Genomic DNA, 135,741 nt, shown 5'->3' on the forward strand with positions numbered 1-135,741 from the left:
AGCTTATTTCCACTGTCAGTTTTGCTTTATTTTGACAGAAAAAAACACAATTGACTCTAAATAACAAAAATAGATAGGCATTTCTCTGATCATCAAAACTCCTTTAAATTAAAAATTAAAAACATCTGAACAGGTTCAAGAGACTACCTTGTGCAGTCCAGCTCTGATCAGGAGCAACAAACAAGTTGAGATTAGATAAAAAACTATTAGAGCTAATATTGAAGATTTTAGAGGGTTTTAGCAAATAGAATATTTGCTGTTGAATGATGCAATACTTTTTATTCATTTATACTTTTTCTGCGGCAGGTTCAACTAAAAGCTACACCATTGTAAATCATTTGTTGCCTAGTTTAGCATTGAACTCTGTTTAGACACTTTCATACTATTTTTCTCAATTTCTTTTGCTTTTTGTCACTGCTAATTAGTCCCCGTGAAACCACAAGTCTACTCAATACTAAAAGCTTTTCTGAAATAGTCAAATAATTGTAACTGAGATATAGGAAGTGAAGAAACGACAATGCAAACATCTAGTTACATAAGATTGGGATAAAATTTTGTTTAAAGGTTGACTTGCAACAAAATTCACAGTACAGTTATTTGATATCAAAAGATTCACCATGTCTTACTCTGTTGTGCTGTAGGTGCCAAATATGTGGGAATGTGATAACAAGCTCTTAAAAGCTAAAATACGAGCAATTAATCGCAGTCGCACGAGACCGCCGTAGTTTGGATTCGCTTTCCAAAACGGCTCAAATATGACGTAGCTGTGGTAGATGGTTTCTGTTTACACTTTCATGTAACCTTAGTCGTCGAAATATTTTCACAAATATACTTCACGAATTCTATAAAACCATGTCTATTGTTCTTACGCGTCTGTTTTATCGTCATTGTAATGCTGTCACTTTTAACAGTGATATTTTATAATTTATCGTAAAAATTCATTTAATTTTTTAGCCTTACCTGAAGGAGTACATATTATTGTCTGATAATCATGACGAGAATGTTGATCACCTGTGATAATCAAAAGTGCTGCAAAAATTATTTGCGAAGTATTGGGTCACATCATCAGATTACGACTTGCCGATTAGACCAGGCTGAAACAAAACTGTAAAGTAGCGAGCATCTATATTTGATACGGGGTCTTCGGTAAAACCCGAAGTGTTTATCATAAACTAGTGCTACGATAAGTTTATATTGAGCTTTTTATTGGCCTTTCAATTCATGTGAGAACATCCCGTGACAAGACAATAACCAAATTTCATGACTCCGTAAGAGAAATAAATAGATTCCAATCTCCGGCGGCTTTTCGTTTTGAGCTTTTAAGAGCTTGTAATAACTTTTACACACATTTGGCACCTACAACACAGCAGAGTAAGACATGGTGAATATTTTGATATCAAATAACTGTAATGTGAACTTTGTTGCAAGTCAACATTTAACGTGAAATGCACTGTCAGACCTCGTTTCCTCAGTGCTATAGCTGGTAGTCAGTCATTTTGCGCCTTTTGTTCTTGCAAATGAAGTCTGAAACTTTTAAATTGAAACTTTTAAACTTTGTTGCAAATCAACCTTTAAAAATTTATTAAGCAAAACACTGAAACTTACAATACGGTATATTAAACAGCAGTATTTACTTTTTTACAGGCAGAAAAAGTGCAGAAAAAAAGAGCGGGAGAAATAATAAATAGCTTTAACTCAAACACAAACTATTCTTTATATTTTTATGCAACTGCTCATTTTACTAAAAAAGTCAATTATAAATCTTTGCTTGAAACCTTTAGACAAATATTAGATAATCTTCTATAATTTAAACTCAGCACATCTATAGTTATGTTAATGCAGCACAGACATCTTTCATAGACACAAATCTTTCATTGAGAGTTTGGAAGTTCAGTAATACAAAGTGTTCCATTCATTTCCTTACCATTTTTACCTGTAGTTCATTTTTTCTTATTTTTCTCTCTTTTTTTACTAAGCAATACTAATCCAATGTATGTGATACTCTTGTACATTTATATTCATGTTAATATATAAGTTAATGTAAGTTGACATCACGTGTTAGCTACTGCTCATCTCCTCATCATAGATTAAAAAAATCTAGGCTATGCGGCTATTTTCCTTACATTTTGTACCTTATAGTAACTGATAAGTATAGTCAATTACTAACTTATGATTCATTATTGCTTAACTCACAACTAACAGAAATTCAGAAAGTCTCCAGACGATTTGATATTGTACATTTGCAATATCACATCGAATAGCGATATATCGCGAATCTTCTACTTTATACGATATACTGCGATATTATTTTGTAAAAAAATGGTAACTCTTTGGTAGTATTTATTTGTATAATTTAACCTATAAAGAAACTGTTTTGAATTTGTGATAATGAGAAACACTTATTTCATGACTGCCCATGTGTGCAGAAGGCTATGGAGTGAGCTTATTATAAAACTAAAAAGCTCAGGCTTTTCCGTTCCAGTATTACTCACTCTGAAAGTTATCAGGTGTGAGAGAAATAGCCATTACATGATTGTCCTTTATACGAGTGGCAAGATTTCTTCAAGAGGTGGCGATTTTCAAATAGTCTACCTTCAAAATCGCTTCCGAACAATTAAATTGCCATACCGTGAAGCTCCAACTAAAGAATCCTGAGCCAGCACAAGGCCAATCATATCACTGGTGTGATTCCCTGATCACGCTTTGGCCCAGACACTGTTCAGTCTACCCAAATGATTTATTTCATGGGTTTGCAAGGCTATGCTCATGAGAAATCACAACTGTTGCAGATATCATATGCAGCAATGTTTTTTTACAACATGTACCTACACGGAGATTTAATTAGTTGTAATTGCAACTTGTAACTAATTAGTGACTAACTTGTTACTACTTTATTGACTGGTGATTGACTGATAATTAACTGATATCTAACTGATGACTAGCTGACGAGTAGCTAAATGTAGCTATAATGTTTGCTGCTGGTTCAACACTGCTATAGTTCTACTCCAACAAGCTACTTAGAGCTATACTAGTTGATAAACAAATTAGTGGGGTGTGCATCCAATCAAAGTTACTGTTCAATAAATTTCTGACTGCTTTATTGTAGTAAACAACAAACTTGAACAAAAACAAACCTTTCATATATTAACTATTAAAGGCAATAATCAACATTCCTCTAATGGCAAAGTTTAAGCATTATTCAAATTAGGTTCACACGCTTTAGGCCACATTTTGTTTGGCAACTTTGTGTCCAAGAATTTGTAGTAAGCTACTGTAGTCTAACACCCAAATAATTATTTTACAATACCCACTCGTTTTCTGAATAAATATTGGTCCAAGTGCAAAGCTATGCGCTGAAAGTGAGGTTGATCGGGTCTCAAGCCTCTCCTTAAACTCAGTAAAGGTTTTAATAGAACCTAGGATAGGATTGAGGGTTTCTGTAGTATCTTGGACGCCTCGGTGAGTAGCGAAAAGGTCGTGCCGTGTTTCGCGGACGAGCTGTTGGAGGGCGTGATGGCCTAGGGGTGTCTGAGCCTTGATATCTAGGCTGGTAGTATGATCGTTGTGTCGGAGGGTAGGCTGCCGGCTTGGGCTGAGTGCGAGGAGATGGATATGTTGGAGGTCGAGGGGCAGGATAGGATCTTGACCTAGAAGGTTCCGAATTGCGCGGAGTTGCTTCTTGCCATGGAGTAAGATCCAAAACTTCAATTTGACTGCAGTCTGTTGCTGGGTTGCTAAAAATATGTCACAGATGAGTTGGACTGAAGTTCTATAGCTATCCGCGTACCAGCTCACCTTGACCGCTGTTATGAGTTCTTAGAAAGTAGCCATACCACTTGTTTTAATGTTTAAAAATTGTAAAAGGTTTTTTAATAATTGACCTTACTAATATCTTTTAGATACTAATAAGGTCAAGTATTAGATAAAATTATATAGATAAAAATATATTGATAATATCTAAAACATATTATTAATATCTTTTAGGTATTAGTAATATTAAAAAAGATAAAAAGATATTAATATTATCTAAAAGATATTATTAATATCTTTTATGTATTAGTAATATACATGTGTTATTTATATTTATTATTTGAATAAATATAAACATTTATATTATTTATATATTATAGTTAGATATTATAATTAAGCAACATCGCATCCAGTTTGCCTGCTATTTCCTATCATTGTGAATGATAGTATATCACTTGTCACCAAAGCTAAAAGTCGAATAATTTCTTTAAACCAAATTGAGTGATACATAATTGCATATTATTTTTGGCTAGTGGTCTTTTATTGGATGCTTTAAAGATAAGGCTTACTGTTAATTATATCAGTGCCTGTTGACCTACAGACTTCAAGAATAATGCGTACTTTGACAAACATTTTCATATAATCTTGAAAAGGTTGCTGACTCGTCCTTATCAAAATAAGCTTAGATAAAATTGCTAATTGTGTCAGCTATTATTATTGACAAGTCTAGCCGTATTGCCAAGAGACACTTATGTTTTTGCTTAAGTATTTTACAAGGGAAGGCAACTGCTAAGCAAGTGTGTGACTACTAATCCAAACTTACTCATAGCTTTCGACTCGCAGCAAATTCTTTCTGATTCGAATTCCAGGAATATTTTCACAGTAGAGTGATGCCAAAGTGACTCTTCTGATCGCTGTTAGCTGGGCTGACAAAGGGATAGAAATGTTTGTGAGGAAACAACTTTCTAACCATTAAAAATGAACTTACACAAAATTTTGGCAGATTTTATCAGAAAGTATTAATATTTTTTATCATTTGCTATAGTTTTTTATGTTCGTTGTGCTTTGACTGTCAAAATGCTTCAAAATTAAAATTGACAAAACTTGGTCGAGGTTAAATTGCTCAGAAGAAAAATATGTGTGAGATGACATCACTAGTCGCTATAGGTACTATAGTTGATATTGGCTATTGTCTTCAAATTCCAGAGTTACGTCTCTCTATTCCATCAAACTTTTTGCAACTATAAATATCATAATCACAATTTTGATTAATCTGACCTTTTTAACCGCAATCAAGTTTTGTTGATTTTAATCTTAAAACATCCTGGCTATCAGATCATCTCAAATATAAAAACAATCGCAGATGATAGAGAAATACGATACTTTCTGATAAAATCTACTAAATCTCTGTGCAAGCTCATCTTTAACAGTTGAACTACTTGGCAAAAAATAGATTTACTCAGCAGAAAGGTTACAAGCAATTCTCATTAAAATAATTAAAGAATTTTAGTTACAAGGAGGTAAAAATAGCTAAATAGACGTAACAGCATAATTGATAATCAAACTCATGTGTACATTAGCCATAGCAAGCTTTCTTTTAGGGTGAAATAAACTCTCCTAGATGATTAAAGCTGTCAAAAGCTGTTTGAAATCAATATTTTTACCGTCCGTAAATCCTCTTCTTGTGTCTGTGGTTTCATGCCAATATCGGTCACCATACCGCAATCTTCTGAATTGGTCAGCTATGATGTTGGCAAAGGTTTCTCCAACAAGAGCGCCAGGCAGAGGTGTCTCTGCCATGCCTACAGTTGCGTAAGTGCATAAAATCAGACAAAAAACAAAGCAAAGTATTTTAAGTTTCACTTACTTGAAGGCCGCACAAACTACTGTCTACACAGACCAATGACATACATCACCGATGTATAGGGTTGATATTTGATGTGGTTACACACTATGGCTACTAAACAATGGGATGCGTTGGAAAATAGATTGACCAATAAAAATTGACTTCAGTTGTGTGAAGGTCATGACATCTTTGCTGGATATTTTAGTGCCGCTAGTCAAGTATTGTTGGAATACATGTTGGAATATAAATCATAAACAATTTGTGAGAGCAATTGCGTTTGTGCGGCTATTTGTGTTGTTATATTTTGCTCAAAGAAAAACGCTACATTTTAACGATGAACAAGTACAAGTACAAGCCAAGTACAAAATACTTCATGTTCATGGCAGATGCGAATTGAACTATAGAAAAATGATTTTAATTTAAAGTGTTTTATAAACAATTCTAATTTATACAAGCAAGTTTAACATGTTTAAAAAATCTAACAAGCAAAAACCTGACACAACACTGATAAAAACAACCAAGTGCAAAAATAATTCAAGTTAATGATATAAATAGTGTAATAAAAAACGTTTTTTTAACCTACTAAAAAAATTTTTAACCTACTTAATTCCCAAAAAAATATTATCGAAAATGTTTTATAATCAATTCCAATTTATACTAATGACTTCCCTATACGCGTTGCTAATGAGACTTTTCTACAATGTATATAACTAAAATATACAATATTGCAGTATATAACTGTAATAATATATAGCTGTAATGTAACATAATATATATAACTATAAATAACTGTTTGTGTGAAGTTCTATCGTAAGCTATAAGTACCTCCAGGAAATAGTTCAATGTCTTCGGGATGCGGATAAACTGTTTGCATATCATTCACCGTTCTGTGGCTGTGGCTGTGACCAGCCATTCCATCCCAGTTACTGGAGGTTGACATGCGAAATGCTCTCCTAGAAAGAGATATATAAATCTGTTGGCAGACAGCATAAAAACAAAGAACCCAGCAACTTATTTGAAACAGCTTCAAGTATGAGAAAAAATTACTTGTGGTGTCAGATATCATATTAAAAATAATATCGTAAATCAAAATTGCAGTCACTTTGGCAAAAAATATTTTTGCGCCAACTAAATTAGTTTTTTGGGTTGCCTTTTAAGAGTAAATTATTTTGCTTTTGGTGGTACTTTGGCCGCAAGTGTTTCTAAAAATTGACACAGTAGTTAATTACCTCATATATTATATTAAATTAAATATTAGGTAAGAGAAAATAACAAAGTACTTAGTATCAACTATAATTATACTAAAGAACAAAAGGATATGAAGATAGCAAAGCCTAATGACTATGGATTTTTACTATCTTTTGCTTTGCCTTAAAAAAACACAAATTTTGTGAATATTCCTTACCTTACATCATTGTAGCTAGCTAGCCCGTGGTCTCTACCTCTTTGGATATTGAATGAGGGCAGATCCATCTCCTCCCCAAATAAATTGTCTCTAACCTGTTGCATAAATTATGGCTATAGTAGAAGCAGTGAAGATATTATTACAAGTAATGTTTACTGGCATTTATTATGGACATGTCAGATTCTTGTTGTCAACATGTTTTTGAATGACCACAGAAGCATTTCAACGTTCGCTTGCAATTGTTCACGGTTTTATTAAATGTTTATTAATTATTAATTGTTGCGATTGCGTCTTTTAAATAGAAATTCTATGAAGTTTCATTATCTATTTATATCAAGGGTTTTGGGTAGCCCTAAGTTTCTAAAAATTTACCTTTTTGTAAAAGGCCCACTGTAATATCCAAGTGTTTTTAATAATATAGCCTTAGCACTTAGAAGCCTAATTTTGCACATACAAGCAGGTCATCTGATCCTAGACAATATTAACAACTTTCAATAGACTATGAAAGTACTTAGGGTAGCACAACTCCTTTTGAAATGAACATCATTTTGAGGGCCGAAACTTGTAGAACTTGCTAAAACAAACAGAAATCAAATACAGCAAATAGTTTTTTCAAGTTTTTTCAAATATGTGATGTTTTAGAAGTACCTTACAGAAAACCTAATGGTTAATGTAAACTAAACTTAATAGAGTATGTCTATTTTTTACGAATAAAAATTTTTTTTAGTGTAAAACTTTTGTTTCTGAGAAGAAGCTTTCTAAATTTTTTCTATTTTTGACCTTTTGAACTTTCATCAGTAAGAATTTCAATCAGTATGTCATTAGAATTAGAAACTAATGTTATGTAGGCAGCCAATTTTAATTTTTCAGTTGAATAAAAGTGTTCTTAGTATTTTGGCAGCGTTTCAAGAACTAATAGTCTAGTAGACTTCAAAATTAAGATTTATAAATAAACAAAACGTCTACTGCACAATGCGGCTAGAATTTTATTAACCGAATAATTTCTATTCAATAAAATTTGATAAAATAAAATGAATAAAAGTTGGTAAAATAAATTTTATTCTATCAACTCTTTGCACAAAAACAAAGTGAAACTACAAAAGCAAAATGAAACTACAAAAGCAAAGTGAAACTATAAAAAACAAAATGAAACTGCAAAAGCAAATGTACTTGAGCGTAGAAATAACTAAAAAAATATTTTGCCAAATTATCTCGAGCTACTCTTAAAAGTTTTAAAGCCTCTAAATATTCTGAGCTTTTTCCTTTTGGGTTTATATAAAGCATGGTTAATGCTATCGTGATATATCAGTCAATGTGATCCCATTGATCACATTAATCAATATAATCAATGTGAACAATTGTGATCAGCGTGGTCAATTATCGCTACTGAACTCGTAACAGATTAAGAACTTACTTCAGTATATTTTACTTTAATACTTACCTCCTTTATATCGACCTACATACATGTATTTCAACTGCTAGAAACAATAAGCTAATCAACCTTTTTAGAAGAAAATTATGTAATTTCTAATGTTTCCAAAGAGATAGAGTTTTAACCATCCAAACACATACTTACAATTTATTGCATGCAATTGCGTGTTTACCACACAAAAAACCATAATTGATCAAACCCACCTTTTTGTTCAACTCACACCTATTCTTTTATATAAAATTATGATATATACTACTAAAAATTAATAAGATAAAGTAAATTCAAAGTTACAAAAGAACTCGAGATTAATAGTGATAGGTGGAGGAACTATTTAGGCTAAAAATTCTCTGAAAAGTCGCTCATCAGGTGTCTGCTTTTAACCAAAGACATCTGATGAGCGACACTACACAGAAGATGTGTGGTAAAAAAAAATCTGACTTCCCAAATAGGTTTTAGTCTATATATTTATATATTTATATACATATTTATATACAGATTCATGTATATATTTATTCACACATTTATATATATTTATATATATATTTATTTACATTTATATATATATATGTTTTTTATACATATTTATATATATATTTTATACATATTTATATATATACTTTCATATATACATTTATTTACTTATCTACATACAAATAGTTTTATATATATCTATATAAAGTTTCATATATACATTTTTGATGTATTTATATACATTTACATATTTATATTTATATACATGTATATATTATATATATATAATTATTAAAATATTTAACTAAGAGTGTTGGAATAGGCTTGGTTGGAATAGTTAGCTATAACACTCCACACTTTTCAGAGTGTAGAGTGTTAGCAGTTATAGGCCTGACTACTTATCTATTATATACATATTTATATATATTTTGTAGAGATTTGAGTATGTACTTTTTGAGATGAAGGCCTCTATTCTTATCTGTACTCATATAGAGCTTATTTCAGCTACTTTTAAATGAGAATAGAGCTGTTTTAGATAAAACCTAAACATTTCCCAGTTCGAGTAAAGTACAAGTAAAGTACTTTATTTGTATTGAAAAGCTGATTAACAGAGACTTACCCCTCTTGTAACAAACTGGTCACATGCTTCTATTCTATCTTGAATCATTCCTTTTAAAAGTCCATCAGATCCTAAAAGTTTAAAAGTTGGTTACTCAGAGATACCTCTGTTAAAACTACAGCAGCCATGAGTTATATTGCTTAATGCAGAAGATGATAAGAAGTGTGTTTTGATACATTAAATGTGCATGGTTCTGATGTATTTTGACAGATGGATAGAAGATAAAAGTTTATGGACTAATAAAATAAAAAATAAAAAGATTAAACCTCACCTTACTTAAAATCATCATCAAACAAGTGAGTTGTTGGCAATGGTCCAAAAATGATCAGACACTTTTCAGAATGTAGTTTTACATTGAAACACTTAAAAAAACTCATTTTAGTTAAAATCTTTGGGTCAGAGTACTTAGCTGTTGCTATCAAAATTTCAGGAAACCATTAACCACCATATATGTATAACAGTTAGCTTAAAAATAAACTTTTACAAAATCTAAATAGATTATATCAAATAGTATCGGTACTTTTTCTATTATTTGTGTTTGTTTTGATGTTTGAGGTGATCTGACAACCAGGTGTTTCAAGAGTAAATTTGGCAAAACTGAATCGTGGTTAAAACGATCAGAAAAAAATTTGTTTTCAAAAATGAAGTCAATAGTTGTGTTTCCTGTTTGTCCCTTTCATTATGACATCAGCTACTTCGTTCAAGTTGCAGAGTTATTCATCTCTATTGACATATATTTTGTTTTGTATTTGCTCCTGATTGCTATAAAAATCCTCCAAATACCGCTTCAGATACATTTTATATAAGTTTCAAAACAGTTTAACTATAAGATAATTTAGGTTGATTAGAACTAGCCCAACTTGGTTTTCTAAATTTCGTGTAAACATACAAACATATAAATACCCGATGTTGATGAGACCACATATTTATCACTTATGAACAACATGCACAACTACTGATATCATGCACAACTGCTGACAACATGCCCAACTGCTGACATCATGCACAACTGCTGACATTATTTTTAGAGGAGTCTGGTCATGAGTTTTTCTTCTGAGCAACTTACCCACGTTCAAGCTTTATCAATTTTTATTTTCAAACATCCTGACAGTAAACAATCACAATTAATAGGAAAATACTGATACTTTCTAATAAAATCTACAAAGATTTAGTTTAAGTTTATCTTTAAAAAGAGGAATCTAGGAGAGAATGTTGGCAAATGTGAAGTTTAGATCAGATGCAACTCTTTCTAGTCTTGTTTTAGAGCAAAGTTGAGAATAGATCCAGTCCAACAATTGTACAACAACACCTGCATAGTGTAGAACAACACCTGCATAGTGTAGAACAACACCTGCATAGTGTAGAACAACACCTGCATAGTGTAGAACAACACATGCATAGTGTACAATGACACCTGCATAGCGTACAACAACACCTGCATAGTGTAGAACAACACCTGCATAGTGTAGAACAACACCTGAATAGTGTACAACAACACATGCATAGTGTACAATGACACTTGCATAGTGTACAACAACACATGCATAGTGTACAATGACACCTGCATAGCGTACAACAACACCTGCATAGTGTAGAACAACACATGCATAGTGTACAATGACACCTGCATAGTGTACAACAACACATGCATAGTGTACAACAACACCTGCATAGTGTACAACAACACATGCATAGTGTACAACAACACTTGCATAGTGTACAACAACACATGCATAGTGTGCAACAACACCTGCATAGTGTACAACAACACATGCATAGTGTACAACAACACATGCATAGTGTACAACAACACCTGCATAGTGTACAACAACACATGCATAGTGTACAACAACACATGCATAGTGTACAACACTGTTGACCACTACGTAGATAATTTGATTATCAAAAAGATCATTAGTACCAGCTTGTTTGTATTTTAGTTTTTTACCATTCCTACTTTGGTTTTATTAAACATTTCCCAAGGATCTTGTCTAGATGTTTCTATCTCTCGGTAAGACCATACCAGAGGTTTACTAATTCTCATGTGTTAGACTTGCACTCCAAAACCTTGACCACTTCAGAGAAAAAGAAACACTTGAAACCTTATAAAAAGTATCTAATGTCCATTTAACAAAAAGGAAAAATAAAGTGCAAGCTGATAGACTAAAGTTTTTTGAGACAATTTTAAAGAAGTAAAAACGTAAGAGATCGGAAATTGTATCAACTACAGATTATAGTAATATTATAAGATTAAGTGAGATTAACCACAGATTATACTAAATCTTCAAGTTGACTATCTTTCACACAAAAAAATTAATGCTTAGATTCAGTTGAGAACTTTATTTTTGTTATTAAAAAGCTGGATAGTCGTTACATCAATAATGTATTACTAATACTGTCCCGAATTTAATACAAAACGAATTTTGTTTGTCAAAATTTGTCAGTTTTCTTGTGATCTAAGCTTACCTGTGGCTGTATTGTAAAAAGATTTGAACATATAGGTTGATGTAAATTAATCGCTGACATTGATCATAAAGATTTGATCACATACATGTAGGTTGACGTAAATGAAAATATTGCAAAACTATTTCTACGTAATGTTACAAAATACATCGTTTTAATCCTACGACCGAACACGAGCGAAGCAACTGTTTGGGAGCTTTATGATGAATGCATATGCGCACACAACTCCCGAAACATTATCCGTCATCGGCTGTTACCAAACCCTTGTACCGAAATCCAACCAAAAAATTTAACCATTTTTGTGTAGAGTCATTTCAGTATAATAATGATGCAAAAACACATATAAACATATTTAACTATGTTACCAAGTCTTTGAAAGGTTGACGCAATATCCTAAAACTAACTCATCTGATCGGATTGTACATAAATAGACAGATTAATTTGACTTAAAATTGCCATAAAAACTTGACAAACCTTTTTAAATCAAAATTAAGACCGGCCAACAAAACGCCGATAAGGCTGTCTGACAGAAAGTAGAACCATTGAGTTGCGCGCATTTCACGAACAAAACATGCACATTTCACCAGACTATGGCATTGTCCAATTGCCGAAGGTTTCTGTAATTAATGTAGAAGTACTGAAAAGTAATCGTTTCTTTTTTGCCGATTCTACCGGACTCTGAAATTTTGGATACTTATAATGAGTACTTTGGTATTCCAACTGATGTCCAGAGCAGTGAAAGTAAAGGAAATGACGATGATATTTTTCTAACAATTCTTAGAAGATTATTACAATATTTAATTGTAAAAATAATTATTCGATTTTATACGATTATTATAAGATTTAGTTATAAGAATAATCATTTGAATATACAAGATCAAAGTATATAGTAACCGATAGTGTGCATTATGTTACTGTTATTATTTTTCTAAAAATTTTGTTGATGAAACTGCGGCTGTGCCCAATATCACGGTACTGCCAAGTCGTTTTTAATATGTGCAAAATTAAGTAATAGGCTTACATTTTTTTATAGATATACATCTATTTCTATGACAACCAGCTAAAATCTGTGTGGATTTTTGAATTTAGCATAATTTTTTAGATATAAATACAGAAATCTAGATAAATATCACAACTTCTTGATATTGGTTGCTATGACCAACGATATACAGCCCCCCAGCATGTGTATATTACACAGCAGCTTGCCGTTTTACTTCTAAAATTGCATTTCTCCTATTTCAGGGAAGAGATATAAACATATAATCCTTTCCTTTCATTATTGCTGTTTGTTGTACATAATAACACCCAGTACATTACAGCTACCATTGCAGTTCTCCTATTGCACTGCAGTGCCATTTGACCGCTAATATCGCATTTCTCAACCGGCAGTACCCTTTCTTTTTCCATTATCACTTTGGTCGTGGGCTGTATGAAAGAAGAATTTCTAGTCTATTGTTTTTTTTTTCTAAAAACATTAATATTCTCCAAGCATACCATATCAATAATGAATCTTAAAATCACATTTTTAACAAACACAGCGCTCTCTAGATTTAATATCACAGCAAGACCAGAGCACAGCCAAATGTACAAAAGGAGAAGTTTGTTTTTACAAGAAAAAGAAGCTTCACTCTTCAAGTAATAGTCTTTGTTCGCAGTTATTCTTCAAGCACAGAAAGAGTTATGATTTTAATGTAGCACACTAAGGCAAATAGCTTGAACATTTTTATAAGTCACATTGGTCAGTCGGTCATATATACACAATAATTGTATTTTTTTCTAACTTTTGGAAATAATTTTTATTAATCTTCTTTCTATTACTGCCATTTTAAATTTGTTTTGCTTTATTTGCTTGCAAAATGTGAAATTGTATTGCACATCATCAATTAAAGATTTAATTTTATAATTTAAATATCATTATATAATATAATATCATAATATAATATAATATCATTATATCACACATAAGCCAAGTGCATGCCTCATTCTAAATCACCAAAATTGCCCATAACCAGCTGAACTTGTTCAACGTATGTATAAAACTTTTCCGTAATGAGCTGCAAAAATTGTCCTATTGGTAAACCTACAATAAATACGACACTTTTAAAAAATGAGAAATGAATTGAATTACTTACCATATCTACTGGTGGTTTTGTAAGAATCAAAAATGTCCTTGAGGTCAATTCCATGGCCTGAGTGAGAAAAGGTTTGTCTGATCAAAGAGTGGCCAAATCGGAATGCTGCAGTTGAAAACTCAGCCCTGTTGAAAGATTGTTTGGAGTTGTTTGTTCACATTTAATGAAGAATTCGACTACTACTTTTGCAGCCGTACTAAAAATTTTTTTAGATAACTGAAATTTAGTGGACTTAATTAAGAAAAAATTGAGTTGTAGTTTTTTTAAATCACTCATGTCTGAAGTCAGTATATTAATCTATTATTATACATATGTAATGTTATATAATGCAACATAATATAATATATTATAATGGAATAGAATATAATATAATACGAAATTATATCATACAGCATATTAGCATATAGTGACAAAAAATGTTGTTAATATACTTGCTCTTTATATTTAAAATTAATGATTTTTCTTAAATTTCAATACTAATGAGTAAAAAGATAACTCTTTACAATTCTAGTAACCAAAACTTAAAAGGTTTGATGCCAGTTTTCTAGCATGTAAGTGATGAATTTTAATTTTAGTACCGAGAATTATGAAAATAAATTTTTGCGGTGGCATTGATAAGTGAGAAGACAACTTCTCACATTTTACATAAACAATAAGAAAAAGAATATTACATACGACATACACTAAATTTGAACTCATGGATTCAGTTTGTCAGCCAAGCATACTACAATCTGCATTACTCGATTGCCTCGCAACCCTTTGAAATAATTATAAATATTACTATTACGCATGATGGTCTGTCATGGTGCACCAGATCGGACTGCCAGGGTTACTGTCTCAATCATTATAAAACTTGCAAATGAAGACTTGCTAAGTAGTTTTTGCATCAATTTACTTCGCTTCACTAATAGTATTTAGAATTCCGGACTTTCTGCGTTTTCACAATAAATTCATTGTGCTGATTTGCTTCTATAGGACTCAAAAACTAGCCTTTTCTACTTGCAGCATGCCAGTTACTTCGACAGATAAATTATTCAGTAGAGATCTACATCAACTTACAAATAGTTGTCGAATATGTAAAATAAAAAGTATATTATACCTAATTTTAACATAATGTCTTCAAGTACCATTATTTACATAAAAATTTCATTTTATCTGAAGACATTACTGTTTAACTCACATAACTGATGTATCCACACTAGAAGAATAGCCTGAGAACCTGCCACGTTCCAACAAAGAAAGACCATAGCGCCGCATATATTGAGGTCCAATGACTATAGGAAGAAACTCATCATAGGTGATTCGCTGCATGATGGCTCCAAGAATCTTTCTTCCAGTCTAAAAATTTTTACAGACCTGTATGGTTATGGTAAATAACTCCAACCCTGTCATTTTTTCATCATCGAACAAGCAACCAATCTTTAGTGAGTAAATGTTCATTCAAAGATAGGAAGTTAAGCTGAAACAGCAGTGAGTAGAAGCAGAATGTTTTTATAGTAGAGACCCGCGTGGTTGTGTGCTAAAATCTTTTTACCTCCAATGAGGAGAGTTTAGCTAAGTATTATTGACTCGAATCCATCAGCAGTAAGTGTTGCTGTCATGTTCAAATCCTCTCACAGCAAATGTCTTGGTGCTGATTTAGCGAAGCGAAATGACGTCATACGCATTTAAATGTTACTATCTTTATAATTTGGAGTGGATACAACTCCGAATCCATTTGAAGCATGGAAACGCTCTGAATCCCAAAGCTGAAAAGCATATAAGTAGACTCAGATATATATATATATATTTATATGTATATATATATTTATATATATATATATATATATATATATATATATATATATATATATATATACAACAGACCTGGTAGAGTTGCTCATCGTTCCAGTGAGGGTTGAGGTCTGCTAGCTGATCTACCATGTTGTTGTGCTGACGCAGCATCAGAGTGTGAACACTTGTTAAAGCAGCTGTAATTAAAAACATATCACTGAAGAAAGAGAAGCTCCATTGAATATTTTGTATTGTAGGACCTGGCTCTGGTAGAGATACAAGATTCTCTGATAACTGCAGCCTCTAGGTTGATCTTACAGGCCGCTAAGATTTTGTGTTAAAAAAGCATTTAATTTCATTAGGCATTAAATTAAATATTGAAAAGCTATGTATTATGTAGACTTATTATATCGCACTATTCTATGTTAAATTTATGTGAATTTTGTTTTGTATATATTCTATAATTAATTAGTAGATTATTTTATACTACACAGCATTACATCATGTCGCAGTATATGATAAATTATTATATACTTTTACAGCATATTGCATTAAAGTGTATCAGGTTCCATTTTACTTGTATTATATTACCTTTTACATTGTATAAGAAAACATACATACATAATATATTGTATCATCCTGCTTAACGTAGTGTATACGCTTATATATTACATTTCGCAGTATGACACAATAGGATATCATTTGATATTATATTATGTTGCATAATATTGCATAAAATTATATATACATGTAACAAAACATTATATATATCATATATAATAACATATTATAGTATATAATAATATATATTATTTATAATAGAATATTATATTACACGGTATTAGATTATAATATATTACACTTTTAACATATTATGTTATAAAGTATTATACGATATTGCAGTATATTTTGTTGAATAGTATTATGTCATGTTATCTTGGTTCATATTGTACCATTTTATAGGTAACTTCTATAAGAATTATTAAACTTCAGCTAATTACCACCAACTCTCTAGATAGCTGTTACAGTTGTTTTTTTTTCAAGGAAGGAGGAAGAGCACAACTCCAAGTTAGACATTTTATGAAACAGTACATGGTATCATACTATAGTATACACATGCAATATCACATTATTTTATTTTATAACTGCTAAATTTTGCTATACTAAATTAAATAATATTATATAATCGTAGGCAATGTCTTTTTTGTCAGAGTTTCGAATTTTCGGGAGTAAAATTAAGCGCTTGTAGCCAGCCACAAAGATTTGCATTTGGGCTATCAATTTAGTCAATAAGAAACAGGTCTGAAGGGTGTACTGCGCAAGACGGCTGGAATGATTTGATTCTGGTTTTAGCTGTAAATAAAGCAGCTGCAACATTTACATGCTCCTACCTAACAACATGTGTTGACTTTATACTCAACTGTTGAAGTGAGCTCTAGAAAAATTATTTTAGCCCTGTGTACATATAAATAGCATGACTGAGTGCTGAAATTTCTCTACTGGCTGTTTGGTAGCACAGGAGAAGGCTTATAGCTGACTTTTATATAGCTTTTAGATTATAGATTTTTTTATAGCTATTTTTTATAGCTGGCCATGCAAAAAGATGCATTGAATTGTGATTTCATAATTAGTTTGAGAAAACATCTATAAGTAACATACAATGTACTATAATATGTATATGCTCACAGCACTCGAAGGTGAACTTACACCATTGATGTGCTGCTGATGAAAATATTATCAATATAAAGTTAAGGCAGCAAGCTACAAGTTGATGTAAGTTTTGCCTTTGTAGGCCTACACAGTCTAGAGATATAATAGCTTGAATAAGATCCTATCTTGGAATGATCAGATTCATGCAAAAGTGTGATTATGACATCTATATAGTTGCACTTCAGCAAAGAGACCAGAGAGAATAGAAATGCGTAACGTCGCAACTATCCAATATCAATAACAAAAGATACAACCAGCCGCGTAACTAGTGACTTCTGTAAATAGTTTTCTTTTGAGTGTTTTTATCGAGATCAAGTTTTGTCGATTTTAATCTAGAAACATCCTAGCACTCAGACCACCCCAAACATCAAAACTAATATTAAAAATAAAAATAATGATAAAAATACTAATAAGTTAATCTTTAAACTACCTAATACTATTGATCAAATAACACGCATGTACTCGTATGTAGACAAGTCGATGATCAGTTATAAAATGGGGTGTGTCCACCATACTTCAATGTTGCTGTTTTAGGAAACTAGCTTGTCCCAATTATACAGGCGCAGACCTTTGCAGTCTAGTGTGCCATGAGAGATCATCAAAGGTAACATTAAAGCATAGCTAGTAAATTTGTGCACAAATATTCAAAAGGTGGTCAATTGGCACAGGTGTTAGAGAGTCTGAGTATGCGTCCCATAAAAAAGCTATTTTTCAACCAATTTTCTAACCCCGTGGTTCAACTCACAGACAGACAGTTTCCTAATTATAGTACAGATATAAAACACAAGTGATATTTTATGTCTGCTCATTTGATATATTGTATTATTTTATGGGTGAAGTTCATCACTGCTAAAGGCCCCTTTAATATGATTTGTGGATGTGGCGATGCATTTATGACGGAAATATATATATTTCCAATTAACTCTTACGTGATTAATTTTAGCATTAATTACTTTAGTGAATTTTATGAGAGAAGCAGCTGTGAACTCGTGGTCTAACACGTATTTCCTGTAACTGGCAGGTTGAAAGTTAAAGTCTCAGAAAAGGGTAACCAATGAGGCATTCCACAGTTAAATTGCAAGCTTTGTCAAATCAATACTTGAGTCTGTCCACTGACAGTCTGGAGCTTAACAAGTAATCAAATGCACTTTTACCTAAATGGAAATTAGAAATTGATTAAGATCTACATGATTTCAATCTTTATACAATCTTTATAGCTATAAGAGCCATTTTGACCAGTCTATCAAAAGCCATAATCAAAGGTTGGAAAAGAATGCCTCATACAGGATTCAACAAAAGGACATTCAGCATCACAGTTTGACACCTCTACACCTAGACTAGTTGTCTGCCTTCAAAGATGTCTGCCCTCAGCACATCAAAATAACTGTGTAAGTTCTTACTCTCCACGCTTTATCGGCATGCCTAACGATCACTCACGGCACTTGCGACTTTCAGGGTTCAAGTATATAGTAGAAATACTCTTATGGGTCATTTTTTCTCCCACGAGTTCCAAGTGAAAAAAGGATATTTTCAAGGCTAACTATAGAGCTTTTGCTTTTCAAATCAAATTTGAGAACTTGCACCAACTCGAATCTTTATGTTATATAAGATTTCTTACATAATTAGGTTATAAAAGTGTCCATTGTGTTCAATTTCCTAAGGAACCAGTTTTTATGTTATGTCTACAGGTAGCATAGACAATTATTTCATTTATACAAAGCAATAAAACGTTATATACCAACTACTATGGGTCATGTCAGAGTTGTGTTTCCAATATAACCCCAATAATACATAATCACTAAACAGAGAAAGCTACGCTGTGGCTGACCTTGTTCACTGTTTCTAACATCTCCTGATGCGTATCGACATTCTTCTCTACCTCTGAAGCAATCTCTAGGGTTTCTTTCTGCATCTGGCAGTCTCTCTTTGCCATCTCGATCTCTCTGCAAAAGGTTTTGGCAAAAACAAAACTTCAAAACATATTCAAAGATTCCTGAAAAGTACTTTACTAAAGGGTAATATATAAAATTAATGATCTTTATTGATCGCAGTATAATAAATGTTTCCTAAGTCACCTGACTGCACATCAGTTGGTACTTTAGCTTATCCATGAGCTTAAATTAACAACCAACGAAACTATATTAAACAGAATTGTTAACATTCCTATTTTTTCTTGTAACTTGTTTACACATACCTCGGATCTCAGCCTCCCTCCCACATAGCTTCGGAGAGCTTGTGCTCTCTGAGTGGTGCTGCCATACACCATAGAGGCATCTATGTAAGAAGTCAGGTCATTCATCTGGTATCTCTGAACTACAAAAATGATGGAAGTTAAGGTACATTATCAGCGCCAATCTCTGGCAAAGGAAACATTATATGGTCCTTACAGAAGCCTCGTATCGATTGTCTGGACTCTTGATCTCTAATTGATCTATCTTTAATGTTGCAAGTGAATCATTTTGACCAGTTTTAGGAAAATTGACTGCAATAATTATGAAATTCAAGTGGATCTCTATTTTTAAGAATTTTTTTAAAGAGTACTTTTTATTAAAGCCCAGAATGGCACCAACCTGTCCTTAGCATGAACCAGTCATTCAGGACAAACCAAAAGCACTTCAAAAAGTCTACAAGTTTGTACTAAAACCGACTAACTTTTTCTCATAACCTATGCTGTAGCATATTTCTACCTGTCTAGGTTGCAGCAGTGATTGAATTTTAGATAAAGATAAGGCTGAAAGTTTAGATAGCTAACTAAAAGTGTATTTTTTTATCAAATTTTATAATAATGTTCACCTTTTGATACAAATATTATTTCTCAACCAGTTGAAAGATCCCGAACTATTTAGGTGTCAACAAGATTTTATGTAAAAGATAGCTGCTGAAGACCTTTATTAAAATAACACACTGCGATGTGTTGGTTTTTTTTAGGATTGTCAGTAGTTGAAAGGAGTCTACTTTTTGTTATCATAAACTTTCTCAAATGCCGTGGGAAACATAAAAATGGCTGGTATAATTTTGTTTTGTCATCACTCAAATCAGTTTAAATGGCCTTTGTAGTTTTTAGCTCATCTGATTCTCTGACCTGAACAGGTTTGAAATGTAGCAAATTTGGTGTGAGGTTTTAGGTACCTATGCAATACTTGGTTGACTACAGTATTGGTAAATATACTTTTAATCCTTACAGTTATCTAGTCTCTTTAACACTTTGAAGGTAGGACTCAAGATAGTTGGGAGAGTTTTTGCTTACCTAATCCTAATTTTGCATAAATTCCTTATGTTATGCACGTTACATTATGCACGTTACGTTATGCCTGTTACGTTATGCATGTTACGTTATGCATGTTTCCTAAACTTTTGTGAAAGGAGTTATAAGTTATAGGAGCGTCTACTGTATTATTTCCTATGAAACAAATTTTTATATTACGTCTGAAACTACACGAAAATACACGTCCAAATAAACTCGGTCATGCTGTTTCGTTTTGCTTTTTTGGCATATTCAGTTTATGTAGAATTATGAAATCATTGTCACTGTGTATATATTATGCTTTCTGTGTAATTTCTAAGTTTATGGTTGAATGAACTATTAGTTCTTGAGATATCGCCATCATGCTGAACGTACTTCTAATCAAATGAGACACAAAAATGGCTGCTGACAGAACTTTAGTTTCTAATGACAAACTGACTGAAATTTTTATTATTGAAAAATCAAAAATACTCAAAACTAAAAAGCTTCTCTTTGGCAACAAGAGCTTTGCACTCAAAGTATTTGTATTATTTTCTATTAATAAAAAATAATATTTGTTACTAAGATAATGATTTTAAGACACTGCATCTGATAGATTATGTATATTATACCTAATCTATCAGATGCAGTGTACTAAATTCATTATCTTTACACAGCTATCTCTGAAACATCACTTCTTTGAACGGATGTGAAAAATATTACTTTATTTGATTGCAGATCTCTTCATTGAGTTCTACAAGCTTGTAGCCTCAAAAATTTAATCAGCTTAGAGAAGCTGTGCTAGCCCAAGTACTTTCACAGTTGATGAGAAATTGTTAGTATGGGTGGGGATCAGAGAGCCCGCTTGTATGTACAAGAGTGGGCTTCAAATGGTTAAACCTTTAGATCTACTAAAAAGTAGCATTCTTAGATACTTGTTGCCTATTCTGAGAAAACAGAACACCAGGAAAAATCGATTAAAAAAATTTGTTACTAGGCAACTAAATAATATTTGTCTTGTAATTAGACAAACTTCAATCAGAAAGTAAAATATTTCATTGGTTTATGTGTAGTGCAGGTGCTCAAAAAATATTAGATAGCTTTACGTAAGACAAATAGTAGCTATCATAAGTGGTAAAGTTGTTTTTAACGCCTCCAACTGGTTAAATAATTACCTAATACATTTAGACTCATTAGTAACCTAAGCAACGCTGCAATACATGTCGTTAGTTCATTCACCTGGTTGGTTAGGAAACCCTGGAACTGGTGCAGATCTCAAGAATGGAATGCAACTTCTTCTGTAAATTGGATCATTGGTTGTAGAGATCGGAAAACATTCTTTAAGACTGTCTCGGTAAAGCTCAGGAGACGCCTCACAACACTGTGTCCTGTTGATATAAATTAGCGATTTTTAAACTGGGGCTGATCGAACCGTTGGGGTTCAGTAAATCCGTCCGGTTGGAGGCCTCTCAAAGACAACAGTAGAAATCACACTGATTTGAGAGGCCATGTCTTTATGAAAAGATAGGTAATTTGTAGTGAGTTCATGCATTGTGATGGTCTTGTTCTTTGAACACAGTGAGGTTAATGCACAGTAAGTCCGTCTTGGTAGAGGCCTCTCAAAGACAACAGCGGAAGACACACTGATTTTCAAGGTCATGTCTTTATGAAAGTTTTATGCATTGCATTGGTTTTGTTCTTTGAACACAGTGAAATAATTGCACAGTTGATTTTGTGTGCCAGTAAAACAGATACCTTTCTTAAATGTGAAAAAAACCATATTGTATTTTTCAATAAAAATGGTTGGGTGAAAGGGCATATGAAACGGGTGATTTCAGTACGTCTATTAAGGTTAAGAACCAATGATATGGAAGTTCTGAGTAGAATGCAATTGTAACATTGTTTTGTGAACAGACTTTTAGCATCGATAATCTGACTGATCAGATATATTAAACTACAAAAAAGAGATACTGATAAGATAAGAGATACTGATCAATATAACTAGTGTTCTTTATTTTTTGTTTTCTGTTTATTACTGATAGTAGCTTTGAGTTTAAATTCAAAGAAACCGTAACAGGTTCATTTTAGTCTAGAATCCTTCAAATTATGGTCTTTTTTGCTTAGTTGTAGATGTCTTAAATCCCAAAAAAAGAAATAAAAATAGACAATAATTTCTAGCTGTGTTTTTATCATAACGTAAATCGACATATTTGCTGTATCGGATTATATTGATTAGCATACTTATTGGCATCTTCACCCCCTTCTCCTCCTGATTCTGGACTCAGCGCTATGTCATGGTCTATAAACTGGCCAAGGTTCATAAGGAGACTAGAGAAAGCCGTGCTCGTGTTGCTCGTAGTCATGTGAACACTGAGAGACACTCTCCGAGCTGTTGGAAGGATAGACTGGGTGTAGTAGTACATCTGGCGGGGTGAACTCAGACCTATAACAAATATTCATTCTTTTTGGTTACTTTTAAGCGACTGTGGTAAATAATGTTTAAGAGTTTATAATAACTAACTTGCAGAAGATCTCAGGAGCTCACCTGCAAGACAGAGTTTCAAAACATTATGGTTGTTGATACTGTTTTTATTAACTGAAAATAAAATTAATAATTATGTAGCTATGAGTCTGCAGCTTCAGTACCTGTTTTCATTTAAAGGGAACAGCAAGAGAAGACAAGTCTTTTTGTAGATCTGGTTCCAAATGCTAAACATGTTCCATATGTTTCCATATGAAAATTCTAAATGCATTCAAATACATGTAGTTTTACGCCATAGTGTGTGAATATTATGACATAGGCTGGAAAATTTGAAGGCGAAAAGTTTTGGACATGCAACAACAGAATTTCATTATTGAGAAGAGAAACATCGAATTTGTCTAAAATTTTGGACTGTACCTAGTTTTTATTTGTATAATACTAACTTTGTTATCACACTAAACTTCTTTAATATATATGGGTGATTAATATATGATTATATGGTGAGCGGTCTATATTGACTTATATATGGTGGTATATAGGTGATTGTACATATATGTACAATCACCTGATGAACTGAACACAAAATCTCTATTTCTCAACACATCTCCAAATGTTTTTGTGTCTAGCACACATGTAGGTTGTCTGATCATTGAAGAATTTTCTAGTATACCTACCATCTTGGTACTTTTGTAGTGTCATTCGATGAAGAGGTGTTTTAGCTGCTCCTATCCAAGGGTTGTGTATGTTATTGCAAGTTCCATCCATCGTTCTGAATACAGAGTTGTAGTCGCACTGGGGTGTCTTACGAAAAGGGTTCTCATGAGCTAAAATAAATACGACAATAACAATAATGAAAGGTCTTTCAACGCTGGTTCCTACACAACAATAACAAAGCGTCAGTTTCTCTTTGGCCTGGAAGGAGGGAAGGGAGAGGGAGGGAGTTACTTTGATTTTATTTCAAATGCTATTTGCCAACAACCTAAATATTAGAAAGGAAACAGTCCTATGTTTCAGAACCTAAATCAATATTTTTTTGTATTGTAGCCATCAAGCTATACCCATATTGTATGTGTCACATATATAGCGATAGAGAAATAAGCAAAAATACAAGCAAGCTCATTTTTGTATTTTGCATCAGATGAAATATTGATTAACATATTAGCATTTTACAGCAAGTGTCCAAGAACTTTTTTCTTTCATCTGCCATACATGCTGTAGAAGATTGCCCACAGCATGTTCTGGAAGATGGCCCACATGCATGCTGTGGAAGAAGGCCCACAGCATGCATGTGAGTTTTTAGCACACATCGCTACACTGCTTCCATGACCACAACCCATAAATGCGTCCATTGATGACTGCTATCTTTAGTGCTTGCGAAGGTAGTTTCTATTTAGAAATATTGTGGCACATTGATATGGAATACAAAAGGTGTAAGATTGTCATTTTAACCTGGCAATGCTTTTCACACTAAATAAGCTGGAGACAACCCACGGATCACTGGCAGTTCCCGCTTACAACTCTTCCCTCTTGCGAGAATATTTTAATATCAGATAAAATATTCTCGCATACTATATTAATATGCGAGAATATTTCAACTGATGGTAAAATATTTGATGTTAACTATATTAACATATAGTTAACATCAAATATGTTAACCGATTTGATTATTGTATGAGTATACAGAAATTTGAGAATTTGGTTGGATTAGTGCAGGTGTTTGCCTATCAAGCTGAATTCCATGAATTTGAACCCTGCACATAGCGACCCTTTGTGAAGCACTTCTGTTACAAACTATATCATCTTTTCAATATGATGGTTTCAAACAAGACTGCGTGATCAGAGCTTCATAATATAGCAAATAGATTTTTCATTTAGAGAATATATACCATTAAAAATAGAAGAATGTTTTTGAATATAAAGAATACATAAGAATGAATGTTTGTAATCTAGTCACCCGGGTTTATACTAACTACTAAATGTAACTTGGATGTAATCAGACAGCATGATCATCAACTGATATTGCCATTACTCATTTTAAAGCTGTAAAAAAGGCATTATCAAATAAATAAATAAATAAGTAAATAAATAAAAGGTGACTTTTAAATAAACACAAGATGCTGGCAGCGTGAAAATCCATGAACAAAACATAAAACATCCCCCCTATTAACAGCTGCTTTAGAAAAATTATACTGTGGTTAGGCTTATCGTAGAAGGTAAATGAAATATATGGTAGTTGCATTCAAAGCTCTGATTAAATTTAAACTTCAAGCGGCTAAGTCAGCATTGCTTCTCAGTCACACGTGTTTGAATCTTACTTCCACCAGCATTCTTACAATTGTCACTAGATTAGCAAAAACCTGCAATAATAAAACCTTTTTTATTTTCAGAAGGCATGACTTTATTCTGAAAAACTATGCCTAATTTATGTAAATATATTTTTATCCTCAAAACTATTCATATAAATCTCTTTGTCAGAGCTCGTGATATTTGGCAGCTGCCATCTTCTTTACTATGATAAGTGCTCGTTCTGTTCGTCTATCCCGAGCCACACTTAAAGTTTTGAAAGACAAATTGAGTCACACAAAATGCTATCTCTCAACTTTTGCCATGTTGAATCAAGAGCTTAACAACTGCATTAACTGACAACCAGGTAGTATTGCAGAATAATTTTACATATAATTATTACGCCTGAAGATTTCTCACAGGGTGTTAATGAATCTAATATGTAAAATTTTAATATCAACTTGCACAAAATTTTACCAGACTTTGCCAGAAACTACTAGTATTTTTCTATCATTTGCAATTATTTTTGATGTTTGAGGTGATTTGACTGCCAGGATGTCTCAAGATTACAATCGATAAAACCTGATTGCAGTTAAAATTCTCATAAGAACAATCCGTGCGAAATGACGTAACTTGTCGCGATTGTTGTTATAGTTGATATCGGCTACTGCGTCGAAGTTGCATTGCTCCGCGTTTTTATTCTGTTAGTTTCTTTGCAACTACAGATCTCATAATTGCACTTTCCTTGATTTGAGCATTTCAACCACGATCAAATTTTGCCAATTTTGATCTTGAAACATGCTGGCAATGAGATCATCTCAAACACCAAAAACATCTCAAATGATGGAAAAGTACAAATACTTTTGAATAAAATTCACTAAAGTTTTGTGCAGGTTTATCTTTAAAAGCTTTTATTTTTAACTCAAGAGATAATTTTTGAATAACAAAGCAGTTCTTCAGCCTATTACATCGTAGTAAGACAATTCCATATTTTCCAGTAAAATAGCGGTTACACTTTAGCTGGTGATCCTCTGTAGAAATATTATTCTTTCCTACTCATGCAGAACCATTTTTATAAGTATGTGACCCCACTGACAGCACTTTATCTTAGAAATGTCATCTCTACTTATCCATATTCATGAACACCTAGCTGACAAATAAAGGAAACAAACTTACCAAGTTGTGAACTCCGTCCTTCCCTAAAACATAAAGACCAAAGTTCATAGGCAATAATCTCCATAACCTTTTGAAAGCTTTAAACTAGATTAAAGGGTATGCATGTAGGTGATAAAAAAGAACATTGCCTAGGGAGGTAGGCCTATGTATCTAATCATATCAGCAAGGACAGCAGCCGTGGCTGAGTGGTCTAAAATGCCTGATCGGCAAACAACAGGTCAAGGTCAAACTCTTAAAAAAGGCAACTAGAAGTGACAGGAATCACATCCTTAACTTGCTGTTCGCAGCTGGAATGTTATCAATCGCTGAGATTTATTTTACAACTGGACACTGACATGTCGACAGAGCTATAGCTTAGGCAATAATGCTCTTATAAATATGCATGACCGCTGTTTGCAGTTAAGCAAGCTTAATCTGGGAGGAGTTGCTTACAGACCAAGTTAGTCAGCTAACATTTTAGACTAAAATCAAGCAATGCTTTTAAAACTTTGAACATAAATGTTTTACTATGAAAAACTGGTAGAATGTATGAAAATGTAACAACAAATTTTAAAATCAAGTGTTTGGCTTTAGGCTGAGCGCAGGTAAAGCTTTTGCTTGGGACCCGCTGCAGAATAATGTACTAGTTAGTCGGTCTACTAGCTACATGAAGCCAAAAGGAAAAAGGATTGCTATGCAGCAGAAGTGCATCATAATTAGTCAGTCGTGAATATTCAGAAACAAGCGATGAATAGCTGCCTCAAGATCCCTACACCCGCTGCACTTTCATCCCTAACACCCGCTGCACTTACTGTATGTTGGAAGCTATTAAAGATAATTTATGTTATCTTGAAATCCTTTAATTCAAACATGAAAACTACTTGTTAATTTAATTAGTCAAAATAGCCAGAGTTTCGTGTTTACAGCTCTAATCACCTGTCACACGCCGAGGAAGCTATCAAAGAATACATAAATCTCTACTGTTTTGCTGGCTGATTTTTGTACTTAATAATGGCTTAAGATACCAAGATATCTTGATCGTTCTACTTCCTAGTAGTAAATCTAGGTAAAAAAGCATAAATTGCTTCATTTGTTAAAAGTTAAGTAGATGTATGGGAGGCAAGCTACATATGCCTATAAGACAAGTGCTCCAAATTCAACTTCTGCCTCGCTCTCTGAAATCTGAACTTCAAGATTTGATCATTTACAGAATTCTCAGCCTGTTTGACATTGTGCTATGTGTAATCTTATAAGAAAATAATTAAATGAATGACATTAAACATATTACATAGTTGACTATACATTTACTTAACATAGAGTAAAATAGTTATTGATACAATATTTATGACAAATAATAATGTGAAACAAAATAATAATGTGTAAGCAATCCCTCAAAAATCAAGTATGGTATCTGTTTAGCTTACTGCAAACTGAGGCTGTGTGTGCGTTTGTAACAGTATAGTTGCACAAACAATGGATCTGTGATTTTGACTGGACATGTCTGAGTCTAGTGGTAAAAAACCTTGATGTCTGGAGACATTTCCAGTTGCAGGGACAAATTTAAGGTTGAATGTAATAGCTGTCACCACTAATGACGTTTTCACGAGAATTGTTTGCAGGTCACGCTTTCTAAACCCCTACACCAAGGTCGCTCTCGCAATAATCATAGCATACCAAACAAGGGCAGCAGTTTATATCAGTAAATATATTATATTTAGTTGTGTAAAACTTTGACTGTATTACGACCTGTGTTATAATATGTCAACAAAGTTCATAAGAACAGACTTGTGGTAGTTATCTATCTCTCATCTAAATTGCTATACTTCGACATTTTGTATAATGATGTCAAATGGGATTATATTTGAATTCTTTTTGATGTGATTTTAGATATTTTCTTAAGTTACTGACAATGTCTGGTTACTTTTATGTAGTTTGTGTCACCGATGACTAGAATGGCAAACAGTAAACTTCAAACTCAGTACATGCGGTTACGGAACTTTTAGTTTATAAAACATAATTATATAGTAGACACCCCTACAATGTAAATAATCCGTTTCGAGGACGTTCATGTTATAGGTATTTTCTTGTTCTACAAAGCGTGAATAGATTTATATAGCCTCAGCTGTTCCAATCTTTTTCTAAGCCCACCCCTTTGGCCTTCAAAAAATCAAGCTAAACTTTGATTTACTGACTGTACATTAGTTATGGTATTATTGGTTTGTATCGACAGCTCTTCTCCTTTTCCTTGTCACTTACATTTGGTTTAGGCTCCATGATTACAATAATTTTATGTTAAGAGGAGTGCACACCTTCAATGTTAATTTAAATCAATTTTTTTCACTATTTTCCACAGCAAAGTCTATGCTGCAAAGAAAAAGAAACAATATTATGTCTAAAACAAAGTAAAAAAAAAAGCATATATTTACTATAATAAAACCGACGTTTGTTTGTCCGCTGAAAGACAGACTTGGTAGACATTTACCTTGGTAGACAAAACTAAAACATCTGCTAATAAAGTGGCCTTATATATTTCTGAATAATTGTGCATCTACATATTATCTTTCCTTTATCGACATACCTGACAATCTCTCACAACACACTAGACTGTCAGAGTACTAGCATATATAATATAGATACTCCTATACATAGTTTTTCTCTCAAGTGTGGCAAAAGAAAAGATGATATTTTTAAGGTTAACTGCGTGATTCTGTTTATTCAAATATAATTTGAGAGCTATAAATTTAGTCTAACAAAAAAGCTATGATTTTTTTATATAAATTGATGCAATAACTTTACACAAATTTCTTTGCATTTCACAAAAAATTGTGTAAAGTTGAATCTCGTCTTTTGCAAGAGAAGGTTTACATTATTAAAGCATCTATGGTACGTGATTCAGGACAAACGTTAATATTTTCAACTCATTTTGTAACATATTAGGTGTTATTTATCATCTCATCTGATGTGTAAAATTGTCATTCGATCTGATAAATTTGGCCGGTGGATAAAACATGGGTTTTTACCTTCTAGCTGATAAGATTTCATTGGCAATTCTCTCAAGATTGGCAAGTTGAAAACCAGGATCATCTGGAGCAAGCACAGAAAGGTGGATGCTGTGACGAATATCGATTGGAGTGGCCCTGTGAAGATATACAAAGATCAATGTCAGTTCTGGTCTACTGCCTATACAAATAGAATAGTTGATAACACGAGCAGGAGCTTTGCACTACTGAAGAGATCAATGCGAGTGCCGACGTAATTGGCTAGTCTGTGCTCAGTAAGTGGTAAGTTTGTAAGTTACCACCGATTTGGTACTTATTCGATTTAGTACTTAAAAATGAGCTTACCTAAAATTTTAGCCTATCTGGCTAAAAAATATTGATATATTTCTATCATTTGCAATATTTTTTGATGTTTTAAGGAATATGACTGCCAAAGCCTTTCAAAATCGAAATCAACAAAACTTGACCTCTGTTAAAACACTCAGATGAAAAATACATTCAAAATGACGTCACTAGTGTCTATCGTTGTTATAGCTGGTATCTATTGCATTCAAGTCGCAGCTAAAATCGTCTCTATTTTATTGGTCTCTTTGCAGCGATAAACGCCATAATCACACTTTTGCTTGATCTGAGCGTTTCATCCGGGATTAAGTTTTGCTGATTTTAAACTTAAAACATTCTAGCAGTCAGATCTCCTCAAATGTCAAAAGAAATTCCAAATGATAGGAACATTCCAATAATTTCTGATAAAACCTACTAAAGTTTTGTGCAAGTTAATATTTAACTCAGAATGGATCTCAAACATCTAATAAAAATGCCCAGTTTAAATTATGTGGTCTTGTCTGTCATTTAACTCTTAAGTAAACTTATAATCTGATATTTGACTAGATGTAACAAACTCGGTTCTTGCATCTACATACTCGCTGACCTTGATTTAGATTTAGAAAATTCAGCTATTCGATCAAACTAAACAGTCGATTCTAGCGTAATCGAACTTCCCTTTCCCAGACTTTCAATTGGCCAAACAAAGTGTGCGTTTGTAAGGGTCTTTTAGGTTAACTTAACAAAGCACACCTTTTGTCTCAATACAGCAATTCCATTTGCTATTAATAAAAAATTGAAACGGATAATTAAAAATAACCTCAAATGACAAGTGAGTTAAGACTGGTTCACACTGTATCGCCGCTTGTCATCGTTGGTGTCTCGCCATTTTCCGTTGACCACTTGCACCGTAAACCGAGCATTGTCGACGCAGCCCGACACTTTGGGAAAGATTGCAGCAGCCAAATCTTTCTGATAGTTCGCCAAGCATTTGCCGAGTATTTGCGACAGCCTGTGCATTGTGCACTACTTGAGCGATGGTGGCAGGTCATTGCAGATTGCTTGATCTATAATTTTGTGACATTTGCTGCTGGACTAGCATTTCATCATTTCTATGACCGCATTGTATAATAAGAACTCCATCTTAGAGACTATTTGTTGATGTAAACACGGATGGGTTGCTAATAGTGTGAACAATGTTATTACATACTGTTATCGAAGTAGTGTGTTATTAACGCGTTATTAAACCAACTTTTAAAACTATAGATTTGGTATAAACTAACGTAAGCAAATCATTGGCATATTTAGGCTGCCAGTAATTATTCAGTGCTATTACAATCATCAACATTTAAAAACATCCTCCAGTAGTCATCTAGCAACACAAATAGCAGCCATAATCACCATGTACTTGTATTTAAGTTTATAGCCTCGAAATTGTAAGTTATTTCCTGTTCTTTAATGCATCACCTTACAACTGCATTCTTTGTATTCACGATTTCCTAAGAATTTGCATAAAAATGCTTTTTAAATTCAACAGAGGCTTACTGTACTGAGATAAAATCAGCTCAAACTTATATTTCCAACCTAGAATAACTTAGTGCATTCTGATAATTGTACTATTTCACCCAACCACTCATAGCGACATATTGTTACACCACAAAAAATATCAAACAAGATTATTATAAAACTAACACTATAGGTCTTAAATTTTGTAAGCACAGAACAACTAAACAAATGAAAAGTTTTGAAACAAATTTTCTACAAGCTTCTACATACCAAGACATCGAAATTGAGGCAGCGAAGAGAGCTAGAGCGATAGACATCTTCATCGTGAATTCACTTTCTCTGTCCTCCTTGCCATCCACTAGTCAGCTGGTCTGCCTCTACCAGAAACTCAATTAATAAATACAGTGTCAGATGAAGTGAACCAATCACAAGCCTTGCAGCCTGTAACCATAGTAACGAGGTATTTGCTGTGCCTGTCTTAACGCAGATCATTACAGACGTACGGCTGCCTTCTAAGATGAGTTATCTGTTGGATCAGGAAGTCCGCTTTTCTAGTACGTTGGCCAAACGCAAAGAGAGCCTAGTTTGATAAGATCTAGACAGTTTCAAGCCTCACTGAGCTTTCTTCAACTATAGATGGTCAGTTTCTTAGTTCCATCAACTACATGTGTAGATTGTTGTGCAACCGCTAGCATTGTAAGGTCTGCCAATATCAGTCAGCAAGTGTTTAATTCAAGTTTGAAAAGCATAACATTTCTGTATTATGGCAGACAAACATTTTTAATCTCAAGCTAACATTTTGAAAGTAAATATATTAAAATATGCTAAACGCTCGCAAAAAAATATAATAAAATATATTAAAATATATAGTAAATATATTAAAATATGGTAAATTGTACTAGATTTTATTTAAAAGTTTTGGTATCTTCCATCATTTGCTATTGATTTTTATGTTTAAAGACATTTGACTGCCAGGATGCTTCAAGATGAAAATAGACAAAACTTTATCGTGATTAAAATTTTCAGAGGAAAATATGTGTGAAATGATGTCACTAGTTGCTATAGTTACTAAAATTGATATTTGCTATTGTGTTCAAGTTGTAGCATCACGTGTCTCTAATCTGTTGGTCTCTTTGCTGCTATGGACGCAATAATCACATTTTTGTAACATGACATTACACTATGTTAACGAATATCACATTTTCATGATGTTATCATTGTGATAGCTGATATCGGGTTTTGTGTTCGAGTTGATACATTACACAACTCTATTCTGTCGATCTTTTTGTAATTATAAATGCCGTAATCACATTTTTGCTAGATCTGAGTGTTTTAACCGCGATCAAGCTTTTTCGATTTTAATCTTAAAACATCTCGACAATCAAATCACCTCAAACATAAAAAACAATCGCAAATAATAGAAAAATATTGATATTTTCTGACAAAAACCTAATAACTTTTTGTGCAAGTTTACATTTTACATTGTTTTTAGAAATCAGCCTGGTTTACTAACCGCTACTTACAGGTCTATGGTAGGTTGCCAACTGCCTTTGATAAGCACTCTATTATAATTTAGTCTACGTGGTAATTTGTCTGAACATAGTTATGCTTTTTAGCTACAGGTATTAGTTGAGGTGATGGTATATAAAATACATAATTAATATTGTTATAAATGTCTAAGGTGCTTTGATGTCAGAGAAAAGCCTACTATAAGATCCGACTTTCATAAACTCTCTGAGTAATCTTGTTAGATCTAATTAAATTCAAATATAAAAAAATACACGTAAATTAGTATCTCCAAATTGCAAACACAAAGCATTTGCTAAATTTTATGTTAGAACTATAGCCAATAATTATTATGGTCCTAGCCATGTTTATTCATCAGCCTGCCCAAAGTCACCACTGGTGTTTGGAAAAATAAGTCACATCATTCAGGATTTCAAATCTCGACCCTTGGCTTGGAATACCGTGACTCTAACACCTGCATCAATTGACCGCTACCGGTACCTGAAATTTAGGAATAAATGTGCAGATACATGTAAGCCTATTTCGTTTTTGCGCTGCATCAAAACGTATGACAATTTCTCAAACCACATTAGGCTGCCAGATTACCAATTAGAATTATATAAATGAGGTCAGTAACCTGGCATAAATCTTTTAAAGATCTCTCGTCTCTAGGAAGTTACTCATCGCGCTGCACATCTCTTACCTACAGCGCAGATGTTAACTACCATTTCACGTTGTTTCGTAAAGAGGCTCAACAACATTTTAAATATTTGTTAGTAGAATGCATCAATCTTTCTCTCTTTTAGTTTCATATATCATAGGATCAAATTTAAAATTAGCAATTCTTGGAATTGTCAGGAAATTGTGGCTAAAGTGCATTTTTGGTAAGGTTTTTGATGATTTACAGACTTTTGGTAAACCGGTAAAATAGCCAGTTGTGTAATTAGTATTTGCTCAAAGAACCTTTAAGTAGATACTTTAAGGTTCAATAAATCAGATAGTAAACGTTTTTACATAATTTACATAACTGAAGCCAATTTGTTGTTAGTATTTAGGCTGTGCATTGATTAGTCTTTTTGAGTCAAACCTTTGTCTCAGCTGTCTCTGGCAGTCACAGCTTAAACAGTTTATAGGAACACAAAACAAACCTTCAAGCAATTGAAGAGAGACATATTCTCTTTAAATATTTTTGTGTAAGCTGGTCATGAACTTTAGAAGCCAGTACACTACAATTTTTAATTAAATATTCTGCATTGTTTTAAACTGATATTTTCAATCCCTTTTAACGTATTTAGCATTTTTAGGGCATGTCAAAATTATGTAAATTTATTTGGAAAAACCCGTACCTAAGCTTATTTTAGTGCTTCTGCATTGCTGCTGCATAAATTTTCTATGATTTATCCAGCCAACTTAACTCTACTATGAAGATTGAAATAACTACAGTTTGTACTTGCTATGAACTCTCAAGCTTGTGCAGTTTCAATGAGGTTTCACAACAAGCATTTTATACTAAAAACAAAATTAGCTTTTTCGCAAAGTGGTACGAGGCTATGGGCAATTATAAGTTTCCACAGGAAGGCATAATGATGCACTGCCTGTAGTGTATGAATCACGGTGTAAGCTAGCTAGAGTTGAGAGGTCAAAAGGTAAAATGGCTACAAATAATTGGAGTTGTGTTTAATTAGAGTTCATTTGTGGAAATGAGAGCGATTACTCAACAAAATTATTATGTAGGAGTAGATTGCACCAGTGTCAGTAACCTCGGAATAAAACCTCCTCATGCCTTCCTTATTATAACAAAGGAATTACCCAGAAAGACAAGTCGAAAGCTAACACTCTTGTGGTAGTGACATATCTTCAAGCTTGTCATGGAATCACAAGTTTACAATACTTAAAACAGTTTAAAATTTATCTAAAATTGAGTTGCTTTTTTTGCTGATAAAATTAGTATTCCAAATGGCACTCAAGTGATCAGAAGAACCCAAAAGAATTGTCAGCAATTTACAGCTTTTGGACTTTTGGTTTAACATTCATGTAGAGTATATCCAAACTTGAATTTATTTGACTTGGACCTGCCATCTGAGCGCTGGAAGCTACATAATTCTACAATAGATTCATGTAGCTGAATACGTGTTATAGCTAAAATAGCGTGAATAGCTAAAATAGCGTGAATAGCTAAAATAGCGTGAATAGCTAAAATAGCGTGAATAGCTAAAATAGCGTGAATAGCTAAAATATCGTGAATAGCTAAAATAGCGTGAATAGCTAAAATAGCGTGAATAGCTAAAATAGCGTGAATAGCTAAAATAGCGTGAATAGCTAAAATAGCGTGAATAGCTAAAATATCGTGAATAGCTAAAATAGCGTGAATAGCTAAAATAGCGTGAATAGCTAAAATCATGCTGCTAGCAACTTGCTAGACTGACTAAAACGAAAAATTTGTCATTTGTTTTTATGTTTAATTTAATCATGTTTAACATAAAAAATGAAAAACAGCAAAAAAATTTGCATATAATGTTAAACTTGTTACAAAATCATTCGCATATGTTTTTCAAAGAAACATGATCCACTTGAACTGTTTATCACTGCGCGACTTCTCACTCACAACTACTTTCACAGCTGAGTAGAAATTGTCACAGATTGTAAAGTCTAGTCTGTTAGAGTTGACTCCATTTTAGATCTGAGTGCTGGAGCATAGCTGTTGTTCTAAGAGCTATAGATTGTTTTTTAAATGGGTGAAACCACCATTTTATTACTCACACTTTCAGATTTCCTAAACTTGGAAGTTTTGCTATCCGGGTAAACTTGGAGTGAGGAGATTTTAGGGGGATTGCAGTAGTTACTGTGAGTTTACATCAATAGGTTTATTGACTGTAGATAGTATAACTTTGAAACTACGTCATTTAAAACCTGTGGTGCGTAATATTTCTAATTATTTTTAAGTTTTAAATTTATAAGTTTTATGTTTATATGTTGTATGTTTATATATTTTTAGGCTATGATAGCCTACCACTAGTCTTATAACAAGAGCATGTGGTGAATGACCACATATGTTTGTTAGATTCACATATACAAGTCATCAATAGAGTAATTATAGTGATCATCAATCTCTGAATGCGGCTAGTAGAATATAACTCCAATTTTATGAATGTATGTCAGTCTAAATGCATGTTCACTGGGTACAAAACTTTGCTATAGACCTTTGTGGTAGTTTGTTGCATTCACCTTTACATGAGATTCAAAGAGACTTCGACACTACTTCTGTTATGGCATTATTTTGTGGGAAAATTGAGTATACAGAAACGGTGTGTCGCCCACCCACTTCATTAGACAAGATGTAGAGCTGTTAGTCTACTTGGTGTAAAGGAGTCAAATTTTTGTACATGCAACAGTGGTCAAGGTCATCTTGAGAACCAATTGCTTTCTGCTCTCTATCTCGCACCACAATCCGAAATACTGACTACTTGTGTTTGCAAAATAAAAGAACACACAAAAAGACCAAACGTTCCAACAAAACAATAGATGAGTTATTATCTGATTTCAAAACTCTAGTAAAAATTGTTACCTTCAAATAAATTTAGTTTTGTACAACATTAGTAAAAGATTTTTCTACTCAAAATATTTTTTCACACGGATTTCATTTGAAGTAAATCTTTAGCTGTTTTATCATACAAAAAGGTAATAAATTTCTTTCTTCTCTCAAATCTAATGGCATCACCACAGAAATATTAATAAAAATGCTAACTGAATAATATATATATAATATAATATATAATATATTTAAAGCTGAATAGCATGAAAAGCTTATAAATGCAATTGATCTCTGTTGATCATCTCTGAGACTCAAGATTTAAGACAGCCAACTATTATGTAACTTTAGTTAGTACAAAATAATATTTATTAATAAATACAACTTTGTCCTTGTGTCTCTGTTAGAAGTGAAACAGTTGGAAGGAGCAGCCGTGGTTCAGTGGTTAGTGCGCTGGCATACAAGCAGTAGGTCAGTGGTTTAAATCCCAGTAGAACCATTGATGGTGTTAAAAAGGGTGTCCAGCCACAATTGCTCCTGTATGAAATCTCTTGAGCATATGTAGTCATAATATATTCTGTACCAGGGTATACCATTAGTGATCGAAACCGCTAATTGGAAAAGCTAAAAGAAGATGTTAAGCCGTTAAAAGGTTTTAAAGACTTCCACATTTTTCGTTTAATTTTATCTAAGCTTTACATAAGTAAGCCCCGTGTTTTGCATCAAAACGATAAAAATACCTGGGTTCTAAAGGATGTCTGGTTCCTAAGAACAAGCCTCTTAAACACCCACCCGCTGATATCTGATTAGAAATAAAAGAAATTCTGGGCATCACTAGGCTTACCACTAGTTTAACATAGCATCACTTTCATGTAATTATTAAGATATATTTTATATAACAGAGATACTATATAATCAAGAGATATTTCGTAAACTATCAATTGAAATCACAAATATTTTTTAATTAAAATCTTTTATGCAACTGAAGATATGTTTAGTGTAACATTGTCTCAATATGACTCATTGAAAATAACTTGGACTTACGCTATACCTTAAAGTTATCAGCTGGTCTCATGATGAAGCATTGAGTATTATACCAGCTTGATACAGTTTTATATAGTATTTTATTTTAACTTAGTAAGGCATCAAACTTGTATAGTTCTCTCTAATAACTTCATGTATGCAGTTTGCAGCCGATGAGTTCTGTACTCAAACTTATACAAGAGTTTGTAAGGAATTGTAACAAAAATATTGTTTTTTCCTAAAAATGAATTTTTATTATATGAAGAGCCATGTCTGTCTGTTCACCTGTTCAAAGCTGACCTTGAAGCATTAAGTAAACAAATTCATCACTCGAAAATTCAACTCTAATGTTCAGCTTGGTGAATCAACAGCCCAACCGCTGCACAGGTCAGCCACTTTCTCATGTATTGGAATGATTGCGCACATAGTTATTACATCTAAAAAGCTCTCACAGTACATGAGACTGCAGGCTACTAGTTCTTTAAAGCATAGAGTCATAAATAAAGCACCCTCAGTGAGTTTTGTTGCGTGTCACAAATATTGTCTCACTTCAACCAATCAACTTGAAGATTTCTACTCGTATATTAAAGTACTATCTATATTGTATTATTACTATAGTATCCATGTATAGTTACCATGCATATATTTTTATACAAAGATTAACTTTAAATTATTGATTTTAAAATGAATAAAAATTGCTGAACAGTTGTGCACATAGTTATTACACCCGCTAATCTCTCACAGCGTACAAGACTGCTAGCAAACTAGTCAATTATAATCGTATCATTGATATATCATAATAGTGTTTTTGAATATTGGTCATGATTACTATCTAACTTTTTTATTAAGTTAGAAAGGCTAGAAATATTATATAATTAACAAAACTTTATATTCTACTCTTGAGGTGAAGATAAATGGAGTCCGTGCTTGATGTGAGCGCATGCTCAGATTCGGAAACAGTTGCACCAAAATAAATTAGGTTGAGTCATATTGAATGCATAATTTAATGCTAAATAAAGCTAACAGGCCACCACTGCCTTTCATCAGACAGCGCAATGCCTTCACTAATCCGTAAGTACACAAATTTAACAGAAATAATTAAGATTTTTAGTTTTGTAAGCTCTGTCTCTGTCTAATCAAATCATCGTACTAAGTTTCTGTCAGGATTAGGTAATAAGCAAAATTTTTGATAAATGCCACCAAAATTTTGCTAATTAGCTGTACAAGATTAACGTTAACACATACTAATTATATTCTAGTGATTGGCTGGCTGATTGCATTGGATTAGGTGGGAGCATAAAGAATCATTTGCATAATCAGTTCAATTGGTTGGAAAAAATAAAAAACTTATGTACAGCATTTAGACTACATTGAAGATTAAAGGTTGACTTGCAACAAAATTCACATTACAGTTATTTAGTATCAAAAGATTCACCATGTCTTACACTGCTGTGTTGTAGGTGCAAAATGTGTGGAGATGTGATTACCAGCTCTTAAGAGCTCAAAAACAAACAGTTAATCGTAGCCATCACGAAAACGCCGTAGATTGGAATCTCACTCCAAAATGGCTCGAATGGGACGCAGTTGAACGCGATGTGCTTCTGTTTACAATTTCATGCAACCTCATTCGTTGAAATATTTTCACAAATATACTTCACGCATTTAATAAAACCATGTCTATTGTCCTTTCGCGTATATTTCATCATCATTGTAATGCTGTCACTTTGAGCACTGATGTCTCAAAAGCCTAAAACTAGCCTAAAACTAGTTTATTTTTTTTACCTTAGCTCGAAGGAGTGCATATCATCCTTTAAAAAACATGAAAAGCCTGTTGGTCACCTGTGATAGTCGACAAATGCTGCAGAAATTGTTTGCGTCATTTGGCAGGAAGTATGGGTCACATGATCAGATTACGACTAGATGATTAGACCAAGCTGAAATGAAACTGTAAAGTAGCGAGCAGCTATATTTGATAAGGGCTTTCCGGTAGAACCCGAAGTGTTTGTCATAAACTAGTGCTATGAGGCATTTTATATTGAGCCTTTTATTGGCTTTTCAGTTCACGTGATAACATCATGTGTCAAAACAATACCCATGTCGAGTTGAGTACGTCATCGAAATAAAGGGATTCCAACCTACGGCATTTTCGTGATGGCTGTGATTAACTGTTTGTTTTGGAGCTTTTAAGAGCTTGTAATCACATTTCCACATATTTTGCACCTACAACACAACAGAATACGACATGGTGAACCTTTTGATACCAAATAACTCTAATGTGAATTTTGTTGCAAGTCAACCTTTAACAATGGAGATACCAGTGCTTTCTCCGTGTGAGCATTGACAAAAAGCTAGTTACAAAGGCCAATGTTTCAGAGGCATGTTTTGTGTTAATGGTTCGAGGGTTGAGAGTTTTAGAGGATGCTGGTTCTAAAACATCAGCCCAACAATGTTTTGGAGAGCTGATGTTTGTGAAAGGGCAAGTGGTCCAACAGGCTAAAAACATGTACAGGTTGTAGATTGGCTACCACACTATTTCCAATGATAGTTTTAGACTTCATTAGTCACCAGAAGAGTTAACGCAATGGCAGCATTGGGTACAGCATTCAGATTACATTGAAGCTTAAGGAGACCATACATTCTCAATAATTTAGACTGTGTCAGAGGAGAATATATAAATGTTTTGTTTATGCTTAACATATGCTAAAAGTACAACAGTCGTGCTTAGGGAATAAAAATCTCGACATGCACGCTACCCTAGGACACTTATATACTTGCCTCATCTAACTTTCGCGTTTTCGCGGAGTCATCCTTTCGCGAAAATTTCATGTGCGAAACTAAACTATCATAACGAACGAGCAAAAACGCGGAATTAAATAGCTTTGTTCGTTGATAGTCCAAGAAACAAATGGCAGCAAGCGATCAAATTGCATTATCAATCTCTGCCACACAATTCTACCAGCGGTTTACAATTAGAAACTAGACCCAATTTGAAAAAAATTTTCTCACTGGTGAACCGAACCTAAGGAATCTAATTATGTTTGTTCCACAGCATTTATTTTCACATCACTATATTTTCGCACTCATCAGAGCTGTAAAATTAAGTTGCAGCGAAATTTTATTCTGTATGCTACTCACGAAACTAAATACTAGCGAAATATAAGTGTCCTAGAGTATCACTATGTTTCCAAGATGCGCACGATTTGCAAATTTGAGGCAATCCGCATGAAACCGTGTCATGGAAACGGCATAAATCCGCAAACTAAGCGAGTTTTGCGATTCACAAAACTTTATCGAATCCATCATGCTTGCGAATAATGGAAACAGCACTTGCGAATGATGCGCATTAAAATACCGGCCAGCTGTTCAATTTTAAACATTTTCAATACTTCCGTTGTCCTTTCTTAATCGAGTTTCACGCAGTTGCGTCGCCAACCCGTGCGTCGCTAACTGTGCCGCTAATTACTAACTTATAGCATACAACTCTTTACCTTTTTTTAACAAGGCACCGGAGTCAATACGCATCATGTGAATATCCATAGAAACCCTTAATTCGACCAGAGTACAGACAACCCTCGTTAGTTTGGACTAATACGGCAGGAACAATTACCAGATATTGAAAAGGTTCAGACATTGAAAATGGAGAGCCGTATACAGTGCTGTGCATCAAACAGCTTACCTTGTTTCTCACACAGACTCCTAGACTACAACATGGTACAATATGCATATACAGAATACATGAGAGAGTAAAATATGGTTATATCCGCAATAGGGTATAGTATAATATTAAGAACAGTAACAATAACAAACATAAATTACAGTACAGCTCTCTAGCAAGAAACTCACGCGCATGCATCGCTTGCATTGTCTGTCATGAGGGTTGCAAAAGTTCAAATCTGTCATTCTTCAGAAAAACACGGTCGCCTTAGCCAGTCATCTGGAAACAAGATTTTGTTCAGACAATTGAAAGCCAGAAGTCTGGCGAAGAAGCGGGCGACTCTAATTGTTAATCTGATAACTGAGTTCCCTCCACTGATTCCGAGAGAGTTTATGTTTATGTATGAGCTCAGTGACAGACCAGGTAATCTAAACTCAAAATTTCTATTAGATGTTCCTGACGCATTCCGAGTTAAACATGAATATTAAATCAGTGGGAAAAATTGCTTTAAAATGGCAGGTATTATATATGTATGTATGAGGTAGCAATGCTATTATGTCAGAATGACATGTATAACTTGGGCTAGACAAGTGACCTATTCACTATGTTTCCATGACACGAATGATGCGCAAATTTGAGCCAATCCACAAGCTCATTGCATCATGGAAACGGCATAAATCTGCAAGCTAAGCGAGTTTGGCGATTCGCAAATTTTTATCGAATCCATCATGCTTGCGAATGATGGAAACGGCACTTGCAAACAAAGCGCCCTAAAATATTACTCGCTATTCTATTATAAACATTTTCACCCCTCAGTCATTTTTATTTTGATTTGAGCGGTCTCAATGCGCTAATGATTTGAACTATTGCTGCTAAGCTTAGCATGACAAGACTATGTAGCTATTTATAGAGTCTTCCATTAGACTAATACTTGACCCATGGGGTCAAGCGCTGGCATTAAAGGTTGACTTGCAACAAAATTCACATTACAGTTATTTGGTATCAAAAAATTTACTATGTTTTACTCTGCTGTGTTGTAGGTGCAAAATATGTAGAAATGTGATTACAAGCTCTTAAAAGCTCAAAAATGAACAGGTAATCGCCGCCATCACGAAACACCGTAGATTAGAATCTCTTTCCAAAACGGCTCAAATAGGACGTAGTTGAAAAAGATGGCTTCTGTTTACACTTTCATGCAACCTCATTCGTCAAAATATTTTTTCAGGCATTTTGGTAAAACCCAGTGTTTGTCATAAACTAGTGCTACAAGAAGTTTTATATTGAGTTTTTTATTGGTCTTTCGATTCACGTGAGAACATCACGTGTCAAAACAATAACCAAATGGATTGACTAGATCAGAGAAATAATCTGATTCCGATCTACGACGGTTTCCTGACGGCGGCGATTAACTTTTCGTTTTTGAGCTTTTAAGAGCTTGTTATCACATTCCCACATATTTTGTACCTACAACACAACAGAGTAAGACATAGTGAATCTTTTGATACCAAATAACTGTAATGTGAATTTTGTTGCAAGTCAACCTTGAAATACCATCATGCAGGTGTTCATTGAAACGCTCGATTGCAAAGTAGCTCAACTTGCGCACAGACCAAAATGCGTATCATGTGAGTCATGGAAAAATAGTGATTATGTATATACTAGAGCCCTGGCAGTTCCATGGGCCATGAGAGATCATCATGTATAGTAACTCTCTACACAATCATTTTGAAAAGTGAAAATGTAGCTGTTTGGAACAAGTGATCTAGCAGCTTTTTTCCTAGCCTCTAACAACTATTTCAAAAAGACACAGACTGCTCTCATTATAGCAAAAATGGTGCATTTTTAAATGAATGTTAACCTTTTAGCCTGTCTACTTGCACACTGACTCTAAAAATGTAGCTCTGTGAGACAGTACATATCTATAGAGTTACCCATAGATTTACCAATAATCATTAAGTTGTAAACTTTCAAACTTTACCACGCTTTTTCATAGTAGGCTATAAAATACATATATATAAAATATATATAAAATAAAATTTTATTATAAAATACTTGTGCCCTAGCAGCCTAATGTGCTCTGAGAGATTGTAACGCGTAATAACAACTGCACAATTACTCCAAGATGTGAACTGATGTTTGATTGGTGCAATTGGTTGAATGTTGATCTACCAATTCAAAAGTTGAGAGTTAAAATACTTTTGAAAGTGGTCTTTTTTCCTAGCCTTTAAGCGAGATTACAGACAGATAAACAACAGACAAACAGACAGACACAGCTCTTATTATAGTAAAGATCAATGGATGCTCCAAGCAAACACTAGTAAATCAACATTGGAAAATTTTCTAAAAAGTCTCCGTCTTCATGCCTCATGCTGAGTGAGATATGACAGGTTCACCAGTTCAGCTTCTTGAGTCAACCTTGTTAATCTGTTTTGATTTGCTTGAGTGAACTGCATATCAAAGCAATTTACTTAAGTTTCTTCTATACAAAAGATCTCATTTCTAATCTTTCTGGTAATCATTACTTTTAGAATATTTTTACATAAGTTATACCACCAATGAGAGATTAAAAGGTCATAGAGTTCTAGTGAGTTGGTTTTGCTTCGACATCTGATGAGAGTTGATCGGTCCATTAAAGTGAAATATTGTGATGTGACAAAGTGAAATGGTGTAAATAGCGATTGCTTGTTAGTATATCCTAATCAAAATTTATATATATATGAATCTTAGTGTTTATTTTTTTGCCTTCACTGTTAAACCCTGCGTCTAATTATAGCAATAGAAAATCTGCACGGCATTGGATTAGATCTCGGGACATCAAGATTTAGCGGCAGCGAACTTAACCATTGAGCTACTCGGAGCAAAATGAATCATTGGGCAAATAGTCATTGCATTGGTTAAGGTACTCACCCATGATACCTTTGCTTCAAGGCTCTAGCACTGCTGACCTTTACATGTAACAATTGTTAAACTGGCCCAAAGCACAACTATTGTTTTAGTAAAGATTTTAAGAAACATCTAGCATTCCAGGAAAGTTACTCAAATTTATTTGGTAATTGTTCTATTACCTGTCCAATGCCTGGCATCCAGCTAGCCTATTAATACTTGTGCATATATAATATAACAAATGTAATAATAACATCTGAGTATTTGCCCGCTAAAATTTGCTTAATGAGATTTTCACATCAACATTTGCTTGATGCACTTTATCTTCCTATCAGAATTAGCCTGTAAATGTTTGCTACTAGCCAACTTAGGTTATCTACGAGTAAGTAACTTAGTCTAAATGTCACTTTTATGTAGAATATATTGTCTTCCATTACATATTAGAAAGATAATGGCTTTGGCTTAGGAGTCTGAAACACCTGACCTGCAAACAACACATTAGGGTTCAATATCCTAAAATGGTCAACTGGTGGTGACAAAAATGACATTTCACCTTAAATCGCTCTTTGCAACTGATATGTCTCCAGTCATTGAAGTTTCCTTGCCAGAGAATTTAGACATTTCCAGTTAAAATTACAGAGTTATTTTATATAGACACCATAAACAACTAAGTATAATTTGAAACAATACTTTGAAATATGGTTTGTATTTAGCAAAATAAGAAAATTACAGTTTTTTTACACATTGCTAGCTAGTGTTTTACACTTTGCTAGCCTTTGTAAAAAGGGCTAGCAAAATTATTCGCTAAATTTTGCTAGCCTTCGTGTACATTTCTGGCAATAGGCTATTGCATTATCAGGATTTTTCTTGATGGTGTTTAATCTACCTATTAACATTAAGGGATTAAAATTGAGAGGGCATGACGATTTAATAAGACTACTTCCTAGTTCTACTATCAGCAAAATTATTTTATAAAATATAAATCAACAGTGATGGTCTTACCTTCTGAAAAGGACAGGATACTTGAGAAACACTTTTCTTTTTTAAGGAGCGGTATCAAGACTCTGTATACATGTATCTTGCAGAAGTGCTTATCAGCAGATCGTTGTAGCAACAACTTCCTAGAACTCTCTCCGCTTACAGCGCCTAACTCTTTGTAAGCAGTGGTTTTTTGGCAGAACCTCAAAAATGTCATAAGGATTCTTGCATCTCTTTGCAAGGATGCCCCTTTTTCAACTTGATTTATTGCTTCCAAATACTGTTGTGTCTTACCGCTTCGCATTTATAGCACTTAACTTCTAGTGCCGAAAAGCAAATAAATTCAAGGTTTGACTACTCACTTGCACTAAGAAGGTGGGTAGTTTCTTCTGATCTTTCGCTAATCTGTTTGCTTCTGAGTTACATTTTAATCTCTTGAAACTTTCTACTGTGTATAAGCATTCTCTTTCCTGTTATTTGCTTTTTTCTACACCAACTGTTTTCATTGTTCTCTTCTCCATATTACATGTACAGTCTTTTAATATTATAGTGTTTTTCTACTATCCATTTTTATAATACTCTACCACATACTACAATTCTTTTTCTTATTACTCTTTCTCTCTCATCTACTACACAAATATTTTTCTCTTCAGCATTCAGTTTTTTTGTTACTTTCTTCCTCCTACTGCATTCTCTTTTGTTAGTTTACCATCTGCTATACTCTTTTTGTTGTTTTACCCATTCCACCACACTTCTTTTAACCAGCCACTTTATTCTTTCAACTGCGCATTTCTCTCTCTCTCTTTCTATCTCTTTTTCTCTCTCTCTCCCCCTCTCTCCCTCTCTCTCTCTTCTCTCTTCTCTCTTTCTCTCTTTCTCCTCTCTCTCTCTCTCCCTCTCTCTCCTTCTCTCTCTCCTTCTCTCTCTCCCTCTCTCTCTCTCCTCTCTCTTTCTCTCTCTCTCTCTCTCTCTCTCTCTCTCTCTCTTCTCTCTCCTCTCTCTCTCAAACTCTATCTCTCTCTATCTCTCTCTCTCTCTATCTCTCTCTATCTCTCTCTCTCTCTATCTCTCTCTATCTCTCTCTCTCTATCTCTCTCTATCTCTCTCTCTCTATCTCTCTCTCTCTATCTCTCTCTATCTCTCTCTCTCTCTCTCTCTATCTCTCTCTATCTCTCTCTCCCTCTCTCTATCTCTCTCTCTCTCTCTCTCTCTCTCTCTCTCTCTCTCTCGCTACCCCCTCTCTCTCTCTCTCTCTCGCTACCCCCTCTCTCTCTCTCGCTACCCTCTCTCTCTCTCTCTCTTTCGCTACTCCTCTCTTTTGCTACCCCCTCTCTCTCTCGCTACCCCCTTTCTCATTCACTCACTATCTCTCTCTCTCTTTCTCTCTCTCTTGCTACCCCCTCTCTCATTTACTCGCGATCTTTCTTTTTTCCTCTTTTTTCCATTTTGTCCCTCTCTCTTTGTTTTCCTTTCTCTTTCTTTCCCCTCTTTTTGCAGTCAATCGTTTCAACAATGTTTGCCCTAATGTTTTGGCTGTATCACTGACTTCTATTCAGCTCTGTTGTTTGTTTTCTCTTGTTATCAGTTTGAGTTTAGCTGCTTCAACTTTGTCTCTACTACACACTAGTTTTGTTACTATCTATCCTTTTGAACTTTCTATAAAAATAATAAACTGTTTGCTTTTGTATCATAAAACATTAATTATCGTGGATTAAGTCTTAGGAAACTATATTTACTTATTCCACTGACCCATCATAATAAAATATAAATATCAAGCTTACAAAGCAACTATTCACAAATCTAGCATCAAGTGTGTCAGCAAAAATCATTTATCTGAATTGCCTTCGTCGTCAGCTGCTGACATTAACTAGTCTTCTCTTTCCACTTGCTTAAGTCCATCTTTGGAACAAGGTCACAGGATACCTTTGGGTTGCTAAAATTTTAAAAGAAAACTAATTAACTACTCATTAGAATTTCATTCCTACCTTCGCCTGCTCTTTATAATTTTTTCTGTTGCTCTAAATTTTAACTATAAATTGAGAAAATTGATAAAACAATAAATGAGCGCAGTCATTTACAGAAAATTGCTGCAAGTTTTTTTGCATTCACCTTAAAATGTACTGTTGCAAGTACATGAGCGGTAAAATGTTTATTATGAACAAATATGATGTTAGGCGTTCCCATTTTTTGAAGTTGAACATTTTTGAAACATTTTTGAAATATTGTTTTAGAAAAAAAAGTTGAGCTAGAGATCCTACACCATAACAGCATCTGATTGTTTGCTTGACAATATGTTTTTAGGTAGAATGTTGAAGCTCAATATGAATAAAAAAGATTCTATATTTGCTATCCCATTTGTAACAAAGATAGCTGCTAACTATTAGATAATTAAAGAGGAAGGATAAGGGTGGCCTTAGATTTTAACAAAAACGTCTTATATTGATGGTTTTTCTCCTGTCCTCATTAAGAAATTATCGTTGTATGGTTGGTAAAACAAAATATGAAGACTGTGTTTAGATGCTAAACTGAATTCCTATTTTGAATAAAAAACCATAGGGTAGGAACAATTTTTAAACAGCCATAAAAGGATGCTCAGGACCTACCAAGTAAAATTTTCAATCAAAGGAAGAGATAAAAATTATTTAAAAAAGCCAGTAGTAAATGGTAGCTACGAGCCAGCCATGATTCACATTAATAGTTTATTGCAAAATATTTTATAAGGTCTTTAGCCTAAAACTATGCCCTTTAGCGAAAATAAGTTTAACCTGCAGAAAAAGAGAAGATAAGTACTTACTCATAAGATTCCAGGTGGAGGAGTTGTTTCCTCACTTGGACACCAACGATATTGTTACAAAATATTGCAGCAAAGGAGATCTTCCTGATTTCTTGTAATTGGTCTAAAAGGTTCAACATGCGAAAGTCAATGGCAAAGGAATAGCATAGCAAACGATTATAAAATACCAAAAAAGACAACTAGGGGTCATCACAAGGTCATGTACAAAGATAAAGTATAATATATAACTTGGTTTCAGTTATGAATTATTGCAAATATATAAACTAGTATCCTAGCGGTTTACTGTGCTGTGAGCAATCATTAGGTGTGATACCTATACACACAGTTACTCTGGAACACCAAGAGGCAGTTACTTTGTGCAGTTGCTAGTGTTCGTAGACAAACCGAAAATTAAAAGTTTAAAAGCTGTATGATGCAATTCTTTTTTTCAAATTCAAACCGTGGCTTCAGACAAACAGGCACAGATCTTATTATAGTAAAGGTTAATCATAATTAAAGCCGAAATGATAAGAAATAGAAAAAGTAGCCATAGAGTTTATTTAAAAAGCTTTAGCTACAAAATTTAGTCAGATAAGAAATTATTAGCCTTTAAAAAATTTTAAAGGCTATTAATTTAAGAATTTATATTATTAGTAGTCTAAGGCTTTAACCTACACATACTGTATGTTGGAACAAATATTTTGCATGTTTTGGTTATTAAATTATAAATACAACTCAGAATGTATAGATAAAAGAAAAACATTTTATTCCAGCTATGAAAGGTTTAGTGACATACATCGCAATTTCATAAATCTTTGGTAAATTAGTATAGAACGCTTATGAGAACAGCTGGTAAAACCTGATTAAAACCCGGACTACTAAATATTCTATTCCCTCCAAGTAATTGGAAGTCAGTAACCAATTATAGATAAGCTGAAAATTAATCCTAGAAGGATGACTCAGACAGCTATGCTAAAACATGTTAATAAATCTTAGATTTAAATTAGTATGTACTCAAATGGTATGTATACAGATAGCCGATGGGTATTCAAATTCAGAAATTTGCTAACATTTCGGCAGCGCAGCTGACTGAGCCACAATTCAATAGTTAACACTTAGCTTATCTCTATTTTTACACATGACTAGTGTTGTATACTAGCTCTTTCTTCTCTGACAGCATATAAATATTGGGTTCACTAATTTAAAATACTTCAAATTTCTTTAAAAGCCTGCTCGCTCCAATTAAAAAGGCAATGACATGCTTTTGCTTGTCAGAGAGTTTACAGGTTGACACCTCTAACGATACACAGTATATGGACTTCAGCACTTGTCAGTTAGATACATGAATTCATCATTTCTATTAACAAATCCTATTCTGTCACTGTCTGTCTGTTAGTTTGTGTAAATTATATGTGTTTACACACTTTTCGACCATCTCTAGCCAAACTTTACTCGTAGGCCTCTATGTTCTGTGCCTTTCACCGTGTCACCAAAAATATTTGATTTCAAAACTCTGTCTGGTTCCTGAGAATCAGTCTCTTAAACACCCCTGGTTAGAAACTCTAGGATGCACCTTAGCATGAAGGTGATACACAATGAATGAACAATTAAAGAGAAGGAATGCCCTCAATTAATGTGTTCATGGATTGCTGTCATGAAAGCAGTGCGGCAATTTGAGTTAAACATTCTGCAAGCATGCTGCGAATGATCTAATTGAAAATGAGTAAAATGTCAGACAACCCAAGGCTTAATGCTAGTCTGCAATAAAAACTATGTGTGCATACGGTAAAAAAAGTAAATATGCTCTGCGTCTTTCCCCAGATCTCCAACATATTTTGTTTCAAAGCTCTGCCTGGTTAATGAGAACCAGCCTCTCACATACCCATCTGATTTAAAACTTAAGTAAGCACCTTTGCATAAATTACAGACTATCGTCCTTTGTGTACTGTTGTTGTGAAAGGAGGGTAGTTATTTGTGTTGAAAATCCACACACTTGCTGCCGCTGTCTGATTGAAAATAAAAGAAGTCCCAGCAGCGCTGGGACTTCTTGACTATTGAATTGATCACTAATTTAATAGTTTAACACTGAATGTGTTCAAGACATCACCTAATCACACTCTGATCCAATCAAGCCTTCAAATATTATCAATTCAATAAGTCTAAATCAATTCAGCCTTAAAAGATACGATGGCTTTTGTCAAGCTTATGGGCAGCTGCTCTGTGTCTAATAGTACTGTAATAATGCCCATCTAATTAAAATCTCAAGTATGGGTCGTTGTATGATTTAAAGGCCATTGCTCTCAATAGATTATTTTCATGATTGCAGTGTAGCAGTTTACGTTGAAAATCTACACCCATACTCTGAGGTATCTGATTGAACATAGAAGAACTGCCAGCAACAGCAGCTTAATGCTAATGTAAGAAGTTATCTGAGACTCAGCACATAATCAGAATCTGAACTGATCAGATGTTCACATATTATTAACTCAACTAGACTACATCAATTGGCTTCGTGATGGCTTTTATCAAGCTCAAGGGCAGCTCATAATACTCTCTATCTTTTTTCAGTGGAGTAAGATAACTCCTAATCTAGCCTTTTTTTATTGAGTTATCATATACAATTATACATTTCCTAACCTGTTTTGAACCCAGTTTCAGTGTTTGGTGATTCATGCCAGAACCTGTCTCCAAACTTCAGTTTAAAGAATTGTTCAGAAATGATATGAGCGAAGGTCTCTCCGACTACTGCTCCTTCCATCGGCAGCTCTGACACTCCTTCAATGTTAAAAGGCAGCACTTCATTTTACAGAAATGCATAACAATTGACAACAAATTTTTAGTGTCTCAATTAGCAAGGTTTCATACAAATGTAACAAATAACTTTTTGATATGTTCAAAAATAGCTAAGTTTAAATAGACAAATAACTTGGGAATGTTAAAAATCTGAAGCAACTCAACAAGTAATGCTAGAAGCACTCTATCCTACTGTAGCTAAACATGCCTATAGTACCGCTACCTAGTTTCAGGACAGTCTGTGGTTATACCTAGTTTAGGACTTGATGTTGTTTGCCAGTGCCTAATATCCTTTTTATTTTGGTAGTGAACATAACCTTATGCTATCGGCAAAATTTGTTTTACAAAAATAAATATAACATTATTTTTCAAATTGCTAGTATTACTAAATGACCAAATTGTTATTCTTGATGTAGTTTAAAACTATTTTGTAGTCTATCGCTGTCAGATTTTGTTTACAATAGGTTTTCCTATTACGCCATAACAACAACTCTTTTGAGCTTTTCTCTTTGTACCATGTAAACTGTTTTAACAAAGATTGTTTACAGTGCAACTTTACGTGTAATAAACTTTTTCTTTTTATTATCTTAAATTGTTAATGTTAACATTTAAAAAAGAAAAAAAGGTTTCTACCTAAAATCTTTTATATCAGCTAAAAGGACTAAAATAATCAGAATCAGCAAAAAGCTGGACTGAAAGTTTGACACATAAATATTTTTTGGCCTAGTTGTACAGTCGGGAGTCCAAATACGGGCGAGTGCATTTATTTTTTTAATTTTGGTCATGTAAAAAGTATCTCCAGTTACTTTTCACATTAATTTAAGTCAGTCACTAAATAACTGTAAGTGATTGCAAGTGATTTTTCCAACAAAAAGCTTTCGATGTGAAACGCGCTGGTTTGCTAAAATTACTTCTCATATGAACTTCAACTGAACAGCAATTTGAAGTATCAGTTGCCAGGTCAAAACTGATAAAATTATTTATTGTAAATGCATAAATATGTATGCAGTTTCAAGAGAATAGCTGAAAGCAAAGAATTCTTAGATTTATATTTTTAGAAAAAGAATAGATAAAATAATTGACAATGCTGGTTAGCGAACAGTTAATTGGCAACAAATAAACTAACATGTTAACATGTTATCATGTATATAAAGACACGCAAGTATTGCCTTGTTATCGTTCTAGACTATTTTAATCTAAAATCGACTTCAAACTTTTAAGCAATCACAAGAATACATAAACAGGTGATTATACCATCATCATGCTATTAGACTTTTCAGACTACGCTGTCTGGTAGGCTGAAACATGTTTTTTTATTTGTTCAAATAAAAGCTAAAAAACTTACAGACTTTTAATTTGAAGAGGAGTATTAATTTGAAGAGGATTATTATGCTGTCAGCAGCAAAAGTGTTTGGTTTTTGTTTGGTTCACATTTTCTTGATTTCTTAACTGAAAAACTCAAAATGCCAATTTTCCATAAATAACTTTTTTCACTAAAACAAGTACTCGTGTACACTCTTTTCTTTAATGTTTACATAAAAGCACAGAAGTAAATTTGTTATGAGCTCACGTTACTAAATGCAGAAAGCTTTCATTTCGTCAGCATGTTAACTAAGTCAATGCTTTAAAAAACTGAACTATGTGCTGTTGTGGAGCACCGCAAAGCTGCTACACTTTTTTAGATTGCTAAAAATATTTCAAGATAGCAAAACTATAACCTAGGAAAAAAAATGTCTCGTACAATTGGTAAAGATAAATAATGGTAACTGGTAACAAATAATAACAATTTTTTTAAAATCTTATGTTAAACTCTAAGAATAGACCGGTTTCAACTAAACGGCAATAAACACAGCAAAAGTTTACAAACCTCCAGGGAAGGCTTCTATATCTAACGTGCTTGGATAGACTGCTTCTAAATCATTGAGGACAGCCAAGCTGTGTGTTTTTCCTACCATCTGTGTATAAGTTGGGTAAAGAGTCAGTCCCAAATATCTCCTAAAACAGATAAAACTGAATGTTTAAGTTTCAAGGAAGATTATCAATAAATAAAATTTAATATGTTGGTAATGGCCTCGAATTCCTTCAAAAAGATTTGAGTGCATTGAAACAAATATAAATGCAAAAGTTTTTTTAAGTCAAGATTAGTTTTGATAAGCCTTCCTTGCATTAATCTTGTATTTTTTCTAATTCACTTTGCCATATTTAGCAATTTGATGTTTCAATTGAGATCATTTTGATGCAAAGAATTTTTCTTGCATAAACCAAGCTTTAAGTTTCATATTGCTCTGATAAGCCAATAGAATGAAGGTTCTGAAGCCATGGTTGACCTTAAAAGCCATCTCTATTAAGGCAATAACATGTTTTTTGAAGAAGGAAAAGAGAAAGAGTCTACCTGATATCTTGGTAACTCGCTACTCCATGATCTCTTCCTCTGTTTATGTTGAAGGAGAGGAGGTCCGCTTCAGCTCCAAACAACTTATTTCTCAACTGTGACAGAAACCAAAAATTTTTTTGTAAGCATTTGAAGTACTATGACATTGATTTCATATTACCACAGGATTTCACTGATCTGTAGATAGTAATGAGAATATAATCTCATTACTATCCGGGACCTCCTCATAGCTCGTGAGGTTCATGATTGGCTACCAAACTATCATTCATCCGCTTAAAGATTATTTATTGAAGTCTCAAATAATTATAGCTTTTCCACTTGCTCAATTTTTGTTTTCTCAGTAACAAACAGGTCCTGCCTATACTTCTATATACTTGTACAACTCTGATGTCTTGTGGTCTTGTCTAGTACCGTTGCACTGAAGAAATAGTATGGGATATAATTAAAATGCTTCATAAAACATTGCTTTTGATAGACCTTGAACTCGTGGCTCTCTGCTTAGGAAGCCAACACTCCACTAACTACACTAATCTTATCACCTCCAGAGTTTGCATAATAATCTTTAGTAAAATAATAGCGATGTTTCATGACTCGCAGAGGAAGAGTTGCAAGAGCAGACTGCAAGAGCTCCACGCGTCATGTAGTTGTTTTTTCAATGGAAAAAAGCAAAGATTCAATTGGCAAGCTTACAACTTTCGTTTTCGATAGAAATGTACTACGATTTATCTGATTCGAAACTCAAGAGTGCATTAGGAACAATTACTATCAATAAATGTGTTTATGGATTGCTGTCATGAAAGCAATGTAGCAATTTGTGTTAAAAATGAAAGAAATCATGAGCAATTTCAGGCTTGGTACTATTAATCAGTAAATGATTTTCATTTTATTGACAATTAGTTAAAAAAACGGATGAAAAAATTCAAATCTATCTAGAATCTAAATATGCAATAATATTATCTATAAATGACTTGAAGTTTGTGGGTACATTTCTATATAAATTTCTATGCTATACACATGTTACGTAGTGACAGCTTTATATTGAAAATTTTAACAATAGCAGGGAGTTCCACATGCTGTCAACATTAAATAGTTTAAACATAACTGCACGACAGTTGAGCCGTAAATACAATATTATGGTATTTTGGTATATGACACAAATGTTAATTGTCTCAGCATTGCTTTTGAGCAATATGTTTCAGATTGTGCTCAATATAAATGAGACCAATGTGTTCAATAGCTTTGCCTGTTTACTGCCCAGGATCTATTTAAAGGTTAACATGAAATTCTTCAGCTTTCGTAGCCTGAGTTCTATGGTGTATCGCAATGGTTGTGGAAAGTACAGACTAACAACTTCTACTGTAGTATTAACAATGCCTGTTTGTAGATATGGTTAGATGTTGTGGAAAAACATTTCTTCGTGTGGGATCTGAACACATGACACTCAGCTCAACGGCTGACATTCTAGCGCCTGTCCAAATCAACAACAATCCTGTATGTAAAAAATAATTGTGCAGATGGTTATTTTCTGTGCTTTATCAGCCCACCTGATGCTCTCTCGTGACACACCAGACTGTGAAGTGTTAGCATTTGTCACTCAGTCCACCTGATGCTCTCTCGTGACACACCAGACTGTCAAGTGTTAGCATTTGTCACTCAGTCCACCTGATGCTCTCTCGTGACACACCAGACTGTCAAGTGTTAGCATTTGTCACTCAGTCCACCTGATGCTCTCTCGTGACACACCAGACTGTGAAGTGTTAGCATTTGTCACTCAGTCCACCTGATGCTCTCTCGTGACACACCAGACTGTCAAGTGTTAGCATTTGTCACTCAGCCCACCTGATGCTCTCTTGTGACACACCAGACTGTCAAGTGTTAGCATTTGTCACTCAGCCCACCTGATGCTCTCTCGTGACACACCAGACTGTCAAGTGTTAGCATTTGTCACTCAGCCCACCTGATGCTCTCTTGTGACACACCAGACTGTCAAGTGTTAGCATTTGTCACTCAGCCCACCTGATGCTCTCACGTGACACACCAGACTGTCAAGTGTTAGCATTTGTCACTCAGTCCACCTGATGCTCTCTCGTGACACACCAGACTGTCAAGTGTTAGCATTTGTCACTCAGTCCACCTGATGCTCTCACGTGACACACCAGACTGTCAAGTGTTAGCATTTGTCACTCAGCCCACCTGATGGTCTCACGTGACACACCAGACTGTCAAGTGTTAGCATTTGTCACTCAGCCCACCTGATGCTCTCTCGTGACACACCAGACTGTCAAGTGTTAGCATTTGTCACTCAGCCCACCTGATGCTCTCTCGTGACACACCAGACTGTCAAGTGTTAGCATTTGTCACTCAGTCCACCTGATGCTCTCTCGTGACACACCAGACTGTCAAGTGTTAGCATTTGTCACTCAGTCCACCTGATGCTCTCTCGTGACACACCAGACTGTCAAGTGTTAGCATTTGTCACTCAGCCCACCTGATGCTCTCTCGTGACACACCAGACTGTCAAGTGTTAGCATTTGTCACTCAGCCCACCTGATGCTCTCTTGTGACACACCAGACTGTCAAGTGTTAGCATTTGTCACTCAGTCCACCTGATGCTCTCACGTGACACACCAGACTGTCAAGTGTTAGCATTTGTCACTCAGCCCACCTGATGCTCTCACGTGACACACCAGACTGTCAAGTGTTAGCATTTGTCACATCAACTAAATTTTGTCACTAGCAAACCCTTTCATTTGCTTCAACGATTATAAGCAGCAAAAAGGAGTCAGCTGTAGGAACTACTCTAGAGCCAATCATGTGTCAGAACTGTGTAAACTTACTCCTTTAGAAAAATATCTGTCAAACTCTTCTACTGGGTCCTGAACCAGTCCTTTCATCAGAGCATTTGAACCTGCATGAGGCAAAATGTTGACAATAAACTGCAGTGTTAACACAACTCCAAAGCTACGTGCCATAGTACTCATCACATCTTAAGTAAGGTAAGTGTACTCAAACGAACATAAAACTACTTTTTGGGTTTCAGACATCAAAAAGTTGACAGAAGGTGTCAGTTAGAATATTTCAGTACGGTAGACGCTTCTACAATGTAAATAATTTGTTTCGGGAACATTTAAATTATAGGGATTTTATGTTATGCGAAGCAAAAATACCTGTAAATAGCTTAATCCATTCGAAGATCTTCCCAAACTCACCCGTTCGGTCATTCAAAAAAGGAACAACTAGACTTCCAAACTTGACTCGTTAATGTATTGACTGTACAGTAGCTATGGTATTATTGGTTTGTATCGACAACTTTTCTCTGTTTTCTTATTACTTATACTTGGTTTAGGGTCCGTGATTATGTAACTTTACGTTAAGGGGAGCGCATACCTTCAATGTTAATACAACTCTTTGTTTATTGTTTTTCTTCAAAGAAAAGTCTTTGTCGCAAAAAAAATTTATATGTCTAAAACAAAGAAAAAAAGTTACCTCAGACACCCCTATGCGTCATTTTCACTTTCAAGTGCGACAAGATAGAAAACCATACTTTAAAGTTAACTATGAGACTCTCATTACTCAAATCAACTTTGGGAAGTTGCACCAGTTTAACGCTTTACATTACATTGAGTTTCTTATGTAATACGATGCAAAAACTTTGCATAAATTCCTTCACGGAGTTAACGTTGTAGGAAGTTAACATTTTAGGAAGTTAACGCTATAGAAAGCTAATGCTATAGGAAGTTAACGTTATAGGAAGTTAGCGTTACAAGAAGTTAACATTACAGGAAGTTAACCTTATAGAATTTTAATGTTATAGGAAGTGAACGTTATAAAAAGTTAACGTTATAGGAAGTTAACGTAATATGAAGTCAACATTACAGGAAGTTAACACTACAGGAGGTTAGCGTTACAGGAAGTTGATGTTACAAAACGTTAACCTTATAGGAAGTTAATTTAATTGAAAATTAATGTTACAGGAAGCTCATGTTGCAGAGTGTTAACCTTATAACAAGTTAACGTTATAGAAAGTTAACGTTATAGGAGGGCCTACTGCATTGGAAGGCTGTAAGCACTGCTAACGAGTCATGTAAAGTGTGAAGTCAAATCTTCAATAATCAGATAGGTTGAGGTACATTGGCTATTATTAATAGGCCTATGCATTATTTGACTGCTCAAGAATTAACTTGCCATTAACCAGAACTAAGGTACACAATCTATGTATTAAAATTTGCAAGACTAAAAGTAATTAAAATTATGTAAAATTTCATTTAGTATTTACATTTTGTTTCAAGATCAACCTATTCAGCTAGACATCTGACTTTGCCAACAGAGCATAATCACAACAATTTTATCTCAAAACTGTTCCACAGCTATGATATCACAATCATGATCAAAGACATTTAAAACGATTTAAAAATTTTCTTAAAGGATTTTAAAAAATTAAAAAGATGCCAATGGTTTAGTAAAAAATATTTTAAACAATATATGAAGGTATACTGTCATGTTCTGACTACACCTTAGCAGATATATACCGATCACTGGTCATTATTCAATTTTCTCATGGTTATTGGTTGTTATTGCGTGTTACTAGACAAAGTTGGTGCTAAAATCATAAGAAACGGATATTTATGTTCTTACCATGTCTGTGAATAGTTCGGAATGAATCAAATATTTGATTTAGACTGATGGTGTCTTCAGAAGAGCGAGAGAATGTCTGTCTCACCAAGGAGTGACCAAACCTGAAGGCGACTGTTGAAAACTCTGTTCTACAAATTGTAAATAAGGTACATTAAACATGTGCACCCACGTATTGTGATCTTCTTGAGGTTTAACACTAAATAGCCCTTTACTAGAACAAGATACTGCCACACATTTAGATTTACTGATCAGTATATCTATGACTAGCTTTTTAATTTACTGATTAATTATTAATAATAATTTATTAATTAATAATCATGAATATTGGTTAATTAATTAATTAACAATAATAAATTAATATATATATTAATTAATAATATATTAATTATATATTGTTATTTAATATATAATTATTATATTAATTAATAATATATTCATTAATATATTAATTACTATTAATTAGTATATAATTATTAATATATTAATTAATTATAATGTAATTAATGTGCTGAAATTATTCGTAAATCCAGCAAAGTTGGTGGGCAGTAGAAGCAAAATTTTTATGTTTTTTGGAGTTTAAAAATATCTCTGAATTATCAATGCAGTAAAAGTGTAAAAATAGAGTTACTCAATTCAAAAGGTCCGACAATCTGAATTGAACCTTTAATAGAATTTATAATTTTTTTCATGTAAAAGGGAACTTGCTCAAATTCATATACAAGCAAAATGAACTTATAGCAAAGTATTCCTTTTTTAAGAACCTTTAGCCACCTTAGAAGTTACTGAAAATATTCTTCTTAAAACTGATGTCAAATTAAAAAGTTGTCTACTCTTGTAAAGATAGATGTTATATATGATACTTTGATCATATGAGCAAAGTTGTGTTCTCAACAGTTTACTTATAATTGAAGTTGAATGGCTTTAGGTATGCAATCTGGTAAAGACTTGAAAATATCATCTAAGCAAAAAGTAAGCAAAAAATAATGGTTTGTGAGAAGATATAAAAATATCTCTATCAATTTTATTTCTGCATATTAAGTCTATGAAACAAAAGATTTTTGCTAGAGCAACATCAATAAATATCACTGTGTGTTCAAGGCTTTAAGGAGCTAATAGTGAGTTTTCGATTAAAATAAAATTGTAATTAGTTGATTTACTGATGGCCTCTACCATAATACAACTATTAAACTTACGCGATTGAGGGATCGACATGTTCAAGGTAGCCATTAAACCTCCCTTGGTCACGAATAGCGAGTCCATAATGCTTCATCAATTTTTTCCCTACAATCACTGGTAGCCACTCAGCATAGGTCAGTCTTTGCAGAATACCTCCAACAATCTTCCTTGTTTCCTGCATCAGCAGAGAATGAAATAAACCACTTTTTTCTGTAGATAAAATCACTTTCCAAGCATTATCAACTGTATTCTAGTTATTACTGTATTTCGAAGAAAAATATTCACTTTCGGCTGAAATTCTGTTGGAATTATCTACCCAATATCAGTTGGATTTTCCTCACGATAAATCATTGGGATGCGTATCAGCTATTATAAAGATAGTGTCTGTAATCTATAATTTTATATGCATGTCTGAGCAATCCTTTGAGGAAGGTTGTGAGATGTCTGCTTAGCTTACCACTTATGACCAGTGTTCTTGCGGGAATTGAACCTCCGCCTGTTATTTGTAAGTCAGGCATTTTAGACCACAAGGCCACAGATGCTCTCAGCCATAGCAATCCATTCATTTTACAATCTATTTATAAATGCTACCCTAAATGTGCATAACCTCAAAGTCTAAGTGTCTCACATCCTAGCTATGATATAATAGAATTTTTAGAACAGCGATAAGTGGTATATCCAAGACTAACTTTAAGCTCGGTGATGCAAGAAATATCTTTCATATTAAATCAGACATCTTGCAACTGAGTGTTTGAGAGGCTGGTTTTTATAAACCAGATAGAGTTTTTATAAACTAAATACTTCAACAGCCTGGTCAAAAGTATGGAGCATATTCGTGTGAAGTTTGAATAAAATTAGGCAAAAAATGTGGCAATGCATAGCTTTTCCGCGGACACAATAAAAATGGTATTTATTAAAATAGATATTCCTTCATGGCCAATAAACATATAAAATACACTTTTGTAAAATATTTGCTGTGGCTTCTCAGATGGTGAACTATTTTGCTCCTAACCTGAATTGCATTTTTCTAGTTTAAATAAAATGATAAACTTATTTTAAGATCAATCACATTTTTGTGGTAAAACTTTCACATTTATTGAGTGCTAATAGTAAATTAGGCCTCATGAGCCTAATTATATGCTTGCCATCAGAAAATTATGAAGCTAGTAAATTCAGATATATAATTCCAAAGCGTGACATAGTAAAATTTCTTTTAAGCCAATTGCTTACCTGATAGACTTTCTCATCTGACCAATGATTGTTGAGCGATGACAGCTTATTTGCAATTCTGTTGTGTTCTCTTAGAAACAGTGTATGCATACTCGTCAAGGTCGCTATAAAATACAAAATAATTATTCTGCAAAGAAGTGTCATTGATTTGTTTTATTATATTCTGTGAAGGTTGAGAGAAGGGACAACTGACAATTAGGACTTGAAATTTTTTTGCTTTTCTCTTAACACACACATGTTGAAGGAATTTTGTGTTAATAAATGCTTTCTCAATTTTAAATGGCGAGAAGAAACTTAGCAAAAAGTGTAACTTGTGATATTTTATAAAGGATAACATAACAGATCAGCTATTTAACCTAAACTTATAAACGCAAGCATCCCAGAATCCTGTGCACTGTGAAATCACAGCGAATCACTATTTGCATTATTTTGTAATAGTGGGTGTTTGTCAATCAGCACAGGTGTTAGCATGTTGGTACACAGTGTGGAAGTTACTGAGTTCAAAGCCTGCAAGATGCATTTTTTTCCCAGATTTCATCCATGGTTTCGGACAGACAGACAGACACGGCTCTTATTATAGTAAAAATTATATTACCATATTTATATCTATCAATAGATTAAATGTTATATAATATTAATTTTTTAGTTGTCAGTAACAATAATTGAGTATTTCGACCACCAATACTGTAATCTTTTGCAATCTCACATGTATACATGTACTTTATGAAGAGTCTTGTATAATACATGTAAAACCAAAGCAGCTGTATGTAGTCTTGTTTTATATAGTTCTGGTTTATTTTATATAATTAAAATATATAAACGATATTCATACACCGTCTAATAGACTTACAATATTTTAATAGCCCTTTCAAAAAGAGGGTCTAGCAACAAAATGTCAAAAAGTAGATTTCCAAAAAAGGTATGCAATCAGCAATGTCTTAATTCTAAGCATATCTATGAGCTTAAAGTTGTCTGCCTGATACAGTGATTGTTCAATTGATGGTTCAATAATTTACTACTTAAAACATTTTAGCATACATTGAATGAGCTTGTTGCAAGGCATTTTTCTAATATTGTAGCCTGCAAACATTAAATTATTTATAGAAATTTCACATCATGACTTTTACTAATGCTTGCACTTATCCACTGTCCACTAACTTTACCTAAATCAGTTATCGCATGATGCATACATCCTATTTCATAATTTTCATGAAACTTTCATAGTATACAATTAGAATGTGAACACTTGAGCAGCATCCAATCCTGTACCCTAACCTCGTGGAAGTTATGAAAGCACCACTACTAAAGTCAGCAATTCTATTTCAGTCTGGCTGGTTAGGTTTATGGCATGATCGCACATCGAAAGTTTAATTACAGCCAACAAGTTATTTTTGTTAGAATTATTGATACAACACATTATATTTTGGTTAAACTGAGAATGCAGAGCTTCAGTTTTCTTTGAACAGCAACTGCTCACATATTTTAATCTTGTGTAGATAGCTGGTACGAGATAAGGTTGTTGTGCACTAAATACACACATTTAAAAGTATGGAGCTGTCTATTTTTTGTATTAAAAGACTTTCAAAATAGATAGAACATAGTTTTCTTGTACCTAAACTTTCAAGGCATGCTGCTATCTAATGCGGTTACCTGGCTAACTTTTGATTAAAATAAGAGAAGACGAATCTTTAAAAAGCAGTTTTTTTACATCACGTTAAAAATGGACTTGAACAAAGTTTTTAGTAACTTTTATCAGAAAGTATCAGTATTTTTCTTTCATTTGTGATTGGCTTTGATGTTTGAGGTGGTTTGATTGCTAAGATTTTTCAAGATTAAAATTGACAAAGCTTGATCACGGTTAAAACACTCAGATCAAGCAAAAATGTGATTATGACATCTATAATTACAAAGAGATCGACAGAATAGACTTGCGTAATGTATCAACTTGAACACAAAACCCGATATCAGCCATCACAATGATAACATCATGAAAATGTGATATTCGTTAACATAGTGTAATGCCATTTTAAATGTGTTTTTTATGAGTAATTGAATTGAAATCAAATTTTACAGATTCTAATATTGAAAAATCTTTTCAAGTTTGAAACAATGTTTTTTTCTCTCTCTCTAGTCAGATCACCTCAAACATCATTAAAATTGCAAATGATAGAAAAATACTGATAATTTCTTATAAAATCTACTAAAATTTTGTGTAAGTTCATCTTTAAGCTCAATTATTTTTCCAAGCTTGTTAGTTCTAAGGCTATTCTATGACACGCCACATTCTCTCACAACACTTGGAGTTAGAAAACTAGGCTCACCTTGTTCATTGCTTCTAATATCCCCCGCAACAAACTCACATCTTGTACTTTTTCTTGGGCAGCTGCTGGGATTGTCTTCTTTCGATGGAAGACTTTCTTCTGAGTTTATTATCTGTCAAAAGGATTAATATCGCCTTACACATACATAGAAATACTTACATGTATATTAATTCTAACTTAGATTTGTAATAACTTTTGGTAGATAAAATTTAAAAAGTTGAAATTAGTAGTGGAGCGTGCATCTGTGTAGACATTTCTGCTGAACATCCTATACCCAAATTTACCTAATGCGATTGGCCGGCCATTAGTCAACCAGATAAATAAACTGTAGAAAGGTTCTTGCCAGATGTGCTTTTAAACACTTTCTGTAACATTTTGAAAAGGCTCAGCACATTATTTTATTTATTTAGAAGCCATTCTTTAACAATGATCAGAAAAGCAGCTAAATTTGTTAAGGTGGTAAATCTACTTATGCTAGCAGCAGTTCTACAAATTAAGAGGGGGGTATTTCCAGAGCCCTCCTAAACTCTGCGTTTCAGCTAGAAATTTTGTAAAGTCAAAATAGAATCAATCTAACAAAACTTCATTTTTTCCTGCAGGCAAACTGTAGTTTTGTTAGATTGCAAAATCCCTGGTACATCTAGTGCAAATGCATTTTGCTCAATTTTCAAGCGGAGCTCAAGTCTAAATTTAAAAGATGATGTGCATGCAGAAGCATGTTTAGTCAAGTTGTCATGTGAAAGAATTTCCTATAAAAGTTCATGATTTTTTTACAGGAAACTGTTGGTATAATTTGACTGACCTGTGCCTTGAGTCGCCCACCAACAAATTCTCTAAGAGATATGGCCTTTAAATTGGTACTACCGTATATCTGGGAGCCATCAATGAAAGCTGTGAGATCATTGAGCTGGTGACGAATATCTGGAAAGGAATAAATATGCGTGTACCATCATTTGCTTTTACAAGTTGCTTAGAGCCATGCTAAATGTTATTTGTTGTTGAACTTGTGTTGAAAGCTGTAAATGTATTAGAAATAAGTGTGACTTTGTGAATATTGCTGGTTGTTTTGGTGGAACAGTTTGGCCTGTTTTAACCAAAGCAAAGCTATGATGTGCACTAATAGCTAAATTCTATAGCAAATATATTATAAATATAAAAAATAAAAGAAGCCAATGTTTTTAGATTAATTAGGCCACAATTTTTGCAATATTTTGGCGTTCCAACATTTATTGATGAACAATAAAGTTTACAATTTTTTCAAACCACAGTATATACACTAACTAAAACATGTTACTAAGTTATTAAAAACAGTCAGTTTTAAGTAAAGTGCAATAATTGCTGACTGGTTTACTTCGACGCTGTTTTAAAACCTGCTAATCATGGAAGGAATTATGTTCCCATGAAGCAGCCTTGACAATTGAGATATGTATCATGCATATACTTTGAGCGTGTATCTTTGCCTTTTCCTTACTGCGCTTAGTGCATGCATGGTTCATATCTGTCCAAGTTTTATGTATATATATATATATAGTACTTTATTGGCAATTTGTGTATGCGTAAATATGATGCAAGTGTGTCCGCATGCAATACCGACATATAATATTTAAACGTGAATACAAGTACTTTCTACATGAACATGTTAGTTAGAGTTTTGTGGTTTGATTTGCATACCTGAAGCAAACCAAACATACATTTAGATAAATATGTTTTTTGCTAAAAACCAGGCTGCCATCTCCTGACGTTTCCATTTATAGCCATAGGCAGCATTTCTTACTAAAACATCCAAAACTAAACACCATGCATTGGACATTTGCAAAGATATAAAACTCGCTACAGTAACAGCATCAGATGGTAAGCTCAGACGAATCAGCAAAACTTACTTTGGTCGCCTGGAAATGGAGGAATGGGAGCTGAGCGCAGAAATGGAATACAGGTTCTTTTGAAGACTGGATCATTAGGTGTGAATATGGGGAGACACTCTGAGAGGTTTCCTACGTGCTGGGATACTGGAACCTCACAACACTGCGCCCTGGCAACAAGAAGGAAAAGGTTTATTCTTCAGACTGAGATGAAAGTTACGCAAACTGCATGAAGCCTCAAAGGAGTTAAAAGGTTTTTGTTCTCATTTAAAATATCTGGAATAAATTTTCTCACTGGCCATCAAAAGAGTATTTACAGAGCCGACTGTATATTGCTGAGAGCGAGTTTTAGGCAATAACTCCAGTTTATGAATGCACATAGATCTAAACAATAGAGGTATTTTAATATTTTGTCATGCAGACTGATCTAGGGTTCACGCAATGAATCCACATGCAATAGATGTATATGCAGAAGTTTTCATCAGTATAGTACACCGGAGAGACCTTGCCAACATCCGTAAAACATCTCAACCAAAGATTTACAACTGCCAGATATAAAATTTTTGATCGTTCTTATACTCACCAACGAGACAATCATTTACGAGAACAATAACTTTCTCTGAAACCACTGCCTGGCCTAGCCGCACGAAAATAACCATACAAAGAGTGTGTGAACTGTGTACGCAATACACAGAGAGTGATGTTATGATAAATTGCATTTCAAATAACAGAAACAACAATAGCACAGCATAATACATCGTGAAACACACTCTAATGTATCAATATTGTGGAATGTGTAGAAATTCATGTACATAAGAAGATAAGTCATAAAATCCCTACATATCAGGTGCAAAAAAAGATTCAGTGTATACCTTTGATTAAATGGCAAATCAGATTTAACATGTTAACAATGAACTTGCATACAATTTAAGTAAGTATTTGAAAGTATCAGTATTTCTTTATCATTTGTGATTGCTTTTGATGTTTGAGGTGATCTGACTGTCAGGATGTTTCAAGATTAAACTTGACAAAACTTGGTTGTGGTTAAAACGCTCGGACATCAAAAACAACTTCAAATGATAAAATAATACTGATAATTTCTGATAAAATCTACAGAAATTTTGTACAGGTTCATCTTTAAGGCGGTAGGACACTTGTAAGATAATAAATCACACCAAACAAAAATGCCATAGAACTTAGCAATTAGGATTTGTGCCCACTTACTTAATTTCTTCCTGGCCACCTTCACCTCCTGATTCTGGACTCAGAGCAAAGTCATGGTCAAGGAATTGGCCAAAGCTCATTAGTAGATGAGTGTTTCTAGCGCTCCTGTTACTGCGAATTGTCAATACTCCAGTAGACACCTGTCTCGCTGTTGGCAGCTCGCCAGGAGAGAAGAAATATTGGCTCGTCGGTGCATTGAATCCTGGGTACCATTGAAACAACTTTATGATGAATAAAATATAGAATGAAGATTGAATTTTTTAAACTTTTACCAAACTCATTGGCTTTGTTTTAATAGTTTTGAGCTGATTGTTGTTTAAAATGCGAAATGGAGCTAAAATGGCATACAACTTCAAATTACTGTTTTGTTTTTTCAAAGATTTCAATTGACTAAAAATTGTGCACGTAGCATTAAGCATAAATATGAATAATAAACAATACATTTTTACATGCAGATCAGACATAGTACATACAGATTTTCCACATATACATGTAGGCCTAAATGATTTATGTTTAGTCTTTTTTGCATTACATCTAGGAACTACCACTTTGTGAACTACCACTGTTTCATGGCAACACATAAACAAATACACTCTATATTACTGGCTCTCTAAACCTGTAACATATTTAAAACTTAATGTTAGCGGCTCAGTGAACCTGCGTACACTTAAAACAGTAACCAGTACACTTAACCAGTGCTGTTAAAACATATCCAGAAGCATAAAAACTTTGAATTTTTTAAGCATTCCTGTCAATGTATTTCCCTTAATCTTTGAACAAAACTACAAATTAAATGGCAGCTGGGTTGCTGCTATACGCATAGGTCAGCATACAATCTCTTACCATCTTGATACCGATGTAATGTCATTCTGCCTAGGGGTGTTTTGGCAGCGCCATACCACCTCCTAACCAAGTTGTTGCAAGTTCCATCAATGGTTCTGTACACTGACGCGTCTTCACACAAGGGCTCAGTATCATACGGGTTATCCTGTTTTGGAACTGTAAAAAGAATCCTTCTATTTGGAAGTTTCATAGACAAAAGTTTGATTACTGTTAATAATTCTGATCTATGATGCCGAACTTTTAAAACAATTAAAGACTATGTTGTTATATACTAGAGAAAATTGTGTTGTTTACAAGTTATAACCGAATACCACGATCAAAGATTTTACTCAAGGTACATGCAGGCATTACAACTGTCCCAAAAATAACTGAAATTTTTTTATACAAATTTCTTAGAGCTTAGAAATAATCACTACGCAAATGAAGTGAATAGCTGACAAGTTCATTTCAGCAAAGACCTTGACTTAAAACAGTGAATCAAATAATTATTTGAATTAATTCATCATTTTTAACTAAAACTTGTTACATTTATGTTTAAAGTTGCTCTGCTTGTCAATTTTATGTGACTTTGAAAATTATATTTAAATTTATTTTTTATTTACATCATTGCTTGCGTTCTTATTTTGGACTGCTAAAATTTTATTTTTTTGGCCTAAATATGTAAAACTAGCATTGAGCTCGACTTTGCTCAGAATGTTTTTTATTTTGAACCAGCTAGCCTGCAGCATCCTTGTAGGTTTTCAATGCAAGTCGCTTCACTGCTTCCATGACACTATCCATAAATGCATTCATTGATGACAATGCTTAATTCTCGAGTCTCTGAGCATATATTTGTTTAAGAGGCCGGTTTTCAGAAACCAGAGTTCTAAGAGTAAGTAAGTGTAGGAACCTGGAGAAATGTGCGGAGCATGTGTTCGTGAATATTGGACCAAACCAGCTGAAAATGTGGGAACTTATTGCGTTCACACAGAGTAACAGATAGACACACAAGACATAGTAGAAATTATTAATAGAGATACTATTACAGACTCATATCAGAAATATTAAATTAGTTTACTCCATAGATATAATAAACCCTTTATATTATATCTATGGTTTATTATATCTATGGTTTACTCTATTCCAGTATCTGTTGGTAATCAGGTACTTCTGCAAATCTCTATGAAGTAGTATTTGTCAATAATAGTTTTCTGATATTCTACAGGATCAATTAAACAGTTTACCTACTAATGTAGATTAACATTTGTGAATGATAACATTTGTGTTACCAAAGTATTCTAAAGGCTGGTTCACACTATAGTGCCATATATCGGTGTTGATACCACAATACTTCAGTAATCATCTGTCACAACACTGTTTACACTATTTCAAACCTATTCCGTTTGCATCAGGAAATATTCCGTAGCGTAGTGTTTCCATTTCTCTTTTTAAATTTTCGTGAAGAAATCTCTTTGTTTTCGCATGCTGGAATTAAATACTAGCTCCGCAGCAACTATCATAAATGGATATGAATAAATCACGCTATCCGCGACCCCGAATTGCTATCGTCGAAATGGGTCACATTAGAAAGGCGGTCGTCGATGCTTGGCAAAATATCGGGAAAGTTTGACAGCTGCAAACTTTCCCGACGTGTCCACATTGCTTTGTCAATGCCATCAGTTCACGGTTCACATAATCGACAATGAACCCTGAAAGGAAAATGCTGACAAATGGCGATATAGTGTGAACCAGCCTTAAGGGACGTCCCATGTAATACACACATTAGCTGCAAGCCTTTTGGTCTAATATGTAAGATCAATTTTAACGACAATAGTTGAGTAGCAAAGAAACATCCCGCAAATGTAAAACTACAACTACAACCTACTAACAATTTTTTTTAAACTGATTAACCCTGGTTAAATATAAAATTTAAAATATTTCACTTTGCCAACATCAGCTATATAGTTTTTTATTTAATATCTATTCAAAGATGAACTTGCCCAAAATTTTATTAGATTTTATCAGAAAGTATCGGTATTTTTTTATCATTTGCGATGTTTGAGTTGATCTGACTGCCAGGATGTTTCAAGATTAAAATCGACAAAACTTGATCGCGTCAAAAAGCTAAGATCAAGCCAAAGTGTGATTGTGACATCTATATGTAATGCTGAAACTTGAATGCAATAGCCGATATCAATTATAGCAATCATAGGAGCTAGCGACATATTTTGCACATAATTTTCTCTGAGCGTTTTAACCGCGATCGAGTTTTGTCAACTTTAATCTTGAAACATCCTGGCAGGCAGACCACCTCAAACATCGCAAATGATAGAAAAATATCGATACTTTCGCATAAAACCTACTAAAACTTTTGTGTAAGCTAATCTTTAAGATATCAGCATTTAGAACCAATGGTATTTTATTGAGCAAATCAGTGACAGCCTAACATACCAGCACCTGTTATCTTCAGAAAGTCTTTAAAACCTTAAGGTTGAGATGGGGCTAGTTATATACATCTAACACAGCCAATGCTAAAACCAGCTCAAATGTGTAAATTTTGGAAAAACCTTTGAGGTTTTAGTTGGCCATAACTTTTACTTACCTAGATTGTTACTCTGTCCTCTACAAACAGTAAGCATTAAATAGAACTGTTGGACAGCAATAGTTGTTACAACTGCAAAAGGCAATAAATTCAATCAGGCATGATCTGCTGTCAAGAGCAAATATTGTAATGATTATTGTTAATTTGATTGAGTTTCAAGACTCGTAAGAAATCATCCTGAGGATGACACAAATGATAGTCATGCTGAGTGAACCACTTCAGTTGCATGCACCATAGTGCTCAACATAGTTTTTAATGCGCAGTGCATTATGCATGATCCATCAAACACGATGCATTATACAATATGCATTATGCACTATGCATTATACACTATGCATTATGTACTATGCATTGCGCACTATGCATTATGCACTATGCATTGTGCATTATGCATTATAAACAACGCATTATAAACTATGTATTATGCAATATGACTATGTAACCTTAAACATTCAATTTGTTTCAGACACCTAAAAAAGGTCTGAAAAAGACAATTGAGGAACTAGAAGACTCATTGCTCATTACAAATGAATGTACACCGTAAAAGTGATATCCACAATTTTTTGTCGAATATTTCATAGCAAGGTTGTTTTAATATTTGAGAATGTATTACGAAATTTGTAATTCAGATGATTTTCAGATGATTTCATACTTCCAGCTCTGAATTTTTCAAGATATTACACAATAATTCTGTATCTGTGTGTGCAACAACTTGCTTTAAACTAGGTAAATTTTATCCGTTCAACTTGGATTAAATCTGGACACTAAGAAAATGTTTTTATGTTTTACGGTATATAATAATGTTACACCTATTATAGTTATCATACAACTGATTACATTACATTCAATCATCAAATTACTTGATGGTCAACCACATTTTTACAGTTTAATAGTTTTAACTTTGCACTGGCTTTTGCCGATCTTTGTGAGCTACTCTATTTCCAGTTTGTTAAATCTAGCCTCTGATTGGTTTGTTCTGGTTTATCGTAAAATGAGCAGTTTTATGTACAGTCTCTGGAGCATTTTCTATATTCTTCGATTTTGCCTTATTATTAGTTCACCTTACTCAGGTATAAAGATGATCTTACTAAAACTGTGTTAGACTTAGTAGAGTCGCCAGTAAGTTCACTTACTTAAGTTCATCAATATAGGAGTTGGCTATTCGCTCTAAGCTGCTGAGAGAGAGCTGCGGATAGTCTGGTTCATTTACTGTAAGGTGAATGCTGTGTCTATACTCCAATATCCCAAACTTGGCCCTGTGAAACAGCCATTGACATGTGTCATTGCTAGTAAGGAAAAAATTGACAGGTGTCTCGTGCAGTACAACAGCCAATGGCAGGTGTCGATTGCAGTGAGCAGGCAATGGCAGGTGTCTATTGCAGTAAAACAGGCAATAGCAGTGTTTCCTGTAGTGCCTTCTAATGGCAGGTGTCTATTGCAGTAAGCAGGCAAGCAGGCAGTTGTGCCTTTTTTATAAGGAAGATATTATCAAGCATCTATTGTAGTAAAACAGGTAGTGGCAGGTGTCTATTGCAGTAAAACAGGCACTAACTGATTTCTAATTAGAAATGAATACAATGCGCAACTAGCGAGCATGCAAGGTAGTAAAAAAATTTGCCTAATTTCAATTTCAACTAAACAAGTGAGAATAAAATTTATTACAAATATGGCATGAAGATGCATAAGAAAAATTTATTGATTTTGCAGCTAGCCATCAGTTTGCTAACTGCGCCTCTTTTTAGAGAGAAATGACAGTTGCAGAGGCAAAATATGTTGTCCAAATGTGGGTCTTAGTTAGCTCTGGTTGAATGAAACAAATACATTATTTCACTTTGCCAGCATCAGCTATATAGTTTATTGTTCAATATCTATTCAACATGTCAGCACCTAAAGACAATGATATTTTATTGTGCAACTCAATGTCAGTTTGAGATGCTGTCACCTGTCATATTAAAAAAATCATATAAAACAGTAAGGTTGAAAGGGGCCTTGTTATATATGTTTCTCATAACCAATAAAACCAGTTGAAATGTGGATATTGTGTTATGTTATTTAGGAACCACTTAACTGCAACTAGTAATAATAAATAAAGATTTTAAAAACCAATAAATATTAAATTAATGTGATAAATACAGTATTTAGTGTCTTAGAAGTTTGGATGATAAATTGATTAGGATTCATTATCATTGAAAGCGGAAGAGGTTAAGATTTAGCGGAAGCCAAAGGGAACGAAGATCAAAGCTTGTGCGCTATGCATAAATTATTCAAGATTATACATGTAGTTCACATGAAGAAATCTACGCTACGTCTAGCCTGTGCTTTGTAACTGTGAGATGCTGGATTTCTATCTAGTCTTATCACAACATATCTAAATGTAATCAGAGGTTTTATTCAAAAGACAATTTAATTACAAAACTATAACATATGACGGTTGGTGAACAGAGACTCTGACAACTGGCAATTATTCAGACATTTACTTGCCGGGCAATAAAAGCTGTACATTCAATATTTAGGCCAACTGTAAATTTATAGCCTTAGTTCCATAACAAATTATTCATGAAAAACTGGATAGAGTGTAGTACTCTCTGAGGAAGTTGGTGGACACAGCATAAGCAATGCCGCAACGAGTAGGCTATGACAGACGATGAGCTGTGTAATATATTTACGAGATGTATTGAGACAGCAGCTCAAAAAAATGTTTTTTTAAATATTTCAAAATGATCTCACAATCTGAGAATGTTGTGAGACTACTCATAAACAATTCAATAGACGTCTGAGGGGTTTCAGGTTTAGCATTTTACATGTAATGTGTTAGGAGGTCTATGAAAACAAGCATTTGACCAACCGCACTTAGTTAAAAATTCTATTAAGTATTATTTTTATTGATGTAAACAATTTGCAACTATTAAATGTCATGAGAATAAATAAGTTATCAGCAAACATTAAGTTATAGTAAAATAAAATAAAACTTAAATTTAGTTCAATGCATTATCTGAATAAAATTGCTAATGAATTTTATAATGTAAAAAAATTTGAAGAGTTTTTTTGACACAAATAACTTTATTTGTTTAATAACGCAACAGAAAATAATAAATGATTTACCCAGAATGCAATCTCACATCAGCGGCTTTCTTATGCAAACATAAAACAATTAAATTATGTTATTGAATTGAAAGCACAAACAATCGTTCTCTCTCGTTCTCTCTCGCATGTTACTCAAGTTGTGGCCAGTGGTGACAAAAGACATATTACTAGATAGATAAGTGACTGTATTAATGCAGCTACTGCACAGACAGAATAAGTTAGCTGAAAGTGAGGTTTATCAAATCTTAAAACTGAACTTCCACAATATTTTAATAGATTTTCTCAGAAAGTGTCAGTATTTTTCTATCATTTGCAATTGTTTTTAATGTTTGAGGTGATCTGATTACCAGAATGCTTCATGATTAACATCCATAAAACTGAATCCCGGCTAAAACGCTCAGAGCTAGTGAAAGTGTGATTATGACGACTCTAGTAGCAAAGAGACTGACAGAATAGAGACACGTAGTAGAAACAGATTAGACACACATAGCAAAGACAGATTAGAGACACGGTTTACAACTTGAACAAAGTAGCTGCTATCAACTATAGCAATGATAGCAATTCGTGACATCTTTTCTTCTAAATTTTTTTGCTGAGAATTTTAACTGTGATCAAGTTTTGTACATTTTAAACTTGAAACATCCTGGCAGGCATTCACACCAGACATCGCATACAATTGCAAATAATTAAAAAAAACTTTTTTGATAAAATTTACTAAATTTTTGTGTAAGTTCATCTGTAAAATTAATTTCCTACAGCCACAAGCTTTTGAATGCTCTGCATCTGCGATAAACACTTACCAAGCTGATCCAAAGAGGCATGATATATACAAGCAGGTAAAAAGCAGTGACATCATATTCTTGGTTGAGTTGGTTCTACAGAATCCAATCTGTACGTTCCCCGAGACAAGACTGGGTCCTTAGCGCGGAGCATTTAATATTTATAGTCTTTGACAGGAGATTTTATCATAAATGAATATATTTTGCATATGCAAGTAAAGTCAGGAAGTCGTATCTCATAGAATAGGAAATGTCACAGTTGTCTGAACTTTACAGAGATATTAGCAGCCACCTGTCAAGAATAATCACTTCACTGCTAGGCTGTCAGTCTGTAGATTATGGGTTTGGCATGACATTATCAGCTTTTTACAAAAGATTACAAAGGCTATTATACCGTATTAAAATTACTGCATAGCTTATCAAAATCTCTACTTTTATCTGTTTGAAGTCATTGTTTAAAACATCTACGTGTACCAGCTCTGACTATTCTAGTTTGATTAGATTGTACTTTGATAAAAGCTTTTAGTACAAAATCGGTTTTGTATATCGGCTTCGTCAGGTATCTTATATTGTTAAAAATTAAAATGAAACTTAGACAAAATTTTAGTATACTTTATCAGAAAGTATTGATATTTTTCGATCGTTTATGATTATTTTATGATTGAGGTGACCTGAGTGCCAGGATGTTTTAAGATTAAAATTGACACAGCTTCACAGCAATTAAAACGCTCAGACAAAATCACCTGTGAAATGTATTCATTCGCTGTCATCGCTGCTATAGTTGATATTGGCTATTGTGTTCAAGTTGCAGCGCTATGCCTCTATAGTGTGTCGGTTTCTTTATAATTACGGTGGCCAAAAGCTGCAGCATTACACGTCTCTACTCTGTCTCTACTATGTGTGTCTAATCTGTCTCTACTACGTGTCTCTATTCTGTCAGTCTCTTTGCAACTATAGGGGTCTTAATCGCACTTTTACTTGATTTGAGCACTTTAACAGAGAGCAAGTTTTATCGATTTTAATATTGAAACATCCTGGCAGTCAGATCACCTCAAACATAAAAACAATCACAAATGATAGAAAAACAACCGATACTTTCTGATAAAATTTATTAAGACTTTGCGTAAGTTCATTTTTAAATGTTTGGTAATATTTCTTTTAAATTGGTTTATGATGCAATCAATGAAAAATTGTTTGTTTTTCAGTGCATTATATTCACAGTTATTATTCCAAATACACACGGCAGCATTCTGATTTTCCGCTCACATATGTCATTAAAATTGTACGTATCATCTATGGCTTGTAAAATGTTCTTTTAAACACAATTTTTATTAGCTTAAAATAATCTATATAAGTTATATAAATCTCAAAGTTAGTCGTCTGTCCAGTTAGAGCGATAAAGTTTTAGGAACAAAAAATCTGTTTTGTACTGGATTTGAACTCAAAAAGATTACAACTGCAAGACTGCAAACACTCACCTAACCACAAGGCTAAGCAGCTTTTATTGTACTTTGCTATTTTATTTACGGTATCTTTATCACTAAATGGGAATGGCATTTTTATTATCAACAAATACTATTTTTCACGTATTGCTTTGCTTTTAAAAATTTTTAAAAGCCATTGCAAAGTTCATTATAATTTTCAAATGTGACGTTTTAATTTCAAATCTCCTATTATGAGTTCCCACTTCCCATTCTTCCTTGTGGCAATCCCTAAGAACTATTAAATTTAGAACTATTACAATTGTAGGCCTACTCTTGTATCATCTCTAGCTGAAATTGCATATGCATTCTCTTTCTATTCAGCCAGACAAAGCATAAGACAAAAAGTCTGATATCTCATTTTTATGTTTGTACCAGTATCGAGAGGTACCAGTATCGTCGTATTCAAAGGTTGTGTAAATAGCCCCAGTTAAATCATTAACCTTTTTATACACACGCTTCTATGTAATCATTGTTATTATTAATTCAACATATTCACGATTTTGTTTTCTCAGTCTATAATAATTGTACTAGCGCCAAATCACTTTTCATTGTGATCATTGTTGCAAAACAATCTAACAATTACTTGCTAATTATTTCACATTTAAACACTTTTACAGTTGTTTTATTTTTGTTTTAATTTATTTGAACTCCACAAAATATTTTTTTATTATATATAGTTTAAAAGATAGAATAATAAATGCTGCACAAGTCGAATAGAAACAAATTTTCTGGCTAAAGACTTTTTATTACCCAAGCAGCGCCGCGCATTCTCCTGGCAATTAATAAGAGAAAGGGCATAAAAACTTTTCAGTAACCCAACATGGTTATACATGTAGATATATAAGATGATGTATATTGTATATGAGGAACTCTTTTATGAGATAATTATTCTTTTATACAAAGTTCTGGTGACCAGCCAAGACTTTCAATGTATTTTCCAAAATTACATATACATTTGCTGTCGCCATGTCACACTACCAGGTGCATCAGTCAGTATACGTTCCATATCATTGGACTTATCTTAAAGACTTACGCAGCTCTGTATCTCCAAAATCTTAAAAAATTTTAAACTAAGAAGATTTCTTCTAATAGATTTAGAACCACTTTCAGCTTCAAGCTATATATATGAGGTTTAAATATGAAAACCCTATGAATAGTTTAAAACGAATAGCAATTTCTCCTAAAGGTTAGGCGGCTCTTCATACTCTTTGTACTTCATAAAGTTTAACACCTATTTAAAAAAGTCTTTAAGCTTTTTTCGTTAATGACACTTTTAACTAAAACAGGCTGATAGCAACTTGTTGAACACAAGTTTATGGTAACTGAGCTCCATTTTCTTAAAACCTGTGCTGACCTCAAGCTCTATTGAAGCTACTATGAAGTCTCCAAACACGAGACTATCAGTTGCCTATCAGGTATTCACTTCATGGAAGGTTCTATTGTTTAGTAAATGAAATCGATAATAATTGTGACCTCTTGACCTTTGCAGTACATTCCACTATATAGTTGAAGGTGCAACCAGTGTACATATTACAAAGATTTTATTAGTGGCATTATTGAGCGGCATTGTCGACAATGTATACTTCAAAGTTGTTCCAAAGTTAAGGTCAAGGAACATTATTCTTGATATTATTCTTTTCTCCTATTCTTGTGATTAACATGATTCTTGCTGCTATTATCCCGGCAGCTTAGTGCATCGTGAAAAGCCATCAGAAGTAAAATCTTAAACTAATAATAGATGCATGTAGTTGAGTGAAGAATTTTTCAACATGGCGGAGTACCATGCTGAAAGACACAAGATCTATTCCTGTTGAAAGCAATATTTTTTCTTAACCTCTTAACGTGGCTTTGGACAGACGAACAGACAGACACTGCTCTTATTATAGTAAACATTTTCAATATAGAGTTTGTTTTCAAACCTTTAGCACACACTATACTGGTATCCAGCAAAATTTTCATATGTTATTATTTCATTATTATTTGCTTTTTGATTACTACTACTAGTGAAAGATCATTTTTATAGGAGTCAGTATTGGTTCGTGTTTATTGTGGTGACTTACAGTCATAGTATAACAGTTTCAGACATTGATACTTTATCTATAAATAGTAGTAACTATCAGTGACATTGACATAGTTTGCTTGAAAATTTAGGCTAACCAATCGGTTTCTTGGAAAAGTGGAAGGAGAGATTATGACAATGTTATACATACAGCAAAAATTCTCTGGTGTTCATATTTTAGATATGAATTGAGCAGATTACTTCTGTGCAGTCGATGGAATATCAATTTGTCTTCACCTTCGGAGCAATGTCATAAAATACTACTTTGTTGACACGGCAAATGGCTCTGAATAGCACTGTGCCAGCCACTTACTGTCCTTAATTAACAATATTTCACAATTGTGAGAGACTTAGTTAGTGCCACTGTGGCTGAGCTATTGCCAGTTATTTAGCATAAGGAAGTGTAATACTAAAACAGGCAGAAAATGGCAAAACGATAGCTAACAGGGCAGGGCAGGTCGCTCACTCGTGTCTCCTCAAACTATGAATCATTCGCACAAACTTGAAAAGAGAAAAACGTCGCATGCCAATCTTTCATGCAAAACACGCTTTCATATCAACTACCAATAATAAATATTTTCATGGCTTCATGGAATACATTTCACCAAATAACATGTTTGTTAGATGTTTTATAGTTTTCTATTATTTGTCTACAGGAAATCTACAAGCTGTTATTAATGCTGTTAAAGCGGACGTTTAGAAATAAATTGCTACATGTGTTGTTTAAGCTGCACAAACACATCATTTAGCATAACGTAAAAAGAGTTATATTAAGTAAATGGAAGCCTTATTTGTATGCAAGTAAAAATTACTACAAGAATCAAAAACTATGTGAAATGGTATTTTAAGCATCAGAATCTTTACTATAATAGGATAAGTGTCTATCCAACCTTTAGTCTGTTTGAAGCCACATTAAGAGCGTTAAGAAATAAGATTCTCTCATAAAGGAATTAAACCTAAATATTCGTACTATACCACGCATGCTTGCTACTACTCACACCCCTCGACAACCTTTCAACATTTAAGAATAATTGTATGCCTAGTTATTCCACATGATAATCTCTCACAACTGCCTTTCACAACAACAAGTCTCCGTGAATAACTTTTAAGTGAAGCTATCATGTCTAGTGCCTTTGTTTAAGCAGTCAGAGAAAATAGGATACAAATGACCTCTACAGCTGATTGCCCATTTTTTTTCTTTTGACTACTGCTTGAAACGCAAAAACATAGGTACACATGCTTTGCAGGGTTGTGACAAGTGAGGACTGCACCTTGTCATCGCAGTGCAGTTGTCACAGTAATTTTGCAGTGATGTTACAACCATCTAATACGCAGTACATAGTTACTACTACTGAAACTGCACTCCTGCATACTACTCACTGCGATCCACTGCTCATCTGCAATCTACTGCTCATCTGCTTCCATGATGCACCACCTAAAACCCAGCAGTTCATATACATGTATACCGCGAATGCGCATTCTTCAAAATCTGAAACTGCTTGTCTACTGCAACTGGGCATCAGTATCAAGTTCATGCTATGGATCAACAGACGCTGCTGACTTTCACAGTTTCTGTGCTGATGTTTTGCAAGCTTATAAACTTCTGCTCTAATTTCCATATAATTTTGAAACAGGAAGCCGGGCATTATTTCTATTCAAATAAAATTGGAATCCTTATAATGTACTCTCATTAACATTAAAGACAAAATTAAATCTCACTTTAACCATGTACAATATGCTAGTTGTGATCAATTTGTTTGCCAACTCATATTGAAGTTTGAGCAGCATTCACATTTTGTTATTGTGTTGTGATTGCCTCAAAGTCAACTCAATATATAATTCTGTACAAAAGTTTTATGAAAATGTGCTGTGCATGTATATACAGTGTAATAGAAAACTTTCTCCTGCATCTATTAGTGTGAAATTCGCACTAGTAACATTTCCACTGTGTCTAGCACTGCGCATTGTGTAGTAGGTAGTACGGCCACTGCACCAATACTGCTGGCTGAGCCTTAATAAATCGTTGTTCTGTATGTATACTACATGAATAATGTATGTATACTGCATGTACACTGTATGTATACCGCATGTATACCGCATGTATAATGCATGTATACCGCATGTATACCGCATGTATACCGTATGTATATTGCATGTATACAGTAGGTATATCGCATGTATACAGTCTGTATATTGTCTGTATACTGTATGTATACTGTATGTATAACGCATGTATACTGTATGTATTCTGTATGTATATTATATGTATACTGTATGTATACTGCATGTATACTGTATGTATACTGCATGTATACTGTATGTATACTGTATGTATACTGCATGTATACTACATGTATACTGCATGTACACTGTATGTATTATAATTATAATACTGCATGTATACTGCATGTAATACTGCATGTATACTGCATACTGGGCAGTATTAAAATTATGTAATTTGATTATACTGCATAGTGCATGGCTGTGGCATGTTTACTGCTGATACTGCACTGCTTATACAACTAAATAGATGTTCAGGCAAAAATCAGGACATCAGTGAGTTTTTATCAATGCACCGCTATGATTTCCTTGTAATAGCCCCAAGCCTGTGCTTACGTCTACCGGAACTCCGATTTTCTCAAGTTTCCACCCACGCAGAGTGAAGAATTGAAGGTTACAGGCGTGTTGACTATAGGACTATTTTTCAGGTTATTGTTCTTTACCAACTAAATCAATCGGATAGTTTTATGGGGTAAATTAAAAAAGGGAAAACCATTAGAAATTGATTGAAGGCTATATTTTTGTCTAGTATGGCGCCTTAGTCTTATGACAAACCAATAAAACATCATGTCTATCCTTTTGAGACTGAGGTGGAAGTCTTTTATTTTGTTATGGCTAATATAAAAATAAAGGCTATAAAATAGGTTAAATTGTAGAGTGAGATTAGTAACAAAAATAAAATGCAGAAATATAAATAAAAAAAGTCTATTTTCATCTCATTCCTTTTCTAAATTACTAAACATCTATAATCTCTAGAAAATTAATGGGCAATAAAAATGGAGTTTTCATCCAGAAAGTTTAAGTTATTTTTCTAAAAGTATAAGTTTTTAAAATATACTTAATTTGTAAAATCAACAATTTCGATCAAAAATACATAAAGTAAAAACCAAAAATTTGACAGGATTGAACGGGTTAATTCTAGTGAGCTGGTGTCTTGCTGACCATCTGTAAGAAGGCAGGGATGAAATCTCTCACCCAGACATTGAAGGAGTGGGCATAGATGCTGACCTACAAAAACATTGACCTCTAGTGTAAATAAAGAATCGGTGTTAGCAAGTAAGTAGTTTCTACCAAAGTGCTACGCGAAAATCAGCAGGCTGTATTATAAATATTAAATGCCAACCTGCAAGACTTGTATACATTACTGAAAATACAAAGCCCCAACCTGCAGTCATTCTACGTTTCAATATAAATACCAAGTTTTAACCCGCAGACCTATTGTTCTTTGCTATAAATATTAAATCCTTCACTGCATGCAAATTGAGTAGTACTTTTCATTCATTTCAATTTTAATAAGGTTTCTTAGATTTTCACACTTAATACATTCATTGTCTCAACAAACAAAGCTCAGAAAGAAAATTTCCCTCATCTCTGTTTAATAAGGTATGACTTATATCCGCTGCTTCATCAATGATAAGCGCTCATCAAAGATTTTAATCATGGTCGGTCGCATTGCTTAACTACCGTATCGGTGACAGAGTTCAAGGAACTACAACAAGCAATCAATATTCATCAGAGAAGATATGTTAAGAAATTTAGAAACTCATAGCGTTAGCGAAAACAACATGTTGTAAGCTCACTAGTGACCTCAACAGTCGAACTGCAGAATCGGTTGCCTACTAGTAATGTTGAGATTCTTATTTTTTTTAAATCATTAAACATATTTCAATATCTTCTGAAATCGACTCAAAGCTCTTTTTAATTTTTCACGATTTTTAGTAATAAAGTTTTTCTGTTTATTGCTAGCATCAGCAAAAAAATTTTATATGTCGCCAGCTTAAAATTGAGCAATATTCCCATAACAGAGATAACATTTTAACTTGGTATGCATAAATGATGACAAGGAAGTTGCCCGCTCATGAAAAAGAGTTGAGGTTATGAAACTAAGGCAACAACTTTCTATATATTTTATAAACATCAATGCTGTTGCTATCAGTTTCTTCTTTTATTTTTGCTGCTGTAGTTTTTTAATAAAAATCGTGAGAAGTATATAGAAACTAGTGATACATGTTAGTTAAAAAATATAATATTATAGTATATATTGCTACAATATAGTGTTATATACTATAATGTAGTACTCTTTATTATACTTTTATAGTAGATAAGATCTGGCAATATTTCAAGCACATGCAATGCTCTCAATTATGTCAATGGCATTAAAGTTTGACTTGTAACAAAATTTACATTACAGTTATTTGGTATCAAAAGGTTCACCATGTCTTACTCTGCTGTGTTGTAGGTGCAAAATATGTAAAAATGTTATTACAAGCTCTTAAAAGCTCATAATGAACAGTTAATTGCAGCCATCACGAAAACATTGTGGGTTGGAATCCCTCTCAAAACGGCTTATATGCGACATAGTTGGATAAAATAAGCTTCTGTTTACACTCTCATGCAACCTCATTCGTCAAAATATTTCCACAAATATATTGTGATATATTTGTAAAAACATATCACATGTATATTTGTGAAAATATTGTAAATATTTTCACAAATATACTTCACGCATTCAATAAAAGCATGTCTATTGTCCTTACACGTCTATTTCATTACCATTGTAATGCTGTCACTTTAAGCACTAAAATCTCAAAACCTAGCCTAATCATCAGTTTAATTTTTTAACCTTAGCTCAAGGGTGTGCATATCATTCTTTGATAAACATGAGAAGCCTATTGGTCACCTGTGATAGTTAAAAAAACGTTGCAGAAATCGTTCGCGTGATTTGGCAGGAAGTATGGGTCACATGATAATATTATACGATTAGATGATTAGACAAGCTGAAGCAAAACTGTAAAGTAGCGAGCATCTATATTTGATACAGGTTTCTGGTAGAACCCGAAATGTTTGTCATAAGCTAGTGCTACGAGACATTTTATATTGAGCTTTTTATTGGCCTTTCAATTCACGTGATAACATCACATGTCAAAACAATAACCACATCGAGTTGAGTACGTCATCAAAATAAAGGGATTCCAGCATACGGCTGTTTTTTTAACTGTTCGTTTTTTGAGCTTTTAAGAGCTTGTAATCTCACTTTCACATATTTGGCACCTACAACACAGCAGAGTAAGACATGGTGAATCTTTTAATACCAAATAACTGTAATGTGAATTTTGTTACAAGTCAACCTTTAAGGGAAACAAAACAATGAGTGTGCATGGCACATGCTGGTGTCTGTCACAATACTTTAAGCAAATGGTTTTTGATATTTGCTTAGAAGTTATCAATCACCTGTCATCATTAGGCTCTGATGAGATCAGTGTGTCAACTACACAAGCACGTACCAAAGCAACGTGCCAGTTATAATCACGAAAGGCAGATAATGTACTGCTTTTTTATAAACTTATTAATTACGGTTTTAACATAAAAAGTGAAGTCCAGACTATTTGTTTCTCAGATTATAAAGTTGCACTTGAGGAAAAAATAAGTTCCTACTGCATATAGCAAAGTTGACTAATGTCGGTGAAGAAAATTTATGTTGAGTGTTTAACTTGAGCAGACAACTCCTTAAAAGATTTAGTTAAGTTATTAGTGCTACATGTATATAAAATAAAGTGAACCAATCATTAAAAACAGGTTTTTATGAAAAACAAGTAACAAGTTTTACATGATTTTGAAAAGTCGATGGCTAAGGAACCACAAGTATGTAGAATCGTCGCTGTTTTACCTACCCTTCCGCTGTCCTTCGCTCTGCTGCAACTTAAGCTACGGGCACAGTTCGGCCTCTTATTCTCATCTAACTGGAAGGAATGAATAAGGGCTATGTCAGAATGCAGCATGACTGGTCCGTCTGGCTCAGTTGAGTTCCATTGAAATGTACTGTAAAGAATCAGTAGTCTATAGTCATACCAAGATGAAAGAAGTAAATTGATAAAATGACTCAAAACAAAAAGTGAGCCAAAATATCAGTCAGTAATACTAGTAAAAAATAAAGGAATATTATTACTGTCAAAGCTCTAGTTATAATAACTCTATAATAAGTTATAATAAGCTACAATCGCTTTAGTTATAATAACCTTGACGTGCAAGTTATCCAATATAGGATGTAAAATTTGAGCCTATATTCACTTCATCCCTCAAAGTAATTGCATGAACTAGCACACAACAGTTGAGGTTTCTCCAAATATTGCAGTTTTATAAATTAAAGCAAAGACAGTAGGAAAGATCAAAAGTATGATTAAAAGCAGATAATACGATTGCATAAGTTAATCAGACTTTAACCTAGCCCAAGATCGAGTACGTCACATGAGTAACTACACTGAAACCTACATCCAAACCTACACATAGTCAAGTCCGCATTCACCTTTTCGTGTCTTCCACAGGAAGTAGCAATAACTATCTATGGATTATTTCTAGAGTAATTTAGCTTTTTATATAATACACTTTTTACAGGATGATATATGATACACTTATTATGTGATGATATATCATACACTTTTTATATGATTATATATGATACACTTTTTATATAAAGGTATATGATGCACTTAAAGCTACCTAACACTGTGTGAAAGGCTTATTAAGAAATTGTTGTAGATGTCTGAACTGTGGAATGAACAGCAGTGTGCTCGAACAGGACTGCTAGCTATTGCATGTGATGTTTTTGAGTGTGAGAAATCACTTGAAGATCAAGTACGATGCCTGCTTAGCCTACTGCAAGCAGAGGCTGCGCCTGTGTGTTTTAAAGAGCTAATGTTGCACAAACAATGGCTCTGTGATCTTGGCTGGACATGTCGGAGTCCAGTGGCAAGAGAACCCTGATGACCGGAGACATGCTCAAATGCAATCAGCAATTTAAAGCACATAAATTACATAATTTTTTTATTATATATTTCAATACATCAGTCTTGGCTTTCGAATGAGCCTATGTTCAATACACAAAGAATAATAGAACTATGAAAAACGGGGTGTCAAAAGTACATCCTGCCAAAAAACCACTTGGTTCAGATATTCAAAATGTGACGTCCTAATTCTCAATTAGCCCTAGATCGTCGATCCCTTTGGCTGCCATTGAGGCAGCGTTTTTCTGTGACAATCGGTGCTGCTAAACCCGGAGAGCGCTAATAATAAACTAAGATTCTAAATAATCAACAATGCCCGCGATCGTGCTAACGCCCGACCAATACAAACACATGTTCTGGGTTAATTAATTATGCTTCAATAAATGTACTGTCGTTGATAAAGGTAATGAAATCACATCGATTAAATTATGACCTGTGGTTGTGTGGCCCTTGAACTAAATGTCAATCGCACTTTCGCGAGATCACGCAATGCTTGAAATTAATTAGCCTTAGTCGTGCCTCTCAACATCACAATAAGAAGAGAGAGCTAGTACATAATATCATCGGAAAAATATAGTATGGTTCTTGGAGTCTGAGGTACTTATCATAGAAATAATATGTACATGGAGAACTAATGACACTGATTCCTTTGTCATCTTCATTGGTTCTCTAGAGTTATCCTACCTTTGCCTGCCACTAGCGTCATTGTCGTCATTATCGTAGTTGATAAAAAGCGGTAAGAGCACACAAGAACGGATATCAGAATTGTGACGTCACAATTTTCGAGACTATGCCAGTAAACTTTTTCGCGGTAGAGCTCTGGGGAAATCCTATAAACACCAACCAATGTCTGTCTCAACATGGCAAACAATAGCTCATTCAAAAGCTAAGACTCTGATGTATTGAAATATACAATAAAAAAATTATGTAATTTATGTGCTTTAAGGTTGGATGATATTCCTGTCATCGTCAGTGACTTTTTTGAAAATTGAACTCCAATCTGTTGTTTTGTTAGTCAGGCATAGTGAACCACTTGTAGGCAACATAGAAAGCAAGGCATAGAATTAATAAGCTTTTTATAAAAACATTTGACTATATTGATGTGGACTCAACAGCTATATTTTACAGAAGTTATTTGCCCTGGGCATTACGCGACAGAATCTAGAAAAACACTGTTTAGATAATATGATTTCTCTACCTGCTAAGCTGTATACAGAGATACACTTACTAAAACTATGTTTGGAAATACTTATACGGTAGAATAAAGTGATGCTGGAAAAAATTGTCTTAAGAAAATTGAAAATTATTCTACAGATAAGTTTTTGGCAAAGCACCTACTTGGAAACTGGTACAGCTGTCCAGAAATCAGTTTCTGTGAGGCTTTTGTAGTAGTGATTGTCTAGAACTAAAGGGGTGTTATCCCAACGGCCCGCAAAGCCCAAATTTTCTATTTTACACTCTCCGAGTGAGTGGGCTCCTAGAAAAGATCCAAAAGCAAATATGAAAAGCTCAGTAACTAGTAGGTGATGAACTACTAGTTACCAAGTAGAGTGAACCACAGATATTGAAAGTCTCTACAGGAAGATTCTATGCTGTATCTAGGCATCAGGAACTAAATAACTACTATAATAAGTCAGAGGAAATAAAACAGCTTGCATCATCAAACACCAGTGTTAAGTCATCTATCATTTACAAATGAAATCAAAGTTTAATACTCATAATTACTGTTTTACTGCATATTTGCTAATTTGTAAACAGATGATCTCCAGATAGGTGCCATTCAGGCATTTAAATCATCTCCTTTCAAATCATTTTTAGTTAGTGGTATCCAATTAATTGGAGTTTGCGTTATATCCTGGTTGTAGTAGAGTAACCTGTCAATCATTGGCAACTAGCAAGTGTGCCTTTCAAGTTGAAACTCAATACCTTTTCTGTATATCTGAGTACATGTAGCATTCAAGCTATCACCGTGTAGGAGTGTTTTTTTAGATGCTGTTTAGCCAATTTCAATCTAAAGCAAGACCTTGATCTGCGAGGAACTGTCGCTAAAGCTGGTGTCTTACCGAGCAAGGCAATAGCCATTCTTCTATCGCTGTATCCAAATTCATCTATGAGATATTGAACGCTGTCAGTGTCGTCCCCCTACAACATTTTCTTTATATTTTACATGTGCATAGAAGCATCTTCCGTTGAATCTATGAAGTTTCTCTTTTTTGTAGCTCTTGAGTTGAGTAAAGCATTTGACTAACTTTATGTATAAGAAACCTTTATGTAGACTTGATAGTCGGTAATTTTGAAAAAGAAATCTTTGTTTTTGTCTTGAACTGTTGATGTTTGCTAAAAGCAAAAAACTTAGATAATAAAAAAAGTTGATTTTGTTTCATTTTTCCTCGAGTTGTTAAAATAGCTTCTCAGTTGCCTATCATGTCACAAAAGTCCTAGATTGAAGGAAGCCGTTAGGTGGTGTTGATGTATGATTTTGAACAAAGCTCAACACTTCTGCTCACCTTAGGAAATCGGTGGCGAAGGTGGTAGTTGTCAGGATCTCTGCAAGTGATTCTACCAGGCTCAAACCCGATTTTTGGATCTTTACTTCTTTGCTCTTCTATAAGAACAAAAATAGCTAAACTATCACCCTTCAGCAAAAATAGAAACTTTACTATTATTAGATGAAATACGTAATATTCTTTGAATATGGCTCTGCTTTGTTTACATCCATCTCAAGCAAACCGATTCATTGAAAGCAATACTTTCCTCAATTTACCTGAATATATAACCAAAATATATTAATATATAACATATTATTATACTACATATAATAATCAAAATAATATATTATATAATATATTAGTATTAATAATTATATAATATTGTTAAGGTCAAGCGCCTTCCCTTAACTGGCTACTGCAATCCACCCCTGTTTCAGGCAGAGAAAGAGTGTATGAGTTCAAAGTGAATAAGTTTGTATTTGACTGTAAGCGCCACAATCAATGTACAACTTAGGCATTCACAACTCCACTGGGAGCCTGGCCCATCTTGCCAAGTCACCCAATTTACTACCATATAAAAGGAAGGTGGATATGTACAAAAACAAGTAAAAACATAGCACACGGTCGAAACTGAATATAATAATAATATAAAAAGAAGTATAAATATGATTAAATAATTATTGGCGGCGCCGATTAAAAACGTACAGAGTAATAAGAAATAAGCATATACAACAGACAGGGAAGACGAATCACGATATTTAAAAGGACAAGACAGTATAAGGCATATAGGAGTAAATAAAGTAAATGCAACATCCGCCACAATATTATATATTATATTATACCATTATATTATATATAATATAATGTTATAATATTATATAATATATAACCTGCATATGATAATATAGTATTATACTTTAGTTATAAATTATATGTAATAATATAATATATAATCTGAATATATATAATTAGCCGGAGTAATTTTAAAGCTGCGGCTGAGTACCAAGTTAAAGAAAATACAACTGTTTGTACACTGTTCACAGACCTGAGCGAGTCAGTCCTATCTCTGCAGCTTCTGTGCCCATTAGAACCACAAAGTCTGCGAGACTCAAGAACCGACCTTGAGTTGTTAACCATCTCCTTCTGACTGTTGCATAAGTATCTCGAAGACCTTCAACACCAAACCTATGGTATCAGTTTACAGTGTAACCAGGTAGTAACTTTCAAATTTTCTACTCAATTGATTTGTGTAACTCTGTAACAAAAAACTGGTTAAATACAATTTTCTAGTGGTAGAACTGGCTACTAACACATTTCACCTATGTTTGAGCAGTGGCTATATTTGGAAGTGTATTTATCTTTCATTTTTGAAAAATTTACTACACATTTGTACAGGTGTTTGGGTATGACTATCCATATATTATTTTTTCAAACCTTTGCATCTTCTTACTTTACCTATGCTAAATATGCTAGGTTTCAAGATCTTTCACGGTTTGTATACTCATTTTACATGACAGTGACAGATTTTCGATTCATTTCAATTTATATGAAAAAATTGCATTCAACCTCTAACAATTATTTTGAAAACATTATTGATAGCTTCTTTAACAAGGCTCTTACTAACATCTGCTCTCTTAACCAAGGTTGGTATTTTAAATACTGCATGTCAGACCCTCTATTTGATTTGACTAGCTGTTGCCATTTTTATAATTGTATGTTTTTATTAATAATTCGTGTGTTTGAAAAGTCAACAGAATGTACCATCGGGAGTTATTGTAATCATTGCTGACTAAGAATTTGTGTTGAGTTTATTGGCCAATAATTGAACAGGGTTATTTTTCAGCCATAACTGCCAGTTTTACCAACAGGTCAGTGAAATTCTCGAATATGACGTAAGCTAGGTATTATTTTATACCATTTCACCATGGCACTTTATAAAATCTGATCTAGCTATCAAGATCTACGCCTGGTTAAATTAAATGCATTAAATAAACTCTTTCCACAAACTGATGCATGACATTTTGATGCCATGCAACTGATGCATTTTGATGCCTTCTTCAACTTTCAGCATAGATTTTTGAAATGCTGAAACTTTGTGTATGATAATATAAATGGTTTCTGTAAATTTTTATAGAAATCTTGGTAACTTACATGCCTCCTTAGCTATATGAGAAAAATATATGGCCATTGCTCGCTAGAACACTTGCTATGCTATTGCTAGCTTTCTTAGCACTATTACTATTGTTATCAAAATAAGTACTATTACTGTTATTATCATGATTATTAGTATTAATATTATTATCATGATTATTAGTATTACTATTATTATCATGATTATTAGTATTACTATTATTATCATGATTATTAGTATTACTATTTTTATCATGATTATTAGTATTACTATTATTATCATGATTACTAGTATTACTATTATTATCATGATTATTAGTATTACTATTATTATCATGATTATTAGTATTACTATTGTTATCATGATTAGTAATATTACTATTCTTATCATTATTAGTAGTATTACTATTATTATCATGATTATTAGTATTACTATTATTATCATGATTAGTAATATTACTATTGTTATCATTATTAGTAGTATTACTATTATTATCATGATTATTAGTATTACTATTATTATCATGATTATTAGTATTACTATTATTATCAAGATTAGTAATATTACTATTACTATCATTATTAGTAGTATTACTATTATTATCATTATTAGTAGTATTACTATTGTTATCATTATTAGTAGTATTACTATTATTATCATTATTAGTAGTATTACTATTGTTATCATTATTAGTAGTATTACTATTACTATCATTATTAGTAGTATTACTATTATTATCATTATTAGTAGTATTACTATTGTTATCATTATTAGTAGTATTACTATTATTATCATGATTATTAGTATTACTATTATTATCATGATTATTAGTATTACTATTATTATCATGATTAGTAATATTACTATTGTTATCATTATTAGTAGTATTACTATTATTATCATGATTATTAGTATTACTATTATTATCATGATTATTAGTATTACTATTATTATCAAGATTAGTAATATTACTATTGTTATCATTATTAGTAGTATTACTATTATTATCATTATTAGTAGTATTACTATTGTTATCATAATAAGTAGTATTACTATTATTATCATTATTAGTAGTATTACTATTGTTATCATTATTAGTAGTATTACTATTACTATCATTATTAGTAGTATTACTATTACTATCATTATTAGTAGTATTACTATTATTATCATTATTAGTAGTATTACTATTGTTATCATTATTAGTAGTATTACTATTATTATCATGATTAGTAATATTACTATTGTTATCATTATTAGTAGTATTACTATTATTATCATGAGAGATACATTAACAATATTTGAAGGGCGGTCAAGCTAGAGAATACCACATGAACACAACTGCTTGAAATCTTAAACTTTCTTCAGTAATGTTACCTCTGTTATCTCTTTCTGCAAAGTTGAGGCATCCATCGCAGCCCCCAATGCAGGTGTGGAACACTAGCTGTACTAAATTAGGGAGCCATTCAGCCTACAAAATGGATAAACTGTAACAATATCGAGAACTTTAAGTTAACAGGTTTAAAGTCATTTAAAGTCATTTTAATGGAAACGGAAGCGTTTAAAATCTAAAACGCTAAAAATTAAAGGAACAATTATAACTAGCAAAGTGTGCAAAAGATAACCGTATCAACTTTATCATCAGCTGAAGCAAATAGATAAACCTTTTGTCATCGGATTGGTGCAATTATACTATTTATACATTTTACTACTCTAAGTGACCTGATTTTAATAGTTACTTATTTAGGAGAAGTAAAAGAAGTTATTTTAAGCCCTTGCAAGTAGTTTTAAAAGCTACTCGGTTTTACTATACTAAACAAACTAATGATTTGTATCAATCTCTTAGGTTCTTTGGCTCCCCTGCCAATGATCATTCAAAACTGACACTAATTGACATTCACTTCCTGTGTTTAGTGCTATTAAAATGATATCAATCTTGGTCTTGAGTGGTTATCATTGTTGGCCAACATAATATTTTTTAAATAGAGCAAAATAAAAAATGATTTAAGTATTTATAGTTACTCCACTCAACTCAAACAGTCTTGTAATGTTATAAAAAGCCAATGTTAGAAATTACAAGAGTATGCCAAAAAGGAAACATGTTTAACAATATCTAGAGTTCAAAGAAAACCAGCCGTGTAAATCAGATAAACTCACATCTGTGTTAATAAACTCTCGAGTCTCTCTTCTTATCTCTAATATAGTTTGCTCTGATGGAAAGTTGGGATTTCTTGTTGTCCCACGAGGTGTTTCTGTTCTGCCACCAGACCTTGCAGGAAATCCAGCAAAATGGTTGGGAGCTACAAATCTAGGAAATAGATTTCCAGTTGCAGGTGGCCTCGTTGCGTGTCGAGTTGGCTGAGAACGAGGTGCTGTTTGCTGCCTGGTGACCAAAAATGGAGTACGCCTAGTAGTAGACGCTGTTACACCTAATCTGTTTCTTGGTCTTTGATCAAATTGGGAGCCACCAGGGCGGCGTTGAAAAGCAGCGCTTGTTGTAGTAGGACTTCTTGAAGGAGGCTGTGGTGTTGGAAATCTTTGCGCAGTTGTGGCACTTGGGAAAGCATTGTCTAAGCCAGGAAGCTGAGATCCAAAGAACCGAGGTGGTTGAGGACGTCGAAACACCTCCCCAAATTGATTTTGTGGAAATTGGAAAGAGTTTGTATTTGACCTGCATAAATAGCAACACCTCATCAAGCATAGAACTTCAGATTATCTGTCTGTTGCTAACCTTGCTAATAAATTTATTCTAAAAACAGAATGATCAAATTGTAAAAAGACTGAATATACAAAATCTACAAAACGAATACAGTTAAAGCAGTAGATTTGAGATTATCATATCTGCACCAACAAAATTCCATTTTGTTTGTCTAACCAGCTTTCACCAATTTGAAGTACTCTTTAAATAAACCTTATATAACTCGTGGAATAATCTGATTATGTTTGATAGCATTATCACAGTTCAGTTGACTTTATCTTGTCAAAGGTTAAAGCATATAATTATGCGCTTATTTAGCCGGTCATAGATTTGGCTACATAACATTAAATATGTCATGTTTAAACTTCACAGAATGCTAATGGCCTGAGGAATATGATAATAATAGCGTTATACAGAATGATAAGATCCATATATACTTAGGAATGCCTATTAAAAACTACCAATAAAAATTTGCATTAAATAGCAATGAATTAAAATACTAATTATACAATGAATACATATTAACTATTATGTTTATGAGATTTAATCCTTTTTGAAATTTAAATAATGGATTTTAGACACAAATTATTATATAATGGCATGAAGCTCATCTGCACCAGCATATTCATTCAAGAATAAAATGCTTTACTTCTATCTTTGGCTAAAATATTCACCGTAAAATACATGTACAAAGGAACTTTCTGTCTCTTTAAATATGCTTATTCTTTCTTATTATATAAGTATAACATATATATACATAACTTGATGTTAATAAGATTGTTAGTAACACATATTGAATAGCGCTGCTTCTAACAAAATAAACTTATGATTTCTATCTCGAATCTCGGTGCTTAGAGACAGGTTTAGTATGTTTAATATAATTTCCTTAAATACTTCGTCCCTAAATAGAAGAGTTTTTGTAGAATGCGATATAATTACAACAGCATGTTGTGAGACAGTCATCACAACTCATTAGTTTAAACTCTAACTTATGAAATAGTAACTATTAGTTTTTTATACTGTTAAAGATAAACTTGCACAATTGTTAGTAGGTTTTATCAAAAAGTATCGGTATTTTTCTATCATTTGTGATTGTTTTTGATGTTTGAAGTGATCTGACTGCCAGGATGTTTCGAGATTAAAATTGATAAAATTTAATCGTGATTAAAACGATCAAAAGAAAAATGTGTATGAAATGACATCACTAGTTGTTATCATTGCAATAGTTGATATCGACTACGGTATATTAGATAGTTGGTATCGACTGTTGGGGTCAAGTTGAAGCTGTATATGTGTCTATTCTGTCAATCTCTTTGCAATTATAAATGTCATAATTGCATTTTTAATAGATTTAAGCATTTTAACCGCAATCAAGTTTCATCGATTTTAATCTTGGAACATCCTGGCAATCAGATCATTTTCAACATCAAAAGTAATCGCAAATGATAGAAAAACACCCATATTTTCTGGTTTAATCTAAAAAAATGATGTAAGGTCTTCTTTAAGGCATTGTATATTCTTGAATACCCTCAAGACAACTTTGACTTAGACAGATGGCTTTTAAATTTGGCTATAAAAAAAATTTTGTAGAACAAATTTAAACAGAACTTTTCCGGCAATTTATGCTAAATTATAGTGACCAAGTTTGACATAGAATTAAAAAGTAGTTTTAACAAAAATGAAAGTAGGTATTGAAGCCTTTCCTACAGCTGCCTTAGCATAAAGTAACTTCAAAACATTCAGGTAAAGCAAGTTTTTTTGTAGTAGTTCAATTATACTATTTTCAATGTATTGTTGTTCTCAAATGTTCCAACAAACTCAAGTAAATAGTCATTACTAAAAATACATGAATAACTTATCATTGTGCAAATCAAATTTTTTTGAAAAAAAGTCGAGGCCATAAATGAAAGATTTAAAATAACGCAGAATGGTTTAAAACTGTCTCCAAAGATTAGAGCAGCCACAGAGATAAAGATGAAAGCTAACTAGCTGTGACTTTAAGAAGGGACATATTAGTTAAATGGAGTGTAGATGATTACCGTGCAAGAGAGATGAGTGTGATTGCCCCTTGATGAGCTCACTAATCGGGGATTAACTTTCGGAAATAAGGAAAGCTTAACGCCTGTTACTCATAAGTGTTTGTCAACTCCAAAGTCTCACCACGAGATGCTTACCTTTGCTAACATGAACTGCAGCACTAGCGACTATTAAAAAGTGTTAATGCCTGCAGCTGCGTCACTGTACATTTAACGCTCTTAGAATTGAGATCTTAGTCTGTTAATCTGTTTCGCATTGGTATTCAATGAAATAGTTGCTGGAAATGAAAAGTAGCGTAAAAGCTAATACAAAATAATCTATTAGAAACAGCAAAAGATTATTTAACTTTTACTAATATGGAAAAAGATATAAACTAGTTTTTTAATTTTGAAATGAGATCAAATTTAAGTAAAAGAATAACAAGTTTCTACAAAAATGGATTTTAACACAAATAACCTCTTGACAGTGCTGATAGACTTATTTATGTCGATTGGTAGAATATAGAGCATTAGTACAGATGTATGAGCCTTACCTTTGCCCAGATGCAGTTGTAATATAGATTATCAGAACTCCAACAAGCCAAAGTATAACGTTCTGAAATATTTAAAATAAATAACTAAATTACAGTAATACTAAAGACTCAATTGTTTTTCTCGTAAGTGTTTCTAATATATTCTAAGCAGACAATCATTTGATAGTATCTGTAATTAGAAACTTGTAAAAACATGTTATATATGAAAGTAAGATGAACTTGAGAGTGTCCTTGTTGTCATATAAATCGGAATTCTCAGACACATAATCTTGCAGACATAAATAAACTGAAATTAATTGGAAAGTAATAACCTGCAAAGATCATAGCTCCACCTATTTAAAAGTGTTGCAAAGTGTCAGTGTATTTAAATTAAATATAACTTTCTGCTTTTGCTATAAAAAATTAATATATGCCAGATGTGTGACTGACTAAAAGTGCAATTTTTTATGCCAACTGACTTGAAATAAATCTCTAGAAATGCTTTACCCTAACTCTTAGCGTAAATAGATTGGAAACTATTTCACATCCAGGGAGTCAGGACTGAGTTGAGAAAACCAGCTAATAAAGTTTTATTGCTCAACGCATCACTTCTTCATACTAATGCTCAGGTGCACGATTGGTAAGAGATGATTTATGTGTTTCAAGGTGACTTAACACTCGTTAAGTTGTAAAAGTATAATTAAGTCAGCCATGTTTTCTACAACGGGTGGCAAGTTAACAATACGCTGCTGATAAGTAGCCTTTTAAAAAAGTTGCCAACCAAAAGCTGTAATTATAATGATCGCCTTATTTAGACTGTCTGTTATCAACAGTTTTAGTGAATGAAAAGAAGATATCTCTTTTAAAATTTTGTCTTGTATTATTTATAACTTCATATATTCTTCACCTATTAAGCGTTACTAACAAAAAGTGCCAAAAATGCAAAAAATTAATATGGGTTATGTGAGCTATGTATTACTTTGTACTTGCTGTTAGCTCAGTTCAAGAACTCCAACTTTTCATCTCCTACTTAATCAGAAACAAGTAGTTACCATTAGCTTGTATGAAATCACAAAAATGCAAGATAAGACAATTCAGAATAAACTTTGCAAGCATTTTTTACTGAAGTATATTAGTACTTAGTTCTGAACATAAAAATTGAATGATATTTAATTTCTAGAAAAAATATTGAAACTATTCTGTAATTTTCTATCCTTGTTGGTTAAAAGTCTTTCTGTTTTGCAACCTTGATCAATCTATTAAATACAAATTATTGAGTACTTTTGAGATGCTAACATAGTTTTCCACATGGCATATAAGTCTCATCTATGTCCGTGTTAGTACCCTACTCGTACTCTATACGAAAGTTACTCTGTTACAAAAAGTTGCTATGCAAAACAACGCAATTCTTTGTTTATTTGTTTCAAAGTTTTCTCTTGTTTTTATAATTTCTATTATATCGGCATATGTTAGAGTTTATTATAAATGGTATATACTCACTGTTCTAACTTAAAAAGTTAGAACTAGTTTTATCAAACTAGTCTCAAAAATATTCCTTTATAATGGAGTATTATCTCTAACAATAAGTTTCAGAATTTTTAGAGATGAGAACGGACTGCAGGCTTCATTCAATTAGACTTGGTACCTAACTATTAGCTTATCATCCTAAGCAGTAACTATTTTGAAATTCACAAAGTTTTCATCATGCAAAGAACACACAGGCTAAAAACAAAAAGCAATTTATTTGTAGGGAAACAGTAATCTCTAGTAATCAAAGCCAAAAGTTGTGTTGAGTTACTCATAAGGTTTACCCATCAGTCAGGTTTAACTGTAATGGAATTGTTACACCTTACCTGGTAACCCATTGACCAGATGGTAGGTTAGTTAGCACAAACAGAGAAGAGCTGTAGATGACAAATGTCAGTATCTCCTCTCGACTTGCTTTTATGAACCCGACTGCTGGTAGTAACATCATCTCAGTCGCATATGATTAGAATTTATAGCCTGGGATTACCGGCCAAGAACCATTATGACTAATGGATTATCTGCACAAGCCCCTGCTGAATATTAGATAAATAAATAGCTAGCAACTATTGTGAATTGATTGATTCTAATAAGGATATGACGTGAAACAGCAAGAGTTACATGGCTTGCTAGATGTGAAAAAGTTGTATATCCTAATCAGCGGGTTATGGATTGAACAAGTCTCAGTAATTCTAGTTGGTTGGATTCAAATCAATACTTGACTCTCATCTAATTAATATAAGTGCATCGTTTTATTAAAATTTAATTAAAATTCAAACTAAACTTAATAATTTTATTTACTGGTAATTATATTATTGTGTTACTCGGTAACACAACTTATTTATTCTTGATGCTAAAAAACATAAATATATAAATATTGAAATTTGCCATATTTGTGCTCTATGATAGCGCACCAAACACAGAAAGTATTTCTGATGTTTGTGAACATTCCATTTTGTGTATAATAAAATGGCAAAGGTTTAGTTGAAGCACAGAAGCAGCTGCAACTTAGGGTTGCTGGTGATCTTGGCCGAGCACTGAATCCATACCACAATGCACTAGATGCCCTTGCGACTGTTCACTATTACCACTAATAGTCCTTTTTAAGTTTGCATTACTTGTAAATGTTTTGCAGTCTTTGTTACAGATTAGTACAACCAAATTTTATTTAATGTTTTAGATCAACTACTAAAAATATGCATGCCTAGATATTCATATCATGTTGTGTATCATTCCAATCTTTAGATAATTAGCTTTTAAAAAACACCAAAGTTTCAATGGTGTTTTAACTTCTGTCTTCATATTATAATTCCTTGTTCATATTTTTTTACAAAGTTCATGCTGGGTGGAAAGAAGACGCGCCTGTAAACTCACATCACAAGCAGTAAACATCCATACTATGTGTTAACCTGAGGATTTACGACATTTTGCCGACATGGAAATTGTAGTTCTAAGATACATTTTATGTGAATATCAACTTGATAATCTGAAAACTTCATTTTGTAATGCTTTTTTTCACTAAATTCTTTGCAGTTCATTCGCTAAAATTTCACCACTTTATCAGCTGTTGAAAGCATTTGGATAATGATCTCAACAAGACTTGACACTCAGACATGTGCTGAAAGTAAACATTGAAAAAGCGAAGAGTCATTTTAAAATTCTGAATACTGTAGTTTCCATAAAGCGATAGAGTACAGACACACCTCAAATAGCGCTGCAATGTTATAATTAAAACAGTCACCTTGCTCTCCTTTTGTTGTGATTCAGTGTCGTTGTTTAGAAGCGAAACACCTCTGCGGTGTACCATCTTTGTGCCATGAAAACAGCCTCAGCGGCCAATAGCATCACACTTGCGCTTGACCTCCTAAAACACAAGATAAGACATGAAGCGTTGAACAACTATCACTCTACGATCACACCCTATGGAAAAATGATGATCTGCTTGTTGACCCAGCGTAGGGCTTTAGCTCTGGTGCACCCAGGCATCGTACACTATCACCGTAAGGAAACTTGGTAGTTGAACTTAACTATGATCTTGACTATCCATCAAACTTACTGCAAGAGCATCGTTACTTTACCCCTATTTCTCATGAATTTCAATTTAGAAATAATAAAAATAAATATAAATCAAAAAAGTTCTTTTATGCAAAAGAGTTAGTGCAAATGATTTTAATAATTTATGAGTTCTAACAAAACTTGAACAAAAGCTTTGATCCATAAACCAGAACTTTGCAGAACTAAACCAAACATATCATTTTAATATTGAGCAGAGGATACAGTAGCAATTCGATGTCAGCCAAATGGTGGAACCAGCATTAGCTACCAAAGTTTTGAACTCCACCAGAACAAAGTGTCGAAATGGAGAGCTAGTAAGGGCATGCTGATATCAACAAGATGCTTGTAGTTTAATGCTAATTTGAGCTAGGCTTTATATGAACTGAAAAGTTTACAGCCTTCTTTAGTCTTTTTCTTAAAGGTTTACTTGCAACAAAATTTACATTACAGTTATTTGGTATCAAAAGGTTTGCCATGTCTTACTCTGCTGTGTTATACGTTCAAAATATGTGGAAATGTGATTACAAGCTTTTAAAAGCTCAAAAACAAACAGTTAGTTGAAGCCATCACGAAAACGTCGTAGTTTGAAATCTCTTTATTTCTATGTACACATGATGCTATCACGTGACATTAAAGGCCAATATAATTCTCAATATAAAACATCTTGTAGCACTAGTTTATGACAAACACTTTGGGATCTACCGAAAAGCTTGTATCAAATATAGATGCTCACTACTTTACGGTTTTGTTTCAGCCTGGTCTAATCATTTAGTCGTAATCTGATCATGCGACCCATCTTTCTTCCCAAATAGCGTGAACAATTTCTGCAGCATTTTCCGAGTATCACAGGTGACCAACAGGCTCATCATGTTCATCAGAGAATGATATTCACTCTTTCAAGCTGAGGTTAAAAAATTAAACAAATTTTTACAGTAGGTTTTGAGATATCAGAGCTCAAAGTGACAGCATTGCAATGATGATAAAATAAAAGCGTAAGGACAATAGACATGGTTATATTAAATGCGTGAAGTATATTTGTGAAAATGTTTCGACGAATGAGGTAGCATGAAAGTGTAAGCAGAAACTATCGTGTTCAACTCTGTCCCATTTGAGCTTGTAATCACATTTTCACATATTTTGTACCTACTGTACAACACAGCTGAGCAAGGCTTGGTGAATTTTTGGTACTAAATAACTGTAATGTGAATTTTGTTGCAAATCAACCTTTAAAAAGCCAGCTTTGTTTGTTCTATCAATTCACTAACTACTTTCCACTATAACCTCGTCTCAAGTTTTGACAACTTTGTAAATCTGCAATTACAAATAAGCGAAGTCTATTACCATACCGTTTTACCATTCACATTTTTGCAGATTAATGGATATATAGCTACAGCGACCTGATGAATCTCCGTTCAGAATTGATGTCTGTTCATATAACAACAGCTTTAGGATTTAGTGTGATAGTTAAGTCAGCATTAACACCTCGATTAGAACTCTACTCTTTGACCATGTTCTCTTAAACTATTGACCTACACAAACTCATTGCACCACAATACTTTTAGTACAAAAAGTGCTAAAAAAATTTGCATAATATGAAAAACATTAGCAAGACAATAATACCTCAGTCAGTTCTTGAGGATCTCACACTGAAATGAAACCAAACAAGTTTTGGCCTTTGAACTTCGGTTACATTAGACAAGAATGTTCAGCATAACATATAAATGTGCAAGTTACTTAAAATAATGCAATTAATAGAACACTTTTTCGAAGAATGCCGTCCCACCCACCTCAGGAAACATAAATAATAATTTATGTTGTTGAAAAGCATTTATCTTCAACAGGAGGTGCTAGTAAGCTCAGTAATTCTAAGTTATCATTTTCCAAACTCGTGATTGATAGGTCTGTAAATATTTTTGCTTTTGGCGCACACTGCTACGTCAAGCGGCCTTTGTTTTGAGAGTTGCGAGCATAGCGGCAACAGTTAGTTACCATGACAACTAAACCGTGCCACTGAATTTGAGGAATACCATCTTGCACCATACAGTTAATTCGCCTGTGTGGAAACAATATACAGACGCAAATAAATCATTATAAAAAATTTTCATTGTTGATAGACACAACTACGAAGAGTAATACAGCAATATAATGGCAATGAAATCCTTGGAAGAGAGAATAATGATTTGCCATAAACACCTCAGAACATAAAAAGGTTTCAAATAGCAGTGATAGCACTTGCATAGTAAACAAATCAAAATATTAATTATGTTAAATGTAATATTTTTGAAGTAGTCCCACTGGCACACTCCAATGGGTTAATATGGTGAGATATGGTTATAGTCGCACTAATCATGATGTCTTCTTTAGAACAACAGAAAATAAGATAAAGTGACTTTATGCCTGACATCTCATTCACAGTTGAACACCTGCAATCCGGTTCATTTCTGCTATCCTGTGGAAACCGAACCAACTATAGTCAACGGTGGGAATTGCCTCTTGTGGCACCTGCTGCCCTTGTCAATGGTTACACAATCTCCGAGTGTATCGAGTTGATGAACACTCAAGGATGTTTTCCCTTACGCTACAACTCGCTTAGTATTACAAAATGATGTCATGTTTGTCAAACTGCTCTGGAACCCTTTTTTAAGTTCACCTACATAACTCTGCTGCCACAAATCTGGCCAATTGAAAAAAACTTGTTTTTTGTTGAAATTTTGAAGCGGTTGTAGCAAGTTATCTTTGAATTCGATTAAGGGAGTTAGTCTGTAGTTGAAACAATTGAACTTTCTAAGTGGTAGCAGTAGATAAAAAGATCATACTAACACTACATGCTGCTAGACCACCCATTTATAGGCCTGAAAGCATTCCATGACAAATATCAAACACCTCAAGTGTCTGAGAACTGCTGTTTTGAAGTCGACAAAATGTAATAAATCTTTATGTTAACATTTAGTATGGGTGTTTACTAGTTGGGATGAAAGTTTATTTGCATGCCTTGTTTCCAGGCAATTTTGAACTTCGTAAGTTTATGAACAGGAGATTATAATACAAAGATAAAAGTTGAAAATTTTCTTTTTCTCTGAAAAGCTTATTGCCTTGCCTTCTGACGACACAACAGTTTTCTCTTTTACGCTTTATTGCAAATGTGTGACAAGCAGGTGAACTGGAGCCTCAACCATAAGCTTTACCATGAAGTATTTGCTGTAGCAAACGAAGAGCCTTCAGGAGCTAGTTACCTAATCGAATCAATCAGCTCTCTAATCAAGCATTACCCTTATCTTAATATGATCAGGTATCATAAAATTATGCTGGTGCTTTTAGAATGCATAGCGATATTATTCATTTTAAACGATTACATATACATGAAAACAACTTCTAATGTTTTATAACCTCAACAGTCACTGATATTTTATGGCAAAGGTTTAGCTCAGATTCTCTAAACCTGGCACATTTGTCTCTTACATTAACTTCACACCACATTCTTGCTCCGAAATTGTTACAGCTAATGATTTCTCTTCCAAGATTAATAATCTAATGTCAGTAGATTATAGAGAACTGGTGACTCATGTATTATTATCCATTTAACATTTATTTGTGCTGACAACACGCAATCCATTTTGTATCACTCAAAAGTAAGGACTGAATCCAGGCACATGAACAAACTTGGATAGCAGCCAGTTTCAACTCTCAAATGCAACCTCATCCCTAAATGGCACAACTCCCAGCAAACCAACAAAATATTTTCTGCATTCAAGGGGATCCCAAACTTGTAGGGAAATAAATCATCTTTTCCGCGTGCTATGCTTTTATCTTCCCTTGGAACAAATTTAGCTTAATGGGTAAGTGCAAAAAATAATAACAAAGGCCAAATGCAGTCTTCGTCTCTATCCACTAGCTGAGAGAGCTTTGATTTTTCAGCTAAATTATACTTGCCAAACAACCGCAAAGCACATTCCTTAATCAACCACCTACACGCAGAAATAATTTATGGCCAATTTTATGATCACGGTGCGATATATTGAAAAATAGTTACAGCTCCATAACGAAACCACATCAAATATGCTTATTGATTTGTTCAGAATGTAGAGTGTCTTACTAGGTGAAGATGGGGTTGAATCGATGATAGCAAGTCTACTTAGCAATATAGATAGAAAACAAAGTTAGTATTATATTAGCATTTTATTTTTCACGATAAACCATTTACGGATTTTAGCAATTTTAATCACTGTGCAAATGTTACATGGAATCTTAAGATAACCAAAATATATTACAATATTCGAACTGCCAGTAATATTTAGTCGCGCTAATAGGCACTAGGGTGAACTGAAGATGCGTAAAGTATTACTGCAAAAACTGAAAGGTTACGAAGCTCCTGATCTTATGCCATCGCTGGACCAGCCATTGAACGATAAAAGTACAGAACTTGGTCTTTCATGGTCCTCAGTCTTCGGACTTAGTCTTTCATGGTCCTCAGTCTTCCGCTCGTTGCTCGAACCTCTCTAACCTTCGCTTTCTCACTTCCTCAGCTGTTGGTGATAAAGTGGCTCCAGAGTTTTCAGAAACATCTGTAGAGGCTGCAGTAAAAAAATGCAGTGAAACCAATGCACTCAAAATAAAGCTCACACACTGAACTTATGTATTTTTTTGCCTGTATACTAGTACTTTGAACTATCTGGCATCTCACCAATCTCCTCCAATATCTCTCAACATCTACTTTTGACTATTCACCTTGCCAAACTATAATGAAACTATAAAAGGGACGATCTTGCTGCAAATAACCTAGCTTTTAATGATTATTAATATCGTGTTCAGTAAATAATTTATATGGCTACTGTAAGTCCTCATGTATAAGCTGCTACCATGTATAAGTCACACCCGAAACTTTGATGGTTGTTTTTGAGTTGCAGGTATACAGCATGTGTAAACCACAGCCGCCATTTTTTTATTCATTTAACACATATAATTTTATCTAGCCCTAGGAGTCATCCGCCAAGTCTACTGTCTTTGTCTGTCGTTGCGCGCATGCGTTGGGTGACAAGGTGGCTATCGGCCAATGAGTTTCTCACCTTTGTGGAAAAGGGCAGGCATTACGCCTTCAGCAAATTACTCGACGGTAAAAGGTACCAAATCAGCAAGCACATTTCGTAACACGTGTCATCGAAAAGTGCACAATACGACACCGCATTTAAATTTAAAGTTGTAAGAGTAGCTTTGGAAACTACCAACTGAAATGGTGCCCGTGTTTTTGCATCAATGAAAAGCAACCTGATGAATGGAATCCAGTGCTGGAGATGTTGCCATTATGTGATTAACTAAAACGGCTTAACCAAAGCATTTGTTATAATTATTGTTGACTTTTTACTACTCAATACACTTGAGCTGTAATGTACAGCCTCACAACTATAATAAATTAATCAATCATCATCAAAAGGTAAATGAACCAAGAACAAAATTGATTATTGAACTCTACAGCCAAAACTCAACATTTGAAGTTGAACCATTTCAAGTTTTGCAATGGTTGAATGTTGCAACAAATATTTTCACATGAATACATCACATCGTATTTCCTTTACCACTTAGAAGCCCAATCATGTACACACAAGCAGGTCCCCCTGATCATTGACTGTTAACAACTTTCCATCAACTGTGAAAGCGCTTAGGATAGCACAATTCCTTTTGAACGGAATATCAGTTTATAGCTTCAAGCTTTTAGAACTCAATGGAAAAAAACGGAAATCCAATAAGGGAAATGGTTTTTTTCACACTCCTTTCAAAGATGTGATGTGTTAGGGGTAAGCAGGGTAACTGGAGAAACAATGATTGCAGTATAGCGAATCTGATGGAGTGTATATTTTTTTATGAATAGAAAACAGCTTCTACTATAAAGCTTTCGTTGCTGAGGAAAAGAAGCTTTCGTTGCTGAGGAAAAGAAGCTTTCTAGCTTTATCTGCTTTTGATTCTTGATTACTAAGAGTTTTAATCAGTGTGTCATTAGAAATTAATGTTTTGCCCTTTTTCACCCGGTTAGAAGTGCCCTCAGTATTTTGATGAAATCTCAGTGACTAATAATCCATTCAACTTGAAACGTTTGGATTAGACTGGAAACGTAGAATGCACAAAGTGACCAAAATTTCGTGATCCTACATTAACCGGAAATACAAAAAAAATGAAGCGAAACTACAAAGCCAAATTTACTCGGGAGTAGGATAAGGTAAAAAATTGAAATACAAGAGTAACGGGAGAAGTAACGGACTAAGTAACATATTTTTCTGAATGACGCGAGCCCAGACCAAAATGTTACTTGGTTTCTATAGCTCCAGAATTTGGCAATAAATATTTCATGTATTACTTATAAGTATTAAAATGAATGAATTACATCAATCTAAGGAGAAACTATATCAATTTAGTAATAGTCAATAAAAGTGGTCACCTCTCTACATGGTCTAAGCGACAAATGTAAATAGTTGTAGGAATGGCAATGTACAAAAGGTATTAATACAAAAGGTAGAATGAGTGATACAAAAACGCAATGAAGCTTGCTCGAACTTAAACTACATAAAGTTTGAATTAATCTCATTTATATAGTTTTTAGTATTTTCTCATTATAATTGTAATATTTACCAGTTTTTTCAACTGAAAAACTTCAATTTTTTGAAAAATTTCGAACATCGTATACCAAAAATTAATTTATATGTCAAGATAATAATTTGCTTAAATTTAACAATGCATGTCAAAAATCAAAAAAAGTTTACAAGTAGAAGCGATCACAATTTGAGGTTTGATTGTACTGTGTATATTGATTATTAGTCCTACCTGAATACAACACGTGGATCAAAACTGTGCTTACATGGTCATATGTACGATACAAACCTTCACTCTTTTTTCTATTAGAATTATTGGCCTGGATAACAGTTACAAATCGTAGCCAAAACTTTTAAGGCGCTTAAAATTTGACTCGATTTTTGTGTTTATATTTCCTTGTATACTTTTGCTTGTACATACATATACAGTATGACTTTATGCTGCACATACACCATGTAAATATAATCTCGGAAAGAATCATGCTTATTTTGTCATTACTGTGTTACTAGTCTATAGATTGGCCACACACTAAATATTGATTGGCGAATGTCGAGGCAGGAGAAGTTTACCGACTGAATGGTTTGAGTGCAAGCAGTTCAGTCATCGACAAATCGCCAGAAAGCAAGAATTAGCTGCAAGGTTTCAATTGCATGAGCTGATATTTTTGATTTGTACCAAGACAATTACAGCTAAATTAAAACAATTTTTAAATCGTCTTTTTCATTATTACAGGTCGTCGTTTCTTATATGATCGAACTTTTCATTTGAACTTCTTAGACTGAAAAACAAAAAAAATGAAACATTTATTTCTTGCTCCAATGCCTCCACCTCATCTGCCCACACACTTCTCTTGTTACGCGTGTGTGACCAGCCGACACCTGACAGATGGAAATAAAAGTTCAACCTTGGGAAGTGACTGATGACAAAGTTTGAATAGTTTTTGGTCTTGCTCCATTGTATTGGTCAGAGGTGATACTGCTACCTGTCGTCTCTTGTACACCTACAAGCATGGTTAAGGTAGTCTCTCACACATTTGAAACAACATCAAGGGTATCAAAGAGAGTGCACAGCAAAACTGACGCTTCAAACTGTCAACAAATCACACGAAGAACATTTCAATTTCTGTTAATCAAGTTGAAATTTTTCTATTCCAAGTGTAGCCTCTAATTCTTGATTTATATGCTTCAAATGTACAAGTAACAGATTTGCAGCCAATTCGATGAAAAAGTAAGATAAATATCTACTAAACTGATGACAAGGAGAAAGGTTTGGCGGATAAGGAAGACAGAGCGAAAGTATTGGAGGAAGATGAGAAAAAGTGGAAGGAAGGGCAAAGAGAAGAGAGTGGGATAATCAGAAGGTTAAGTTTTAGTTATACGATAGATAAATTTGATAAGAAAGGGGGAGGGCGTGGAGAATTGGAGGGGATGCAAGAAGGAAGAGGAGAGAAGCATAAGCAGAAGGTAAGGTTTGGTAGCAGGATAGATGAACATAAAATTGCTAATGAATAGGAGGAGGTATGGCAGCCATATTCACACACCGCTGCGAATACTTCTATCTTCAGTGGCTATAGCCTGAGGCTCAGCTGGAGTTCTATTGGAAGACCGAAGAGTACTTTTATCTGCTGTTTGATCACCGCTAGATTTAGATAGCAAATCAGGGTTCTCATTGCCAGTTGCTGTAGTGCTCTTATTGGTTGAAGCCTCTGGTGTATGGTTTGTTGAACTATTCTGATTGGATGATGTTGAAGGTATATTTGAAGAATTTAATACTGACATGACCTACAAATAACAAGCTCTTTAGGTTAATAATATGAAGAAACTAGCTCGAATCAGTTAAGGCACTATTTATACACATATAAATATTTACTACATAAAAATGTATTATATTCATAATACTCTAAGCAAGTTATGTCAGGTATGTATAAATTTACAAAAAGTATTGTTTATAATTTAAGTCAATTTTTGTCCAAATTCGAAGTGTTATCAATAATTAACTTCAAGCAATCATTAATAAAACACCATGTTTACATTATTAATCATATTGTTTACATATTCAGCAAAATGTACATGTGCATATTCGGCTATACGTACATCTACATAACCTGTTAGGAAATGTATTGAAGTAATGAAATCACTCTATACAAAATCATAGAGCCTCCAATGCACTAGAGTGCCTCCACTACATCATAGCCTCTGGAGTACAGAAGAGCATCTTTATTACACTACATCATCTCTAGTATACCAGAGCATATCTAGTACACCAGAACATCTCCAGTATACCAGAGCATCTCTAGTATATCCGAGCATCTCCAGTATACCAGAACATCTCTAGTACACCAGAACATCTCCAGTATACTAGAGCATCTCCAGTATATCAGAGCATCTCTAGTATACCAGAACATCTCTAGTATACCAGAGTATTTCTAGTACACCAGAACATCTCCAGTATATCAGAGCATCTCTAGTATACCAGAACATATCTAGTATACCAGAGCATCTCCAGTATACCAGAGCATCTCTAGTATACCAGAACATCTCTAGTATACCGGAGCATCTCCAGTATATCAGAGCATCTCCAGTATATCAGAGCATCTCTAGTATACCAGAACATCTCTAGTATACCAGAGCATTTCTAGTACACCAGAACATCTCCAATATACCAGAGCATCTCTAGTATACCAGAACATCTCTAGTATACCAGAGTATTTCTAGTACACCAGAGCATCTCTAGTATACCAGAGCATCTCTACTATACCAGAGCATCTCTAGTATACCAGAGCATTTCTAGTACACCAGAACATCTCCAGTATACCAGAGCATCTCTAGTATACCAGAGCATTTCTAGTACACCAGAACATCTCCAGTATACCAGAGCATCTCTAGTATACCAGAACATCTCTAGTATACCAGAGTATTTCTAGTACACCAGAACATCTCCAGTATACCAGAGCATCTCTAGTATACCAGAGCATCTCTAGTATACCAGAACATCTCTAGTATACCAGAGCATCTCCAGTATACCAGAGCATCTCCAGTATATCAGAGCATATCCAGTATACCAGAGCATCTCTAGTATATTAGAACATCTCTAGTATACCAGAGCATCTCTAGTATACCAGAGTATTTCTAGTACACCAGAACATCTCCAGTATACGAGAGCATTTCTAGTACACCAGAACATATCCAGTATACCAGAGCATCTCTAGTATACCAGAGCATCTCCAGTATACCAGAGCATCTCCAGTATATCAGAGCATATCCAGTATACCAGAGCATCTCTAGTATACCGAAACATCTCTAGTATACCAGAGCATCTCCAGTATACCAGAGCATTTCTAGTACACCAGAACATCTCCAGTATACCAGAGCATTTCTAGTACACCAGAACATCTCCAGTATACCAGAGCATTTCTAGTACACCAGAGCATTTCTAGTACACCAGAACATCTCCAGTATACCAGAACATCTCTAGTATATCAGAACATCTCTAGTATATCAGAACATCTCTAGTATACCAGAACATCTCTAGTATACCAGAGCATATCCAGTATACCAGAGCATTTCTAGTATACCAGAACGTATCTAGTATACCAGAGCATCATTAGTATACCAGAGCGACGCTATTATATATGATCAGTAAGTTTTTAGCATATCAGAGTATATCTAGTATATCAGAGATTCTTCCGTAAGCTACATCAGAGAGTCTCTAGAACATTAGAGTTTCTAGTAAATCAGGATATGTTTAGTATAACTGGGCAGTTGAATTATGAGAAATAGTTGAAAATACCTGTGTATATTGATGCATCTGCTCAACAGCGCTGTCGAGAAGTGTTTGTATGTCTCGCAGCCATTGAATCCTAGCCTCGAGACCTTCTCTTTCACTTGACTCCAGTTGCTTAAGCTGCTCCTCTGTGAGAGAGGCAAGATTAGCTGTTGGCATGGCTGGTGGAGGCATCATCCCTGGAAGGGAAAATTATTCCATTTTAACCTATAGTGAAGATACAAAGGAACAGCGATGAAGTTTTCAGATGAGCTCTGATGCATGTCCTAAGAGAATTAGTAGCAGGACTCTTTACTTTAACGTGGCATGTCTAGGGATTATCAACAAAAAACCATCAAAATGTGTTCATCATATGTAACACGATGCAATAAACGTGGCCAATGTTGCATTATCATATTCAGAAAGTTTATCATCAAATGATACACAGTAAGTATGCTTAAAGATGTGATCACATCAAATTTTAGTGAACTTTTAGCTGAACATGTAGATAATTTTCTATCATTTGATATTTTGTTTGTGGTGTTAAGTGATTTGACTGCCAACATGTTTCAAGATTAAAATCAACAAAACCTGATCACAGTTAAAATGTCCACAAGAAAAAGACATGCACAGACTTCTCCCAAAGTTATGTCAATGGTCGCTCAGCTGCCTGTTTCTTTCATCATTGACATCGACTATTACAAGCCGTAGTGTAACGGGTCGCTCTTCACATATACGCTGTACTTTATTTTGTTTCTGCTCATCATTGTTGGAAAAAAAACTTCAAATACAGCCTCAAATACATGATGTAGGCGTCTCAAATGATTTAAAAATAAATTGGCTTAACTTTGTCCCGTTGAGTAGCATATGAGTACCACATACTGATGAGACTGTATACCGTAAAACCTTTATTTGAACACCACTACGGTCTTTTCTTCAACCCTTTTCCTTTAGCGGCAGTCAAATGTAGGTGGTGTTCAAATAGAGGATGGCGTTGTATTTTTCAAATGGCTCGTCAGGGTTTTGGGATGATATTTGGGATGATATTTGGGAATATTTAACCCTTTTATGGGCAAAGCGAATGTCGCCTATATTTTGCACTTTCCTTCGGGCAGAGCGACATTAACCCTTTTGAATGCAATAAATCTACTAACTTACCTCGAACTTCTCAATGATCTCTAAATAAATATGCATTGGAAAGATGAAAAATATCTCAACCAGTTGATATCTATTGCTTGCAATTAACCTCCAATGATATTATAGCCAGTGACCTGCTTTGTAATTTGTTGGAGTTTCAATTTTTTAATTTTATTTTAAATATCAAGGAATATTTTTATTTGATAACTGTATTTAACAATGTTGCATAAAAGCGCATTGCACTCATTGATATGTTTGCTACGGTTTGCAGCCCAAACTGGCTTTATATGCGCAATAGAAGAAGAGGTATGAGCGGCGATCCATTGTAAGACGAGTTAAGATAAACGCAAGGATGATATCAAATAATATTCTATATATCTGCAAAGTTATAAGTTATATAAAGATAATCTATTAAATGCTACAAAAATATATTCAAGAACAAGTGACATAAACGAACCATACTTATAATACATGCAAAAACAAAAATAATTGTATCATGTGCTCGGCCAGTTTCATTCGACGGAACGAACATCTTCTGACTGTTCAATACCTTCCACAATGTTTTCTGACCTCAACTCTTCTGCATTGCTGAATTAGTCGACATTAGCGTCCAAACAACTTTTCTAGCAGAGCAAAACTTTTGCACGTTGGGTTTTGTAAAAAAATTGATAAACTTTAAGCCGGACAGACACTAAGCACAGCTTTTAGCCTAAAACTAGGTGTTCATATACCATTGTATATGTAAACCTTGTTTCACATACGTCGAAATACCAAAAACGAGTTGAACAAGGAACTACTATTAGTCTGATACAGTTATTAATTATTTGGATGTTGCTTTCAAAGTTTTAACGAAAAAACGAAGAGCTTCAAGTTGGAAAACAGACTGAAAAACGAAGAGAAACAATGAAAGAATTAATTGTTATTGACGTAACCGAGTCAGTATTAGTACCATTTTGGAGACACGTAAACTGATCACTTGCTATTATGGGTTCGTAACGATCAAATAATGTTAAAGTGGAAGCCAAATGGAGGAGGCATTCAATTAAAGGGTGGTGCTGTAGTTTTCAAATCTTCTCCTCTAGTGGCGGTCAAATAGAGGTGGCATTCAAATAGAGGCAGCGTTCAAATGAAGATAGCGTTCAATTAGAGGTTTCACGGTATTTAGCACTTATAAACTAGAAGCGAGACTGTTGTCATCATGTTTGGGTGTCTTTTTCCTCTGAGTGTTTTAACTGCTATCAAGTTTTGGCGATTTTAATCCTGAAACATCCTGGCAGTTAGATCACCTGAACCACAAACAAAATCTCAAATGCTAAAAAATATCTACACATTCTAATGAAAATCCACTAGAATTTGGTGTGATCACATCTTTAAGTGCTACATACGTAGATAATAAACTAAAGAGCTGCCTACACAGACAGATGATGAGAAAAGGAAATTTTTAGTAGGTGTAGACGGGAAGCCTTCACGCTAACACTGCTTGTATTGTGTTAAACGAACTATTTGGAGACAATACCTGTGTTCCTGGTATATTGAGCGGCAAAATTACATGTTTAAGACTAGTTCCAGTTTTCCTCTTTTAATTTGCAAAATACAAAAATTTTGATAGTCACAGATAAAACTGATTGAACTTATTGGTGCCGCTATCGGCAGCAGGCGTAGCTCGCTCGTCATTACAAAAGTCTGACAGCTTCTGGCCCCATGTTAAAATTGCTCCTCCGACTGCATACCAGCCAACAACCAGGTAACCGAACTGTCGACAGTCTCTACTTACCCATAAAAGGGAAGAAAGGAGGCGCCATATTAGTTGCTGTCGGAGATGGCCCGACGGCATCACCATCTGTAAACAAATAATCGCTGTTGACACACAATCATCCTACAAACCTAAAGGGATACGGCTACCTCAACAGTCCCCCTGCCTCAAAAAACTAATAATCGATAAATAAAAGTGTCAATGTATTATGGCACGAGTGTAATCAAAGATTTTAACAAAACTCGACTCTTCATTCCTTATGCTGCCTATTGATTGGCTAATTTTTTACGACCTATGAAATAGGTATAGGTAGTTAGTTGGCTTTCAAGGACTTTATTAATGTGATGAAATTTCAAGCATTAAAAATATTTTATACATCAAAACACCTGGCCCGAGGAAACATAAATTTTAAAGATCAAACAAAGTGGTGAGACGTCTGATGAGGAAAAAAGGAATTGAAATCATACAGCCAAGTTCCTTCTGTCTTTTATTAGCCACTGAACAGGATGTTTGGCTGGCAACAAAAACACTTCCTCAGTAACCTAACAGAATTTCATCAGACCCTAAATGACCTACACAAAGACCTAGCACTCGAAATGTGCCGAATTAATCAAGGCAACAGTCATACCAGTGTGTAATTTGCCACTAACCCTAGTACAAAATATAAAAAAGTCACTCTGGAGGAAAATTGCAAAGAGAGTATGATATGAAACTATTAAAAACAAAACAATAAAAAAATTACAAACCCCTGTGAATTGTTTCTAGGAATGTCAACCTTTGAAGATAGAGTTGTCCACACAATCTGGGAATATTGTAGGCAAACTTAACTTGTTTAATTTAGAAGTGCTTGCCATCATGAATAACTTCTATACCGCTAGTAATCAGTGTTGTAGAAAATAACAGCAGCTGATCATTAATCTATTTAAATTTAACTATTTATTATTGATCACTTGAATGAATCTTTAATTTGAAGCTATACAAATCTGAATTCTGAATCAATGGTCATTATATTGAGCTATTGTCAACAACTGAGTTAGAAATAACAACACTTTTATCTTAACTACAAACCAGACAGAGATTGTAGCAGCTGAAACCTTTGGCTATGGCCAACATAATTCCAAATTGATTTATATCTATGAATGTATACAGATTAATTCATCCTGTTTACAAGACAAACTGAAAAGCTGGCAATTGGATGCTGTCGGGAATGTGCAATATTTTGAACATTTCTAAATAGGGTCCCCACCAACTTTGTTTGGTCCTCTTTGCTCAAGAGAAAGAAACAAAACAATGACAGCCTGAGAGGATTAGAAAGAGTTAACACAAATCAATCATTGCATCGAACGATAACAATGATAGTCTATGCTACTATATTGAATCCCATGTTAATCTAAACAAGCTCCTTATAATCTCATTGAAGGTTGACTGACAAGACCTACTTCCTGGGTTGGCATTCGCGGGGAAAGGAAATGGTGCACCTGGGAAGGCAGCCGGATTTAAGGGAGTGAATGGAGGCGCTGCATTGTTTCCAGGAGCTGCTGCGGGCTGGGCAGCTGGCTGGGGTGGTAGATGACCAACATGAATCGCTTGCCCTAAAATATGTAAGAGAACACAATTCCAAAGTTGTTTAACGAAATAACATGTGTGCATGTTGTTTGTATAACAGGAACCAATAAAGCGCCAACAAAATCAGGCCTAAATCACCACCCAGCGCAGCTAAAAATTAAGAGACGATGTCAATAATCCTTCAATTAAAAAATACTGGCTGTTGCAAGTTTTTTGTATCTAATCCTTTTAATTTGCACCAACACGAGTTACCAACATGCTGAGTACAGAATTCTGACAACTCCAGCTATCATCGCATACAGGGCTTATTCGCCGATCTTGCATTACAAAAGCAATAGCTGCAGGTACTTTATCAGATGTTTGTGAACATATCGTGTGTGGTAGAAGAAACATGCAAAGGACTTGTTGAGTACATTGCATCAGTTCGCATGAGAGCATCAGCAATATGATCACTAAACACTGATAACAATATGTACATGTATTTATTGCTGAGAGAGGACCTGCTAGGGGGAGTGAGCAATATGTACATGTATTTATTGCTCAGAGAGGACCTGCTAGAGAGTGAACAATATGTACATGTATTTATTGCTGAGAGAGGACCTGCTAGAGAGTGAACAATGTGTACATGTATTTATTGCTGAGAGAGGACCTGCTAGAAAGTGAACAATATGTACATGTATTTGTTGCTCAGAGAGGACCTGCTAGAGAGTGAACAATATGTACATGTATTTATTGCTCAGAGAGGACCTGCTAGAGAATGAGCGAGAGTAGACCAAACCACTGAGCGTGACAAATTATAACAAAGTTTTTTGCCATGCTGCTCGTGCGAGCCACAATCTAGCACAACATCGAGTGAGTGAGTGTATCATTTGTAAAAAATTTCTTATGAGAGAGGAAAAGTGTGTTGTTCTGTTGTTTTTTAGTTTACAAGGCAATTTCGTTGATGATCGGGTGCCATTTTTATTCATTATCACAATTGAAATACTAAATTGTCAGTTGCCGAGAGAAATAGTACAAACCATGACGCTATGTAATTGTGTAGAAAATAAGCCAAGGTGTAACCCCTTGCAACCAGTAATATTTACAATCATGACACGCACAAGGTTTTAGTGGCTTACTGAGATTTTTAGAATTGAACACTTGGGCAGCGACCTGCTGGTTGGGGTGGCCCCAAACATACTCAGGAGCTATAGCAAGCTTTTTGAGCATTAAGATCCGAAATATATATATAAATACTTATATAACATCTGAGGGTATTAAAACGGAGCGAGAAAAAAGGCAAAACATGAACACCTATATTACATAACCAATTGGAGAGAATCTTCTCTGTGGTGTAAACTACCTCATCACCAGAAAGACTGGCCAGAATTTGGATTTAACCCAAAATACATTGAAAGTTAGCACAAACCAGTGATAAATGCTCCTAAACACCTCAATAGTCCATTTTAGAACATATTATATGTATCCTGTTAGCACACCATTCTAACATAATTTCATTGCCAAAAAATGAGCGATTCTTGATCAACGGTTTTATTATACGTGGCAGACGATTGATGTAGAAATGACAACATTCTTGCACAGCCCTAGAATCCAATCAAATGAATTTTTTTTTTAAATTTGAGATATATTTTTTTCCTATAAAATAGGATTATTTTGCTAGATACTTACTTTAATAATCTCTAAGAGCTAAGAAAAACATAACTTGAATTCCTGTCTGTCTAACAACCTTTCCGTAAAGCCAAGAAACGGTCTTACCTCTATGTTAAGAGTGAATGTCTGAGAATTTTATTGTGTCAACTATTTGGCATTTTACCGGTTAATAATATGAAAACGGAAATTACTCGGAGCCATTTAAATATTGCTACAACAACTTTTCTGAATATCAAATTATTACATAATGCTGTCACACAGCAGCTGTATTTAAACTGTTAATAATTGGTTTTAGTTGCATTTTAGACAAACATTAAAGATAAGAAGCCCTTGTGCATTTGAAGCTGTTAATATAGATTACTTTTGCAAATCATATGCATTTTTCCACCAGACCATTGATGCATTATTTCACTTTCATGATAGTATGTTAGTGTTTTATAGGATTTATGGATATGCTAGGAAGCGATTACATACATTTAAAATAGTCTGAAAAAGTAATTTGTTTGCTATTCGACTTTTAAACTAATATCTTTAAAAGCCATACAAACTGAATTTTCAGTGATTGACCATGAAAAGTGTAAGCAACCTTTTGGCAGTAAAAGGGCTAAAAGGTTGCTGCAGATGATCTCAACCAGACGACTTTTAAACTATCCCACTGGTAGCAAAAAAAATCAGTACACTTTGTGAACGGCTAATCCGTGATAAAATATTCATATTATACTAAGACAGTTAAAAAGGTAATGAAATAAACCATATGCAATGATCTCATCGTTCAAACACAGAGACACGTCTTGCTGAATATCTGTTGACCAAATCCCAGCTAGTAGTCTGGAACAAGGAGATTAGGAATCGTAACAGGGTGAGATAGTAGCCAATCCAATTTACTCAACTTATGACATGTGCTTAAGACAAGTTGACATGTTCAAGAGAAGAGAGTATGTTAAGGAACAAGTATTGTACTGTTGAATCATGTAATGTCATACATATGAGACTGTTGTTTACAAGTGAGCGTTGGTGATTGATGACACCCAAATATGAAGTATGCAGAGTTCATATAACAAACCAGGCAATTAATTTACCAAGCCCTTTACCAAGGTCAAAGGAATGCGGTGCCTGGCAAGTGATTTCATTAAAACAATTTAGACTTGATATAATTTTAAAGCAGTTTTTTCACTAAAAATCGTGTGAAGGATAAGGACTTTCTATATATATATATTTTTCAGAATATATCTGTTTTCGGTATGTCCAGCTATAGCTATTATTAGAATAACTGTAGCTGGACAATAATGCTGACACAAAGTCATGGCTTACCGCCATTAGAAGCCTAGCAGTTATTCAGCAGCTTACAGGAATTTTCCATTGGCAATATGCAGGCTAATAGCTTAAAAGGTACAGTTGTTTGACAAAGTTTTAAAACCTTTACAGTTGTTTTCATTTTTCTCTTAATTTATTTCAATTACACAAAACACTTCTCTCATGATATGTAGTTTGAAAGTTAGAATGGGAAATATTGTTATATGTTAAATACAAATCAATTTTCTGTCCAGACTTTTTTATTACCCGGGCAACGCTGGGCAGCACAGCTAGTTTGTTATAAAATCTAATAAACTTTATCTTACCTAATTCTAAAAATTTAGATAAGTTATAATGAAAATTTTTTTGACAAGTTTAATTATATAAAAAGAAATCTCTATACTAATAAATAAAATAATTAAATCTCATGTCATTGTGTCTGTCTGTTAGTCCGAATAAACGCTGAGTTTCCACATTTATTACACTAACAGCCCCCTCCCACCATAATCTCCACCCACCCATCTAATCTTCACCTGAGCCAGTTTTTAAACTAGATATACATACGCCCTCATAGTTTCTGCTTCTGTTTGCTGAATAGTCTTACACAGTTAGCGGCGTAAACTATATTACCGCCATTTTAATCAGCTTCTTAGAGAAAATCTAAACCTTGTTTAAATGAATGTCAGCCATATTGTATTGAATGTCAGCCATATTGTATTGAATGTCTTTGTAAAGGTTCAAACACACTGGGCGATTTTATGGCATGCGTCATGAGGAGCGCGGAGATATCGCTGGCGTGTGCCTAAACACACTTGAGCGATTCACCAGCAAACGATAATGTGGGCACGCTCACAAACTGCCAATAAAATTCTGTATCATTAGTTTCTTCTGAGGTATTAATAAATTTAAGTCAATATGTCGCCTTCTAGGCAACGACGTAAAAAACTTCCACTTTTGTTATTATGCCTATCTCACTTTCATGGATTGTTCACTACAAGACATAAGAAAAAAACATTCTTGTATTTTTAACAGTACTATTTAGCGATTTTTATATATAAATTACTTTATAGCAATTTTTTATTTTTAATATGATAAATATTTACTAATCTAACGATGGTCAACCTGCGCAAGGCCTGACTCCCAAATGTTGGTTTTCAACTGGGTTTCTTTATATTTTTTGTGTGTTGTGTCATACAAGACTGGGTGTGCTCTCATTAAATCTATGAACAATTCAATGTTCGTTTTGATGATGTTTCAGCCGTAACTAAATACCAAAATGTTGTTGCTGTATGTTGGTGAACATCAATACGAAAAAATTACCAGCCATTGAATTGCATTCTGGGAAAAACCTACCAATCGAAATGCATCTCGTACATGATAATGTTGTAATAAAGAATGTCTAATGTTACCGCTCTGCACGAGCTCGCTGAGCGAGTTCTAGCGCAGAATGTTCTAGCGCCACACGCAGTGCGATATCGCACTAGATATCGCATAGTGTGTTTTCACCTAATGGTTTTAGATGACTTGATGGAAAACCTGTTACACTGAATGCAACTGCTCACAACAAAGGTAAATTTAATGTGAAACCGATTTGGTCTCATATAGTATGATCTAACAGAATAAACAACAAACGCATTCTTACCTTAAATTTTCAGTTTACTACCATACAACTTATATGTGATGACAAGTCGAGACTACGAATTAAAAATTGAACTTTGAGTTGTACAAGATTAAAGATGTCTAGGCAAGTTGAGACTACTTTGTCAACATGCTTTTCATATTTTCAACACAATGATACAGCACACCATCTTTTGAATGTGATCAATCCAGTAAATTATTTTGGTGCAAAGAGGAGTTGCCTACCCAAGGCTAAGCAAGAAAAGATAACTTTGCAGAATTGAGCATACAGATGACTTTCCGCTTTTGGTACATACAGTGCCAGCTGTTGGGCTTATATCTACCATTTAGGTACATACAGTACCGGGTGTTAGGTGAATATCTGCCATTTAGGTATATACAGTGCAGGTGTTAGGCTAATATCTGCCATTTAGGTACATACAGTACCGGGTGTTAGGTTAATATCTGCCATTTAAGCACATACGGTGGTGGATACTGGCCTAATATCTGCCATAGTTGAAGTATTATAAAAAAGACCTATGGTACATAAGTCATTGCATAGCATTTGGACCTATGGTACATAAGTCATTGCATAGCATTTGGACCTATAGTACATAAGTCATTGCATAGCATTTGGACCTATGGTACATAAGTCATTGCATAGCATTGGGACCTATGGTACATAAGTCATTGCATAGCATTTTGATCTATGGTACAAATGCTAAATGAAAAAAAAAGCCAAGATAGTAAACATGAAGAGGTAAAGATATGTCACAACTACCGCAATGTACTCTGTGGTAACCTAACATTTGTCAACCAACATGCAGATGCACAAGTTAAATGAATAAGAAAACGTAATAATTAGAGAATGTAAAAAGTGGACTTGTTAAATGTTTACACTGATAATTAAAAACCTAACCAAAAGTAAAGAAAGACAAAGTAAAGTACAGTGTGAACAGCCTATAGGTATGCAATACAATAGCTAACTACCAAGGAAGCTCGAGGGGAGTTCGTTTACTGACGGAGTCACTTAACAACGCGGTCTTCAAAACATACCCGCAGTTGTTAAAGCGAGAGTCACTTATATCAGTAAAAGCATTCCGCGAGTTTCACATTTATAATGATTTAACACAATTCTAAAAATAATAAAAAAGTTGACAGGATATTTGCGGCTAACATTCAAATAGAGCTCAATAGCTCGATACCGTGTTGCAACAAATTCTTAAGAATATTCGTAAAACTTCCTCAAGCTTATGTTAAAGTTACTGCAAATATTCTAGCCATAATTTAACTGAGTAGTTTACTTCATACCATTCCTGGTCCAGAATTGTGATTCAAGCGATAGGCCCAATTAAATAAGTGAAACTTATTTAAGGTTATGGCAGGAAAGCACTTAAGAGCAGAGCCATCGAGTGTAAGAGTTGCGCCATGCTAGTAACGCAAAAAAGTTGATCACGTGACCCTATGGTCGCCATCTTAGTTCCATTTACCGTATTGTACTCAAAGTGATATACGATATTTATTATAATTATCACTTTGATTGTACTGTTCTAATAGGATTTTAGTTGTTATTGTGGAAATTAAGGGCTGTTAGTTCACTCAGCCTCATCTAAACCTAGATTTTTTTGTGATGATTAGAAGGCTAAGTCATTACCATATATATTTTAAAGGGCTGTTAGTTCATTCAGCCTCATCTAAACCTAATGTTTTATGATTGAAATGCTAAGTCATTACCATAGTTTAAACGCGGAGCTAAGGGGCAATTTTGAGCATTATTTGAGCGAGAACTACACCTATTCATACATTGATCATGCTGATTTGTTAATATTTTATATCTCAGTGTAATCGGTGTGTGTATGTATGTGTTGAACTCAAAGTGCAACAAAGAGGTTACTAAAAGTTGGCGGTGTAGTAGCAGCAGCAGTCAACTTTCCTTCAATCAACTTGCTTGTGGCATTAGATTAGATCAAGGAGTTTCACTCCATTAATAGATCAAAATGGTTAACTGCTGGGCAGTAGGATGCACAAACAGATCTGAGCACGGCTACACAATGCATTGCTTCCCAAGAGATGCCACATTGCGAGTTAAGTGGATACAAATGGTGAGACGAGAGGGTACCATCACCTCTTCATCACGACTTTGTCACGTAAGTATTATATTTACAGAATTCATTGATAGTGAACATAGCTTCCGCATGATTTAACTGTTTATTGAAGTTAACTATAAATACCAGCATAAACATAATATAGGCCTAACTAATATACAGATATTACTTTTCAGGCACACTTTGAAGATCAGATGTATGAGCCTAACCGCAAAGATGGCTTGAAGAAACTTCGGCATCTTGCTTATCCCACTCTGTTTCCACATCGTTCGGCTCCCAAAAGACGAAAGCCACCTTTAAAACGAGGTGCAGATGACTCAGGGCCATCGATTGCTTATTCCTCTGACCACGACTATGCAAGCAGTAAGCCATGCTCAACGCCTGAAGAAGAACCTAATGTTTCAGTTCTGGAGGCACCATCTTCTCCTGGTTTGCAAATTTGTTTTGTTCATGTTTGCTTTGACATACAATTACATTTATCTTGAGTAATATGTGTTTATAACATTTTCTGTTAGTAGGCTTGCGATGATCATGCAAGTAAGTATAGTCAGTGGAAATGTGTGTGAGGAGTGCTGAGATTTAATTTATTCTTCTGGATGGGACTTAACCATTGCCTCTGTGCATTACTAATTCTTTGTGTGTCTTCTTTCACATCTAATTTGTACACTTTGCTAATCCTAATATGCACAACTTAACAGAACTCATAACTTGTATAACCACCTTCTGATTATATGTTCCTCTATCTTCCACTCATCAAAACTTAACTACAGCGCCTAGATATACTGAGCTTGCATTGACAAAATTATTTCATTTTACTTTTAGTGGAAATGAATACAACTAGCATTAGTGAAGATGACCAGGATACAATAAACACCTTGAAGAGAAAGATTTCTTCAGTAGAAACTCAGAATGCTAAGGTATAAGACTTTTGTAGATTTTATAAGCTATATTTGATACTGATGTGTATTACTTGATGTTTGATGTAATGGGTATATATTAAATTTGATTTACTATTTTTGTGTAAGGTACGAAAGAGATGCTTTGATCTTTGAAAGAAGCTTAAGCAGTCGGAGTCAGCTGTAGGTAAAATGTTTAATGAGGATCAGCTTTAAGCGCTTCGACGAAAGTCTACAAGAGGACTTAAATGGAGCCCAGGAACCATTAAAAAAGGTCTGCAACTAAGATTTGCATGTGGTTCCACAGGCTACAACATGTTGCTTGAGCAGAATCAACCTCTTCCTTCTATTAGAACACTCCAAAGACATATGCAGAGAGTTCCATTTTCATCTGGTGTACTCAAGGGGGTGTTTGAGTATATGAAAGTTAAGGTAAAGTTCCGTAATTACAGACTAAGATGTGGTGCTTCGCTCTCTGAAAAACCCATGGTGATTAAATCAAAAATGGCTATTTAAAATTATAGCATTATCTTTGGCTAAAATGTGAAATACTTTTGGTGCGACTAAAGGGCTTTAGTGTCCACAGGTTGAGAAAATGTCTCCCTTTGATAGAGACTGCTGCCTCACACTAGATGAGCTGCAGATTACTCCAGCTAAAGAGTACGATCGAGCTAGCGGAAGCATCATGGGTGATGTAACTTTACCTGGACACAAAGGAAAAGCCACGCATGGGCTTGTTTTCATGTTGGCAGGTATAATCTTAGGTCTTAGATTTATTAACAAACAAACAGAAATCATGTTGCAAATCGTTTTTCATGTCGGTCATAGAGAGTATGCATCCTCGGGTTTTGGGCTAGCTTGCAAGTCAGAAGTCGTAGGTCAATATGTGGAATTTGATTCAAGTCACAATTGGTGACTCGTTTTTGTTGTTTTTATTCCTGTTATTTTAGATATGTTGCAAATTAATTAGTTTGCTAAAGTTTATTAAACAACTATGTCTATGCTTGCAGGGCTGGCAACAAGGTGGAAACAGGTAGTAGCTTATTACTTTACAGGTAATTCTGTGCGAGGAGCTGTTTTCAAGCCAATCATCTTGGACATTATCAGCCATGCTGAGAGCATAGGTTTACATGTAGTATCTGTTACCTCAGATATGGGTTCCTCTAATCGAGCTATGTGGGCAGCCTTTGGTATTATCGTTAACAAGTTTTGCAAACCTTGCACAAGTGTTACGCATCCTAGTGATGCTAGCAAACATCTATATTTTCTTGCAGATGTTCCGCACCTTATCAAAAACCTGAAAGCATCTTTGCTCAGTAATGGGTCATTCAAGCTTCCTTCAGATATTGTTCAGAAGTACAATTTGCCTTCTGATAGTGTCTCTATTAGGCCAGTGAAAAGGTTGATTGATTACCAATGCAGCAAAGGGTTGAGGCTTGCTCCTAACCTTTCTGAATCTGCTTTAGAGCCTAGTCACTTTGAGAAAATGAAAGTGTACAATGCATTGAATTTTTTCAGTCATAGTGTATCTTGTGCATTGAAACTCATGGTTGAATATTCGAAAAGCCCAGATTCTGAGCTTAATGTTCTCTATGTAGAAGGTGAGATAGATGAGTTTGAGTCAACAGCATGGTTCATAGAAAAATGTAACAAATGGTTTGACTATATGTCGAGTAGGCAGCCAGTAATGGCTTTATCTAACAATAATATGGAATCGTACAACTTAGCTGTAGAGTCACTTAAAGAGTTCATTGTAGTTATTCAAGGTTTGAAGGTAGGTGCAGGTGATTGGAAACCTGTGCAGACAGGTGTGATTTTATCCACAACATCTATACTTGACATGTGTGAGGGATTACTCCAGTCTCACAACTTTCTTCTCACTTCAAGATTTACTCAAGATTGTCTTGAGAATCTATTTAGCTCAGTTAGGATCAAGAATCCAGTTCCAACACCACTTGAGTTTAGAAATAATTTGAAAATTATTATGACGGCTCAATTTTTGAAAGTCCCTCAAACAGGTAGCTATGATATTGATGAAAGTGACTATCTTGGTAACCTATTAATTTCAGATACTCAGCCCGAACCAGCTGTCGATCAGACAACATCGCAATACATGATGTCATTGTCTTTAGAATCGAACATTTCTGATGATGAGAAGAATTCTCTCTACTACGTTTCAGGCTACTGTTTAAAGTCTCTTAAAAAGCGAAAAATGGTTTGCCAAACATGTTTTCAATCTGCATCAACTTCGGATGCATTAGATGGGGTCAGTAAGTTGGTTCAACTTAAGGACTATAAAAAGGGGGCTTTATGCCATGTTGCGGAACCCGTATATAATGCTATGCTGAAATGGGAAAAGATTTTCAGGGCTAATGTAGAACAAGCATCACATAGAAACATCCGGAGAGCTCTGATCGATGGCTGTGGTAGGGTTGCCAGCATAGAGGACATTGTGCTCAAGTGTCATAACTTACCATCTAAGTTGCTTAGCACTTTTATAGACACTAGGCTTAGGTTTTTTTGTAAAGACCAAACAAAAAAACTAGGTCAAAGTCAAACTGTAGGATCTACCAAGGGGAGCCGCTCTACATTCATAAGGTCAATGGCCAAAAAGGCAAAGTAATCATCCATACGTTTACTTCGGTTCATGTTTCCTAACCTAGTGTCTGTAGCAGCTCTACTAGTAGGTGCTAATTGCTATAAATCCGTATTAACAATATTTATATATGTGACATTACTGTGTTTCTAGGATGAAGGTTTCTAGGAGCTCCACTACTAGGTGCTAATTGGTAATAAACCCGTATTAAAAATAATTATATATGTATGTTTCTAGCAGCTTCATTAAATCGACCATATATATTATATACTTGATATATTTGGTGCATTTGAATATATATAATTATGTTGTTTGCAAACCCTTGCCCAACCACATGACATATGTAATTTGTCTGTTTAATTTTACTGCATTTAAATATGTGTGTGTACGTATGCATGTTATTTGCAAATATATGTGCATGTGTAGAAACCTCAACTCAGTTTTTATGGACTTGTGCACTCTTTTTTGCTTGATTAGAGGCAATAAGGCAGTCAAAGATATTATATCATGTTAACTGAAGTATCATATGTTAGCAAGGGTTGCCTGTCATGCAAACCTATTGGCCAATATTCACTTACGTGACTTTTTATTGGCTAGCAAAGACCATTGCCTATAACAATGAAATGAAACCATTGTGCAAAGTGGAACTAAGATGGCGCCCGTAAATTGTTGGTGGCGTAACTCTTACACTCGATGGCTCTGCTTAAGAGAAAAGAGTGCAACTATGAAAACATGAGAATAAAATATAAAAACTAGGAAAAGACAACTCACATGGATTGAACATAGGTGGAGCCTGTGCTGGAGCGGGAGGGACAACAGGTGCAACTGGAGCGGCAGCTGCTGCGGCAGCCGGAGGAGCTGCTGCAGCAGGGCGGACATTCAACACCTAAAAATATCAATACTTAAGATTACATAGCTTAAGGATGTTTAGATATGTCTTTAATAAAAAACACTTTTAGAAGTTTTCACACCTCGGGACACAAAATTAATCCATTCCAATATTTGCTTCATATGTCGATGCAAGCATACGTTGGAGCAAATATTCTTATACGAATGCATTGCTTTTTGTTTAATTCATTCCAGAGCTCAAAAAGAACTGTTTGTAGCATTGAAATGAATGCAGTATACAAACCATATAAAAATTATAAGGACTATCTAAATTACATGTAAAAAGTTAATAAAGTAGCAACCATTAAAAAAGGTTTTTATTGCCACTTTATCTTAGATACAAAGCGTAGGCTTGGTGATGCGCAAGTACAGTGCGAGAGTGAGTAATAGATACTTGCAGTTTACACTCCAATTTACACTAGATATTGTTTAAATTAATTTATATCTTTGTATTGCTTGTGTTTTATTTTTACTTTTAATCAGTTTTTGGCTTTTACATGCATATATAAGATGGTTTGAAAATGCCAGGGTTTAGATGCCATTTCTTAAAACTTACTTCAAATATCGAAACAAATTTCCTTAAACTTTTATTATATTTCCAAAAGAATTTGTAACTCGAATTGGCGCAAAGTTGATGTTTGACTTTTTTTTAATACACACCAAACAGATACATGGCAACTCAGCAAACTCATAAAGAAAATTATTAAAAATCTAGAGATCAGTAATCCAAATACATTCAGGCACTGTTAAATAAGAGAACTAAGAAATATGATGAGGCAAGAGCTGAGAATGAGTCAATACTACTTTATGTCAATAATCCTTAAATACTTCTAAAGTATGACACCGTTCCTAAAATCAGCTCTTCAATTATATTTACAGCTAACCTCCATACGACACGTCGGGCAGGTCTGCTGTCGCTGAAACCAAGAGCGGAGACAGCTAGCATGAAATATATGGGCGCAAGGTAACTTTTTGCAACCTCCTTGAGCGTGCATCGGCTCCCTGCATATGATACAGTCATCCACCGACCGTAGGTCATCCTCTGTAGCATCAGGATACCTAGAGAGAATGCAGTATGATTTGACGCAGGAAAGCGCTACAATGTCACCTGTCATATTACACACCGAACTGATTTGAACCCCATCTTATCTTGACGTCTTATCTAAGGCACCAGTTAAGATATGCTAGATATTAACCACATTAGTGTTTTTGGATATCATCACTGAAGTCGGGAGATGGTAGTTTTATTTAGCCAAAGAACAAAGAATCTTACTTCATAGACGTCACTGAGTCACATCACCAGCCACCCCACAATCTACACAATGATGAACCAATGGTTTAAGGTTAGAAAAAGGATTACATCATACAGGGTTCCAAGCTGTGACATTTCGCTTGGCCTCCCAACACGCTATCACCTGATCCAAAAGTTTAACTTCCTGAATTTCAGAACTATTGCACATAAACTTATTCTCTGTGCTTTATTGACAAACCTGACAATCTCTCAAAGTATACTAGGCTGATAGGGTACTGGTTATTATAATCTAACGAAAATATTTTTAATGAAATTTCTGAAGTTATTTTGGTAAGAGAATCCCTAAGCATATCAGCATTTTCAAAAAATCATTTTTTTATTGGCTATCATCCAACTCTTGAAGTACGTCTTGTCTCATTTTAAAAAATCCGTCTATTTGCCAAGTATTCGCAACAAGTCCAAAAGTACTGTAACCTGGGGAACTTTGTCTAAAGTGTTATGGATTGAGTGGAGCATAAACATGATCAACTGTCAATAACCTTATCATAGATTTACCATCATTGAGCCATCACTGAACATTCAACAACTGCTAATCTGCTAGAAGAATGTCACTTAAGATCGAGTTTTAGTCAAGGTTTTAGTACAACTTCTAAAGAAAAATAATACAGGTAAGAAGAGGTACGCCAAAAAATGGAACTCGGTCAAAAAATAGTAAAGTATCGCTTAATTTTGATCCTGAATATTGCATGTTTGTTTATAATTTATGTAATTTTGTTTTTATAATTTATATTAAACTAGCTGTAAACCCAGCGAGTCCATAAATTTCTTTCTTTTTTAATCAGAAACCCGGCCGGTGGATGTTTAAGATGCTGGTTCACAGGTACCGGATGAAGGTGTACGGAGATGACAAATAAAAGCATACAGGGAGTTTTTTTTAAACTTTTAATAGCTTCATACAGTAGCTTTTAATAGCTTCATACAATAACTGTAACTTCATATACACCAAAATAACTGGGAAGAAGTTGTTGTCCCCTACGCCGAATCCCGACTCAATCGGGATCGTATTTTTAAGCAATATGGACAAAAAGTGTTTGCTATATCGTAATTCTATGGCAATATCCCAAAAGTATACACTCTAAGCTAAATGAGTAACAGCTTCCTATAGGTTGGAGCTCGTAATACAGACCAATAGAACTTTTTCTCCTAATTTGTTGTAAGAAAAATCCACTGAATCAGCAAAATCTGAGGATCCTTTTTTTCAGCAGTATCGTTATAATTTCAATATCATATTCTGACTCTATCATTTCATCACTAGCTCTAGATAAGTCTCAAGAGTAGATGTGATTATAAGATTTACTTACAGGTAAGTACTAGACTTTGAATAAAGGGTGATCAAGACATCAAATAATAACGATAGTATGACAGCTGTGATAGAGTATTTTTGTGAGTTGAGTGAACTTTGATGTAAGTATGGTTTTATTTATTAAACAGCTTTACTACTCGCTACTAAAACTGAGCATATGACAATAATAATTACTCAATAGCAGCTGATTACGATCAGAAGTTGATCAGCCATGTTTTACATAATCGCAATCATCTCAGTGTGTAGCACATGGATCTTCATAATTTTTTTCAATGCTCATGCTAACAAATGTGCCTGCAACCTAAACTTACAGTTTGCTAAGTTGTGTTGGTTTTTCATGTTTTTAGTAGCTAGCACTTTTTTAATCGTTTAGTGATTTGAAGCGTGAATTTTTTATTTCACTCATAACAAGCCTCTCTGCTTGTACATAGCTACATTATTTTAATATATAAATGTAGCTTAAGATGTCTTTTTCCGTGAATAAAATAAACAGAATTAAGATAAAATTAATAGAAAAGTAGATAGAGGCAATTTACATGTAGTAACACTGAGTCTACCACTTGTGAGCAGCCAATTGATTAATTAGGCCTGGATGTGGGCATTAGTGTTACCTAATTAGATCTGAAAGGTGTAAGGCTGTTATCACAGTTATGCTTTTAAAAAACTTGTTAAACAACCACGGACAATTACTTTGACTTTTCTAAAAGAAGAACACTGCAGAGAAGATATGCTAGAGTATTTAGACAGATGAACGCAGTCCAACACTAAGCCATGATTATTCGCTACACCAGTGGGTGCTGTTTTGAGGTAGAGATGAAGAATAGAGCCAAAGGTTGGAATAAAAATGGAAGCAGTCTATTGCATACATACAACTGGTTCATGTTTCTGATTGCTCTTCTCGAGAGGATAACATCAGCAAGGGCTTTCTTGAAGCTCCTGTACATAAAACAGAAGCATCCTTATGGAATTGTAAATAAATTACACTGGTTAAAACATCACAATTTCTTGAAAAAAGAGACTGGAACTTGGTCATGCCTAGATAGTGCTCGGGGCTACAACCATGCATAGCTCTAATTAATTATTAAACAACAAAAATTGGAATATTTAGCAATATGATGGAAATGAGATTCGTAAGAATGCCTATAAATCCACGAAATAACAACATGTAGGGCTAGATGCGTACCTCATGGTGAGATAAAGAGGTCTGATGGCAAACAGAGGAAGTGTGTGTACTTTACTCATTATGATAACAAATGCCGTATAGAGCAGAAATTTCCAACCACCTGCAAACAAATGTCACTAGCATCATAAGCTGCAATTTCATGTAAATGTCAGAAGATATATTTTTAAAATAAGAAAATACGGTGATCCAAATATGAAATACCATTCTTTTACATATTTCAAAATAAGAAATTTCGTAATCCAAATGTAAAATACCATTACTTGACACAATTAACTAACAAGTAATTTCGTGATAATGCAAAAGAAACGACATGAAATCATATACACACCTATCCTATGCAGCGACTGACTGATTTAACAAGAGGTTGGCAAGGATGGACATATTAATTATCAACTTATGCATAAACCCAACCCGCTGTGCTAAGTAAATTTTTAAAAGTTCATTAGGTAGCAATAACCTACTTGTAATAAGCTCGAGATAGAGAAGATAAACAGCCTTGTTCTCCCACGGGTTCTCATCGTAGAGATCAATGCAATGAAGTAAGTATTTGACCGTCACTGTGAATACTATGGTCAACAGAACAGCATACTGCAAACAAGCATTAGAGTTACATCCGAAGACAATGGCACACAGTGTATTATGTTGGTAATTGTCAGAGCACATGTATACAAGAGAGGATAACTCTGAAATAGAGAAATAGACTCCCATTGATCAATTTGGATGAACAAGAAAAGGTAGGAGAGTATGTGCCTTGGTATAATCGTATACAATAAGTTGAAGAAGTATTACACCACTAAAAGGAACAAAAAAAACAGGGAACCAATAAAAATTGATTGACTTGTTGAAAAAAAGTCAGACGAAAAACAACAGATTACCAAATGTGCAAAACAGCTAAAAAGATATACAATCATACTTCGACTTACGAGCTTAATGCGTTCCGAAACTGAGCTCGTATGTTAATTTACTTGCATGTTGGTGCAATTTGTTTATATATAGAACCATTAAATATATATTGATTGATTTCCATACTCTAAAAAATGCAAATAAAACACTCAAAACAAGGTATTGTAACAGAAAGAACTTGTTGGTTATTGTTCTAATTTACCGCATACTTTCAAAAAGCAACAATTAAAAAATAATGCAAGGAAATGTGATTAATTGAAATGTAAAATTAAATACATACAATCGCAGCTACCGCTAGCATTTGCCAGGGATGGAGATATAAGTTATCCTTCATTACAACAGTTGACTTTGATAAATTTGGATTTTATCAATGTCTTAAAAGACAAACTTAGAGGCAAACATAAAAGCAAACTTTTATTTTTAACTTAACCTAATTAAAATTTCTTCGGCGTTCGTAGTTCGAAGTTTCTCGCTGGTTAGCTAATTTTTCCTTTGTTTCGCTTTCGTGACTAGCCGGCCATTTAAGATAAACCTATCTAAGGACGATTTCCTTTGTCGCCCTTTCAACATGTTGCGATTAGGACGAACACAGGTGTCGTCACAAAAGGTTAATGCACGACCACTAGCCAACTTGTCTGAATGTCTATTTTTATAGTTTTGATAGATCGCACTGGCCTTTTCACATAGCATCGTTTCAGTTACGCTGTCACCGGCCAATTGTTTATCTTTAATCCAATGTCTAAGCAGTCTCTCCATCAGCGGTCGTGAAGATCGCTGCGCCATTTAGAAACTATGGTTTGTCCTTTTGCGAACTAAATGCCCTGAATATAATCCTTTGATAATCATGTTTGATAATTGTGGATGTATTTCTGTCATATTGCTGAGCTAGCTCAATCACACATACATATTTCGCATGTTTCAATAATTTTCCGTTTAATATCAACTGTTATCATTCGCTTTTTTTTCTGCATTATCTTTCATTTTACTGGCAAACTTTTGGTCAACGCAGAGTACTTTTAATTTACATAATTCTGCACTGAAAACCCCACAAAAAAACACGATACAAAAGTATAACCTGAGCAGTTGAAAAATACAGAGTGATGCTGTTCTCATAAAACACCGCCGGCATACTTGGCAACTGACTCACGTGCTCGTATCTCAAACATGGCTCGTATGTTAGTGCTAAAACTTGCTTAAAAGCTGGCTCGTATCTCAAGTTTTTCGTACGTTGGAGCACTCGTAAGTTGAAGTATTACTGTATTGGCAGTAAAAAAAATTAAGATGGAAGCGGCAAGCTGTAAGGAACTTACTTCAAAACCAAATACGAGTTGAGCAGACGCTCCCTCTGTTATGGTCGTGTGATACGCTCGCCTCATAAAGAGAATATCAACAAGTGCGAGACTGGCAAGAAGACCTACAAGAAATCATTTCACTAAACTTAATTTTTAACATTTTGTTGTTTTGGAAATACTTGAAGCTTCCTATGTAAAGTACCTCAAAGTGGAGAAAACTATGTTTTGCCATCAAAATTCTGTACATATTCTTTAAATCTTTGTACTTTACAATCACACCGCCGATAAAAACCGTAGAGGCAGAGATACATGGCTGAGTTGGCCATACGGCTGTTCAGAACTTGAAACTTGGTTAGTTGAACAATACTGAAATTGTTTGCCTCAATTCAAAGTTATACAGGCGGCTTTGCGCTACTAATCTAAAAAATTTGTTAGCCGATTGTGTCCTCAACGTGGACCTATCTCTAAGCTAACAAATCCATATGACGTTCAGTCTTCGACTGAACAACAATGCGATCAAAATGAGTTCTTCTGAAATATAAAAACCCCTACATGTACGTAAGGTATTTTTTCAAGATAAAACACAGTGCATGGCTGACAAACGCAACAACCCTTGTATAGCAATTCCTGCCAATTGATATAGTGCGCTCTGGGAATATGACACTAAATGACAGGTTTACACAAGTGCTTTCTTGGAGATAAAATATGAGTCACATACCAGACCTTGCGTAGCTATCATTGCCAGCGCCTTTCACTACTTAAAGAGCTATTGGGACAAATAGCAAATAATAGCTAACACAGACTTACCAAGTATACGCATGTGAAACAGACAACCAAGCAGTGGACTCCTTTCCATCTACAAACATGTGTACAAATACAAGACAACATATTAAAAGGACAAATTTCAATATATGAAGTTTAAAAACGAAAAACTGCTTCGTCATTTAGTAGAGCTAAACATGTATCACATTAGTAGTAAAGGAACAGAGACTCATGAATGTTTGTACTTCGGTGAGCACAAATATCTAGAATAAAATGAATGGGAGCGGTGTTTATTTATCCGCCAATGTATCTATCATAACAATAGTGCCAAAAACGTTAATATACTAAGATGTTGCAGAGCCAATTGTTGAGCCTCCACACATAAACTTTGACTGAGTTGATATCAACTTCAATAGAGTTACCACTGTTACGTGGTCATCATAATCATAGGCTACCTACCATATCAAGCAAATAGTATGAGTATATTGAGCGAACTGTGTATTTAAAGTTTCCATAGCTATGACAGCAATTATACTAATGTTTTCCCTTCCACGTAATAAGAAAAATTGATACCTTCTGGAAATAACTTCGAGCGCAGTTCAGTGTTTCAACTATATGACTGGCTTCAGTACATCTATGAATACCTTTTACTTGAGATGAAAACACTGCAGAAAATGCTAACCATTTTGCAGAATATCAACAGCTTTCAGAAACACATTTCATTTAGTTCTGATATGTGGTTTGGGTAGATGTTAGATTAAAAATTCAGCTTTTAAAGATAACATGGAGGTAGACTAGATAAACCCATAAACTACAGTCCTGTAATCGTGTAAGACAAATAAGCAGTAACTTCCATAACTGAACCCAAGGAAATTAGCACCTATATTATGAGTGCAATATCTGACTGAACAAACCAACATATAGTACATTGATAAAAAAGAACTAAAATCAACAGCCAAGTCTGTAAGAGTTGTAAAGTGCTTCAATTTACTTTTGCCAAGGAATTACTGCAACAAAAGAAGTCTTTGTAATAAAACAATTCAAGTCTTTGTGCTAAAACAAATGCTGTTGTCAATAGTCGTCATGTGAGGTGAAAGACATTTCTGTTAGTGAGTTTGTACCATTCATACACTAGTATTATGTCTCATAATAACAACTTAGTTCTAAAACGGGCATATCCAGTCGCATCTGAACCAAGATTCACTTTCTTAAATGTATCTATTAGCTATCTTTAAAAGAATTTGTAAATGGTACCAAACTTAATAGAACTATACTAGATAATTGAGAAACTTCAAGGTCAACAATCCTGATCTTTCAAATAAATTAGTCTTTGGTGTGTATCGCAACAAATCTTCACAGAGTTAAAAAACAGTTTCCATAGATGCAATTCTCACAATACCAAAGAGTTTCAAGGATAAAACCTGACATTAATTTTCAACTATATTTTTGATAAGACAAGAGGAGACTCCTTTTAACCACAAATGCTATAAATATTACAGAAAGACAAATAACTTTAGCCTAATATTTATACTAGAGTTTTAGGTCAAATGCAGTATCAATTCTTATTAGTTTCTCTTGAATACAAAAATTGGAGAAGCGAAAGTGAAGAGTGTTATGCCACCCATCTCGAATCAAATTTAGACTAGTCAACCTACTGTATGCACTGTAGTTGCTGTAATGGGAACTTACATAATCCACACGGTCCTCCGCCAGCCAATGAAAGCATTTGAAGAAAAACAACATGGTGAAGAGGCAAACAAAAGAAGGGTTGAATTCTTCTCTGAATACGGTGAAGGCTAGACATGTTTCTGTCACAGCATACCTGTATGTACACTGAGACTCATTAATAAAAGTACATTTGATTACAAAGAGTACATTTGATACAAAGGTAATATGCATGAACAACACAGCAATCACATACGAGTCCAGTCACCTCTGAAATAGTTATAGCCAGAGAGATGAGAAGTAGTTTTTTTATAGAACATTCTGGAATAAAAGATAGGTTTTATACAGACTGGCATTGATACTACAATTATTAATCAATTGAGCAGCGGAAACATTTAGAAACATAATCAGTCTTGTTTCCTTCGCCTTCTCTAAGTAAATTTCAAATACATATATAAACTTCAAAAGCCTATTTTCTTTCATAATAATCACATTTAGATTCATAAAAAGAAGTAAATGAAGCAGTAGGATCATTAGCGCTTGCCTCGACAACTTCTCTATACTGGGCTTTGTGAAGGAAAGGGTAACCAGAGGGCTAGGTTGCGATTTAAAGCCACCGTGAAGCGAAATATGAAGAAGCTGGATATGGACAGGAATTATAGGCAAGAAAGAGCTTGGAATAAAGATGGTTGGAGATGTTTCATCAGACCAAAATGAGGACAGTCATTGTCGCATCGACATACTACTATGATGATGATGAGCCTAGACCTAATAAGCAATGGTTATTTTGCAAATACAATTTTATAAAAAGTATTGCTGCTAACTTCGGATAAAATTAAGTAATAATCAAATTTTGGCCTTAACCTCACACGCTCAATGCTGAAAAAAGACTGTGTAGTAAAGATCAAAAGAAAGAGCACAATCGCAAAAGTAGTAAGTTTCAAAAAACCATGAGATAAATATCTGAAAATGGAGAACATTTTTAAGTTGACTTATCTGGTTCTACACATAATTTAATAATGTTAACTTACCATGATCTTTCTATAAGATGTTCTGTTTCTGCTGGTCTCAAGGTTCCAAAAAATATCTTGCGAGTAAGTTTGCCCAACAAAATCAGAAACACAAATGCTTGAACAGCCAAAACCTAAAAAACCAGAAGTGTAAGGTTTATTTAGTGTGCCGCATAATAATACATTTTATTATCTAACATTTTTAACATCTACAACTAAATTTAGTTCATACGTTGAAATAATTTTCTAAAAAACTGTCTATGGCCGCCCAACAAATTAAGTTTTATAAATCAGCACTTGCTAACTAGCTAAGACCATAGTTTTAATTTCTTTGCTTTCAAAAATTGCAAAGAAAGCAATTGACTTTCTTTGCAATTTTTATTCACTTATTCCCTAACAACCTGATTCCTAATAACTGCTAAACAAAATAAACATAAAAGCAGATATCTCACGCTTTGTCTCAAGGGAAACTTTTTTGATAAGGTTGATAACAAACTTATCACATATATGGCGTCAAAAGAGACTCAACGAAAAGAGCTGATGCAGATTCAGTGAGTACATGCAATAGTGTAAATGCTAAACAAAATCAGACAGATACCAGCAGTGTCATAGCTATAGCACATCTGTGTCCAATACAAATGGGCGCAAAGCACTGCATAGCCAAGGAATGTATACGTTACTTACGAAAGAATGTCAAATCATAATTTAGCGCAAGGGTTTTTACACAGTATTTTAACTTGTGCACACACTCATAAAGGCTTAAACGACAATTTAAATAGCAATTAAAAACCCTAGGTAACAATCGAGAAGTTGTGAAACATACAGCTAAACTTGGATTGGATTTCGTGAGATAGACGACTGCTGGATAGAATTGCTTCTTTTGATGAAAAGCATTGGCTATGACCACACCAGTAAATAGCACACTAAGTGTATAGGCGCCTCCTTCTCCAATCCTTCGAATTGACCTCATTTTAACAATTTACTAAATAATACATTAATTTCAACAGCAACTTCTTTTACTAAATCTAAGCAATACACTAGTATAGTTTCGCATAGTCCGTGGAAATCACTTCGATCAACCGGATGTTGTTTTCTCGACGTCGAAAACTCCAATTGGATACTTATTTAGACTCCGAACTTTTCGTACTATGAGAGGACGAATCTCAATTCAACGCATTTGCGCTCCAACGTTGAACAATCTGATCGATTTAGCTTTGGTGATTTCACTTTGGGCATAGAATTTACCAAGTGTAACTAAAAAAACCTCATAGTCTCATATTTTGATGATTTTTAATATGTTGTTGCCCATGTTGAAAAACGCTTAAATCCCAAATTTTGATCTTCTAGGGTCATCGGTTCAGGTGCTATGAGGAATTGAACTTTGATCATTTCTCGCCCGAGTTTGATGGCATAGCACATCTAGCTGACTTTAGACTCATATAAATTCAAGAATATACAAGTTGAAGGTCTAGATTTTTTTGTGTCTGCACAAAATTTCTATATTTACATAAACAAATAGGTTTGAAATTTTTCGAATGAATAATGTGGGACATAACTCCGACCAAAAATGACCGAAAATGCTATTTTAGCGACTATTCAAAAGCAATTATCACTCCTAACATATAATTTGCCGTTTTTTCTGTTAATATTTTTGGATTCCTCCAAGCCCCAGCTATCCAAAACTAGTCTCATCTTCTCTGTAGATGCATCAGATCATCGTCTAGAAGCCATACAAGATGAGCGTCTTTGTCAAAATACTGCAAAAGTAGAGGTTAAGGTAAACCAGTGGTTTCAACAAAGTCACACATTTTTCTTATGTTTTACACAAAATAGTTTTGTGACGCGGAGTCTTATGTCTCATCTGCATATTTAACATAGGCAGATTTCATTAAAGCTATCAAAAGATTGTGTTTCAGACTGTAAAATGCTTAAAATTGAGTTCCAAATGCCCTCCAAACACCTTTGTAAATCGCCTTAATTAAATGAGATTATCTCCCCTTGTCAAGCTTTAACTTGGCTGATTATTATCCTATCAAGTTCAAATTTGCTTTGTGGTTTGTGATTGTGGTAGTAGTGAGCTTTTAAAAATTTTTTTAACTTACATTCCTCAATGTTATCAATTGTTGTAGCTTCAAATGCATATGTTTTGCCCGAGTTGGTGGTAGATGGCGGCGCCACAGCTAATAGAAAATGCTCTGTAGAACACGCTAATAGAACATACATACATTCCAGAGAACGATCTTTAAAATGCATACATACATTCCAGAGAACGCTCATCAGATTCATCCAAGAAAATCTACTTCAAGTGACTCATGTGAATTATTTCAGTGATGGATTTGGTGCCCAATACAAGAATTACAAAAACTTTGCAAACTTATGTCACCATAAGCTTAAATTCAATCTTACAGCATCTTGGAGCTTCTTTGCCACTTCACATGGAAAAGGTGCGCGCGATGGGATTGGCGGGGTAGTCAAGAGACTGGCCACCCGTCACTCCAAGCAGCTGGTTGAGTCAGGGAAAAAAGACTTCTCAGTGCTTATCAACTGTACAAGTATGCTGTGTACGCTGTATATGTTGTTACAAGTGTATCAACTGTAAAAGTTGCAGAACAAGCAGCGATTTTGGAACCAAGGTTCAAAGCAGCACAACGAGTCATTGGTTGTCGGGACCAGCACTGGTTCAAACCATTCAGTAGAACAGCCATTGAAGTTTGCAAACTTTCACCACTGGTTGATGAAAAATGTATGCTACAAGGATACAAAGTTTGGAAGACTGATGACGCACATGTTACCAGCAATACCTTAACACCTCAACCTGGACAATATGTGGCCTGCATACATGATGGTCGGTGGTAGATGGGGATGGCAATTGGCTTTGATCAAGAAAACAATGATGTTAATGTGAGATTCATGCACAAAAGCTCAACAAACAGTTTCACATGGCCAAAGAGATGACATCTGCTGGGTACCACAAGAGCATGTTCTATTAGCTGTGGCGCCGCCATCTACCACCAACTCGGGCAAAACATATGCATTTGAAGCTACAACAATTGATAACATTGAGGAATGTAAGTTGAGAAAATAATTATATTAAGGCTCATTACTATCACAATCACAAACCACAAGCACACAGTAAATTTGAACTTGATAGGATAATAATCAGCCAAGTTAACGCTTGACAAGGGGAGATAATCTCATTTAATTAAGGCGATTTACAAAGGTGTTTGGAGGGCATTTGGAACTCAACTCAATTTTAAGCATTTTACAGTCTGAAACACAATCTTTTGATAGTTTTAATGAAATCTGCATATGTTAAATAGTGTAAAACATAAGAAAAATGTGTGACTTTGTTGAAACTACAGGTTTACCTTGACCTCTACTTTTGCAGTATTTTGACAAAGACGTTCATCTTGTATGGCTTCGAGACGCTGATCCGATGCATCTACAGAGAAGATGAGACTAGTTTTGAATAACTGAGGCCTGGGTAAATTCAGAAATATTAACAGAAAAAATGGATAATTATATGTTAGGGGTGATAATTACATGTTAGGGGTGATAATTACTTTTGAATAGTCGCTAAAATAGA

At 34.1% G+C, this 135,741-nt stretch overlaps 5 protein-coding genes across 5 annotated transcripts; 1 reads left to right on the forward strand and 4 right to left on the reverse strand.

The window, feature by feature from the left end:
* Positions 1-3,081: 3,081 nt before the first annotated feature.
* LOC137396197 (eosinophil peroxidase-like) lies at positions 3,082-31,912 on the reverse strand. The gene is made up of 17 exons (XM_068082357.1): positions 31,841-31,912; positions 29,765-29,881; positions 26,766-26,788; positions 23,981-24,130; positions 23,066-23,267; positions 22,064-22,212; positions 19,796-19,914; positions 19,430-19,544; positions 15,985-16,088; positions 15,299-15,456; positions 14,119-14,243; positions 9,524-9,594; positions 7,002-7,096; positions 6,422-6,549; positions 5,415-5,552; positions 4,574-4,676; positions 3,082-3,734 (listed from the first exon to the last, which is right to left on the reverse strand). The coding sequence occupies exons 1-17, from the start codon at positions 31,891-31,893 to the stop codon at positions 3,407-3,409; spliced, it is 2,178 nt and encodes a 725-aa protein (XP_067938458.1). The 5' UTR covers positions 31,894-31,912; the 3' UTR covers positions 3,082-3,406.
* Positions 10,165-11,402, forward strand: LOC137396674 (dynein heavy chain-like). Its single transcript, XM_068082990.1, is given in 3 exon segments — positions 10,165-10,188; positions 10,788-11,023; positions 11,240-11,402. Coding segments are annotated over 3 exon segments (423 nt in total).
* A 14,943-nt stretch (positions 31,913-46,855) lies between the features above and the next one.
* LOC137396198 (chorion peroxidase-like) lies at positions 46,856-72,952 on the reverse strand. The gene is made up of 17 exons (XM_068082358.1): positions 72,856-72,952; positions 70,105-70,227; positions 68,972-68,991; positions 66,391-66,546; positions 65,548-65,749; positions 64,345-64,493; positions 63,267-63,385; positions 62,465-62,576; positions 60,144-60,247; positions 58,931-59,088; positions 57,738-57,865; positions 55,940-56,010; positions 53,103-53,197; positions 52,578-52,705; positions 50,555-50,692; positions 47,939-48,041; positions 46,856-47,077 (listed from the first exon to the last, which is right to left on the reverse strand). The coding sequence occupies exons 1-17, from the start codon at positions 72,909-72,911 to the stop codon at positions 47,008-47,010; spliced, it is 1,932 nt and encodes a 643-aa protein (XP_067938459.1). The 5' UTR covers positions 72,912-72,952; the 3' UTR covers positions 46,856-47,007.
* A 6,293-nt stretch (positions 72,953-79,245) lies between these two features.
* LOC137396796 (putative ascorbate peroxidase) lies at positions 79,246-95,246 on the reverse strand. The gene is made up of 10 exons (XM_068083107.1): positions 95,158-95,246; positions 93,326-93,387; positions 90,216-90,729; positions 89,436-89,529; positions 86,973-87,098; positions 85,946-86,043; positions 85,502-85,580; positions 84,777-84,915; positions 82,329-82,476; positions 79,246-79,665 (listed from the first exon to the last, which is right to left on the reverse strand). Exons 1-10 carry the CDS (start codon positions 95,167-95,169, stop codon positions 79,576-79,578), a joined length of 1,362 nt encoding a protein of 453 aa, XP_067939208.1. The 5' UTR covers positions 95,170-95,246; the 3' UTR covers positions 79,246-79,575.
* Positions 95,247-101,044: 5,798 nt separating this feature from the next.
* On the reverse strand, positions 101,045-133,223 carry LOC137396156 (E3 ubiquitin-protein ligase synoviolin B-like). The gene is made up of 16 exons (XM_068082309.1): positions 132,979-133,223; positions 132,177-132,289; positions 131,170-131,302; positions 129,526-129,574; positions 128,737-128,840; positions 126,985-127,111; positions 126,524-126,623; positions 126,211-126,276; positions 123,610-123,784; positions 122,609-122,723; positions 111,554-111,706; positions 110,136-110,201; positions 107,252-107,424; positions 105,003-105,243; positions 104,367-104,462; positions 101,045-101,454 (listed from the first exon to the last, which is right to left on the reverse strand). The coding sequence occupies exons 1-16, from the start codon at positions 133,123-133,125 to the stop codon at positions 101,351-101,353; spliced, it is 1,962 nt and encodes a 653-aa protein (XP_067938410.1). The 5' UTR covers positions 133,126-133,223; the 3' UTR covers positions 101,045-101,350.
* Positions 133,224-135,741: the final 2,518 nt, after the last annotated feature.

This window comes from Watersipora subatra, chromosome 5 (genome assembly GCF_963576615.1).
Source record: "Watersipora subatra chromosome 5, tzWatSuba1.1, whole genome shotgun sequence".
NCBI lineage: Eukaryota > Metazoa > Bryozoa > Gymnolaemata > Cheilostomatida > Watersiporidae > Watersipora > Watersipora subatra.

Bases quoted from the DNA above. Each gene is read 5' to 3' on its own strand.
- LOC137396197 (XM_068082357.1), bottom strand. From the start codon at position 31,893: ATGAAGATGTCTATCGCTCTAGCTCTCTTCGCTGCCTCAATTTCGATG. The intron at 19,545-19,795 runs GTATGTGTAAAC...AACCTTTTGCAG, and splicing joins GAGGGAGGCTGAGATCCGAG to AGAGATCGAGATGGCAAAGA. The intron at 9,595-14,118 runs GTAAGTAATTCA...TTAAACTTTTAG, and splicing joins CAAAACCACCAGTAGATATG to GATCTGATGGACTTTTAAAA.
- LOC137396198 (XM_068082358.1), bottom strand. From the start codon at position 72,911: ATGATGTCACTGCTTTTTACCTGCTTGTATATATCATGCCTCTTTGGA. The intron at 68,992-70,104 runs GTAAGTGAACTT...TACTGTTTGTAG, and splicing joins TCCTATATTGATGAACTTAA to AGGACAGAGTAACAATCTAG. The intron at 57,866-58,930 runs GTAAGTTTAATA...TACAATTTGTAG, and splicing joins CATGTCGATCCCTCAATCGC to AACAGAGTTTTCAACAGTCG.
- LOC137396796 (XM_068083107.1), bottom strand. The intron at 90,730-93,325 runs GTAAGGCTCATA...CTATTTATGCAG, and splicing joins ACAACTGCATCTGGGCAAAG to GTCAAATACAAACTCTTTCC. The intron at 85,581-85,945 runs GTGAGCAGAAGT...AAAATGTTGTAG, and splicing joins TTCGCCACCGATTTCCTAAG to GGGGACGACACTGACAGCGT.
- LOC137396156 (XM_068082309.1), bottom strand. From the start codon at position 133,125: ATGAGGTCAATTCGAAGGATTGGAGAAGGAGGCGCCTATACACTTAGT. The intron at 122,724-123,609 runs GTTAGCTGTAAA...TGATATTTTTAG, and splicing joins GCCCGACGTGTCGTATGGAG to GTGTTGAATGTCCGCCCTGC. The intron at 110,202-111,553 runs GTAGGTCTTGTC...ATTTGTTTACAG, and splicing joins CGCGAATGCCAACCCAGGAA to ATGGTGATGCCGTCGGGCCA.